The 139,646-nt window shown below is 58.3% G+C and overlaps 2 protein-coding genes across 7 annotated transcripts in view; both read left to right on the top strand.

Moving 5' to 3' along the window:
• Positions 1–13,432, top strand: part of ATP9B (ATPase phospholipid transporting 9B) — a 214,919-nt gene extending 201,487 nt beyond the window's left edge. For all 4 annotated transcript variants that reach the window (XM_012788899.3, XM_012788897.2, XM_075993786.1 and 1 more), the window contains 6 exons: positions 541–696; positions 866–930; positions 5,490–5,598; positions 9,903–9,960; positions 10,615–10,818; positions 13,149–13,432. In XM_012788899.3, coding sequence (XP_012644353.1) covers positions 541–696; positions 866–930; positions 5,490–5,598; positions 9,903–9,960; positions 10,615–10,818; positions 13,149–13,285 — 729 coding nt within the window. In that variant the 3' untranslated portion in view covers positions 13,286–13,432. The remainder of the gene's footprint in view (positions 1–540; positions 697–865; positions 931–5,489; positions 5,599–9,902; positions 9,961–10,614; positions 10,819–13,148) is intronic.
• A 19,960-nt stretch (positions 13,433–33,392) lies between these two features.
• Positions 33,393–131,178, top strand: NFATC1 (nuclear factor of activated T cells 1). 3 transcript variants are annotated; one of them, XM_020282096.2, is made up of 11 exons: positions 33,393–33,572; positions 43,888–44,983; positions 55,682–55,841; positions 66,706–66,908; positions 67,985–68,157; positions 70,154–70,294; positions 77,300–77,355; positions 81,376–81,508; positions 93,177–93,559; positions 93,665–93,860; positions 129,462–131,178. In XM_020282096.2, exons 1-11 carry the CDS (start codon positions 33,485–33,487, stop codon positions 129,509–129,511), a joined length of 2,679 nt encoding a protein of 892 aa, XP_020137685.2. In that variant the 5' UTR covers positions 33,393–33,484; the 3' UTR covers positions 129,512–131,178. The 3 variants fall into 3 exon arrangements, with proteins under 3 accessions (XP_020137685.2, XP_075849899.1, XP_075849900.1); XM_075993784.1 differs by having other exon boundaries at positions 93,647–93,860; XM_075993785.1 differs by lacking the exon at positions 93,665–93,860.
• Positions 131,179–139,646: the final 8,468 nt, after the last annotated feature.

Genomic DNA, 139,646 nt, shown 5'->3' with positions numbered 1-139,646 from the left:
TGCGTGTCCTGGCCACCTGAGCTGCGGGTTGAGGTTTGCTTCACGCCAGCCTGAGTGACACTCCCATCCCCTCCTGCAGTCGCTTACATGAAATCGTGCCTAGGAAGCCCTGGACAGTTAGCACCGGCATGCTTAGCTCCTTCCTTGGCAACTTTGTTCTGTAAGACCTCCCAACACCTTTGCGAAGTAGGAGATGGAGTGTTTTTTAAATTGTGAGAAATCTGAGGTTTGTAGAATTGTCTTGCAAAAGCCCAGGATTACAGGGGAGTATCCACGGCGGCCAGCTCTGCCTCTCTGTCGAGCTCCGTGACGCCCCCAGCTGGCGAGCACCTGCTTTGCATGCAGACCGCAGCACCCTGGGGCAGGTGCCTGCTGGCTGGGCCCACGCATGGCCCTCACACCTGCATTGGCTGAAGCTTCCACAGTTGTGCAGAAAGGGCTTCAGTCCTACCTTCATCTAGGCTGAGTTCTAGAGCTCGGCCTTCAGAGCGCAGCGGCCAGCGTCTGCGGTCCCTGAGTGGCGCCTGTGTTCCGTTGCAGGAGGGGAAGCAGGCCTCGCTGGCAGCCGACTTCTCCATCACGCAGTTCAGGCACGTCGGCCGGCTGCTCGTGGTGCATGGGCGCAACAGCTACAAGCGGTCGGCGGCGCTCGGCCAGCTGGTCATGCACCGGGGCCTGGTCATCTCCACCATGCAGGTGCCACCTTGTGCTCGGGCATGCGGGGAGCGCCCGGGAGAGGGTGGCTGCGCGTGTCGGGTGGGGCGGTGGTGGGTGGGGTGTTGGTGACGGGGCTCTGGGCCTGCGCACAGGATGACCCAGCCATGGCCAGCGACCGTCTTGTAACCCGAGGTGTTCTCTCTTCAAGGCTGTGTTCTCCTCCGTCTTCTACTTCGCCTCGGTGCCTCTGTACCAGGGATTCCTCATGGTGGGGTGAGTGAGACTGCGTCCTTGCGGCCGGCGAGAGCTGTTCTCCTGAGAAAACCCCAGAGTGCTGTTGCCTCCTGGGCTGCGGCAGGGGCCTGCGCCGGCCGGCTCACTGTCCTTGCCTCCGCCCTGGAAGCCCCAGCCCGCAGTGTCCCTGCCCGGCGGCTCTGCCTCCTGTGTGCTCTCTGGGACGTGAGGACAGGTGCCATCTTGCATCGGGTTTCTGTGCCCACAGTGAAGTCCGCTGCAGCGTGGGCCTGCCGTGGACATGAGTTTGTAGAAGGGCAGGCCTTGGCAGGCGCTGGGCCCCCAGTCTCAGCACAGCCAGGCTGTGGGTGGCTGCGGTCTCCGCAGCTCCGCCTCTACCCTCACCTGCACAAACCAGCACATACACCCGCCTGTACCGGGAACAGGTCGTGACAGGCTGGGTGGACCCTCGTGTGTCCGAAGCCTGCTCCTGCCCCGCCCCCGTGTCCTGGCTCCAATGCCCACTTCATGGGCCTCTCGGTGCAGTTTAGTGGGTGGCCACCCAACCCCAGAAAAGCTTCCTCAGGGGTGACATTACAGACTCCCCTTCACGGCCGTGAGGAAGCTCTGTCACGGGCCCCAGGCTCTTGGCCGCGTGAGCTCTTCTGTGTGACCAAAGAACATGCCCAGCACCCACCAAGGCACAGCCCATGTGAGTGAGGGGGATCGCAGAAGGGTCTGAACTGACGTTCTCAGCTTTTCATTGATTCCACTGGTGTGACGTAGGGCACGTCCAAAACCAGTGAGAACCCTAGAGGTGCAAAAGCTCTAACCCTTTTTGAATTAAGTTTTCCTGTTGCTTAAATCTTTACAATAATTGTTACATTAATTACTTTTAAATAGTATAGAATTTGCGCAGTGTCTCCAATTACATTTCAACAGTGCGTTTCTTCCTTAGAGGTCACAGAGAAGCACAACCGTTCTAACTTCCTTTCAGGTTTTTAAAAGTATGAATTTGAAACATAAAAGGAAAACTTGGGGGCTGTAAGATTATTCTTTAAATAATATTGCCTGAGTTAATGGGATTACACCCCGAGGCCTGCCTGACTTGCTGCCCCCTCAGAACGCGTGTGCGCTTGCTCCAAGTGTCCGTCGCTTGAAGGAGACACTTGCGATTTTCTTAGCATCGCTGCTCTGAGGGTGGTGGGTGGGAGGTCCGCAGGGGAGATGCTTTCGTGTGTCTCACCCAGAGAGCCAGCAAGTGCACTCACTCAGCATCATGACTGGGCACCGAGAAGGTGAGTGGCGTCAGGAGGGACAGTCGCAACTCAGGGCTGGGGAGGGTCAGGGGTCCTACGGGAGCCTCCCCAGGACCACGGGAGAGTGTGGGCCCCATGGCTCATCAGGAGGGTCTGCTGGAGCTGCTGCCGCGGCCACGACTGTAGTCACAGGAAACGATCCGTCCTCCAGGCCTGGTCACATGGAAAACGATCCAAACGTGAGACAGTTGTTTTTAGACTTTGGGTACCAGGCCGTGGGGACGGCTGCCTCAGAGAAGGAATGACGCTGAAACTTCAGAGTTGACAGCCATAGGGCCTTAGAGTCTTGGGAGGGGAGATCTCTCAGGCGCAAAAGTGTGAAACAGAGAAACAGCTGACAAAGTGGCCTTCATCAGAAGTCAGTGTTTGCTCTTCCAAAGACAGCAGCCATCAGCTATGAAGGCAGATAGGGAGGGAACACTTCCTCCACGTATATCCAACAAAAGGTTTGTGTCTGGAATTTTCAATCATCTTCCACCCAATGATAAGGAGATATACAACTCAGTATTCTTAAAAAGGTTAAAGGTGTGAACATACTTCAGAAAAGAAATATAACAATGGCCAAGAAGCACAAGAAAATGTATTCAACATCATTGGTGATCGGGAAACACACAAACCACAGCGAGACTCTACGGCACAGCCGGCTGTAGAGACGACCGTCAGGGGCCAGCAGGTGTGGGGCAGCTCAGGCTCTACCTGCTGGGAACACACCAGGTGCAGACTGCCCCAGCAGACCACATGGTGGTTCTCACAAAATCAAACATGCACTTACCTTGCAACCCAACAGTCCTCCTCCTGGGTGTTCACGCAGGAGAAGTGAAAATACCACGTCCACACACACACTTGCACGGGAACTTCCGTAGCTGTATTTGTGATGACCAAAGCCTGGAAAAGTCCAAATGTCCCTCAGCTGGCAGGGGAAGGACAGTGGCTGGTGGCATGCAATGAAGCACCACCCACTAGGACAGAGAAAGCAGCTGGACACAGGTGAGTGCATGCTCTGCCGTCTCATCTGCACGGGACTTTGGGGACAGCACCCTCCTGGTGACAGCAGGAGACAGACTGATTCCCGCCTGGCCGGGCACAGGGCCGTCTTCTGAGCTACAGGACACTCATCAGACTCAACAAAGTCACACTGAAAACCATACCTCAAGGGTGGAACGATGAGGGTGGCGATGATTTGTCTTTAAGGTTGACAAGCTAGAGATGTTCATCTTTCCCATCCGTCCGCTGCACAGACATGTGGCTGCACAGGAGCCTGCCTTGTGGGCCAGTGACTCACCAGCCGGTGACTATGTGGCCTCGCATGCTGAACCTGGGATTTGGAGAGCCTGGACTTCTGGCTGATCCTGTAACGACACCCCAGGGTGATTGGGTGGGGAGCCGGGACTCCTCCCCAGGCAGTAGTGAGTACCCTGTGTCCTTGGGGGCCCCCAGGAGCCTGAACACCTGTCCCTCCCCGCAGTACAGTAGTCCCCCCCCCCAGCAGTGTCGGGCACCTAGGCAAACCTAGAGGTCTGCATGATACCAGAATGTCCAGGTTTCCGGTCCCTTGGCATGCCAAGGACCAGGAAAGCCCCAGAGTGAATGTAAGCGGCACGCCATAGAAGCTGGCCCTGAGATGGCACATATGTCAGGGTTTTCTGACAAAGGTTGCGAAGCAGCTGTGAAAATATTTCAGTGAGCAGTTTGAACACGCTTGGAACAAAGGAAAGAGTAGAACATCTCAACAAATGGAAAATATAGAGGAGAACCAAATGGAAATTTTAGAAATGAAAGATAACCGAGACAAGAAATGCAGTGAACGGGCTCAACAGCAGGTGGGGGCAGAGAAGGGACTCAGGGAGCTGGAGGGCAGGAGCGCCCAGGTGAACGGCAGAGGGAAGACAGACCTCACAGGAACGGCCAGGGCCTCCAGGACGTGTGGGACGGTCACACAGAACCCGTCGTCCTTGCTGTGTCCCAAAGGAGTAGGGGCGGGGCCAAAATTACTCGAAGTCGTAATGGCTGAGAATTTCCCAAACTTGGCAGAGGACATAAACCTACAGATTGAAGAGGTGAGCAAACCCCAAACGGGATAAACTCAAAGGAGTCCACACACAGGCACATCACAACCACATTGAAGAGAAAGAGACAAGGAAGCACCTTGGCGGCAGGTGAGAATAGGCAGGCTGTGAGGGGAGCCGTCCGTGCGGCAAATGGGTCTTCCCAGAAACCACCGGCTGGAGGGGACCGAGTGCACAGGAACAGCCTCCTCGACACAGCACTGCCCGTGCGGGGTCCTGGGAGCTGGAGGGAAGTGGCCGCGTGTCCAGCAGTGTGGGAAGAGCGGTCCAGTTAGGGAACAGAATCACGAAGAGGTGTTTTGCCCGGGAGATATGTGGGTGGCAGGTGAGCCCGGGAAGGTGCGTGTCTCTCATATTGCTAGCAGGGACGTAAATCCTAACATCTGAAAAACATTCTGGCAGTTCCTTAAAAAAACTGAACATGCTGCTCCCATGTGACCCAGTGGTTACAGGTCCCAGTTGGCACTCCCGCCCAAAATAAATGACAACTTCGAAAAATCTGTGCCGTGAATGTTAATAGTAATTTTATTTGTAATAATTACAAACTGGGACTGTCCCAGATGTATGTCAGTGAATGAATGAATGGCTAAGTAAAATAGGGTTCATTCATACCCCATGAAGTACTGCTCAGAAATGTAAGGGAATGAGCTGCTGGTACAGCAGAAACCTGGGTGAATCTCAGAGCATCACGCTGAGTGAGAAAATCCAATCCCCACAGGTTACCTACGATGTAATTCCATTGATACAATGTTCTTTAAAGTACAGAAATCATAAAGATGAACAGACAACCTGGTTGCGGGAGCCGGGAGGAGGCTGTTGGTGGGAGGGTGCGTTGCGGACTGTGGCGTCAGTACGGAGGGGTGGTTGTGCTCGGTTTCTAAGATGTTCCTTCAGGGGAGCTGGGTAAAGGGACCAAGGGACAGCTCTGCTGTTTCTGACAACTGGGTGTGAGGTTACGACAGTCTCAACATAAAAAGTTTAATAAAAAATGTTTCCGTGATTCCACTGCCTCGAAGCATTTGTGGTTATAGAACATGTTATTGTGCTGCAGGATAAATATTCAGTTTTTAGGAGTAATCTCACTTGGTTGCCAACTTGTTCTTTTGGTTTTTCTGGGTTTTTTTGTTTCTAAAATGTAGACTTCTGACTTCAGAGGTGTGTTCATAGTTGTATCATGACGGTTTTCAGACGCACTCTTTCCCTGATCTCTAAGGTACGCAACGGTGTACACCATGTTCCCCGTGTTCTCCCTGGTGCTGGATCAAGATGTGAAGCCGGAGATGGCCCTGCTGTACCCGGAGCTGTACAAAGACCTCACCAAGGTACGGCCAGGTGCCCAGTGAGCACACGCTCTGGGCACGCGGGAGGGGGAAAGGCCCACGGGAGGCATTTCCAAGCATCTTCTCAGTAATCCTTCTCTGTCCTTCCACATTTTCTTATGTCTCCTAATTATTTTGACATTGTTCCCTTTGAGTTAAACTTCAAAAAGAGGAAAACATCCCAGGGAAAAAAAATTTCTCATGTTTGCAATAAAGCTCTAATATCACACATAAATGTAGAATTTTTAAGGATTCTCTGAACCATTCATGGAACTTGTTTGAACTTGGCAAACAGACCACCGAGCTTCCCAGGTGTCTGGGAAGAGCCAAGTCCCACCTCTGTGTGGAGGCACTCGCTGGCTGAGGCTCCACCAGCCCCATCGCACCTGCTGTGCGGGCAGCTTCCTGTGCATTGGCCGCAGGATGGGGCGCCCCACAGCTGGGAGTCGGATGCATTGAACGAGGTGTCCACACTCTGCAGAGTTTCTGCAGCTGTGGATCGAGAGACGCTCGGCGAGGCGTTTCTGCACTGAGACCCGCGTGTGTCAGCAGGTCTGGCCTCAATGCTCCTAAGGGAAAACCCACCCCCGGAAACTGCCTTAACCTGAAACTGCAAAGGACCCACTCGTTTGGTTTAAAACTGTGCTCTGTTAAGGCTGAAATATTCCTAAAGGAGGTCTTGTTTATCTTTCATGGAAGTGTATTTTCACAGCGTAGCAGTGTAAGAAGGCAGGTGGAGAGTCTCACAGCTGCCAGTGTGGGCTGTGGGGACTGGGGGCAGAAGCGCCATCATGAGGGCGGGTGGCGTTAGTCGGCGACCCAGGACAGCGGCATGAGATAAACCTCGGACAGACGCCAGCCATTGTCCAGTGGATCCGCATCACAAATCTGGGGTCACGGTGAACATATAAAACACCTTTGGGGCCACCAAGGAGGGAGAGCACATGCCCTGCACAAGAGAGGGGAAAGTGCTGAACTGTGAGATAAAATATCCTGTTTTATCTGTGCTCAGGAACCAGGCTTATTAGTCTAAACGTGTAAATAACCCACGTGCCACAGGTCTGGCCACTGTTCTGGTGAGGTAAGCCAGTCCCAGGTACAGACGTGTTCACGGCTCTGTCTCCACGGCCAGATGCCGCTCGGCCAGGCCGTCTGTTCACTGGGTGTCGGGTAAATGGGTAGGGAGTGGACAGATGGGGTAGACAGAGAGACAAGCTTCCCCCTTTGTTCTAAAACCACACGGCGTTCATTCCTTGTAGAAGTGGTCCACTGGCAACGATGCTATGTTGGTGGTGTCCTTTCGAAGGTCGGATTCTGCTTTGATTTGAACATTCAGCTTCACTCTCTCTGGGTTCTGGGTCTCGCCAGGTGAGACGCTGTGTGTGCTCTGGCTGAACAGGTGCGTGCACGTGGCTAATGAGAACCTGTTTCTCGCCGTTGGAATCAGACGTGAGAAATAAGGGGTTGGCTATCAGTTTGGGCTCGCAGTTTGTATGAGACAGATGCGGCAGCATGTGAGTGTGGCGCGGTGAATGCGTCTCCCACAACAGCCCACAGCTGACTGGAAGCAAGTGCCCATAGCAGCAGTCACAGGAGAGCCTGGACCACGCTGCACCCAGGGCCAGGGCAGGGAAGGAACAAGAGGAGCCCAGAGAACCTTGCAGGGTGATGACGATGGTGGGGTCGTGTCACAGCGGCCCAGGGAGGGACCAGAAAGAGCTCCCAGCGGCCCAGATGGAGCAGGAAAGTAAACAAGCTCATCGCATTGTGGCCAGGGATAAAGTACCAGCCAGTCCATACTTCACATGTGTGACAGAGCAGACCCTCCTCACGGAAGAGGCCCAGCTGTGCGTGTGAAGAGAGTGGGGCAGGAAGCAGAGACCACGGCAGGACCTGCTGCAGCGGGACCCCCGGCGCACACAGCTTAGTGGGCAGTTGGGAGAAAAACTGGATATTTGCACCGTCTGAAAGTGTCTTCCCAAGACACCCATCAGTTACAAAGGGACAAATGTGTGAGGGCTTGACACGGAGACACCCAGCAGACGCCAGCTTGACCAGGGACCGCAGTCCGTGTCCCCTGTGATGAGACACGAGGATGCCGCGGCCCCAACTGGAGCCCTGTGGGGCACGTCCAGTGTCTCCTCGTGGAAGACCCTAGTGTTAGGGTTAGGTTTTGGGTTTCACACTAGGGCTAGGGTTAGAGTTAGGGTTTCGTGTTAGGGTTAGGTTTAAGGCTAAGGGCAGAGCTAGGGTTAGGGTTAGGGTTTTGAGCTAGAGTTAGGGTTCGGGTTACCGTGGGCATCTGCATCACGCATAGGTGGTTTGAGAGGCACCTAGCGCGTTAGGGGTGGAAGGGGAGGGCTGGCCGGGTCTGGAGGCTGCGTGTGGGGCCAGGGACAGTAAAGGGCACTGGAGAGAATCGGGGCACCCGGCTGGCATGTCTGGGAGGCACCCATGGAATGTCTCGTGTCCTGCGCTCATGTGAAACACCAGCCTGGCGAGGCCACCGTCACGTGTGGGAGCACATCCTGCTCTTAGAGCTTTCCCTCAAGTCTGAAGTTGCCTCCTAGGAAACGGTTATAAAAAGAACAGAGCTGGGAGGATTTTCATTCTTCCTCGGGTGGACCCATGTTTGTAAAGCTGCGGTCTTGTCCTCCGTGAGTTGTAGTCCGTGCTCAGCTCAGTGCACCGCCCTCTCTGTGGGCTGGGAGCTGTCAGGCGTCCTCAGCGACTGCAGGCAGAGCGGATGCAGATCAGCCTCGCGCTGCAGCGCCGTCCTCACTTGTCCCTGCGGTGCCTCCTGGTGTCGCCGAGCTTCCAGGAAGCTCCCTGTTCCTCTTTGAGTCACTTGGTGACTCTGAGGCTCTGAGACCTGCCTGTCCATGTCCTCACGAGACTCCCGTGGGAGGGGAAGCCCCAGACGGAAGGCGGCACTGTGGACTCTGATCGGCTGAGCCCTCAGCCCCACCAGCCTGCAGCGCGGACTGGAGGAGATCACCGAACTCCGCACGTTTCTTCGTCTGTGAACGAAAACAGTGTCGGCTCTGCCCACCTGATGCTGCCGGTCCCCAGGAAGGTCTGTGGAAGGGCAGGTGCTGGTGGTGTCTCCACTGGCTTGTCCCGACACAGGAGGACTGAACTCTGACCTTTTTGTTCTCTTCCCTAAATTCCTAAAGGCCTGGTGAGTCGCGCCCTACAAACCGTAAACTCTCATTAATGGGTTTTTATTAGCCACGTGCAAAGCAGCTCACTGTCCAGACCGACTCTGGAATGCACCACCTGGCAGAGGACCCTCGTCGTAGCAGCCCCGTCTGGACTCGGGCACTCCTTCCTGCTGACTTCCAGTCTGCAGACAAAGCAGAACGTTCAACCAGCTGCCAACTGAACAGTTCCCAAAACCCACCTGTGACTGCAAGCCCTGCTTTGAGATTTCCCACCTTTTTGGGCTGAACCTCCCACGTGCTGGTTTATGGTTTCACCTTCGGTTCCTGTCTCCACAGCGTGAACCAGACTGTTGCCTGCTGCCTCGGGAGATCGTGCCCCAGGCCATGGCCGCACATGTTTGGCTCAGAATAAACCTCTTTAAGTATTTTGGCAGAATTTGGTTTTTCTGTCAACGCTTGCATCATGGTTAGCAAATCTTTAGCACCAACAAGTGGGTGCAGGTGACTAGTGACTCAGTCTCCGTCTGGGATTACAACGGAGCCCTAATCCTTGGGAGTCCTGTCCTTGGGAGTGTTAGACGAGACCACAGCCCGGAGTTCTGCCCTGGCCCGGCCCTAAAAACCTGTCTAAGGTTTTAAAAAGCAAAAGTTGTTACTCAAGAATCCATTATGTTTGTCGATGTGGGATTTGTTTATGTGACATCGTTCCCAGAAAGGATTTAAGGGATGATGATTTTTACTTTAATCAGGGTAGGCCGTCCTTACTGAAGAGCTATTACCTTTTGTATTTTTTGATCTGAAGAAACTAAAAGGTAAACATACACATGCTTGTTACCAAGAAATAAAGAAGTGAAGGGAAATTATTTTTAACAAAATTACTTTTACAAAGAGAGTCTTTATCCCCTAGTTCATTGAGATGTTTGTTTATATCCGCTGTCTCCTGGGCTACTAGGAAGATCGGGCAAAAGAAAACGGTGACCTCTAGCCCAGGTGTCCCAGGGCCCTGCCGAGCTCCGTGGTGGCTCGGGGCCAGGGCGGCTCGTGGCTGGGCCGGGGTCTGCTGGAGTCGCTCTTGCCCAGCTTTGTGCAGACGCCTCAGTCACGTGTGTTCTCTGTTAACTAAGCCGCCCCCTCTCTCCCTAGGGAAGATCCTTGTCCTTCAAGACCTTCCTCGTCTGGGTGTTAATCAGTGTTTACCAAGGTAAGGCAGGCTCTGGTGGTACTGCACTAGAGATCTTCTTGTTTTCTTTCAGCAGTGTTGCTCTCGCCTCTGGGTTAAATTCCCAGCTTAAAATTCCGTGGGGAGTGAAATGCTGCTTTCTGTTTTTCTCTTAAGTTGAGGTTCCAGTGATGTGGGTTGGTATTTTTATATATATATATAAATGCTTGTCACCTGAGAACTGACCTGTGTTTAAGTGAATGTTAATTCAGAAAAACGTTAGCGAGCTCTCACCACACTGTGCACCTGCACAGCGGCTTTCTCTCCTGGGTGGTAGCAAGGCTGAGAGATGTGGGTTCTGTGAGAAGCCACTGCCCGCCGTGTCCAGCGTTCCACACATGTGGATCTTGGTAGAAGTGCAGTGAACACAGAGACCACGCATACTACATGAAACACGATTATTTACACGGATCAAAGTAGAGCTGGGCTTTTCCTCCAGGTATTAAGAATTTTGTAAGCCTCTGCTTGCTATTCCTGGCTCATCCAGCTTAATCCCTGGAGTTCAGATAAAGTGTGTGCACATGGTCCCGCGCTTTTGACGTTCTTGGGGAGGGAGCTGTTCCTGTGGCCCCTGGCGTGCGCCGAGGCTGCGGTGTGTTGCGAGGCGTGTGTGGAAGCCCCTGCCCTGTCTTGCAGGCGGCATCCTCATGTACGGGGCGCTGCTGCTGTTCGAGTCCGAGTTCGTGCACGTGGTGGCCATCTCCTTCACCGCGCTCATCCTCACCGAGCTGCTCATGGTGGCGCTCACGGTCCGCACGTGGCACTGGCTGATGGTCGTGGCTGAGTTCCTCAGTCTGGGCTGCTATGTGGCCTCGCTCCTTTTCCTGAATGAATATTTTGGTAAGTTGCCTTGGAATTCTTTTTTGAATCATTATCTATTTGTGGTTTTTAAACATGTTTTATTGTTCCTTAATACGCTGTGTTAAATTATGGATCACAGTGAAACCCACATCACGAAGTTTCACGGCACAAAAGCTTGCTTGGTGGAAGGATAAAACTGTTCGAAACCATTTATAAGGTTAAGGTTTTCCCCATCTTGGCTCTTTTTTAAAGAATATCACAGTTGTGTGTATTTCCAAGAAGTCTTCCCAGAAGAGCTGTGCAGTCTGTCCGTTGCTCGTGACTAAGGCCGCCATGCCCACACCGGAGGAGGAGCTGTGTGGAGTGGACCAGCCCAACGCCGGCTGCTCATGCTCCTCTCCGCTCCCCTGCACCCTTGGCAGAGGGAGGTTGCGGTGTGCAGGCGTGTGGCTCCCATGGCACCTGAGGCCGGCACCGTGCTCAAGCATCCATCCGCCCGCGTTGCCCAGGGCTGGGCTGTTGCTCATACCTCCCCCGCCCCACTGCAGGCAGCACACAGCCGGATGAGAGCTGAGCACCCAGCACGTGGGGGCTGCATCCTCACCGTCCTCTTGGTCACCACATCACAGCAGCCCAGACGGCCGTGTCTGGTGTCCTGACTCCTCTTCCTCAGAGTTCAAGACCCAGGAACAGGCAGAAGAGCCTCCCGACCTGACACCGCTGCGCCCCTGGAGGGGAGGGAGCTGCCGGAGCCGAAGCTGGCTGTGTGCGGGCCCCACCCCGAGCCTCCCTCTCCCTGCTGGCGCTCCTTCCTCAGACAGGCTCACGCTTCCCCAGCTCACGCCTTGGCCAGCCGAGTCTGAGAACGCCCCATGCAGAGCCGTCAGTCAGAGCTCCATCCCAGCCACCCCTCAACTGGCTGACGTGGCCCGAAGACTGCATGTGGCTTCTCCCTTAAGGACGTTAAAACCAGGGTGGAGAGAAGAGAGGACCGTGCCCAGATGGGACGGGCGGGGCCAGGCCTCTCACGATTCCCCAGCGTGGCCGAGCCTGGGTCTCCCAGGGCCAACGCTGCAGTGTGGGGCCGCCAGCACCCGACACTTCCTGGGAACACACAGGGTCTGCCTGTGGCAAGTGTGGTGGGGGCAGTGCCCTCCCTGCCTGCCCTCCCAGCCCTCCACATCCCCAGTGGAAGGAAAACCGTGGGGCGTGCCAGGTGGACCCCGAGCACCGTGTGCTCACCCCTGCAGGTCTCCACTCGCACAGTGTGCACGGGTGACAGGAGCCGCGCTCCCAGGGCGCCTGGGGCTGAGCCCTGCAGGGAGCGCAAGACCACGCCGTCAGCTGCCCCTGACCGCTCGGGGTCCGGGCCACGCCTGGAGGCCCTGTGGGAACAGGCAGCGCAGCCAAGGGTCAGAGCCGCAGTCGCAAACACACCGCACCTGCCGTGTCCGGTCCTCTGAGAGTACTTCTCTCCTCGTCAGCTCGGCACTCGCAGCGTGTGACGCTGCCAGCCCTGTCCTCCCTCCCTGCGGCTCTCGGGGGCTGCAGCAGGGCATCTCTGGAGCTCTCGAAGGCAGGTGAACTTGCTGCTTTCAAAAGCGTGGAAACGAAGCAAAGCAGTATTGATAAAGGCACTTAACTCGCAAGAAGAGAGCCTTCCTCCAGCTCATCTGTGACTCGCGGCAGGTGCGCCCCGGGCTCAGGTGCTGCTGGCTCGTCTGCCTCGGTTGTCCCGAGGGCCCCTCGCTGAGCCCCGTGGTATGCTTACGGCCGCTGGGCCCAGGAGCGACGCCTGCCCTCCCGCGCTTCACTGTCGGGGTTCGGCGGCTCAGCGCTTACATCTTCCAACAACATGCCAAAGGTTTTCCGCCATATGTAGAGTCAAGCTACATGCACGTCAGGTTTCTCACATGCATTTTCGCATGAGGGGTTTACCTGGCGCAGTCGCCGGCAACACAGCTCTGTCGTGGATCACGGTCCGGCCCGTTTGCAGCTGCTGGGAGGGCGTGGGCTGCGCGCTCTGCGCAGGCGGGATGGGCAGGCGCCATCTCGTGCCTGCGGCCCCGATTAAGTCAGCTCCACCTTTAACGAAGCCCAGCTGGCTGTCAGGAGGCACTGTCTGCCCCCTGTGTGGCATTTGGTGACACCGATCGTCACCCGTGTCACATTCTAATACTTTAGTTTCATTCATTCTAGTAAAAGAATCAGTTGCGCCCAACACGGGCAAAGCAGGCCTGCAGCGGAGAACGCCGGAGGTGGTCGGGGCGTGCGTGGCGATGGTCCCGCGGCAGGCAGGCCGCGGCGGTGCTTGAGGGCCCAGAGCCTCCGTGGGCGGCGCCTACATTTCTCCTCTGTTTTGCCAACAGATGTTGCCTTTATCACCACCGTGGCCTTCCTGTGGAAAGTGTCGGCCATCACCGTGGTCAGCTGCCTCCCGCTCTACGTCCTCAAGTACCTGAGGCGCAAGCTGTCGCCGCCCAGCTACTGCAAGCTGGCCTCCTGACCTGGCCTCCTGACCTGCACGGACGCGCCAGGCCTACCTTGTCGGAGGGGCCTCACCTGCTTTTCTTTTTTACTGTCTTTCAAAACATAATTTGCACTCCGAAGCAGCCCGAGTTCCTATTGCAAATGAGCCCTGAGTCTCTCACTGCTGCTGTGAAGGGGTCGCCTTGCTCTGGAGTCCTGAGAACTGAAAGAACGCTCAACCTCTGCCATTGCCTAGCGTTCCAGTAGTTCCTTCTTTGGTGTTCTGGCTGAGTCACTCCTGCCCAGACGTAATAAAGTCTAGATGCTTCCGAGGCAGCGTCTGCGCTTGCCCAAGTCCGGGGGGCGGTGGGTGTCCACGCTCGGGACAACAGAGGCCTCCGCCCTGCGCCTCACACCCTCTTCTCTTCCTGCTCACATGTCGCTTCCTGCAGAAATCCACGTGTTCTTGAGTCCTCACAAAAAGATCCGTTCCCCTCACACACACACACTAGGGACAAGCCGAACAAAGGCAGCGTCTCTGGGCGGGATCGCAGCGCAGTGTGAGTGCTCCCCGGAGGCGCCGCTGGCGTGCAGGTGCTTTCCAACCTCCGCCCTGCCCACAGCCATAAAGCCACTCTTCGACGACACCGTCTCTGTGCGAGCCAGCTGCCCCGTGACACCCAGGTCACCGAGACGCTGTGCTCGCCTCGTGGCAGGTTTTCTTGGTTAGAAACACACAGGCATCCACATTAAGACAGAAAGCCCTCTGCTTCCCAAGCCGTGACGATGTCCATGCGCCACGTGCTTCCGTCAGGCCGGGGGCTGCTGCGGGCTGGGGTCGGCGTTCTCTGCGGTGCTGGGCCCGGGTCTCACTCCAGGCCTCCAGTCCAGCCCACAGCAGGCCTGTTGTTGCAGAGCTTCTTCCTGTTTTCTAAGACAGGACAGCACAGCCCTCTCTGCGCCAGCTGCCGCGTGTCCCTGCCGTCCTGCGTGGCCGCCTACAAGGGCGCTCCACGGGAATCGCACGGCAAGCTGGGGACCTGGCAGCGCCGGCCCCCGGCCCCAACCCCCATGCCCGTGAGAATCCGTAGCCTCAGTTAAAGGAATAAAGCTTGTGCCTCCCTGAAAACTTCTATCCACACCTCTCGAATTGAGCTTGTCTAGCAGGCTGGCTTTGGGCTGCCGAGCCTGTCTGAATTTGCAGAGACATGGGGCCTGGGGACGTTCCCCACTTTGCCCACATGGTGTCGCTGCTTCAACTCGTCTGGAATGCCAGGCGTCCACTGGGCTGCCCGGCGGGTTTCGCCAGTGTGCGCAGAGATCCTGTGGGGAGTCGTCCTGTGGGCGGCTCAGGACGCCCTTGTCCTCCTCTGGCAGCACCGTCAGGAACAGGCGCCGGATTCACCTCCCAGGGTCCACGTGCAGCCAGATGGCCGCTCACCGCCACCCACGCAGTTGGCAGGCTGAGCTGTAAGACGTTGTAGATAGCCCCAGACACAGCTGCCAGCCTTCACAAGTAGCGCTCTGCACAACTTTGACACAGACTCCAACAGGCCTCAGGTCAGTTGGACGCAGTCGGCCTCATCTCCCGGTGGGTCTGAGTCAGAGAGGGCTGCGCTGCACTTCCAAAGCCTGTGACTCCGAGGAGCCAGAATCAGGGGGCTGCGGGGGAGACCGCCTGTCCCTCCTCTCCTGGTTAGGGCCCAGCAGAGAGGTGACACCAGAGAGACCTCAACCACATGGACTGGGCAAGCCGGGTGTGAGTCGCCCCCTGGCCGCAGGGCCCACCTCGAAGCCCCCCCACCAAGGCCTGGAGGTCGGCCCGTCCACCGGAGGGGCTGGACCACACGGCTCTGCTCTCCATGTCTTGGCAAGGACCGCGGCTTCCGTACGTGGACCAAGCACGCCAGCCCAAAGGCTGAGGAGGCCAGGTGGAGCAGCAGAGCCTACAGCTGGCACAGGACAGGCGGGGAGGGGCAGGGCAGGGCGGCACCCTGGGAGACGGGGCCCCGGAGGGTACAGGTCAGGGCGGAAAGTGCATCTGGTGGATTGGGGTGGGCACGGCAGAGAAAGCTGTGCAGGGCTGAGGCCTTCCAGAGGGCTGCCGTCTGCTGGGGGCAGCCCCTTCCTCCGCCGCCGCCCCAGCCCTATAGCATGCCTCAAGGCCAGGTGCGCAGGGTCACCTCACCGGGGAACCAGAGCAGCAGGAAGGCGGGCAGCACATTTGTGAAGAACCTCTCCGTCCAACAAAAATGATCAGAGAAATTATAAACAACTTCAACTGGAAGACAACAATCTGTCTAAGTTGGATAGAGCGAGAGCAGCGCTGGAGGAAATTTCACAGATGGAAATGCTTGTATTAGGGGGAAAGGTCTAGAGTCAGAGCTAGAAGAGAAATAGCCAGGTAAGCCCAGAGAGAGGACGCAGGGCAGGGCCAGTGGCGATGACATAGGCCCCGGACCACAGGTGGCTCTTGGGAAAGACCCCAACACCAGGACTAAAGACAAACCTCTGTCTGTGAGCAGAGGACGAAAACAGAAACTCTCCACATCAGAGATCCGGGTGGCGGGACGGCGGGGCCGTGGCGGGACGCCATGGAGCCCTCGAGTGTGCGTGTGTGGCGTGTGTGTGCACGCTGGACAGGCGACCTCACCGGTGCTGAGCACAGTGGAGTGGCGGTGTGGCGCGGTCCCCACATGCCCCACACCTCTTCCCTCGTCCAGCGAACCCAGTCAGCCAACTTCCGAGTTTCACAGCGTGAAGAGACGTGAGCTGGGAGAAGGTCTTGGGGGGCAGCGGCGAGCGCCTCACCTGTCGTGCCTGCCGCCCTCCGGGGAGGGTGTCTCCGGGAACAGCCGCCTGCTGCCCTCTTTCAGCGTCGCTGTGGGCCGAGTGCTGAGCTGCGCCGGCTGCCGTGGGCCTGGCGGCAGGTGAGTGGCGCCCATACGACACAGATCTGCCCGGGCCGGGGCCAGGGCCTGACCAGGTGTGAGCACTGAGCATGCCCCGCGTCCTCCCGGCAAAACGTCCTGCCTGTTGTCGCCAGGTGGCGAGGGCCTCCCCATCCCAAAAGGCGTAGCAGGTGCTCGTGCCTCTGCCTGCGCCGGGGAGCCTGGTCACCTACTGGCCGCAGCCACTCCTCCGGGCTCGCGGGTGGGTGGGTTGGTGGGCAGCGCTCCGGCCAGGACCTCGTCCCGGGCATACCGGGGGCACCTCGCTGACACTCCCCTCGGGGACTGGCTCCTCCCTGGGCCCAGGAAGTGAGCCGTCCCCAGTGCAGGACCCCGTCTGGGAAGCAAAGGGAGCTGAGACCCCGAAGGGATCCGGGACGCAGGGACAGCGCTGAAGGCGGAGGCCCTCGGGCCCAGGTCACCTCAGGTCTCCCCTCGGCCCCCCAAGGCCTCTGCACAGCCCCGACCCAGCAGCGGTGGCTCTGTGTCTGGCAGTTGGCATGCTCCAGCAGGAGCTGCGGCTGAGAGTCCCTCCCGTGCCCACCTAGCAAGGCTAGTCTCGCGGGCCAGACATGCAGCGCCACCTGGAATTGCTGCCCGGTATCCCGGCGCCTGGAGCAGGCCAGGTGTGGCCACAAGGCCGGCACTCGGGTCCCTGGGCCCATCCCTCAGACGGCCGGTCTCACCCCAGCTTCTGAGGTCTGGCCTTGGGGAGCCTGTCGCTCTGGGACCTGGAGGCCTCTGCAGGGAGGCCCGGCGCAGTCCTGCAGCACAGCCGGCCTGGGAGACACGGCAGCAGGGCCGAGGCCCTGGAGGACGAGGCACAGCCAAGAGCCCTCCTGCTCCCCCCATGGCTCCCTGTGGCCCAGCACCCCCCCAGGAGGGTCTCGGGGACCACCGAGGTCACTGGGTAGCAGGGAGGCCCGCCCCACTTGAACTCAGGTCTGGGGGGACGGCCTGTGTCTGGTCCACTCCCCGGCTCAGCGCTGGCCGGGAAAGGCCAGGTCCCCTGAGTGCTGGGTGGGGCCCCTGGGCAGGGCCGACCTCGGCCTGTCTCCCAGCAGGGCTCCGCTGGGCTCCCGCACCCAGAGCCTCTAACCCTTCTCCAGAGACAGGGGACACCCCACCTGGGAGCTCCCAGGGTGGGGCAGGGAGAGGCGGAGGGCCCCCCACATCCTTTCCCCCTCCCCACAGCTCCCCATCCCCCACAGGCCTCCCCCAACCCCTCCCCACCCCTCATAGGCCTCCCCACCCCCTGCCCATCCCTCACCCCTCCCTACCCCCTACAGACCTCCCCCACCCGTCCCCACCCACCACAAGTCTCCCCCAACCCCTCCCCACCCCCACAGGCCTCCCCAACCCCTGCCCATCCCCCACCCCTCCCCACCCACCACAGGTCTCCCCCAACTCCTGCCCATCCCCTACCCCTCCCTACCCCCCACAGGCCTCCCCAAACCCCTCCCCACCCCCACAGGCCTCCCAACCCCTGCCCATCCCCCACCCCTCCCCACCCACCACAAGTCTCCCCCAACCCCTCCCCACCCCCACAGGCCTCCCCAACCCCTGCCCATCCCCCACCCCTCCCCACCCACCACAGGTCTCCCCCAACTCCTGCCCATCCCCTACCCCTCCCTACCCCCCACAGGCCTCCCCAAACCCCTCCCCACCCCCACAGGCCTCCCAACCCCTGCCCATCCCCCACCCCTCCCCACCCACCACTAGTCTCCCCCAACCCCTCCCCACCCCCACAGGCCTCCCCAACCCCTGCCCATCCCCTACCCCTCCCTACCCCCCACAGGCCTCCCCCAACCCCTCCCCACCCCTCATAGGCCTCCCCACCCCCTGGCCATCCCCCACCCCTCCCCACCCACCACAGGTCTCCCCCAACTCCTGTCCATCCCCTACCCCTCCCTACCCCCCACAGGCCTCCCCAAACCCCTCCCCACCCCCACAGGCCTCCCCAACCCCTGCCCATCCCCCACCCCTCCCCACCCACCACAGGTCTCCCCCAACCCCTGCCCATCCCCTACCCCTCCCTACCCACCACAGGCCTCCCCCAACCCCTCCCCACCCCCACAGGCCTCCCCCAACCCCTCCCCACCCCCACAGGCCTCCCCCAACCCCTCCCCACCCCCACAGGCCTCCCCCAACCCCTCCTCACCCACCACAGGTCTCCCCCAACTCCTGCCCATCCCCTACCCCTCCCTACCCCCCACAGGCCTCCCCCATTCCCTCCCCACCCCCCACAGGCCTCCCCCACCCCCTCCCCACCCCTACAGCCCTCCCTGCCCCCCCCTGCTCTCCCCACCTCAGGGTCCCCACAGACTCTCCCAGGGTCAGAGCCGCTAGGAGCCCCCCACGCAGCTGAACAAGCACCCCAACCCCGTTCAGGAGCTGCCCCAGCACAGGGCTGGCCCTGGGGGCTCCGGAAAGGGGCCTCGGGACCCGCCGGCAGGAGGCCTCGAGTCCTTCATGAAACCCCTCATCTCAGCGGCTGCAGATGCCCGGGACCTGCCTCCACGAGCCCGCCCTAGGCACCCTCCACCCGGCCAGGGTGCTGCTCAGGACGTGCTCAGGGCTGGGTCCCCAAGGGACGCGTCCGTCAGAGGCCGCTGTGCCCCGGGGAGCTGGTGGCTGGAGCTGCTCCGCCCACGAGCAGCTGGGCACTTGGGGGCCAGCAGACCCTGCTCTCGCTACCCGCCACGCCCCTGCCGGGCTCTCCCCCGCGACCGTCCACACATCACAGCCCAGGCTGGCACCACCGCGAATAGGTGCAACCTCAGAAGTTTCCAGAAGGGGGTGCTAGAAGCCAAGAGATGGATCCACTGGGCCGACCTGGCTCTGGGATCTTGGGGGTCAGAGACTGGGAGGTCTCAGGGTTCCACCCACTTGGTGACCTTGAAGCCCAGGAGGCGGACACCTGCAGGCAGCAGGGGTCGGAGGTGGCCTGGTGGGGTCGTGGGGCTGTGGCCAGGAGGGGACCTGGCTGAGCAGTGAGGCTGCAGGTTCGGGAACCCACGGAGCTCGGAAGTCAGACTTCCTGGGATAGTGAGGACCACCTGGGGTGAGCAGGAAAAAGCCGGAAGATGCCCGTCCAGCGGCAAGAGGTAAGTCTTGGAACCAAGAGTTGGGTTTGGAGGGTATGGAAGACCTCCCAGGCTGGGCTGGAGGGACCCCAAATGCCAAAACCTAACCTCAGAGGTGTGGGGAAACCCCTCCCGGGGTCCGCCCACGGCAGCTGCTCCCCCACGGGCCCTGCCCTGCCTCCGCTGCCCTGCGTCCTCTCTCACCCCACCACAGCCACCCCACAGACGCCCAGCACTTGCTGCCGGATGGGGCCATTGTCACCTGCACCCCATTCCCAGAGCTGGCTCCCAGGGGCCACTTGGGGCAGCGGGCCGAGCGGGGGTGACCATCACGCCCCACACCCTGGCTGCGCCCTCTCAGCTCCGTGCTCAGCGCCCAGGAGGGGCTGCCAGGCCTGACCGCGGCAAGTGTGGGACACCCGCGTGCCCCTCCTACAAGGACAGTGAGGACCAAGGCCCACATCCCTCGGAGGTGCACAGGCACCTGCTGGCGGTGCTGTGAGGGGGACAGACAGGGACGCCCACACACGCAACGTGGGGACCACCGTGACCCCCAGTTTTGGGCCCTGCCCCCGCGTGCCTGGGTGGTACCAAATTCTTCCCACTGTGCTGCCACCGCCCTCGTGCCATCAGGACAGCACCCCCAGCCGGCCCTCCACGCCCCCACGGGGGGCTGAGCCCAGAGCTGGAGCTTCCTCCAGGGAGGGCGTCCATGTGAGGCCGTCCCTTGTCAGCCACGAGGATGCCACGGAAAAGCCCGGCAGCCGCCACTCTCAGAAAGCTAAGCGCAGAGTCACCCAGGACCCGCGGTTCCGTGCCCAGGCGTGCACGGCAGGGACGGGAAGCGGGCTCTGTGTGCAGCAGCCGGAGGTGACGGCAGCCTGTGTCCTGACAGCTGGCGGGGGACACCCCCAGCCCCACAGAGGAAGGGCCACAGCACGGATGACGCTGGGCACGGTCGGGAAGACGCCGTGTGGCCCCGCTCACAGGAGGGCCCGGGTCCCGGAGCCACAGGGGCAGAAAGTGCCGGGTGGGTCGGGGGTCGGCGTTTCCTGGGACAGAGCTTCGGTCTGGGAAGATGAGGGTTCCAGGAGGGACAGTGGTGACGGCCTCAGGCAGCGTGAACGCGCTCGATGCGGTTTAACTCTGTGCTCAAAGGTGTTTGCCGCAGTGAATCTGCTGTCGCGCGCATTTCACCGCAGCGTGAAGACAGACGAGGGGCACGGCGTGACCCAGGAGGATCCACAGGCCAAGAACCCGGGGGCCGGGGACCGCCCTGCGCTTTGGGGTCTGAGACTTGAAACAACATCTTTGTTGAGCTTACGCTCGTTTACACTTTGGCAAGACGCCACTTCCTGTTTCTGAGCAGAAAAAGGCTGCGGCGGGCGCATGGGAAGCTCCACGTCTCCTTGGACATCAAACGGCTCCAACACAACATCTTGATGAGTCAAGTGCAAATGAATCAGAAACACATGGATTAAATTCCCCTTGAAATTCACTCCAGTTTAAAAATCAATGGAAAAAGTGCCTGGCAAAACTTGTTTAGAGCTTTATTGAACCAAAACACTTTAAAAATAGTTTGGGAAGCTCAGTGAACCCGAGCTGTGGCTCCGGCCCAGGTCTCAGGCGGGCTCTGTTCCCTGCAGCCGGGCGGTGGGGCAGAGCACCCTCCTCCGCCGCCAGCCGCCAGGAGCCGCCTAGAAGCCGTCTAGAAGGCTGCGCACGAGTGAAAAATGAAAGTAATTTAGCATCAAAAAGGAAAACAAAAAGAACCCCTGTCTAAGGCTGGGGCAAAAAAGGCTTGCCTCGGGCTGCTACTCAATTGAGCAGATTTGGCTAAACCAAGCAGTTTGAAGAAAAAAGTTGGAATATTGCCATTTGAAAACTAGTATGATTTTGCAAGAGGGAAACAACTGTTGATTTCACAGGGATAAACCCAAAATCTGGCCAGAAGTTAAAAACGTGATTTACTTCGCACCAGGCCAGGGCGGGTGCAGAGCAGGTCCCCGTGGCGTGAGGGAGGGCGTGCTTGGCGATCCCCTCCTTGTCCCGAAAGGAGCAGACAAGCTCCCAAGTGCAGAGCGACTTTCGTCCGGCCTCTGTGCAACTCTCTGACTTCTGAGAGGCAGAGCTCAGCGCGGACGGCCAGACTCCAGGAACCTGCCGTCGGCCTCGGGTCCCAGGCCAGGAAGGGGCACGTCTCCTGCCTCGCACAAGGCTCAACCAGTTTTCTCACCTGCACGGCCAAACCCGCACATTCTGCAGGAACGTTGGCGCAGCCCGCTTGAGTTTTCCAAGAGAAATCGAGGCAGAAAGGGCATTCTCCTTGCTCAGCGTGTCGCGCGAGGCCCAGTTGGAGCCGCAGGCCTACCGGGGTTTGCCCGGTGTCCACAGGCTCGCCTTCCTTCCTGCTTGGAAGCTGTTTACTCTCCTTCGCCTCCAAGCCAGCCCTGCCCGCCACACGCAGGAAGCAGCCCTGCGGCAGGTTGGCTGCGGCCGGGCTCCTGGCACGTTCTCCGTGAACCAGGCCTCCTGGCCTCGCGCACAGAATCCCAAATCAAAGCGGCCCAGCGGAGCAGGAAGCTGGGCCGTCGGCACGGAGGGGCCCTCAGAGGCGGCTCCAGACCGGGATTCGGGCCTCAGTTCCCGCCGCGACGGCCCCGGGACCCGGAGCTTCGCCAGGAGTAAGAGAACTCAGGCCTGGGCTCTGGGCTCTGGCGGGGTCTGCACCCAGGGGGCGTGGGGGCCACCCCCACGTGGTGCCCGCCAGGGCCACAGTCCCACAGCAGGTGCGCTGGCAGGGCACGGCCTGGCGCTTCCAGGCCCCCGAGGAGGATGTGTGGTGTGTGGTGGCACCGGGGGGCCGTGGGGGCCGTGGCCACCGCGCCGGTCCCCAGGGCTGCCACCGCAGGGAGCACACGCTGGCAGCTCAGACAGACCCAGGGGCGGGGCCGCGCCCGTCCAAACCTGGAAGGGGCTCCTTCCCGCCTCTCCCACCCCTGGCTGCTGGGGGCCCCAGTGCTCCTGGGCTTCACCCGGCCGCGCCAGCAATGTCACATGACCCTCCTGACATGTGTCTCCTCGTGGGCCAGCTGCCACCACTGGGCCCCATGGCGACCCCGTCTCACCCAGTCACAGTGGAAGGACCCGTGTCCAAGTCGGCGAGGTGCCGGAGGAGGGGGCTTCGCTGTCGTGGAGGACGCAGCTCAGCCCAGGATAGCGCCGCTCTGACGTGGCGACCACATGACCACAGCGCACCGGCAGGTGCCGGCACCGACCTCGCCACCAGGTGAGTGTGTCCTTGGTCCTCGCAGTGGGGGCTGGGCCCAAGCCCGGCTGTGGGAGTTTGGCGTCTGGCTGGGAGTGGGCTCAGCCAACCCGTGCCGCTGGAAACCGGCACTGTGAGTTCGAAACCCCAACCATTTAATTAAAATCTCCGGAAATGGTCCTTAAGGACAAACCGCCAGTGAAGAAACATCTATTGAAAAATATCTGTGGATATTTGATGAGAAGTCTGCAACTGGACCAAAACCCTTCCCTCGTCCCCTCCCAGCTGCACGAGGCGGGACTCGGTGTGTCCACCACAGCCAGAGACGGAGTCCCAGCATCCAGACAGAGTTTCAGCCCTGGGGGCAAGGCCAGTGTTCCGCATCCCCCCCGCCTTGTTGTTGACGCTGGGTCCGGGGGAGTTGGGGAGGGTGGGGGCTCCCCCAGCCCTCCCATCCCTGCTCCCAGTGGGGCGCAGGCTCACGGGCGATTCCAGGCCCGGAGCGGAGCCGATGGGACCTCAGCTCTGAAAGGGGGTGTCACTCAGACTGGCACTCACTGCCGGCCCAGCCCCCGCCCAGAGGTCTCTCCTGGAGGGAGAAGCAGCAAGTAAGAGAGACGGCACCTAATTCCCTCCGCAAGGAACTCACCTCGGCTGCGGCGGAGCGCGGGGCAGTGTTCCCCGAGGTGCTCTGGAGAACCGGGCGCTGCCACAGCAGGCGGCTGGCAGAGCCACGCGTTGGCGCCTGTGTGGCTGGGACAGCAGCTGGCTCTGGTCCAGGAGAGAACTGGGGAACAGACATCTGGGGGCCCCCTGAGGCTGAAACAAATACAGACGTGGACCTCAGAAACCACCGTTCACAGCAGGCACAAGTTGGGACATCAGTTTGTAGAGCGATGCCCAGCCCGGACACTGCTAAAAACAACAGAGTAGCCCTGTCCGCCCGCCCTGTGGTCAGGGAGAGGAGGATCGCCACCGAGTCCCGCCACCCAGGTGCCTCTGGGCACGCTGCCCCAGCTGCACCTACCAAGGGACCACACTGAACATGCAGGGAGGGGACACACACGGCCCCACAGTGGTCCCGGAAGTCACTGAACAAAGAGCAATAGCGAGAACAAGCCCCACCCGGGCAACTGGCACCTAGATTTGCTACAATGTACCGTCTACAGTGGCCAGTTCCCAGCAAAATGTATGAGGGGTGCAGAGAAACACAGAAGCATGATCCGCACATGAAAAGACGAAAACACTCAAAACAGACAACAGAAACTGCCTGTGAGAATGACCAGATGCTGGATTTAACAGAAGAGGATGTCAAAATACTCATTATATGTTCACAGAACTAAAGAAAATCTTAATTAAAGGAGTGAAAGAAGGCATGACGACAGCGCCACGTCAGGCAGGCACTATCAACAGGCGAGTGGGGATTCTGGGGCTGAAAGGCACAGCTGCAGTGAAGAACTTGGTAGAGGCCCGACGATGGATCTGAACTGGCCGAAGAAAGAATTAGTGAACTTGAAGGAAGATCAGTGATGAAGAAAATTAAAAGCGCCTTGGAGAAATGAGGGGCGGAGGGACGTTGTCAAGGGCACTGACGTGCACAGAATGGTTGTACCAGAAGGAAAGAGAGAAAAGAGATTAAAAAATATTAAAAGAAATAATGGCTGAAAATGTCTCAAACTTATTGAAAAACAGTAACCTACGTTTGAGGGAGCTCCAAGTAGGGCAAACTCTAAGAGACTCACAAACTGGCACCTTATAATAGAAATGGTGAAAGGCAAAGGCAAAGAAGAAATCTCAAAAGCAGAAAGAATAGAATGATGTGTCACTTACAAAGGAACCCCAATAAGTTTAACATCTCTGATGTCTACAGAAGCCAGAAAGCAATGGGTAAGATCCAATGTGCTCAAAGGAAAAAAAAAAAAAAAAAAAAAAAACTCAAAAAAACTGTCAACCAAAAATCCTATACTCAGCAGAGCTTCCTTTCAAAAATGAAGGAGAACTAAAGACTTCCCCAGGTGAGGAAAAACAGAATTTCTTGCTGCCGTATCCACCTTACAAAAATTTCTGAGGGAAGGTCTTCAGGCTGGAAGTGAGAAACCCCCGACAGCAACTTGAACCCACGGGGGGGGGGGGGGGGGACAGAGTGCCTGTAAAGGCAATTATGTAATTTTATAAGCTGGTATAAATGTACATTTTCTCCTTTCTTCTTCTGACTTAAAAAGCAATTGTGTAAAACAATGTGTCTACAATGTGACGCTGGACATGTGGTATGTGTGTAACGTGTTGCCAGTAACAACACAAAGGAAGTGGCAGGAGCAGAGCTGTGCTGGGCCAGGTGGTCACACAGTGGCTGTCACCACGGTTGTGGCGCCTGCAACGCTGCTGTCTGTGACCTGCAGAACCTCACGCCGCGAGCAGGAGGGAGAGGGAGCAAAGCTGCGTGGGAACAGTGTCTGGGCACCACTGAAGTCAGCTAATGTAGACCTGAAGCTGACTGTGATGTATACTGCAAACACTAGAACAACCACTAAAGAAATAACTAAATCACAAAATTATTTTTAAAAAAACCCCTCTACATTAGAAAATATTCACTTAGTGCAAAGAAAGGAGGACTAGAGGGGGAAAAAGACATGAGAAACAGAAAACGAAAAGTAAAATGGCAGATGGAAATGCTACTATATTGGTAACAGCATTAAATGTAGATGGATTTAACGATCCAATCAAAAAGCAGTGATTGTCGGAATGAATAAAAAACATGACCCAACTGTACGATGTCCACAGCAGATGCACTTCAGACTCAAAGGTACAAAATTATGGAAAAGGACGCATCATGCAAAGAGCAACTAAAGGAAAGCTGGAATGGCTGTGCTAGACAGCCATTAGACAAAGCAGACTTTAAAACAAAGTATTATTGGATATAAAGAGGAATGTTTCATAATGATAAAAGGGCTAATTCTTGTGAAAGACATAACAAATGTGAACATATGTGCTCCTAATAACAGAGCTCTAAAATACATGAAGCAAGAATCCACAGAGTGAAAGCAGAAGCGGACTCTACAACAGAGCGGGGCTTCCGTGCCCCACTTTCAGTACAGGCCAGAACCACCAGCCAGATGACCAACGAGGAACGCAAGCTGTGGACGGCAGTATCGCCCGACAGACTTTCTGGGCGTCTGCAGAACGCTGCGCCCCACGCAGAGCACCTGTCCCCAGCCGGTGCACGGGGACATCCTCCAACACAGAGCATATTCCGGCCGTAAAACAAATTCCCTTAACCACTGCATGAGGGGAGGTAAGCAAAGGCTTGTCAGGGCACCCTGGGTGCATGGAGGAGGGCAGCTTGGAGGAAGGTTCTGGGGTCGAGCAAGCACTTGGTGAGCAGCTCTGCGGACTTGGGGAAGGTCCCCACTGTCTCAGAGGTGTGTGTTCCTGGTGAGGAGTCTCCTCTGTGGCCACTCCAGGCAGGGGACGTGGAGCTGAAGGACATCAGGTGCCAGGCCGAGCAGTGTGGCCTGACCCTAAGGCCTTGGGCATGTGCCCAGAGGAGGGGAGCTGGTTGGTTGGTTGATTGACAGCTGAGGTTTTAGACCTGGGGGTGTCGTGTGGGATGGGCGGTTGGAGTGAGAGTCAGGCAGGGAGACCAGCGAAGAAGGCCCTGCCCGTGTTCCAGGGAAGGGCAGTCAGAGAACCCTAACGCATAAAGCACAGTGCAGATCTCTCCACTCCAGACTGAAGGATCTCCAAGAACACCCCCAACTCCAGAAAGGAAAGTCTGGAGGTGCTGACACAGGTGTACAACCAAGACCTTCTTTCTTAGCTCCAGTCAACTCCACGTCTGTGACATTCACTCCTACTTGCTTTTTAAAAAAATTCAGTAGTTTATTTACAAGTAAATAACCTTTTCCACAATTTGGTTTGTTGATTTAACCCTAACTCCCAGACTCTGGCCAAGTGCCCGCTCGCCAGGCCCACTTCCCAGCACCTCTGGGCAGCCCGGCTCCTCCCAGCGGCAGCAGGAGCTGGGGGGCGGACCCCGCACTTGCCATTTTGAGGGGCTGAGTCAGACTCCTAACTGCAGGAGGATCTGGAGTGACCCGAGGTCCGAATGCAGATGTGGCGGGAACAGCTACAACACTTACATTAATTGCAGTTGTGTTCTGTGATTTTCACCAGCGAGAGGTGGCATTTGGGCACGCGGTTCCCTAAAGGGAAGAAGTGGGCGCACCCGCCCCGCCCAGGCCGGCCCCCCTGCCGCACACCGGGTGAGTGCGGAGGGCGGGCGGGTCGCCGGCTCCGGGCAGGAGGACCCCGCGTTCAGCTTGAGCAGCTGCAGCCGCCAGCGCTGGAAAGGCCCCAGCCAGCGGGGCGGCGTCCGTGCCCCGCAGTGGAGCTTGCACGGCGGGGCAGGAACCTGCCCGCGAGTCTGGAAAACCCGGTCGGGCGAAGGGATACCCACGTGCGCTCCAGGAAGAAGGGCTGGCACCCAGAGAGACTGCTAAAGTGGCACGCTTCTATAGGTGCATTCGCCCCAATAATCCACAGAAACAACAGTAATCTAAAAATAGTCTTGTTTTCAGTCCTAAGCTCCTTTTAACTTTGTTAGTCATCACCAATTCTTAAAATAAAACCCGTGTAACGTCTCTCCTAGTGGCGGCTATAAACAAACCTCGCGAGGAGGCAGGAGGAAGAGGAAGGCGGCGGCGGGCGCAGGCCGGGCGCGCGGTGGCCGGGCGCGCGGTGGCCGCAGGGCCGGGGCGCACAGGCCGGGCTGGCGCGCGGGGCCGCCGCCTCCGGCGCTGCGCCCTGGCGCGCGGCCACCGTGGTCCCGGCAACGGCATTAAACAGAGAGAAACAGACCGGGGACTCCGTCACCCGGGCGGGGGATCAGGAGAGCTCCCGGGCAGACAGGAAAAGAGAGCTTTTCTGGATGGGGTGAAAAATTACTTTTTGGAGAAGGAGGCGGCGGAGGAGGAGGAAGAGGAGGAGCGGGAGCCGGAGGAAGAGCGTCCCGGCGGGCAGCACTCCCCCGCTCCGGCCCCTCCCGCGCCCGGCAGCCCCGCCCGAGGGTCCCGGGAGAGAAGCGGGCGGGGGACGGAAACTCTCCGGCAAAGTCCTGGCACCCGGTCCGGGCACGGCAGGACTCGCCGTGGCGACTCGGGAAGGGACCGCAGGGCGACAGCGCGCGCCCCTGGCGCCCCCCAGCGGCGGCCGCTCTCGCGGGAAGCGCCCCCTCCTGCGCCCCCACATCCTGCAGGCCCCCCCACCCCGCACTCTCGGGGGTCCCCTCCTCTCCACCGACCCGGCCGGTGCCCGGCGCGGGAGGGGCTGTAGGTGGGAACCCCGAGAGCGGCTCTGACCCCCCGGGCAAGCCGGGCCGCCACCCCACACCCCGAAAAGGAGGGATCTTAGTTGTGTTGAGTCGACGCTGCTGGAACGCACCAGAGCGACGGCGCTAGGCGGGCACCTCGTACTGCTGGGCGTCTGCCCGGCGGGCGACACAGCGCGCCGGCCCTGGGGCTCGGACCCACCGGGCGCGGCCAATCCGGGCCTTCGGGCCTCCCGAGCCCCGGGCAGACGCGACTCGGCGCGAAGTCGCACAGGGGCCGCGCACCGGCAGATTTATGGCCTCTGCGCACCAGACGTGCCACCGCCCCCGCTCTCAGTCCCTGCGCCCGCGGGGAAACCGCCTCGCTCTGGCGCCCGGGCCGCACCCGCAGACGCGGCGCGAGCGGGAGGACGCCGGAGAGTGAAACGCGACGGCGGCACGGGCGCCCTCGGGGACCCAGGCCCGGCCCGGGGCGCACGGGGCCCGGCAGGTGAGCGCGGCTCCGCCACCTCCCTGCGCCCGCCCTGCGACGGCGGTCTGGGTCGCGCAGATATTTACAGAATAAAAAGGACAATAACTCGACGTCCCGGGACGGCCATGCAATCTGTTAGTAATTTAGCGGGATGGGAATTTCCTTTCTAGGGCCTGCCAGAGGAGCGCTCTTCCAAATTTCCACAGCGGGGGAAGCCTGCGATTTTACATAATGACTTCAGCATGCAGGGCTTTCTCCGCACCCGCCCCGGCCCCCGAGGTCCCCCCCCCGCCCGCTCATTAAGGCTAGTGCGACTCTCAGGACCCCCGCGTGGACTCGGAGTCCGGTCGGGCCCGTTCGCCCTGCTTTCCCCTCGTGCGCCGCCCGACCCCCGCGCCCAGTCCCGCCTTGTGCACCCCCACTGGTCCCCCTCCAGCGCCCCTGTACCCCCCTGTAAGTCCCTCCCCTGCCGGCGTTCCCCCGCCTGCTTCGTGCGCCCTGCTCGCCCCCCCCCCGCGCGCCCCGTCCCCCTTTGTGCGCCTCTGTCCCCCTTCATGCGCCCCGTCCCCCTTTGTGCGCCTCTGTCCCCCTTCATGCGCCCCGTCCCCCTTTGTGCGCCTCTGTCCCCCTTCATGCGCCCCGTCCCCCTTTGTGCGCCCCTTCCCTGCCCGCGCGCCCCGCCCGCCCGGCGAGCGCTCCGAGACCCGGGCCCCGCGCCGGCTCGGGCGGGCAGGGGCGTGATGTCACGGCAGGGAGGGGGCGCGGGAGCTGCCGGGCGGGCGGGAGGCGGGGGAGGTGTTTTCCAGCTTTAAAAAGGCCGGAGGCAGAGCGCGGCCCTGCGTCAGAGCGAGACTCAGACTCGGAACTCGCCGGCAGAGGCACAGCGCGGGTCGCAGCGGCCGGGCGCGGGCACAGGGGCGGGGGTGCACCTCTCCGGCCTCCGTCACTCGCTCAGGTCCCAGGGCGGCAGCCGGGCCTGCCACGCGCGCACACGCCCCTCAATGACATTTCCCCGGGGCGCGCGGCGCTGAGCCGGGCCGGGCGCGTGTCCGCCGGGCAGAGGTCCGGGTTCCCGGGGACCCATCCCGGGTGGCCCACGGCGCGGGGCGCCAGCTCCTGCGCCTCCTGCTCCTCCTCAGGCGCTCCTCCTCCTCTGCCGCCGCCGCCGCGTGGATGCCAAGTACCAGCTTTCCAGTCCCTTCCAAGTTTCCACTCGGCCCTCCGGCTGCAGCCTTCGGAAGCGGAGAAACTTTGGGGCCCGCGCCGCCCGCCGGCGGCACCATGAAGTCGGCAGAGGAAGGTAAGCCCGGCGCGGCCACCGCTCCCTGGGGTCTCCCGGTCCGCGACAGCCCGGGCCGCGCCCTCGCACCCTGCCCGCGCCCCTGCCCCGCGCGGCGGGGTCTCAGCCCCGAGAGGCGAGGGCCTGGGCTGGGGTCTGCGCGCCGGGAGGGGCGCGGGCGGCCGGGCGCGGCACAGATTGGGGCGCGTGTCGCGGGTGTTCCCCAGAGCAGCCCTGATTCCGAGCGCGCTTTCTTGCCAATAGGTGTCTCCTCTTCTCTAGCGCTGAGTGCGCGAACTTGGAGGTGGTTGGGGCAGCCTTCCCGCGGATCCGGTGTAGAAATGGCTCAAAAGCAAGCGATTCTGGGACCGGGAGAGGTTAGGGCCGTCAGAACCATAAAGGACACTTGGCAATGAAGGGAGGTTTCTTTGGGAGTGAAGGATGCCTCCCCAAGTGAGGCGAGGCCACCCTTGGGTGCGAAGACGAGTGCGGGTTTGGGGCCCTGCACCCAGATGGGTCTCCGGCTGCGCTCCCCGATGCCTTGCGCGCCTGGCCGGCTCCTGGGGGGGCCCTCGGCCGGCAGCACCAAAAGCGACAGAGCCCTAAGTGGAGCTGTAGAGGAGAGTCCCAGCCAGCCGGGGAGGGTTTCAGGAAAGCTGGAAAAGGAAAGGGGCCACCAAGTTTCAAGCTGCTGCTCGGTTGTGAAAAGATGGCGTAAACCTCTGTCCCCCACCGGCGGTGCGGAGAGCCAGTGGCCACAGGCTGAGCCCGTGGGGTTCCCTGCCCCTCTGGCTGCCTGCCCCCCCTCAGCAACAGACCACCCAGGTAGCTGCTGCAGGTGTCTTTGGAAATTCACTGTAAAGGGATGGTCAGCCTCCCAGTTAGGGGTTAGGATGGCGAATGCTTGGCCAAAATGGGGAGACACCTTTTCAAATTCCTTGTCAGCTCTGAGTGTTTTATTTAGATTATTTAAAGCAAGCGGGCAGATGTGCCAGTCCTCTGTGGTGCAGGGGCAGACACCCTCCTGACAGGCACTGGACGGAAGTGCTGTGACCCCCTCCCCGCGGAGATGGGTCCACAGGCCGCTCGCCTTGGGGCAGCTGCCGCCCTGGCCACCGTGGCCCAGGGAGCCCCGGCCGGCGGCTCTCGGCACAGGCCTGGCGCCCTCAGGGCCCTGCCCGCCGGCCTGGCTCTGAACCCTGGGCGAGTAGGCCCAGCAGTGTTGCCCACCTCCCTGCCATTCATCCTGGGCCTGAGAAATACCTGCATGTTTACACAGCAGGCGATTTCCAATGTTTACGCCTGAGCTCTTGCTACTAGAAAGGTTTAGAGACACTTTTTGTTGGGATTTTGATTTTAAATCCTTGGACACTTGTTTCCCCACACATTTTTTACCACTGCTATAAAAAAATGGAGGTTCTCCAAAGTTTGGATTTCTTGACTTGAAGAGTGAGTGTCCCATCCTGTAATGAGGAATCTTCTTATCTCTTTCTAGAGGTAAAAGCAATGCGCGTGGTGGGTTTTTCCTTTCAGTGTTTCCTAGTTAGGAAAATAAGTTTGAAGACGGCCCTGCTGCAGGGCAGTGGCGCCTTTTGCTAACCGGCGTTGGCATATTTTATAAGGACTGCAAACTTGGGCTAACCAGAAAGTATGATCTAATCCTTTGTGTAGACAGGCCGGCCTGGGGGGCGGGGGAGCGCGTCCATGTCTGCCACTGCTGAGGGCTACTGGGGAGACGTGTCCTTCCTGAGTGGCCCGGCTGGGTGTGCGCTGCTGGGCTTGTCCCTCCAGCTCAGTGGGAAGGGGGAAGCCCAGTGGGTGCCACCGTTGGGAAGGCCGGGGCTGGCTGCCCTGGAGAACGGGGAGACAGGCGCGGGTAGCAGCCACCCAGCCACAGCCACTCCAGACAGAAAGCCCCGGGCTCCACAGGAACAAAGCTGCCCTGTTCCCAGCCACTTAGCTTCGTGGCACTGTGTCCTAGTCCAGATTAGAAACTGCCAGGGCTGGGGCACCCCGCTTTGTCACACCCTGGCTGGAGCCCTGCGTCCCATCAGAGTCCCCTCAGCCCTGGGAGGACGCAGCCCGGCCCAGCGCTCCCACCCAGAGTGTTTGTTGAACTGGCAGATTCGAGTCTAGACCGGGAGCTCCAAACCGCTCACAGGAAGGAGGCCAGTGCCGGAGGTGCCCCTAAGAGGTGCAAGGCGCACATTTGGTACTGAGCCACCCCCATCGGACTACCTTGGTGGGAACCGAAAGTGGGAGGGGCCCAGCCCCGCCACCAACAAAACAGCCCTGAACCCCCATTCCCGGAGGAGGCCCAGGAATCTGGCGGCCTGCGTGCATGAGGCGGGTGTAGACCCAGGCTCTCTGGGGCAGTTCAGCAAGAAGTTCTAGCCTAAACACATGATAAGGGCGGTTATTTGTGTGTGATTTTTCGGTGGGGGTGAAAATGTGGCCAAAGTTTTAAAAAAACAAGAGAAAAAATGAAATGTTGAGTTTTCAACAGAAAACAGAACTTCCATTTGCCCGAAGGTCAGCAAAAACAGCAAACTAAAACCAAACAACCCTCCAACATACATCTCGAAGTGAGCACTATTATTAGAAACTAAATCAGGCCAAACAGAACTACAGTTTATCACTGGGGTCACAGGAGGAGCCTGTGGGGCCCGCAGGTCACCGCTTCTGGAAGGGCTGTGCCCTGGGGCAGGAAGGAGGGCACATCTGATCCCAGCAGTGGCCAACACTGACATCTGTACCCCCTCGCTCCAGTTCTGGGCTCCCTCCCTCGCCGGAACCCTCAGCCTCGCTTGGAGTGGCCTTGGCCACGATGCTCAGGGAATCCCAGATGTTGGTTTTACCTGGTGCCAAGACCTTGGGGAAAGTTGGAGCCAACAGCTGGGAGAAACAGGAAAAGGCTGGCGCGGGGTCAGGGGGCCCAGCCGTCTGTGTGGCCGCTGGGCACCGAGGCTCAGCCCCCGCCCGCGCGCCTGGCCGGACGCGGCACTGCTCGCAGGACTGGCGGGTCGGCCGCGGACCGCGGTGTGCACATGTGCTGTCGCAGCCCGGGACTGAGCGACGGGAGGTGCAGACACAGGGCGGCCGCGGGGGAAGCCGGGCCTGTAGATCAGGTCCGCCGCAGAGAACCCGGACGGCCCGTGGGCAGCGGAGCCACTTGGTGCAGAGCGCAGAGCTCTGGAGACCGCGGAAAACCTTCCATTTTCCTGGCACCTTCGGGTAATCTCTTTAGCAACGTGGGCCGGAAAATGGTATTTCCAGAGTTTACTGAAGTTGTGCAGCTCTCGCCCTGCGGCGGGGCGGGGTGGGGAGCCGGCCCCTCGCCAGGCTCCGCGGTTTCAGCCGGGCCTGGCGGGACGTGCGCGCGGCGCACGGGGCAGCGGCCGGGGGAGGAGGCCCCGCGGGGTGAAAACTATTTTCTTTAACTTTTAAGCAAATCCCGTGGCCCTGGGCGCAGGCCTGTCGGTGTCTGCCCGCCCGGTCCCCGTGGAGGGGCCGCTCCCCTGGAGCCCAGGCGCGGGGGCCGGGGTCTCGCTCGCGCGGGGCCCGGGGCGGGGGCGGCACGAGCCGCCCGCTGCGCTCGGGCTCCGGGGGCGTTTGTCGCAAACTGGGAAGCCGGCGGCCGCGAGCCGCTTGTTTATGTAAACCCGGAAACGCCGCGGGGGGCGGGGGCGGGGCGGGGGCGGGGCGCGCGGGCGGGGGAGGGGCGGGCGGGGCCGGCGAGCAGGGGAGGGCGGGGTGGGGGTCACGTTACGCCGAGGACGCGCCGCCGAGCGCCCGGCGCAGGGAGCCCGGGCCGGACCCGCGCGGACCGCCCCGGCCCCCGCCCCGGCCCCGACATGACGGGGCTGGAGGAGCAGGAGTTCGACTTCGATTTCCTCTTCGAGTTTAACCAGGGCGACGAGGGCGCCGCCGCGGCCGCCCAAGGTGGGTCAGGCCGCCAGGAGGGCGCGGGGACGTGGGGGCGCAGGGGTCTGGGCACTTGGGGCTGCGTGTGGCCCGGGGATTTGGGGTACAGGGCCGGAGAACTTGGGGATCTGGGATCTGGGGCCAGGTCGGGGTCGTGGAGTGGGGGCCCCGGCCTGCGCCGCCCCCTCCCGCCTCTCGGTCCCGCGCACCCCCAGCCCTCGTCCAGTCCTCCACCCCGCCCCTGGGTCAGGCCCTCGACCCCAGACTCCCCGCGGGCGCCCTGGGCGCGGCGGGACTGGCACAAATACACGATGTTAATGACGCGCTCTGGGGGGCGGAGAGGCCACCTGTGGGCTGAGTCTGCTTTGGATGCAGGTGGCTCACCTGGCCGCTCCATGGGCTTGCTGGCATCAGACACCATCGGGTCTCTTGGAGAGTCCCGGCGTGGGAGGACGCCCTCCTTTTTAAGGGTGGCCCGTGTGATGCTTCTCCAAGGGGAGACGAGTGTCCAAGGCACAGGACTTGGACATTGTCGTCTGGGGACAGATGGTCAGCAGCAGTGCCAGAGGGCAGTAGGAAGCGGCCCCTCGGGGAGCCCGGCCCCCCTGCTCGTGCCCTGGCCCTGGCACCTGCGCCGCTCGCTCGCTAGCAGGGACTTGGGTTTGAGACTCGGGAAGCCGCTCTGGTTTTCAAGTTCACACCCATGACCCCCGGCCTTTCCTTTCTTTCATTTTCTCTTCTCTCTGTCAAAAATAAAGGTTCCAGTTAAACAAACAGCACATAAACCACTGCCACCCCCAGTTGGCACTCTGGAATAACGAGAGAGCCACTGAGTGAGGATGGCAGCTCGAGTGGCAGAGCCAGTTGGGGCCTTCACCCGGGCCCAGGAGCGGCCACCCCAGCCCCTGGTTTCCTCCTGCCCCCTTCTGTCCCGAACCACAGGCACCACAGACAGATGCGAGCATGTCCAGACACTGCCTTTCTTCCCGGTCCTCAGGGTCTCTGTGTCCCGGGCCACGTGGACAGGCAGTGCGGGCAGGGCAGGACCTTGGCTGGGAGGGACCCTCCGCTTCTGTGACGATAACAACGGTCACACCCTCTCTTTAAAAGTCTGGTTGGTCTTAGGGAAGAGATGTCCCAGCCAGGCCAGTGCCACCTGACGTTCACAGCCCACTCCTTTCTATGGGTCTCCCTGGCCGGACACTCCTCTCTTCTCCCGTTGTCCCTGTCTGGGTTCCAGTTGGGCACTGAGTCAGGCAAGGGGGCAGTCGCCCGGCTGAAGGGGGCACCTGGCCCTGGCGGCCGCCCCGCGCTGGGCAGGGCCTTCCTGGAGCCCTTTCCAGCCACCAGCAGGAGTCTGCGTCTCCACAGAAGAGCTCCCCCAGACGCTCAGCCCGCCCGGGGTTTGTCCAGCAGATGCCGCTGGTAGAATTGAACCAGGGAAGGACCCCACTCCAGACCTTTCCACATGGGAAAGTTGGTCCCAGACGGGTGTCAGCTACCACGGATCCTGGGCCATCTCTGCAGGCCCCTCAAAGACCCTGTTGGGGCAGAGGCTCCCACGGCTGGTCATGTTCACAGGCGGGTAGGGTAGGGCCCGGTGCACCCCCTTGCTGTTGACGTGGCGTGGACAGCTGACCGTGGGCCTGGTGGAGGTGTGGGGTGGAACCCGGGCCCACGCTCCAGTCTCGGCAGCTCCCTGGAGACACACGGAACCGGCCACATGGGGGAGGGTGTCCAGCCAGCCACCCTGGCCCGGCGGGTGATGGCCTCTCAGGAAGCAGGAGCGTGGGACTGGCATGCCAGGCACCGTGTCTGGCTCAGGGCACATGCTCAGCGAGTCTTGGTGACAAGGGCCACCTCTGTGTCTCCACGTGCACGTGACTGCGGAGCAGCCGCTGTGTGTGAGTGGCTGTCACCAGCACCTTTCCGTGATGTCTTTGGACACGTGATTCTAGCCTAACAGAGTCACCACAGGCTCTTCCAGGGCAGAGCACGGGTCGGTTTGGGTGGGTGCCACAGTTCACACCCCGTCCTGTCGGCCTCCAACGTGGGGGCTCCAGTGAGCTCCGGGTCCCTTCTGGCCAGGAGGCAGGTTGGGGAAGCACGTCCCACCTGAGCCGGGGCTCTCTCTGCGCCCCAGGCTGCCTTCTGCTCGCCGTGCAGGTGCGTCTGCGCATGGGTAGTCATGGCGGCGTCCACCTCCAGGGGCTGGCACCCGAAGCCCGGGATTTGGGGTTTGGGGGCCGGGGATGGGGGTGTCTCAGGCAGCAGGAGGCAGCCCTGGGAGGGGAGGCCAGAGCTGGAAGGGTCCTCCCCTTTTTGCGGTGCCAGGGAGAAGTTGCTAGAAGTCATTCCATACGTGCATGTAATGAGTGAGCCTGGATATAAATAAACGAATGATTAATTGAATCATTCTGAGGTCGATTGCAAAGCAAGATAATACTGAGTTTTGTAGGCTGTACTGAGCACAGACTTCACACTTTATCCGAAAGGGCCGGGCTGGCCCTGAGCACTGGAGGCCGTCTGTTGGCCGAATGCCGTGAAGGGGGCGCTGCACCCCGGGCAGGTGGTCCCAGGCCCTGGGCCCCTCCCTGTGGCTCAGGGCACCCCCTCTTCTCATGGTCCCCAGTCCCAAGGAGGCTCTTTGAGGCAGGGCCGGAGTCTTTATTTCCAAAGTGCACGGCAGGTGTAAATAGTAGATGCTCAGTGACCCTGTGTCGGGAGAGTGAGAAGAGAGCTGTTAAAACAGTCTGCCCTGGGCGGGACAGGAGTGCTGTCTGAGCCCAGCGCGGGCACCTTCCTGTCTCCACCCAGGGGAGGCAGGGCCGGGCTTCCCTCCCAGAGCGAGGCCCTCTCCTCTGGGGCTCAGGAAATAGCTGCTTTGCTCATCAGCTGGGCGGTGGGCGTGCCCGCTTCCCGCCCCAGGGCTCCTGTTTTCTAAGTTATTTTGGCCAGCCTGGCCCTGCCAGTGCCGTCGCCGTGGCAACTCGGGAGAAAATTGGCCGAGGCCTCTGGGTCTCCGGCTGGAGCTGCCCCGGCGTCAGGGCCGCCGTCCAAACCTCCGAGAAGACGGCCTGCCCACTCGCCTTCCGGGCGTTGCTGGTGGCACTTAGTGGCTCACATGTGGAAAAGGGACGTCCCCAGAGACGACGCTGGGGAGGACTTCGTATTCTCAAGTCCATTTTCACCAAGCAGCAATGGCTTCTCCTCCCCCGGGAGCCCGTGGCTGGTGGTGGCTGCAGCAGGAAACGGTGGCGGGGGCGGCCTGGAGGGCAGGGCGGCCGGCCGGCGTGGAGTTCCTTCCGCCCGCTTTGGGGAAGCTTTGCCGCCTTGACAGTCGCGGACGCGCTGCCCTCGCGCTGCGGGGTCTTTTCGGAGGAGGACGGCGCCCGAGGGATAGGGCACTTTGGTTCTGCCACATTTTTCACAGCAAGACCATAGCTAGTAAAGAACAGCTTGTATGTTTCTAATTCCTTGAGAACGGAGAGTTCGGAAGTGGAGCTTCAAGGGGTGAAAGGCACTTGGGCCCGGGGAGCGTCCCCTCCTGGGGGAGTGGCCTGGGGCTGGCCCAGGTGCAGGAAGGAGTGCCCGTTTACGGCACTGAACGCTGTTTGTTTGTCACTGCGAGGAGACGCCCGTCTGCCTGTGTAAATCTTTCTCGCTGTCAGATTGCTGGGCCAGCGCGTCCCAGAAGCTGTCGCTGTCTGTCACGCTGCGTGGCCTGGCCCCGGGCCGTCCGGGCGCGCTGAGCCGGTAGCTTCCAGCAGCAAGGTCTTGGCTGTTGCCGCGTGCTTGCTGCGCCTTGTTTCCAGTGCGCGCGAAGTCACAGTCTCGCCTGGCCTGGGCGCCCGCGCTGCCGTCCGGGGAGGAGGCATGGCGTCTGGAGGACGGCCTGGCCGGCGCACGTGGCCCCGTTCTATTTCTGGCCTCGTGTCCTGCGGCTCACGCTCAGCAAATGCTTACAGGGATGTTCCTTAAAATGAAAATGAAAAGTCGTTTGTGATGGGCCGATCCTCGGGGTTTGTGAAAGAACAGAGCCCTGACTGTGGCCAGGGACGGTGATTCTTGTTGGAAACCGAGGCAGATGTGTCCCGGCCCCGCCCGTGCGGGGAGAGCTGGTGGGTGGCCCCGTCCCGACACTCCTGGGGGAGGGCAGGTGCCCACGGTCCTGGGGCGCACGGACACTGCTCCTTTGCTCCACCAACGTCCTTTCTTTGTGGCGGTTCAGACGCAGTGAACCCGTGTGTTCGGGGACAGTTATGCCTCGCAATGAGACAGCATTTGTGATGCTCTGGCTCGTTGAGTTTGCGGAGGCCGAGGGGGCCTGAGAGCCAGAGGCCCGGCCCGCTGGCCGGCCGGGCTGCACCTGCTCCCGTGCGGGCGTGCACCTGGCCAAGTGTTCTGTGCAGAGCAGGAGAGGGGAGCAGGCTGAGGAGTGCAGACCGGAGGGCCGGGAGAGGGAGATGGTGCCTGTGGAGGGCGGGCCGCACTCCACCGCCCTCTCTCTGTCGGGTGACTCTGACCGGGCTCTTCCTCTGTACTTGCCGCCCGTGAGTCAGCGAACCCTCCCTGGCAAAGAGCCAGGTCCCAGCAGCGGTGCGCGGCCCTGACGGGCGCTGGGCTCTCGTGGCATCGGACTCGACAGAATCAGCCCGAACGTCCCAGCACCGTCCGGGAAGTCACTGGAAACATTTTCATTCCATGTAAATGTAATCCTTTTGAATAGCTAAATAATTCAGATTTGAATACAGTCTAAGTGGATCATAAAGCTGAACTGAGTGAGAGCTGGTGGGGGGAGCAGCACCCGGTTCGCGTTGGGGCTCTGCCCCCCAGGCCCGCTGGCCCTCGTCTGTTGGTTTGGGGAGGAGGGCGCTGGCTTCATCCGGACGGCTGTCCTGCGGACCCTGTTGGGGGCTCCTGATGAAGTTTAGGCATTTCAGCTTTCCTGTTGTCGCTGTTCAATTAAGGAGAACTCAAGTTTAGGTGGGTCTTTTTTGCTTTTTGACAAAGGCTTTGTGTGCTTTTCCTTCCCCACTGAGCCGGGCTTCCCTGAGCCACCTGAGGACACCGCGGGTCAGCCGCCTCGCCACATCGCCTCTGCTCTTGCCGGGGCTGGCGAGAGCCTCCCCCAGTGTCTCCGCCACCCCTGGCCCTTTGCTGTGAGCCCCGCTCCTGCGAGCCCCGCTCCTGCGAGCCCCGCTCCTGCGAGCCCCGCTCCTGCTGCAGCCCCAGAGATGGCTTTCACTCGGGCGCCGTCGGACTGCTGCCCGCTTCACTTAGAACCTTCCAGCGGTGGTGATTGCCCCTCCGTTGCCAGCCCAGGCGCTGAGTCTTAGGGTGGGGGCCCCAAGGCTTGCCGTGCTCATTGCTGGGAGTTTTCTAAAAAGTGCTTCATCGTTTCCTTCCTTCCCTCGAATGTAGCTCAGCTGGGGGTCTGCCGTGTCTCAAAAGGAAATAAATATTCTTCTATCGGGGGGAGAGAAAGTTCGGGGGCTCCGTGTTCCTCAACCTCGGCTATGTCTCCCTGGGGTTGGATGGCCAGCGGGAGGCTGGAAAGGCCCGGAAAGCCCTGCCGGGCCCTCGCAGACACCTCTGAGGGCCGAGGCGGCCGAGGGCAGGTGCGGGTCTGCTGGGCTCTTGCTCCACCAGCCCCTCCTGCTGCCTCTGGTCTTCCGGAGTCAGCAATTTTGTTTAAAGTGAAAGTTTGTCCCTGAGTGTCAGATTCCTTCCTGCTTCACACGGAACGAGGGTCCTAGACAAGCGTGGGCCCCCGGCACTCCTGCTTCACACGGAACGAGGGTCCTAGACAAGCGTGGGCCCCCGGCACTCCTGCTTCACACGGAACGAGGGTCCTAGACAAGCGGGGGCCCCCGGCACTCCTGCTTCACACGGAACGAGGGTCCTAGACAAGCGGGGGCCCCCGGCACTCCTGCTTCACACGGAACGAGGGTCCTAGACAAGCGGGGGCTCCCGGCACTCCTGCTTCACACGGAACGAGGGTCCTAGACAAGCGGGGGCCCCCGGTACTCCTGCTTCACACGGAACGAGGGTCCTAGACAAGCGGGGGCTCCTGGTACGTCCACTTCCCGCCAAGGGTGGGCGCTGGGCCTGGCACGGACGCCGTCCTGTGGGAGGGGTTACACTCATTGTCACCTTAGTCAGGACGTTTGCACCTCAAGGACAGCACGTCTGGAGGTGGACCTGGTCCCGCAGGTGAGTGTCACCCGCACACACCTGTCAGAGAAGCCAGAGCCCCCGCGTCTTCCTGCTCGGGGCCCATGGGCCTCCTGGGGGCCTCAGGCCACCCTGTAAGGAGCAGAGGCCACAGGACGTGGCCCTTTGGGTACGGAGCTGGCGCAGGTGTGCTGGCGCAGGTGGGTGCCCAGGTGTGAGCGGTGTCTGTGACTAGAGGGTGTCTGAAGACCAGGGCCGACTGGTCCAGACGCCGGAGATGGCTGGAGAGGCCGGTGGGCCGTGGGAGGGCAGCGTCATGAGAGAAACTTCGCAAGGAAATGCAGTTGCAGGCCACGCGGCGTGGCAGGGCCCTGGGGGGGCAGAGGGGCTGTGGTCGGCAGGGAGCAGCGCCCCGCGGGAGCGAGGAAAACACTTGACCTGTGTGGCCGCAGTGAAGCTATTTGTTGAGCCCCGATCACCAGAAAACCTGTCCTGTAAATAATGATTTCACACCTGCGTCATTAATATTCTGCTCGTTGAGAGTGTGAAGGCCCCACGCAGTAACACAGCGCTCTCCGTGCTCCGTCCTGCCCGCCTCGGCTCTGAGTAAGTTAGTTAGCGTCTGACTTCTTACTCGAAGATGGAGAGAGGCTGTCGATACCTTAGGGCTTTGAAACGCAGTTCCCTAAAAGTAGAAGCTCTGATTTGGGAAACATCGGAGGAGAGCCTCTGAATGCGTGTGTGCACGTGAACATGCCTGTGTTTATGCAGCACATGTATGATCGCGTAGACACAGGCAGTGGCTGTGAAGAAACGTTTAGCAAGGTGTATTTTTCGTGCAGTTTTTGGTGAAAATACAGAGCAGACAGGGAGAGAACGGCTCAGCGTCTGGCGGGTGGAGCCCCTGGTGGCTCCAGGGTGAGACCCTCCTGGAGAAGCCAGCATCACCCATGGACAGACTCAGCCTCCTCCGGCCCGTGGGCGCCGGCCCCCTGCTACCAGGGGACTTGGCGAGCACCCAGGTGCAGAGCGTGCTGGGGCCGGGGCTTTCCCTGGGACAGGCCTGGCGCAGGACACCGGGTGTGCAGGCGCCTGGGCAGAGGGACCTCCTGGGACCCTGCCGTGTGGTGCGTGCGGCAGCCCTGGGCTCAGGGACTCTGCAGAGGCCGTCGCGAGTGGTCACCACGATGCCTGGGCCGGGACTGCGCGGGGCCGGGACTGCGAGGGGCCGGGCTCCTTCCTCCAGGGCTTCACCTTCTCCTCCAGGAAGCAGCTTTCCAGGGTGACGTTTAAGAAGGTTGCAATCTGACGTTCAATAGATCACAGGTTTTCTCGCGATGTGACCAGTGAGCATGTAGTGGGGGGCGTGGCGGGGTCTGTGGATAGGGGTGCGTCAGTCCCAGGGCTGGAGCAGACCCCAGGGCTGCCCTTGCGTTCTCGCCGGAGGCCAGGCAGGGCGCGGCTGCCTCCTGGCTGCAGCGTGCGGCTGGGTGGAAAGCAGGGCTCCTTGACTGTGTGAACGCCCGGCTCCCCAGGGCCTGTGGGGGACACTGCGCTGCCCCTGTCCTCTGCGGGGGGCGTCACGGCCGGGGAGGCAGGACCTGGGCACCGCCAGGACCGCCAGGTTTTCCGTGAGCGGGAGGGGCCCTCGCGGCCCGCAGGCGTCTTGAGCAGGACTCAGCTTCAGATCCCTCCGTTGCGTTTCCTCCTCGCCAGGCTCTGCCTCCGCCCAGCGTGTCTGGGATTTTGGGAGGGCGGCCGGGGCCCTCCGAGGTGGGGGCCACTGGTGTCCCCTCACTGGGCTCCTGCGCGGGGGCCGAGCCACGTGGAGGAGAGGCCACGCGGGGCGTCGCAAACAGCGATGGAGGCGTGACCTTCCGAAGGCAAAGGTTCTGCCAGGCAGGATCCCAGGAGGGCACTGCGTGGCTCCTGGAAATCCGTGACGGTGGAAGTGGGTCCCCCGTTGGGCGTGGCAGCTGTTCCTGTTGGTGAACATGGTGGCGTTTGCACCGCACTTGGAGACCCGGGCTTGTGTGGTTCGTCCTCACTGGTGTCTGAACAGGACACGGCAGAGGGCAGCGCCGTCCCCGAGCAGAGTGTCCTCAGGCCAGAGCGAACCCGAGACGGAGATAGGGTTTCCATGTGCCGTCTCCATTATTCAGAGACCTTGGAACGCTCGCCGCCAGGTGTGTGATGATGAGGTTCCAAGATGTCATAAAAAGTCTTTTTCAAATCAGAAATCCAGAAGCCTGTTTTTCCTGTTAAAATTTCTAATTACAGTAATAATTTTAAAAATATTTTATTGAGGTGTAATTAACACATAAAGATTTTTAAATCTAGCCATGCATTTGTCCTCAGAGATGGATTCCTAGCCCATGAGCATCTCTGTGAGAGAGATCCCAGAATCTATGTTTTTATCACTTCTTGAGGGATTTTCTTTGTAGGTGTGGATTGGGGCACCTTGGCAGTGAATAGCCTATGAAAATCTACTTACATGTCCAGGTCCCTGTACCTAAAACACATCCCTCCCTCCATCCATCATCCATCATTGATCCCTCTACCTACCATCCATCCATCCATCAATCTAGCATCCATCCACCATCCATCATCCATTGTCTATCCTTCATCCATCCACTATCCATCATCTTATCCATCCTCCATCCATAATCCATCCACCATCCACCCATCCATCCATCCTCCATCATCCATCCATCCATCCATCCATCCATCATCCACCCATCCATCCTCCATCCATCCACCATCCATCCATCCATCCACCATCCATCTATCCACCATCCATCCATCCATCCACCCATCCATCCATCCTCCATCATCCATCCATCCACCATCCATCCATCCATCCACCCACTATCCATCCATACATCCACCATCCATCCATCTATCCACCATCCATCCATCCACCATCCATCCATCCACCATCCATCCATCCATCCACCATCCATCCATCTATCCACCATCCATCCTCCATCATCCATCCATCCACCCATCCATCCATCCTCCATCATCCATCCATCCACCATCCATCATCTATCCTTCATCCATCCACCATCCATCCACCATCCATCCATCCACCATCCATCATCTATCCATCCATTATTCATCATCCATTCATCATCCATCCATCCACCATCCATCATCTATCCTTCATCCATCCACCACTCATCCATCATCCATCTTCCATCCATCCATCCACCATCCATCTATCCATCCACCATCTGTCATTCATCATCCATCCATCCACCATCCATCATCTATCCTTCATCCATCCACCACTCATCCATCATCCATCTTCCATCCATCCATCCACCATCCACCATCCATCCATCTATCCATCCACCATCTGTCATTCACCATCCATCCATCCACCATCCATCATCTATCCTTCATCCATCCACCATCCATCCATCATCCATCCATCCACCTCCATCTATCTATCCATCATCTATCCATCCACCTCCATCTACCATTCATCCCTCCATTCACCATCCACCATTCATCTATCCACCATCTACCCATCCAACCATCCACCATCCATCCATCATCTATCCATCCATCATCCATCCATCCACCATTCATCTATCCACCATTCATCCATCCATTATCCATACATCCGTTAAACAAATTGAACACATGTTACGTGCCAGGCACAATCCTAGGTTCTGAAGACAGCAGTAAACCAAACTAAACTAAGGTGGGCAAAATTTCCTGTCCTTGTGGAACTCAGTTTCTACTCATCAAAGAGATGACGGATGAGAGGAATGAATGAAAATACACATTGTCAGACTGTGATACACATTAAGGAGGAAAAATAAACGAGAGAGGTTTCCCCATGGTTGGGTTAGGGCACTGAAAGCAAGCTAGTGTGGTCGGGGAGGGCAACTTCTGAGTAAGAGCAGAAGACAGCGAGGGGACCCACCCTGCAGCTGTCTGGGGGACATGGCAGCGGCGGGAAGTGTTGAGGGCCCTGGCCCTTGCCGGCCCGGCGGGACGGGGGTCTCAGGACACCGCGGAGGCCTCTCCCGGGGTGCGGGCAGCGGCCTCTCCGCAGCGGCTGGGTGGGGGCTGCCCGCAGGGCCGTGCCCGGGACGCCGTGCCCTCATGCCGTGTCCTCATGCCGTGTCCTCTCTCCTTCCAGAGCACTACAGCTATGCGCCCGCCAGCATCGGCTCCGCCCTGCCTCTCCCCACGCCGCACCCCTCGCTGCCAGCCCCGTGCCACGACCTGCAGACCGCCACCGCGGGCCTCTCGGCCGTGCCAGCGAGTCACTCTGCGGGCTACGGGGCCGCCATGGACGGCACGTCCTCGGGGTACTTCCTGTCCGCCGCCGGCGTCCGGCCGGACGGGGCCCCGGCCCTGGAGAGCCCCCGCATCGAGATCACCTCGTACCTGGGCCTGCACCACAGCAGCAGCCCGTTTTTCCACGACGTGGAGGTGGAGGACGTGCTCCCCGGCGCCAAGCGGCCCACGGCCACGCTGAGCCTGCCCGGCCTGGAGGCCTACCGCGACCCCGCCTGCCTCAGCCCGGCCAGCAGCCTGTCCTCGCGCAGCTGCAACTCCGAGGCCTCCTCCTACGAGTCCAACTACTCGTTCCCCTGCACGTCCCCGCAGACGTCGCCCTGGCAGTCTCCCTGCGTGTCCCCCAAGACCACGGACCCCGAGGACGGCTTTCCCCGCGGGCTGGGGGCCTGCACCCTGCTGGGCTCCCCGCGGCACTCGCCCTGCCCCTCGCCGCGCGCCAGCGTCACGGAGGAGAGCTGGCTGGGCGCGCGGGGCGGCTCCCGGCCGGCGTCGCCCTGCAACAAGCGCAAGTACAGCCTCAACGGCCGGCAGGCGGCCTGCTCGCCCCACCACTCGCCCACGCCGTCCCGGCACGGCTCCCCCCGCGTCAGTGTGACCGACGACACCTGGCTGGGCAGCACCACGCAGTACACCAGCTCGGCCATCGTGGCGGCCATCAACGCGCTGACCACCGACGGCAGCCTGGACCTGGGCGACGGCGTCCCCGTCAAGTCCCGCAAGACCGGCCTGGAGCACTCGCCCTCCGTGGCGCTCAAGGTGGAGCCGGCCGGGGAGGACCTGGGCGCCGCCCCGCCCGCGCCCGACTTCGCGCCCGAGGACTTCTCCTTCCAGCACATCCGCAAGGGCGCCTTCTGCGAGCAGTACCTGTCGGTGCCGCCGCACCCCTACCAGTGGGCGAAGCCCAAGTCCCTGGCGCCCCCCTCCTACGTGAGGTGAGTGGCTGTGGCGGGTGGCCGCGTCCGGCCCAGCCCCGGGCGGGGACTCCCTGGTGGCCCGGGAGACGGAAAGTCAGGATGGGGCTTCCGCGGGGGCCTACCGGGGCTGGTGCGGGTCTGTCTCAGGCCGCGCCCTGAGCCCCGGTGTTTCGGGGAGAGTCCTTGGCCCACGGAAGGGACTGGGTCTCTGCCTTCGTCTGCACGTGGCCGTCCCCCACGTGGCATCTGCCCCCTCCAGGCCCCTTCTGTGCTGACGCCCTCGCGCTAACCGCGCTCTGCACAGTCCCCGTCGGGGAAGGCTGTGCTCGCAGCCTCCGGGCTTGGGCTGCAGCACGTGGCTTCTGGGCACGATCTGCCCACAGGGGCTCACAGACGGGCGCGCACAGCTGCCTTCTCAGTAGCGCGGACCGGGCTCTGCGCTGCCTCTTGTGTCTTAATTGCCGTTGCCGCGCCAGGTGCAGATGGGACTCGGCTCAGCAATCCCCAGAGCCGCGTCTCGAGAACAGCACAGCCCCTGCTCCCCGGAGACGCGGCGCTGGCTGGCAGCCCGGCGGGGAGGGCTCGGGCGAGCTCCTGCTCCTGGTCCGTGGCTGCTGGTCTTTCAGCCGGTGCAGGGGCCGCCGGCCTCACTGGGTCCCCCAGCCTGCCTGGGGTTTTCACGTTTGGGGAACAGTTTTCTGCCCCGTCTTTACAGCCTGTGGTGTCAGGGCGGGGGCCGCCCAGCCCTCTGCGGGCAGCGCAGGCCTGGGACTGCCAGGTTCCGCCTCTCCTGCCCGCCTTCATCGCAGGCTAGGCTGGGTGGCAGGGCGCGCGTGCCCCTGAGATGAAAGGCAGTTGGCGAGGTCACGGTGGCGGAAACTGCGGCGCTGGGCCCCTCCCGCCCTCCCGCAGCTGCCACTGAGCCTGGCGGGTGCAGGGTCAGAGCTGTGCGGGCGGCTCCGCTCTAGGCTGTGAACGAGCCCAGCTGAGCCACAGGTGCTCGAGGCCAAGCAGAGGACCAGGGACCTCAGAGAGGCAGCCCGCGAGGCCGGGGTGGGGTGACACGGCCCTTCCTGGACCTCGCTGGGCATCCCCGCCCGCCCCGGCTCCTGCTCTGGGCGCGGTGAGGTGCGAGGCAGAGTCTGTCTCGGGGCCTGCGTTTAGTTCGTGCACACAGGAGTTTGAAGAGTCCGTTTGGTGGCATTTGAGAAATTTAAGAGCTGTTTATGCCTGCTGTGCTGTCACTGAAATTTTTATTTAAATAAAAATAATATTTTAAAGCTGGCTCTCAAGCACACAGTCAGGCCCCTGCTCAGTTCTGTCTGCGTTTTCATGGCGGCGGAGGTCACTGTCCCCCTGCTCATGTGAGATGGGGGCAGGGTGACGGCACCGGGCGTAGCTGCAGCTGGAAGTGGGGAGCATTTCCTGAGAAGCTGGGCCGCGTCGGGAAACCCCGCGTCTCGTTTCCTGGGCTGCCGGAGCTGCGGGCAGACGGTGGCAGGAAGGGACCTCCAGGGTCCGGCTGTCTGCGGGGCCAGCTCCTTGTGAGGCGGGCGTGTATTCCTGCCGCTGCCTGCCTGTGTGCCTTCACGCAGTCTGCCCTCGGTGCGTGTCGCTGTCTGTCCCTTTCCCGTGGACGCTGGTCCTGCGCGTCAGGCCTGTGCTGACCTGAGCTGGGAAACCGTGAAGATCCTGCACACAGACGGCCACGCTGGGGCCAGGGCCCCGTGCAGGGACCTGGGGGCCCCAGCTCAGCCCTGCAGCCCACGCCGGGTGGGTGCCTTTCTCACGGAGCCTGACGCCGGCCCCGGCATGGCCTGCCCGGCCGTGGTGTCCTTGGCGCCTCTGCCCTGGTGTTTCCCCCCTGCCCGCGCCGGACCTGCCTTTGGTTCTGTGGCTGGAAGCAGGCTGCCGTGTTTTTCCTGTGCTTGGGAGTCTCAGCAGTCATTCTGCGGCCAAAGGGCTCTGCCACTTTTATCTGTTGGTGACAGAGCAGCCCTGGCGAGCCGTGATGTCCGACATTCCTGTGGGCTGTGCAAACAAACAAGGCTCGTGAGCGCACCGGGCTATCTCCAGGGTTTGCAGCTGACCTTTCCCACTGTTTTGGTTCCACATCAAAATATGTTTCCTGGTCCCGCGAGACGCGTTTCCAGGCGAGCTCGTTAGCGGGTGCTCCGGGGCAGCTGGAGGCCGCTGCAGCAATGCATGCTGGGTTGATTTGCCGGTGAGACAGCGGGGCCAGGCTTCCTTCCCCACGGACACCTTTCGGCCCGTGCACGCACGGCGCTGGGGCTCCGAGTGCGCAGCTGGCGTGCCGTGTTCTCAGTCACCTCCAGAGTCTGGGCTGGAGAACCTGCCACGGCACGGCTGCCGCCCTCCCCGTGGGGCGGCTGCGCTGTGACCCCGCCCCGGGAGCAGTGCGCGGGGCTTGTCCCGCCATGGGCCGTGGGCGCCCTGGGGTCTTCTCACCAGGCCGCTTGGGGGCCCGTGTCGGTGCGCGGCTCTGATGGGCCCGCGGACTTCAGAGAAGGATACCGCGGTCTCGCTGAAGTCGGAGAAATTAAAATGCTTCTGAGAGTGTTCCGAGAGCGTTTGATAGAATCCGTGGTTCGGAGTTATTTTCGAGTTTGCTGGAAGGCGGCTTCCACTGGCACAGCTTGGGGGGCTGCGCGGAAGTCGGGGTCCGGCCAGAGCCACCCCTAGACACAGCGTCGGAAGTTCAGGCCGTTTGTCGTAGCGTCAGCGAAGGCCTCTCGGCCTCTCCGGGCAGGGGCCGGGTTTCCTGCCCACCCTGCGCCGGGCGCTGGTGACGGTGGCCGTGTGCTGGTGACGGTGACCGTGTACCGGTGATGGTGGCCATGTGCCGGTGACGGTGACCTTGTGCTGGTGACAGTGGCCGTGTGCTGGTGACGGTGACCATGTGCCAGTGACGGTGGCCGTGTGCCGTGTTAGGAGACGCCATTTACACGGGAGTGTTTCTAAGTGGCAGTTTTCAGGTGGTGGCTTTTACAGTTTTTTTTTTTTATTAGCCTAAAGAAACTAAAGTTTAAATGGTTTTTCCTTCACTCACCGAATCATCTCACCAGATTTCATCGAGCACCTGCTGTGTCTCTCCAGGCTGTCCATGCATCTTTTTCTTCCTTCTAGAACAGGCTCATGGAAAGTTCCACCTTTTGAGGTTTTAATATGTTTAGTTATCTACAGCTAGCATAGTCTCTGAACCTCCTTTTATTTTTTAAAAATCTTATTTTATTTTTTTAGAGACAAGGTCTTGCTTTGTCACCCAGGCTGGATGCAGTGGGGCTGTCATCATTCACTACGGCCTTGACCTCCTGGGCTCAAGTGACCCTCCTGCCTTGGCCTCCCCAAGTGCTGGGATGACAGGTGTGAGCCACTGCACCTGGCCTGGATTTGCCTTTAAAGGGGCAAAGTGGTAGGAGGAATTTAGAGGTAAAAAGAAACTGGTTTTGGGAAGGCAGAAGCATTTTAACGTGAGTCTCTTTGTAACATTTACAACACATTTACTGAGTTAAAATCCTATATGTGAAACATTGCTTTTTTGCCTTGAGTTCTTAAAAAGAAGTAAAATTTTCAAGGGGCAAAATAGGCTTAATGAACCATTTTTACTTAGAGCCTGCTTGGTTCGGATGATCCGAAATAGCTATGTGTTCAAGTCAGTGTATTTCAGACATGGCTTCTTTTAGGTTTTTGGCTTCGATATTGAAGATTTTAGGAATATTGGTAACTTTTATGCTACCCTAAAGTGTTAGTTGCAAAAGGTCTGATGAAACCCTTCTTGTGTTGTATAAATTACTCGAACATTTCAGAGTTCCTGCTAATTTGGAATGAGATTAAATAAGCCTGTGGACCAGTAACAAGCAAGCCTCTGTCTTGTCTGTCTCCAAACACAGCCCCCTTGCAGCCTCCTTAGGTAATTTCCTTGGAATGTGGACGGGGGTTTGCTCCTGGGACGCTGGTCTCTGCGGGCGTGGCGCTGGGCAGGGGTCAGCGAAGGTTCGACTCTCGTGGCCCCCAGGCCGTGGGGTACTGGGTCGTCTCCAGGCTCTGGTGGCCGAGCTGGACCGTCCAGATCTCTGAGTCTTAGGGAGCAGCTTCCCAGGCTCTGATGGCCCTCGGTGGCACCGGTGATGGCAGTGCGATTCCAAACCGCGAGGCCAGCGGGCTGCGGCACAGCCGGACACGGAGAGCCGGGGTCTCCCCAGAGCCCTCCCACTGCCGTGGCCTCCTGGGGGCCACGTAGCCTAGAGCTTGAGGACGTGGAATTGCCCCAGGTTTGCGGAGCGGCGGCCCCAGAGACGCACTTGTTCCGGCTCCAGCGTCTCCCCCTGAGGCTCAGGGCTCGACGGGCTCCTCACTTGCCCTCCGGGCTGCGCATGCAGGCCGGTCCTCGAACCTCCCTTCGCTCTCAGCGGGGAGCCTGGGAGAGACTCTTGCCCTGAGACCGGCGGGTCCACGTGTCCGGAGGTGAGCCTGGCCTGTCTCCAGGGGCATTAACGCGCTTTGCCTCTCAGCGCCGACGTCCAGGTCTTGCCGTGGCCCGTGTCTCGTCCTGAACCACCGAGTCGGCCTCACACTTTGCCTCTCAGCAACGAAGTCCAGGTCTTGCCGTGGCCTGTGTCCAGACTCGCAGGTCAGGAGCGAGCTCTGGTCTGAGCAGGGACGACTTCAGCATCTTGTCGGCAGAGAGCGAGTCGGTCGTGGCCTCAGCTCCTGACCCGTTTGTGCCCACCCTGCCTCACCTGGTGGGCTGTCCGGTTTCCTGTTCTCGTTTCCTGAGCAACCCTGGGCAGGTGTGGCCCGAACATTCACTGCCAGAGCTCCACGTCTGCAGGGACAGGTTAGCCGTGGCTCTGGGGACGTCTGAGAAGGGGTTGGGGGCCCAGAAACCCCCGTCCCTTCCCGACTTGCCCAGCGCAGGCACGGGGGCAGGTCGAGGGCTGGGGTCCCTCAGGAGCGCTGCCGGGTGTGGGTCTGGGAGCAGCGGGTGGGGATGGGCTGCTGGCACCTGCCCAGCGTCACTGGGGGCCAGGCCGAGACGCCAGGAAGTGGGGGTGGCAGGAGCGGGGTAAGTGCGTCCTCACAGGCTGCGGTCACCGCCCAGCCCGGGCCCCCTGCCCCTCCTCCCTCCCGACATCTCCAGGTCTCTGCCTCCTCCTGGGCGGGGTGCCCTCCCCTGCAGCCTCCTCCCTGTGGGCCGGACCACAGCGGCGAGGAGAGAGGCCTGCGTGCTCTGGAGCTGCACAGCCACGGCCCCGGTGGAGGGTTTGGGAGACCAGTCCCTTGGATGGGAGGACACTGGTCAGGGAGCCCCCAGGGCCTTTCCAGACCGTTACAGAAACGGAAGCCCAGCGCAGAAAGTTTGGTTAATGGCCTTGTCGGACCTTGGATTAAAAGCACATGGTTTGTGAGGTCCCATGGGCAGGGCAGGGGTGCTGGACGCTGCGTGGTCAGGAACATGGCAAGTCATGGCCCCCACAAGCCGGCAACCACGCCGGTGTCCGAGGGGCACAGCTGTGCTGGGCGTCCACCCTTCCCCTTCCAGCCGGACTCTGGGCTGCCCTCCAGGCAGGCCGACCTCTGGCGTGGAAGGACCTTCTGGGGGGGCCGGTCTGCGGCACCTGCAGGCTGCGGCTGGGCCTCTGGCCGAGTCGCTGGGTGGTCCTGGGCGCGGCCCCCACCCCCCAGAGGCCCAGAGCCTGCTGAAATGGCTGGGAAACACGCTGATAGCCTTTTTTTGTTCTCCTTTTAAGTTAGGGAGAAAAGCCCCAAACGTCTCTGGTTGGCAGGCCTTTGGCTGCTCTGGTTAGGACAGAGTCTCGAGTCCTCAGGGTTGGTGTCGCTGGCCCCTCGGGCCACGCCAGTCTCTGACACACAGGTCTGTAGCTTCCTCTCCCGGGGCGGAGGATCAGAGGAGCCTTTTCAGCGTCCTGCGCGATGGGCTCACTTGGAACATGGAGAACTGAAAGGATTTTGCCCAAACCGTCCAGACGAAAGGGCTGCCTCACTCTGGTTTCTGCCGGAGGAGCTGTCGTGAGGTTCTGGGGGCTCCTCGAGGGTGGGGACCCGCTGTCCCCAGGGCTGGGGACCGGGCTTTCCCGAGGCCCCAGGAGGCCCTCAGGCAGCCTCTGGCTCTTTGGTGAATGTAAGCCAGTTCGCAGAGGCTCTCGAGGGGAGGCCCGAGGGCAGAGGCTGGAGTGGGAGTCTGTCGGCACAGCTCCTTGTGTGTTTGGTCACGCAGCCGTCTAACGCTGTTTACACGCAGACAGAGAAACGCACGACGCCCTGTGACTTAGGGTGGCGCCCTGTTCAGTGCGTATCTTTCAGACTTAATCTCGAACAACTTTTTGGTCTTTCACTTCTGTTGCAGAGAATTTTGAACGTGCAGAGTTAGGGACCTGTCGCTGGGTGCCCAGGCCCCCCTGCGGCCCCTCCGCCCACCCCCCTGCCTGGAAGGAGGTCCCAGCATCACACCTCTGCCCACAGAAGTTTCCGTGTCTCCCAAAGGCAGGAGCTCCTTTTTAGAAACTGAATCAAGAGTTATGACATCTAGTATTTCCCCCATAAATGCTAATGTAGCATCTATGATTTGCCTATGTAATAAAAGTAATCTTTGATACCATTATCTCTTGTAATAATCACTTCAGAACAGCCCGTTAGGGACTCCCTGCCCCGTTTCTGCAGCAGCTGCTAGAATCGGTCCCTTCCTCTCCCGCTCTGGGCGCTGGTGCTGGGCGAGCTCTGCTGCCCCTGCCCCTGCCCCCAGCTTTGCTGATGCCCTGGGGGGCATCTGGCCTGCTCCCCTCCCCCACGTTCCCTGTTTTTCCCTGAGTCGGAGCCGTGCCCAGGGCTTGCGGGGCCTGGCTGTGTCTGGCGGGGCGGTGTGCGCACATCCGTGGGGCCATCACTGCTCCGTGGAACTGGTGGTTGCCGACAAGGCAGCTTCTAGAACTGTCTCTAGCTGTAGGCAGGGAGGCGGCGTGTGCAGCCGCAGCAGGGCACGGGCTGCAGTCCCAGCGAGGGGTGATGGCCAGCGGCGCTCTAGCGACCAGGCAGCTGTCGCCGAGGCGACCTCGGTGCTGAGCCGGGTGTGCATAGCCGTCCCGGAGTTCCGTCCTGGCCGGCCGTGCCCTGCGCTTGCCGGGCCCAGCAGGATTGCGGGAGGGAAGCGCAGTGAACAAGCAGTCAGAGCCTCCACACCGCAGCCGAGTGCCCGTGGCAGCGGCCGTGGCTCCGGCCGAGGGGGCAGAGGCCCCGTGAGAACGAGGGCGGCAGCCGCATTGCGGAGACGAGAGCTAGTGGGGTGTCCCTGTCGCCCTTGCAAGATGAACGAGGCCATTGCGACTAGACCCAGAAGCAAAGCTGTGCCGGCGAACGGTCAGGCAAGGGCACTGGATGACCCGTGACTGACCCTTGGTGCTTGGACGCCCAGATGCAGCCAAGCCTGAACCCGCAGCCGCAGGCAGGAGGTGGGAACTGGGGAAGCCTGACTCTTTGGCGTCTTGACCGAGGGCCATGCGTGCAGGTCGTCTGGGTGCTGTGACCCTGGGGCTGGAAATGCCCTTCACGCTTTCGCTGTGGGAGGCAAACGCACAGGCAGAACCCAAGAGGCCTTTCTCTCGGGGAGTGGGTGGTCCCGGCAGCCCACGGCCCATGCGATGCAGACCAGAGTGCAGGCGTGCCCACAGGCCGCCCCGTCACCGCAGAGGCTGGCCTGGCGTCCCTGCCACCACCCCGCCCCCAGCCCTGCCGGAGCCCGGGGAGCCTGAGGCCCTGCTGTGTGACCCGAGTCGGGCTGGCGGGTCTGGAGGGGTTTGGGTGTCGCCTGCTGGCTCAGCAGCCCTTGCCACCCGGCGCCACCATGGCAACCTCGGGGAGTGTCCGTGGGCTCCCAGGCGGGCCGCGGCACAGCAGCCGGCGGGGGCGAGGTCAGTCAGGCACACGTGGCGGCTCGGCCGGGCGGCGCTTGGGGCGGGAGGATTCGGGCCGTGTGTGGCAGCCGTGGCCTGTCTGGGTGGTGACAGGCATCGCAGCCGCCACGGTGTCTGCAGTTGGCATCAGGATCCGCGACACGTTTTCAGCACTTCATTTTGCACCGACCACAGGTTCCCAGAAAGCTCAGAGGGCTGTGCGCCCTGTGCCCTCCACGCCTGTGTTGTCGCCCGCGGCCCGGCGGGCGCTGCCTGGGAGCGCGTCGGCTCTGGGGAGCAGGCCAGGTCCCGGGTGGCCGAGCCCCAGCTGTCCACTGCCTCCCGTTTAGCCCGGCACGCGCTCCGTGTGTTCTCACCCACGGTACAGGCCAGGAGACGGGGAAGCACTCGGGAAAAGCAGGCCGCGCCCCTGCAGGACCCGTGTGTTCAGAGCAGGTGGTCCTGGCGCAGGGTGCGGGGCCTGAGGCCACCCCGAGCCGTCTCCACACCGCCCTCCCCTAGCAGGACGTGGCGCTTGCGGCTGAGGCAAGGGCGTGTTTTGGGTCTTAACAGCACATTTGGCCGGCGGGTTGCCCACCCCCGTAGGTCCTGCTGCCGTGCGGAGCTTTGTGTCACCGTCCTTCACAGCCCATGTCCCGCTACCTAGGGTTCACGTCAGCGTTGGCTGCGCCGAGCACCAGGAGTGGCGGCCGTGTTCACTGTGTCTGCCGACGCCAGTGGCGGCAAACCTCCCCCTGGACGGCGCCTCTGTGTGGGCCGCGAGGTCCCCGGGCCCCGCGCGTCCTCGGTGAACTGAAGGAAGGAGCGAGGGGGGGGATGAGCGTGGAGTGGAGACGTGCACCGCGTGTCGCGTGGCCCCCGTGTCCATGCGGCCTCCTGGGGAGCGTGTGGCGTGCCCCGCTGGTCTGCGTGGGCGGCTGTGGCAGCGGCAGAGGGGCCCTGTGGGCGTCCTCGTCACCGGCGTTGGTGACAGCCGGTCGGAGAGATGACGGTTTGTGGGATGGGTGTGATGCTGTGAGGCTTCACTCGAACGCCCAGAGCACGGCCTTTCTTTTAGGAGGGAGGCGAAGGGCGGCCGAGCTCGCATCTCACCTGTCAGGTCCGCGGTGCAGGAGCACAGCCACTGGCCCCCACTGCGGTTTCCCTGGAGACGGCAAGGGTGTCCGCCCTGCCCCACGCCGCCGGCGCCCAGCGGGCGGCCCGCTGACTCAGTCCCGGTCCGTGGAGGGTGACGGTCACGTTGTGAACTGGTGGCTGTGACCAGAGGCGAGTCAGGGCCCTCTCACGGTCAGGCGTCCCGCGTGTGCCAGGCGTGGTGCGGCGTGGCGAGCGCCACCTCTCCTGAGGTCGGGTGTGGTGAGCGCCACCTCTCCTGAGGCGGGGTGTGGTGCGGAGGGAAGCGGGCCGGGACCCCAGCGGCCGTTCTGAGGCCTGGGGCTGGTGTCGAGCCCCTGGGCTGCGCCCCGCTTCGGGGCAGGGTGTGGCCGGTGCCGAGCATCCGGGCCTCCCTGGAGCGGGCGCCGCAGCTGGTGCCCCGGGGGCGGGGACCTGCGCCGCTGGCAGTGAGGCACCCGGCGCGTCTCCGGGTGGTTCTGTCTCCGAGCCCTCAGATCGCTGTGAGGGGTCTCGTGTCGTGAGATAGGCGGTCTCGGCAAGGAACGGTGTCTGTGTTCTAGATACTAATTCCGTTCAAGCCGATTTCCTGGGCTTTTCATTTTTCTTTTAAAAATAGACTGTTAATGGGGAAGGGGGGAAAGGGCATTTATTGAAACCTTAAAATTTGTGCCTCCATAATATGCCAAAATAAATAAAAAAGGGAAAAAAAATAGACTGTTAAGGCCGGGCGGGGTGGCTCATAGCTGTGACCCGGCACTCGGGAGGCCGAGGCGGGAGGATCACTTGAGCCCAGGAGTCTGAGGCTGTGGCGAGCTGTGGTGACGCCGGGCGACAGGAGACCCCGTCTCAGGAACGAGATGGCTATATCTGCGTCTGATCTGCCAGTTTCGTAGTCGTCTCCTTGGACTCGCAGCGTGTCCTGGGGTGCAGCGGCCAGCGTGCCTTTTGAGGGACGGGGCTGTCCCTTCGGGGGCAGGTGGCCCCTCGCGGAGCCGTTCCTGACACCCGCAGGGAGACAGAGCCGCGGGGCCGCGTCTGCGGGGTAACCTGGGGGACCCACGCTGCCCACGCTCTGTGCTGGGTGGTGCCAGTCGGCCAGGTCCCTGCTGCCCTACGCTGTCGGAGAGTGCTGAGAAGCGAGTGGCGGGACGGGGAGGCCCGTGGTCGACGGCCGGGCCAGAGGGCCTCCATGCCCCTGGGCACGCGCGCCATCTCACAGACGTGCCGGCCTCCCGAGTGGGCCTCGCTGCGCTGTGGCGAGGCTCCCCCGATCGGGAGACACTGGGGTGCGCTGCCGCGTCCCAGGCAGGGGCATGAGGTCCCAGTCCCCCTAGATGCGGCGGCGACTTCTCCTGGCCTTCCAGGGAGGGGCCTGAGTGACGCCATGGAGGCCACCCCCCCCCCACTGTGCGGGTTTCCCTTCCCCCCACGTGCAGCCTCTCCCTTGCTGAGGGCCGAGCCGCGGCGCGCGTCTGAGGGGCTGGGGTCCCACGGGCCAGGTGCTGCAGCCCCGCGCCTTCCGTGACTGCCAAGTCTCCTGCGTGGGGCTGCCGCCCTCATCGCTGCGGTTTGATGCGACAGGTGGTGGAGGGGGCGGTGGCCGTGCCGGGCGCGGCGTCCGCGCTGCATAACTTCCTGTGTGTCGTTTCAGCCCGTCCCTGCCTGCCCTCGACTGGCAGCTGCCGTCGCACTCGGGCCCCTACGAGCTTCGGATCGAGGTGCAGCCCAAGTCCCACCACAGAGCCCACTACGAGACGGAAGGCAGCCGGGGGGCCGTGAAGGCGTCGGCCGGAGGACACCCCGTCGTGCAGGTATTGGCCGCCGCGGGCCGGCTGCGCGAGCAACGCCGTGCTTCCGCTCCAGAAGCTGGCTCTGGAGCAGCAGCTTTTTCTTGTTTTTAATCTATCTTTTAGCTGGGCTCACGCCTGTAATCCCAGCACTCTGGGGGGCCGAGGCGGGCGGATTGCTCAAGGCCAGTTCAAATCCAGCCTGAGCAAGAGCCAGACCCCGTCTCTACTAAAAACAGAAAGAAGTTATTTGGCCAACTAAAAATATATAGAAAAAACTAGCCGGGCGTGGTGGCTCATGCCTGTAGTCCCAGCCACTCGGGAGGCTGAGGCAGGAGGATCGCTTGAGCGCAGGAGTTGGAGGTTGCCGTGAGCTAGGCTGATGCCATGGCACTGTAGCCGGCAACAGAGTGAGATTCTGTCTCAAAAAAAAAAAGAAATCTATCTTTTGTCAGCCAGTGTAGCGAGGAGGGGTTAACTGGCGTCGTGCGCGCAGCCTACAGACACCTCCTCAGCACCGCCCACAAGCGCCTGCTGAGTCCACACAGGCCTAGTCTCTACAGCCGCCGCCTCAACGCCTTCCTGCGTATCTAAGTGGGTGAAGTGGACAAGCGCTGCCTGCTGGGCTGGGCTGCCCAGCACCAGGGGACAAGGGGCTGGGCTGAGGGGCAAACGCTGCTGGCCGCAGCCATGACGCTCTGACACCACGTGTCCTTTCCCTCAGTGTGAACCAGGTCGGGGAACAGCCACCCCTGGGAGCTGGGACAGGAAGGACACCGTGGCCGCAGGTGCCGCAAACTCAGGCCTCCCAGTGGGGCACCCGTGGCGTCACCGTGCCCCACGCTGGGTGCCGCACCGGGCTCTGGGGTCTGCAGGGCCGGGGGGCGGGGGCGGGCTCAGAACTGCCTGCTCCGCTTCGTGAGTCCCGGCGGCTGGAGAAGGGCCACTCAGAGGTGCGACGGCTTTGGGGAGTTTCCGGAGAAGGAACCGTCCACACGCCCGTGTCAGAGGCAGGCGAGACTGGCGCTGGGCGAGCCCCAGACTCCGAGAGCTGACCCCAGCCGCAGAAAGGGCTGCGGCGCGAGCCGGCCAGAGGCTGTGTGGCGAAGAGCAGGCCAGGCCCTGACCATGGAGACGAGCTTGAGCTTTAGCCCCAGAGCCGCGGAGCTGCGTTGGGGAGCGGTGCAGTCCAGCCCAGCCCAGCAGGCAGTGCTCGTCCACTTCACCCCACTTAGATACGCAGGAAGGCGTTGAGGCGGCGGCCGCAGAGACTAGGCCTGTGTGGACTCAGCGGGCGCTTGTGGGCGGTGCTGAGGAGGTGTCTGTAGGCTGCGCGCACGACGCCAGTTAATCCCTCCTCGCTGGCCGCGTGATGCAGGAGTGCAGGTGCCATGCGGCACGGTGGCCGGCCTGACACTTGGCGTCTCCGCCTCCCCGGTGGAAAGGCCTGGCTGGGCCTGTGCTTAGTCGGCCAAACAGCTGCGGGCGACGGCCGCCTGTCTCGGGGGAAGGCGCGTCACTGCTGAACTTCGGAGAAGGTTTCGAAGGAAACGGAGCACTTGAGAAATAATGGCCGAGCCCACCGCAAGGGCCGCCACGGCCGGGCTGCACGGACCCCTCGCCGGGCGGGCGTGTGGGCAGCACCTGCCTCCCGTCACGCGTGTCCCCAGCCCTCTGCCCCTGGGCAGGGCGCCGTCGGTCTCCCACACAGACGGCAAAGAAAGGACCGAGACACTGCGGAGGATTTGCGACACTTGAAACAGCAATTTACGACGTCTTCAACAATTCCCTCAAAATTATTCCAAGTCGACAGTTGGCGTAGCGGAGAGTGGCCACACGGGACCGGCCGGCACCGCGCTGGGCGGAGCAGACACGGCAGTCGAGACGCGGGAGAGTGATCCCCTGCGCGGACAGGCAGGGCAGCGTCCGCCGTCTTCGAGGCCGGCGTTCAGGTTGCAGCGAGTCTGTGCAGGGAGCGCGTGTCCGTGCAGGCCTGAGGGCGGCAGGTAGCGGCGGGACTTGTTTTCTCTTCCGGTTGGCGGACCACAAACTGGACGAAACTGGAACTCGCACGTGAACATAAAACAATGAAGACAGAAGCCTCTCCCGGTTGCCGTGGACGTTCGGTGACCACGGTCTGCTCTGTGACGCTGGGTTATTTCTGCCTTCCTTCGACACCCGAGTCCCCTCCTCCCTGTCCAGAGTGGTCGTGTCACCATCGGGGCTGGAAAGTGCTCACAGGCGAGGCCACAGGTCACCAGCGTGTCGGGAGAAGGGCTGGCTCCCGGGAACGCCGTGGGCCTTAACCTCTCCGAGCCCCGTTAGCGAGCTGGCGTTTTCTCGCGTTTGAAAAGTGCTGCTCTCTGTACTATGCAGAGACAAGCACGTGTCCACCACATTTCAAAAGTTTGCCCGTGCTCCAAGCCAGGGGTCCTGTCCGGATGGCCAGACACAGTCAGGCCAAGAGGAACGTGGGGCGGGGCCAGGACCCGGCTCTCTCTCGCACCGTTAGCGCGAGTTGCGCATGGCTCCATCGCCGTTCTTCCCCGTGTGCTAGCCCAGCCTTGGTGTATCTGGGGACGCCCGACGCGTGAGGGACTTGGCAGCGTTGGCGTTGCTCCACCGATGAGCTACGGATGCCACCGCCGAGGACGCCATCCGCCAGGCGCGCCCCGCTCTGCCGGCACCACTCACCGCACACGGGGCACCTCTGGCCCTTTGCGCGAACGCTCTCTCCAAGCTTGGCCGAACCGTGGCGACCACAGGGCTGTCTCGCTGGGGCCACCAGTCACTGTCTGCGGGGCTGTCAGGACAGCGACAGCAGCAGGGGCAGAGACACGGCTCCGCGTAGAGAGCACAGCCCGAGGCTGGGCGGCGGCGGCAGGGCCCCATTGGGCTGGGCTGGGTGGCTCCGTCAGGTGGACGTGGGCTGTGCAGGGGCTGGCTGGGTCTCGCGTGGCGGCCCCTCTCGCTGACCTGGGCCCGGGTGGGGTGAGTTGGGGCGGGCGGAGGCGGGGCCCAGAGCCTCGTGTTCATCGGCACGACTGTGGGCTCACCTGGGCTCTGGGGCTTCCCTTCCCCTCGGTGGGGCAGCAGATGCATCTGTCCAAGACGGAAGCTCTGGCCAGCGTGGCGGGGTCGCCCCGGGCTCCTCCGCCCCTGCTCTGCCCTCGGAGCTCCTGCGGCTGCCGCGCGAGGGTGAGCAGATGGACAGACACGCCACCCGATGATGGGAGGTGGACGCCCGCGACCTGGGTGCAATGGCACCAGGCATTCGGGGGCTCTGGCGTGTGGCCGCTCTTGCCTCCCCGCGTGGCCGTGGGCCGGTGCTCGGTGCCCGGCAGGACGGTTGGGCTGAGGCGGGCAGTCTCCTGCATCGCCCTGAGGCGGGGGAGGGGAGGGGAGTCAGGCCCAGCGAGACTCCTCCCGGGGTGCAGGCGCCGGCCTGTGTCCCTGCAGCATGTCTGTCACAGCGGAGGCCGGTGCCTGGCGGGGCCCTCCCGCTGTTTGTCTCACTCTTGGTGCTTTCCGACCTGCTCGTGTCCTCCTCTCTGCCCTCTGGGCCCAGCTCCCTGTCCTGGAGCCGCGCGCTCCTGTGCTCGTGGCAGGGTGGACCAGGCCCGCCCGCTCTGCAGCCCCGCAGCCCTAGGCTGGAGTCCTGGCCCGCCGTCCGAGGAAGTCGGCTCTGTTTACCGAGAGACCAGAATAACTCCCTGATAGCATCTCCCCGTCCACAGCAGCGGCCCGTGTGAATAATTAATAGGCCACTGAAACGTGACGCAGTCGCCGGCTGCTCTTCAGCAGCACTGCGGTCTGCAGTCTTGGGACGTGACCTGGCGTGGCGTCGGGAACCAGCCTTGTCTCCCACGGCCGCCTCCCTCCCTGCCCCGTGGGAATGCTCCTGCCGAGACCATCCTAAGGCACTCGTAACGTTGGCTTTGCCGGAACCCAGGATAAAGAGAACCTGGACCCATTAAGCCCCAGGAGTTGGGCCATCAAAGTCGTGTTTGCTGTGCGAAGCCGGCAGCATGGTTGCTCACAGCAGGGGCAGGGGAGGAAGGGTGTTCCAGATTCTTCCGCGGGAAGCGTGCAAACGGAGTCGGCTAAAGCCGCTCCCGTGTGGGAACTAACTGGCTTCTCTTCCCCCGGCCCCTGGTGGCGTTTACGCTGGAAGCTACGTCCAGATTGGGACTCGGGGGTGAGGGCGGCCCCCAGATGTGGGAGAGGGCGCGTCCTACATGCAGAGGCGGACCGGCTTCCCATCCTGGTGTCCCCGCACCCCTCACTCCCGCCCCCGGCCCGGGAAACGCGGAGAAGGAATCGAAGCGGGAAGGAGGCATCTCATCTCTTTCACCTACACTTGGGACTCCCGTCCACTTGGAATGAAATGAAATAGAAAAAGTGTTTTGAGTAAAATAAACAGTTGGTTAATAAACGCTCAAATCCATGTAAAATCACGGACGGTATCGGGGGACCGGGTCTGTGTGCCAGGAGGAGCTTCGCGGGGAGGGGCCGCATCTGGCCGGGTGCTTGGGAAAGGTTTAGATGAATGCGCTTGCCACAGCCCTCATCTCAGCTTTTATTTCTTACCTTCTCAGAAAGGTGGAAAGTGTCCTACCTGGAAAGACCAGGAACACAAGAGCAAACTGTCTCGAGGAAGCACCCTGCAGCCTTTCCGCTGCCAGACCCGAGCCAGGACCAGGCGTGGCTTTCAGCACACTGTGGGAGGCCCCGTGCGCTGGCCGCAAGCCCCTCCACGTTCGTTTGACAGCCATGAAGTTAGTTTTGTCTGTGTGGGTAGACCTGGTGTAAACCACTAGCAAAATCCTATTCATGGGGAGAAATCTCACAATTAGAGTGACGCTCTGTGGTGAGGACTCATCTTGGCTCTTTGTATGCACGTGTACTCACAGGTGCACACATGTACATGTGCACACTCGAATACACTTGCACATGCTCACACGTCTCATGTACACTTGTACATGCTCACACAAGCTCACACACGTGCACACTCATGTACAGTTGCACATGCTGACATAGGCACACACATGCACACACACATGTGCACACTTGTGTACACTTGTACACGTTCAGTCTCGTGTACACTTGCATATGGTCACACAGGTACACATGTGCATACTCATGTTCACTTGCACGCTCACATGTCTCATGTACATTTGCACATGCTCACACAGGCACACATGTGCACCCTCGTGCACTTGTACATGATCACACAGGCGCACACACATGCACAACGTCGATACCACACGGTCTCTCAACTTGATCCCGCGAGAGGGCACGGAGTGAACCGGATTTTTCCTTCTGTGTGTACTTCCCTGAGGCATTGTGAGAAATGCAGATTCACTTCTGGGTGAACGTACGATTTCCCTTGCGTCGGATCCTGCCCCCTGCAGCGTCTCAGGCAGAGTCTTGCACGAGCGCTTCCTCTGCTCAGCTCCTGCGCGCCCAACTTGGAACGACCAGGTGGAAGGTAAAAATTCCACCACTCAACTGGCTTTGTCCATTCCCCGCTTCCCTCCCCGCGTGTGAGCACACATGTTAACTGAATTCCAGGCCTGCATAAAGTGGGCCTCAATCACGCGTCGCCTGTCACTGCAGTGCAAGTGCTGAGGTCAGCAAGGGTCTAAAAACAAACACTGCCATGCACAGAGAGCTCGGAGGCTCTGCTACCTGGAAAATGGAATAATACACATTGTTTAGTTTGGGTTGAAGCAAAGAGAGGTCATTGTTATGACAGGTAATTTTATAAATACTATTTTGACAGATGCTAAAATGTGCCAGAGGCAGAAAGCCCGTGCAGCAGAACACGTGAAGTATTTTAAATCACTTTTCGTAAAATGAACTTCATATTTTAAATAATAGATGTTTACCTCCAAGGTTAAACCTTAAATATTCCCATTTTCACTGAAATAGCATTTTTTAAAAAGGTAGTCATACCCCAAATTCCCTGCACTGCACTCACCGCCAGAACCGCCAGCGTCCCGGGAGGATTTCAGGTCATTTAAACATTATCTGAGCCTGGCAGGAGCTCGGGGTGTCGGGAGGTACCTCGGCCACCCGAGAGAACGTTTTGGTCAGACTCATTTGCATGTTTTATGTAAATTAAGTTTTAATGTATCAAGTTTCAGAATATGGAATACCGAGTGGCAAAATTCACCTCTTAATCAGCCGCTTTCTTCTTACATTCCCGTCATAGAAGTGTTCATTTGCATCCACCATGGAGTGAGTTTTCCTAGCAAGTGTCACTTTGGTGAGAGACTGGACCACACCCCCGAGCTCAGTGGACTGGACAGGTGGCTCCAGTTTTCCCATCCGAGAGGACGCCGTTTCATGTAGGAAAAGAACGTTCGGTTCAAAAGGGACAGGCGATGTGTTCCTGCAGTTATGCAGTATTGGCAGTAGCCACCTTGCAGTGAGGGAGGCGTGTGGCAGGGTGGCTGTGTGTGGGGCTGTGCACACACGTGGCCAGGGAGCAGCACCTGTGCCTGCCAGGCCGGGGGCGCCTGGGACCACGTCAGAGACAGAAGTACAGAGGCGGGGCCTACATGTGGAAACCATGCTCAGAGAGAGAGTCTCCCCGCTTGGATCCTGTGTTCTAGAACACGTGTGAGGTGCGTTTATGTGGGCACACATGTGCATGTGTGTGTTCATAGTCGGGAATTGGGGCCATTTCTACATCTGCCTGCTACATAGGCTCGTCCTGGACAGAGCTCCTCCTCCGTCCCCATGAAATCCTGCAGGTGAGACTCGGAGCCTGTTAGCTCCTCTGCAGCTCGTGACAGACACGGCTTTTAGGCAGTAATCTGAGGTGCCACACAGGGCTCTCGGGGACGGGTGTGGACACCAGACACCCACCGGTGCACCGTGCTGGTGGCCCAGAGCTGCTGGAGGTCCATTCGTGCAGGTGCTGTGTGCGGCGTCCTGGACCCACCTTTGGGACACCGCGCAGGAAATGCTGGCCATGGAGACAGCTGGGCGGTGGAGGCACCGTCAACGGTTCATCGAATCCGCCCTGGTGACGTGGCCAAGCTTGTGGTCGGCCACGCGGAGGCCGTGTCCTTGCCCCGGGTCACCAAGCCCCGTCTTGGCCGTGCGATCCAGTCTCTCCTCGACACCAGCATTGATCGGGTGTTTGGGGTTCTTTTCTGAGGCCTTGAAATTTTAAAATGACTTTGGCTTTTGGTTAAATGAAGTAAAAACAGTTAATGAGTCTGTTATCGGTAAGGTTTTGATTCTTGGCTGACCGCTGATGTGAACACACCGCAAATAGCAGGTGTCTGGTTCTCTGGGCTGGCGAAGTCATACAGGTCACGTCCCCACTTTCTAGTCTCAAATGCGACTTTCCAGGTGTTTGTGTTGTGCACTCTCCGTTGGGTTGAGGATGTCAACGTCTGTAGGAAAGCCCCCCAGAGTGTTGGACGTGCAGGTGGTGGGAACAGACTCCTGCTCCAGGCGCCCCTCTGAGCAAGACGGTCGCGCAGCCCCAGCCCTCGGCCACATCCCGCGCCTTGCTGATGTCGCCACCCGCACCCGGCTCCATTTCCCGGGGACAGCGGCCTCCGGCCACGCGGAGGTGGTGTGCTTCCACCTCCCACCCTGCATTTCCCGGCCCCCGTGCTCACTGAGACAGCAGGTCGGCGTCTCCATCACCGTGGCCTGTGGCTCAGCAGAGAACGGGTCTCTCCCTTCCACGTGTGGCCGTGGCTGCCCGAGCGGGAGGTGCAGGCTGTACCTGTCTGAGGTCAGCTCTCTGCCGGGCCTTGGCCGCGAGCCAGCGCTGGGCACCGGAGAGTTAGTGAGAATCCCCGGCAAGGGACGTGGCCCCCAGTGTGCAGGAAGCACACGTGAGTGGCTGCGCCGGGTATACCCAGTGTCCACGGAGCCAGGTCAACCTCCACAGCGGCTGACTGCAATGTCTGATTTTCTGTCTCCCGTTTATAAAGTGCATGTTTTTCTTTCTCCAAATTGGCATGTTAAAATGAAAGTCAGAAGCCTCTCTGAACACGTGAAGTTGGGGTGAGCGCAGAGGTCAGAGACCGAGAGGCTGCAGGGACACAGCATCTGCGACGTCCCTTCCCTGCGTTTGCCGGTTTCTCTCTCGCGCTAGGGAACCTGTGGACCTTCCCTGGTGACGGTGTCGCTCCCTCCCCGCGGCTGCCCACGCCTCATGTTCCCGCGCGGCCACCTCGGTCCAGCCCCTGCATGGGTGTCTCAGCCCAGAGCGTAGGCCTCTGACGTCACCGCGTGCACCGCGCCCAGGTCCCCGGGACTCACGCTGCAGGAGCCGCCACTTCTCTCGCGGCTCCTTGCCGGCGCTCTGGGCTGACTACAGGATGTCCGGGGCGGGTGCCAGCCAGGTCAGGACCCCTCGGATATCAGCTGTCGGGACCCTGCTCTGCTGCGGAAGGGATAGCGGGACACAGAGACGCTGGGTCTACTCCCCAAATTCCCGAACCTTCCGACGGGGGCGGGGCTGGCGTGAGTTCTGCTTGGGGCTCCCCCCACCCCCAGCAGCTGCTCCGGGCTCTGGTTCTCCCACTTGTGACGGCCACGCTGGCTCTGCGCGGGCGTCGCAGCATCTGCGTCGTTAGCTGCCATGGCGCTGTGACTGACACAGGACGGTGCGCTGTGGCCCATCAGACGGCCTTTGTGCCACAGCTGCTGTCGGCTGTGAAGATTTTAAAATTGGTTCAGTGAGAAAAGAGCACCAAGGTGGCAGCAAGAAGAACAATTTACGTCTGGCTGGCCGTGTACCGGGCATGGGGGTGGTGCTGCTCGGACTGGTTGACTGCTGTGCCCAGCGGGGAGGAGGACGCCACGGCACTCTGGGCGGGAGAACCGAGTCAGGCAGGGTTTGAACCTGGCAGCCTCACTCTGGGCTCGCGTACTTGCTTCTAGAATTAAATGTTCTTGTTCCCAACAGAATTCGCCTCATGAAAATATTAGGTCATTAACTATGAAGTGTCCAATTTTGAATCAAAATTGTAGTTATTACATCTCAAACAAGGAGCAGTACAGTTAATCAAAGTGTGTGCCTAAACTATCAACACAGTTTTCCTATGTTAACAGTAGCTTGTTCACGCCAGCAGCCAAGAAGCCTGGAGAGCGAGTGGAGATGAAATCACAAAAGGTGTTTTCCACAGCTTGTTGAGAAGTGAATATTTTTCCTTACAAGAAGTGGTCCAAAGCCTGGAAGAAGTGGGAGTCAGTAGTGCAAGGTCTGGTGAATACGGCAGATGACAGAGTTTCCAGGTCCAGCTTCTGTAGTTTGAGCAGCCTTGTTTGTGCGACATATGGTCCAGCGTTGTCTTGCAAGAGCATTGGCCTGTCTCTATTGACCAGTCTCAGCTGCTTGATCACAAGCGTCCCCATCGTTTCATCCCATTGGTTGAAGGAGGCATCCGCTGTGATCAACTGACCAGGTTTCGTGGAGCTGTAGTGGGTAATACAAGATCGGGACCACCAAACAGACACCATTAGGTTTTTGTGATGAATATTCAGTTTTGGACTGTGTTTTGGCACTTCATCTTTATTCAGCAATTGTGCCGAGTGCTTGTGATAGTCAAAAATAATCCACCTTTCATCACATGTAACAATACGGTGTAGAAATGGTTTGCTTCTATGTCGTGACAACAAAGAAAGGCAAGCTTCAATTCGATTTCTCTTCTGACCTTGTTTAATTCATGTGGAACCATCTATCCAACTTCTTTACCTTGCCCATGTGTTTCAGATGGTCCAATATTTTTGGAATAGTAACGTCAAACCTTGCTGCTAATTCACGTGTAGGCCGAGATGGATTCGCTTCTACTACAACTTTAAGTCACCCACGTGGCTCCTTTTCAAGATTAAAACCTCGAGAATGGAACTTCTCAAATCATTGATTAGCCATATCATTTCCAAACACTTCGTTGATATTTCAAGCTGTCTACACTGAATTGGTTCCATGATGAAACTCATATTCCAAAATAACACAAGTTTTCAGCTTACTCGTGTTTTCACAAAAATTGCTCTCAAAAAAATTAGAAGAATAATCACAAGCCAAACCTTGCGTTTGAAGGAATGAGGATGAACCTACACAGCAGACGTAAAACAAGAAGCGTCAGAGACATCCACTGTCTAACTCGGTACTATAGGACGCCGGACGTTTCGTACATGGTAGCGTCAAAGATAAACACCAATGTGTCGTCATGCTAAAGCCAGCTTGTCACGAAGGGGATGCGTGCCTGTGAGGTGGCAAAGGCCAGTCCCCCCACCCCAGCCTGCCGCGGGCCCTGCCCTCTGGACCCTGTGAGCGCCTCATGCTGGGAGCAGCCGGCCCCAGACCCGGGGCCTGACCCCCAGTGCAGTCCTGGTGGGAGTGCCTGGCACCCTGCGTCTGGTTGCGGAGTCGCCTGAGTCGTGCGGTTTTGTGCCGGGTGCACACGAGGGCTCAGGCCACAGGGAGCTGTCCTGCTGAGTGGTGTGGGCGCCAGGCGTGTCTGTGTGCGTTTCCCTAGTGGTGGTCTTAGTGTGGGCATGTGTGGTGTGCATGCACATGTGCACATTGCATGCGTGTGTGAGAGTGTGCACACATTTGCATGCATGAGGGTCGGCATGTGTGTGCACATGTGTTTTGTGTGTGCATTTGAAAGTGAGCAACAGGAGTGTTGAGACCTCAACCTCAGTGCCCCGGGGCCTGTGGGGTAATGAGGCATCACTAGGTGCGTGTCCAATAAAACACCAAGATCACATTACACAGACACGAAAGGGGCGGGCGGGCTGTGCCAGCACCTGTCTCGCGGTCTTTCTGAGTTGGCGTCTGCGGGTGGAGGTTTATTGATTCCCGCCGTCCGCACTCCTGGTGCTTACGGGCTTTCTGTTCTGCCAGCTGCACGGCTACTTGGAGAACGAGCCGCTCACGCTCCAGCTGTTCATCGGGACGGCAGACGACCGCCTGCTGCGGCCACACGCCTTCTACCAGGTGCACCGGATCACGGGGAAGACGGTGTCCACCACCAGCCACGAGGCCGTGCTCTGCAGCACCAAAGTCCTGGAGATCCCCCTGCTGCCGGAGAACAACATGCGGGCCACGTGAGTGCGCTGGGGTGGGCGTGCCCCCGCCCCGCTCCGCCTCGGCCCTGCCAGGGTGCTCCCGGTCAGCACCCGGTGACCTTCACCAACATTCTAACAACAGACTTGTTTGTCTGTGGGTTTCAGTCGCTGTGTACGCTGCCATGTAGAGCACCTCAGTGACACAGCGGTGAACCCTCCCTCGGGGCCTGCACTCAGCTCCCAAACGTGACACCCTTTACTTCTGAACACAGCAGTACAAGTTAGAGCAACAGCTGAAACGCACACATTGAAAAATTAGAGCAGGGCCTACATCCGGGTGGCATTTTGACCTTAAGAGCCACGGGCGAAGCTGAGGGCCGCCTTGCAGATGCAAGCGTGACTCTGTGGTGAACTTCTGGGGACGTCGGGGCTGGGAGCTGACGTACGTGTGGAGGTGGAGCCAGTCCCCGGTGGAGGCCCCAGCGCTGTGTGCAGAGGTCCCAGGCAGACGGGCAGGGCCTGCTCTGGGCTGGCAGGGTCGTTTGCGTGGGTGTCCATACCTGTCAGAGCCCCTGGGTCCAGCACGGAAGGGAAGCTTCCTCTCCATGTTAGTGGCCCGTGGATCTCTCTGAATTCACCCTAAACGCTTGGGTTTGTTTCGAGAGCTGTCACCCACGTTTCCCAAGGCCCCGGGTGTGGTCAGGGGTTCCAGAGGACGGGCCTGTGCTCACTGGACAACAGAGGGTGGAGACGCCACCATCTTGTCCTGTGCAGGCGTGTGGTGTGCCCAGGGTCCACCGGCGTGTGCCAAAAGGCCAGTCCCGGGTCACCTAAGGGCGTGGTCAGGGCGCCTGAGCGTGTACTCGCCTCTTCTCGTAGCTTATCAAGAAAGGAAAAACTGGTTTTTATTCTGTTGAGAGTTTATGCACAGACTGTTTTACTGGAGTCTACTTTTGAATAAAATTATATGAAATTATTAAGTTAGATGAAATTGTATGAAACCTAGAAGTCCGGGTCCGGGTTTGGGGTGAGGGCCATACGTGTGGGCGGGGCGGGACCTTCGGGTTCCTGTGTTGGCAATTAATGGAAAAGTCATGGGCTTTTGTTTTGGGCAGCATTGACTGTGCTGGAATTCTGAAACTCAGAAACTCTGACATTGAACTTCGTAAAGGAGAGACAGACATCGGGAGGAAGAACACCAGAGTGAGGCTGGTTTTCCGGGTCCACATCCCGCAGCCCAGCGGCAGGACGCTGTCTCTCCAAGTCGCCTCAAACCCAATCGAGTGCTGTAAGTAGACACATGCTGAAGTGCTATAAGTAGATGCACACTCGAGTGCTGTGTATGGAGATGCATACTCAAGTGCTATATGGAGATGCACACCCAAGTGCTGTATGTAAATGCACACTCGAGTGTCATATGTAGACACATGCTCCCCCCAGGACAGCAGGAACCATCTGTGTCAGGCATCCTGGTTCGGTCACACCTTTATTTGCATGGACTTGTGAGCTGAACTTTCCCTGTCAAATATGCTATTTCAATGTGCATTCACTGGAGGAATCTGTTCGCTCGTCAAGGCGAGACAGACCTTCATGTCTTACCGTGTCCGGCTCTGGTGGGATGCGGGACCTGCCACAGCTTCCAAATGTCCCTGACTGATAGCACCTGTCAGAGAAAATAGGAAGAAAGAAAGTGTGACCCGAACCCTGAGATGTCTGTATTGACCACATTTGAGTTAGTCCCTTGCGTTTCCGGCAACTTGGGAAATGTAGTTTTGGCATTTGCAGCCACTGGACTGAGCAGATCTGGGTTCTGTAAACCTAGTGTGACTGTCGATCTTCCTGGCCTGGGTCCTGGCTCTGTGATTTGTGTCCCCAGAGTGAGAGTGACGCTCCCTGCCCTGGGCGGACACTTTCCATGAGGGAGCAGGAGTGTGGAGCCGCTTCCTCTAGGGGCACTTTGCCGATTCTGTTAGTGAGTTGGGCCATCGGTAAAGCGGTGTGCAGACACTCGGGCTCCCAGGCCTCTGCGTCCCTGACCTGTCCAGAGGAGCCATCCAGACCCCTGGGGAAGCGCTGCTGGTGTCTGCTCCAGGCCAGGGGAGGAGGAGGAGCCCGTCTCCAGCATCTGCTGCTGCTCAGAGGGACATCACTCCCTGGGCAGCCTCGCCAGCCCCCCGCTGGGCCCCCCTTGCAGCCCGAGGCATCTCCACCCCACCCCGGCCAGATGCAGAACTTGCAGTGGCTTCGTGTCCCGGCTTCCCTGGGCTGGGGGCCTCCCACCTCACGTCACTCAAGTCTGCCCTCCATGGGTGCCAGCCCCTGCCCCCCATAGCTCTGACCCCCGCAGCGGGTCCGAGGACAGGGCCTGGGCTCGGCACAGGCACCCCTCACTGGGCCACACGCCCAGGGCTTTGGGGACCAGGGGTGCTGCGGGCTCTTGGCATCTTCAGTCTTAGCAGGGTGTCCTCTGTCCTCCGTGGATCTGGCCTGAGAAATGGCACTGGTTTCAGGGCCCGGTGAGCCCTCCGTGATCCTGGGATGGGCGTCAGACCACAGCTGCTCCGGGGCTGCCATGCTGAGTTGTGTGGGCGTGTGACAGCCCATAGTCAGTCTGCCCAGCCTGGGTGAGCGGGCACACTCACTCGTGTGGAGATCTGTGTACGTACACGTGTGTTCGCGCACACGCATTCCCGCACATGGTGTGTACACACACCCACGCCATTGAGAACTAGATTTTTCTCATGGGGACAGTCAGGTGCAGGCGTCCCTCTGAGACGCTGCAGGTTTGATTCCAGACCGCTGCAGTTTCCCTGAGCGTGTGGAAGTGACGTGTGCAGTGGTCACATGTCTAAAAATGTGCACCTTGGCTGAGAAAGGCTCCTTGCTACAGCGTCTGGCAGGCACAAGGTGAGCACGCACTGCTGGAAATGGTGCCACTAGACTTGGCCACGCAGGGTTGCCACGGACCTTTAGTTTGTAAAAAGCGTGGTGTCTACGAAGCAGTAAGCTGAGGGTGCCAGCACGAGGTCTGCCTCTACCTGTGTGCGTAGTTACTGTTGTTTGGGGTAAAACGGCTAAATCTTACAGGAGTGTGTTGTGACTGTTTCTCCCCCACACTGGAGACCACCAGGCCAGGTGTGCTTCTCGCCTTGTCTCGTCTGCAAGTCGGGGAGCCTCTCGTGGCGCCCGTCCCCCAGGGCTGGCGCTCGGGCCCTGCGGGGGCCACGCAGGTGGCGGAGCACGCAGGGCCGGCGCCGCTCACTGACGCTCTCCTTCTGGCGCAGCCCAGCGCTCGGCCCAGGAGCTGCCCCTGGTGGAGAAGCAGAGCGCGGACAGCTACCCGGTCACCGGCGGGAAGAAGATGGTCCTGTCCGGCCACAACTTCCTGCAGGACTCCAAGGTCATCTTCGTGGAGAAAGCTCCAGGTATGGCTTCAGAGCAGACCGCGGGAGGGTCTCGGCTGGCGAGCGCAGCCTTCCACTCGCACGCTGCCCCGTGTGCCGGCCCCGGGGACGGGCGAGGCAGGGGACTCGGCGTGGGTGGGCAGCGTGCCCGTGTGTGCCGCTGAGGGACAGCTGCAGTCTGTGTGTGCTGGGGCTGTCGGGCCGCTCCCGCAGACGCCACCCAGCGCTGCAGGGCCTGCAGTGGGCGCCGGGCGTCGAGAGAGGCGTTTGCTGGCTTTGCTGTGGGTCCTTGCCCCAGGCACAGCCAGGGAGCAGCAGGGTGGGAGGAAGTACACGGCCCTTCTGCTCCCCCGTGTTTCTTATGGGTGCCACTGTGTGGAAGCCGTGGCCCAGGTGCTGTGGATCTCTCCTGCATGTGATCTCTGCGCCGCAGGCCCCGTGGAGAGCCCGGGTTCCCCCAGGAGGTGACAAGCCCCCCTCTCCTCTGCCAGTCTCCGCGTGGCTTTGTGCCCACACCACCCGGCTTGGAGCCACACCGGTGGCCTCTGGAGGGGGCAGGCGGTGTGTCCTGAGGAATGTTGGTTTTCCTGGGGCTGTGGTGTCTGTGGTCCTGTGTGCCCCATGGGGGCTGCTGTGCTGGTTGATGGGGGCTTGTGAATGGGGGTGGGGGCGGTAGCTGCAGGTCAGCTATGCTCAGACGCAGACCCACAGCCCGGTCTGGGTGGCCACGTCCGGGTGGTGGGGCCGTGTGCGCGGTCAGAGAGGCAGCGTCTGTGCTCGCTGACATTGGTTTCAAGCACAGACAGGTCAGGTGCAGGCACAGGTGTGCAGCGCAGGGGATCCGGGGGGGCCCCGAGCAAGGGCAGGTGGGGGCGTGTGGACCCCACTCTCCATGCAGACCCTGTGGAGTTGGTTTTTGGAACTGGGTTCCCAGCGCCTGTCCCTCCCACAGAAGGTGGCGTTTGTGGCCTTTTCCTGTCTGCAGTCCCCAGTTGTAATCTTCTTGAAGGCGGCCAGCCCTGCACTTATTCTCATCGCTGGAAGCTGCTGAGGCATTCAGCCTTCGTAATGGGGCTTGATTTTGTGCCGCTCGCAGGAAACTGGAGTGGTCAATCAGAGTGGGCTTAAAGGTCCTCCCTGTGTAACTGGCTTGCCCATGTAATCACGCACATAATTGGAAAATGCGTCTTGAATTGTAGAGAGCCCGGCTAAGGGCAGCGACAATGAAGGGAGTTTGCATCACTAAGTTCCTGTCCCTGGAGGGGACTAATTTTGAAAGATTTGACCTTCAGAGTCTTAGGTGTGTGTTGGAGGAGAGCCGGCGGTGCAGCGCCCTGCCCTCCGCCTGGTGGGGCTGGCGGGGCTGCCGGGCCTCAGCGCGCCCAGGCCCTGGCTCACGGGTGGGGCCGGAGCTAACGTCTCGGCGTCCGCGGTTCGTTCTGCTGGGTTCGTTCTGCCGGGAGAGGCCCAGGAAGCGCCTCTGCGCCCACCGCTCCCCCGGTGCTTAGCAGAGGGGCCTCGCGCCTACTCAGGTCCTCTGAGCCACAATTGGGTGCGCCAGGGCCGTGCCATAGCCACCCATCGGGTCCCTGAGTCCTGCCCTCCTCCCTGGCCTGGTCCTCCCAAAAAGCTTGGTCAACGGCTGGAGGGGTGTCCCTGTTCCTTCACGGGTCCAAGGGCCAGTTCGTCTCGTGCCGTTTGCTTCTGCGGCTCTCTCACCATGTTCCCACCACCAGCCGACTTAAACACAGCCATGCAGTCACAGGTGCTGGCCGGGTCTGTAACTGCAGTAGCCACGTGTTCGCCGTATACAGCGGGCATACAGCAGGCAAGCAGTAAACGGGTCTGTGTCAGTGAGTACACTCTGCATTGCAAGCAAGTGAACACGTGAGTACTGCGGTTGCAAGCCTAGCCGGCTTCTGTGATTTTATCGTTGACACTTAAGATTATCTGCGTAGTCAGATACACATGTACACGCAAATCATATGGTTTCAAAAGAAGAGCACAAACGTCCCCATAGTTTTCTTTCTTTCCATTTGGTTTCCTCGGCAGAAGTCACACTCACAACAAATCCTGTTGCATCCTGCAAGTCAGGGTGACCAACACCCCACGTCCTCCCCTGGCGACAGGCTCTCTAGAGTTGTTTCAGAGAAACCGCTAAACTCAGTTTACGTTGAAAACACAGTTGCCCCTCATCTTCTGATGAGGTCGTCTGGCTCACTTTAAAGTCCTGTTCTCAAACCGCTGCTCAGGTGGGACCGGGGCGGGCTGTGAGCGTGGGGTGTTCTCGTCGAGGAAGTCAGTAAGTTGGGCGATTGGAACCGCCTTCGCCAGGAAGGACAGCCGTGGCTTCTTCAGCTCCAGCCCGTCCCGAGAGAGCCGAGGGTCGTGGCTGTCGTGAGCGTCGCCACGCCAGGTGCTCTGCGCCGTGGCCGGATCCAGCTCTGCCACGTAGGAAGCCCCTTGCTCTGCGTCCCAGCTGGGCCACCCCTGCTGCTGTGGTCCACGGCGCCCAGAGACCCGGACGCTGTTCACAAGGTGGCCACCCTGCCGGGGGCTGGGGGTGTCCGGGCGCTGGAGGATGGCGCCACTGTCTCGTCCGCAGCGGCCCAGACGGCCAGGGCACAGCTCTCTGCCCGCCTCACTCGCTGCTTTTGCCCAGAGGGAGCCAGCTGCCACCCTGGCCATGGTGCCCTCTGCTCCCACCACGTGGCAGGTCCCAGCGGGAGGCTCCGGGGGCCGGGGCGGGGCAGGTGTGCGGGCGGCACCGCTGCGCGGCTCCAGCTCCCAGCAGAGGACGGTGACTCTCCCCAGGCCCTTCCCTGCGCTGCGCGGGAGCCCGAGGGTGGAAATCGCCTCTGTCAGAGACCCTGGTTCACAGCTCACGTCGTCGCTGACGGTTTCCTATGGAAAGTCCGTGCGGAACGTCCCCGAGAAGCCAGGCTGGTGCGGCGGCTCCCAGGGTGCCCGTGCCTCGCAGGCTGTGGCATCTGGTTTGCAGAGCGGGCCCTGGCGCTTGTCTGCCTGTGCTGGGGGCCGCGCTGTCTCTGCAGGCCTGTCTCGAGGCGGGTGTGCCAGTGACTGTGCGCGGCGCAGGGACGCCGTGGTGCTCGGTGTGGATGAAGGTGCCAGGAACCCCTCTGGGACGCGGACTCGCTTGCGGAGATCGGCCCGAAACGGACAGGAGCGGCAGGTACTTCGCTGCGTTGAATGTCAGTGGCTCTGCGTGTGAAGTTGAGCATGGGCCCCTGGTAAAGTGAGGTCTAGCCAGCTGCGGTTTTCGAGCCGTGATTGTGTTCTTTGGTTGCGTGACAGCCACACCGAAACTCAGGTTACAGCAGCAATCGCATCATTCGCTGGCGACACGCAGCAGGTCGTTCCTTCGCTGGGCTTGCCGGTGGCCATGTCTGTGGCCACTGTGACCTGGCAGGTCAGCTGGCGCCGGGACAGCGGGCTCTCCCGTCTGGTCGCCAGGGCGCCCTCGGAGCCTCTTCACAGGTGGCGTCGTGCAGACACGGCTCCCGGGAGCCTCCTCGCACCGCGTGTGGCGCACGCAGCAGCTGTCCCTCTTCGTGGCTGAGGAACGTTCTGCGCCTTGCTATCAGCTCACCCGTCAACGGTCGCCTGGGCCGTGCACGTGTGTCAGTCTCTCGCGTAGAGCTGTGCGCACACTGGCGTGCGTGCTCCTGTGGGCGAGAGCTCCTTTCTCGTGCGCACACCCAGGAGTGGAGTTGCTCCGTGTCCGACATGAGAGGACCTGCGGGGCTGACTTCCACGCAACCAGATAATTTCCTCTCACGCTAGAGTCCCCTGCGGGGGCGGACGAGACCGTGTAGGGCGGCGCCGGGGCCGGGGATCGGGGACAGAGGTGCTCCCGGAGACGTGTGAGCTCCCGCCCTCTCCAGCTGCCCGACGGCCTCTGAGCATCACGTCCTGGACACCCCCTGGCCGGCCAGGCCTGCGGGTGCCCTCGAGCGGCCCGGTGCAGCCCCCCCACGGCAGCCCCTGCTCTGCCCTCCCTAGGGGGCGGCGTGGAGGCGACGGGGCTGTGTCTGCTGCCCTGGGCTCTCCCCGAGTGTCCGGGCCGAAGCCGGCACGGCCCAGACGTCTGTGCACAAACATCACACCGAGCTCCGGAGCCAGCAAGCAGACCCAGAGGAGGGACAGGCTGAGGCCGAGCGAGGCTCCAGACCGGGGCGCGGGGTGGGCGGCCTGAGCACGCACACTCTCCGGACCGTGCGCTGCATTTCAGTCCTGCCCTTTGACCCAGGTGGCCATCTGGCCGCTCCACTCAGTGCGTGTTAGTCCCCAGTCAGTGGCGCCGACGTGGACACAGACGCAGCGTGGAGGGGAGGGGAGGGCCGGTCCCGGGACCGCGGCTGCTCCCTGCACGGAAACAGTGGCTCAGCCCCCGGCCTGTGCAGGCTGCTCCACCGGCCGTCCGTGTGGAAACCTTCGAGGGTGTGGCGGGGAAGCCTTTCCGATGACTCACGCTGCAGGGAGTTCCCTGATGGTTTGGAATATTTTATTTCTGGACTCGGCACAGTTTCCTACTGAGGATCCAGGCAGCTCCTGATAAGCCCGAAACACAAAGGCCCTTTCAGGGCGGGCGTCCCCTCCCTGCCAGAGACGGAGTTTCGAACAACAGCAGGCTGCCCTGCCTCTGGCGCAGGCGCTTTGCAGAAGGGAAAAGCCATCCACGGATCAGCCGGCGCCCTCGGCCGCCCGTGAGGGCAGCGGCCAATTTTCGCTGCTCACGCCCGGGACAGAGGAACCACTCTTATAATCTCCTGACCGCGTGTGGATGCTGCCTCCTCGCACCGCCTCAGCCCTTTGACTCGTCCCAGCAGCTGCAGTCTGCGCTCTCACCTGTCCCGGGAACACGTGTTTAAAGGGCAGGAATGTGCTTGTGGTCCCCAGGCAGCGAAGAGCCAAGCACCTGCCCCCAGGCCAAGAAGTCCCCACGGTGTCGGGCCGTCGAAGAGTCTCCTTGGGGAGACCGGGGATGGCCGGGGCTCTGAAAGTGACACACACGTCGTGGTGGGTGGGTCCCAAATGCCACACTTTTAATGGCCACGTCTGAACATGTCCGCTTGGCTCTGTGTTAAGTCACCAGATGCACATGTGTTTTGAGGGTGTGAGCCGAGCGTTGCACATTCCTGGGCGGGGCTGGCCAGGCGCAGAGTGGGCGACCCACAGGGCTCCCTCTGGGGTCAGGGACGTCTCCGTGGGCAGCTCCACAGACGGGGCCCCGCATGCTGCTCCGAGCCTATGTCCCTTTTTCGGCAGCCGCAGGGCAGCTGCTCCTCCTGGAGCCAGCGTGGGCCCCTCCCTGCCCACCCGACAGCAGGACAGGACCAGGCCATTCCTGCCTGTGCTGCAGGAATAGCGTTTCCTCCTCTGGGTTTGTTAAATGCACTGTCCCTGCAGGCGCCTCAGTTTCCCCCCAGCACCCTGGCTGGTCCTGCCCTTTGCCCCCTTCTTTAGAGACAGGCTACATCTCTGTCGTGCAGTGCGCAGTCCCAGCTCACTGCAGCCTCTGAGCTCGAGCACCCCCCCCCCCCGCCTCAGTCTCCCTGAGTGCTGGGCCCAGCCTCGCCCTCTGCATCCTGCAGGGTTCCTCGTGGGTGTCCGGCTGCGGCCACAGCCTCCCTGCACAGTGGAGACCACACAGCCGCAGCTCGGGGTTAAGGCCTCAGGCTGGGCGTGTGGGGGAAGATGGGCTATGTGCTGCGGAAGCTTCAGAAGATGAGTTATGCTCGGGGCAGGTCTGATCTCGGTGACCCGGGCGGGCGGGGCTGTTATACACACACACATACACACACACACACACACACACACACCCCACACCCCTGGCCCTTAGCCCCAGCCCGCAGCTCGGGGTTCACTGCTCTGCAGGACTCCAATGCTGTTGAGAGAGACTGAGCGCGTTTTTAGTCTCCGATTGTTTTTTCCTAGCGGAGAGAGGGTTGCTGACCTTTCGCTTGGTCTGCGTTCATCACCACATGGGTCCGTCTGGAGGGTGGTTTGTGCCGGGACCTGGGGCGTCCAGGGCCAGTGGACGGCTGCCTAGCTGGGGGCTGCCGGGGCCTCGGCGCAACTCCTCCGACCCCCGCCTCAGTCCTGCACCCGCTGCCTGCCCCATGAGGGAGAAAAAGGAGATTTCATCTAATTTATCAATAATTTGGGGTTTGTGACAGACACGTTTTCTCCTTTGGAAGTGCAGCATAAGCAGAAACCAAGCAGGGATCCCTGCCGTCGTCCACTTGGGGAGCAGACTGTATTGGGGGTGCGGAAGCGAGGCAAAGAGAGGTCTGTAGGAAAGTGACCCAGAGAGTCCCGAGACTGCGCAGAGGGACTCACAGACACCGGGCGGGAACAATGAGCCCTTTCACGGCTCCTCTGGAGCCTTTTCATTTTTTTAAACATGCAAATGGCCACTGGGTAAGGTTAAAAATACCTTGTGTTTTGCATTTCTGCAGTGATGTGGCCAGAAGTGCAAATAAAGGCTGTTTATTTGCCCGGCAGCTCTGAGCAGAGGCAGGGCTGGGCTGGGCCTCTCACCCCAGTGACTTCTGCTCGGAGCAGCTCAGGGGCCTTTGCCCACGCGGCACCACAGTGTTCTCTCGGGTGCACCTGTGTACTCCTGCACGAGTTCACGGGAGGCGGGCGTGGGAGGACAGGAGGTGATGGGCACCAGGGCTCGGGCGCTGCGCAGCCGCCCTGGACAGGGACACCTATGTCCTGGAGATACAGGGGCGAGGAGCCCTGTGGTTCGTGTGAGGCCATGGAGGGGCTTGGGACATGGTCTGGGTGGGTTCCTGAGGACTCTCCCGCCTTGGCACACCGTCCTGAGCCCCAACACAGGTTTGGCGTCGCACGTGGCCCGGGCCCGGGCACGTTGCCCCAGGGTGGCCAGAGTGCTGCCCTTGCTGCAGCCCTGGGCCTGCGGTGACTGGATGGGGAGGTTTCGGGGAGGCGGCGCCCACTGCACAGAGTAACGGAGTCCTCTGCTCTATCTTCCAGATGGGCACCACGTCTGGGAGATGGAAGCCAAGACCGACCGAGACCTGTGCAAGCCGGTGAGTGTCCCTCGGGGTCCTGGGCTGGGGCTCCATTTGCTAAAGCGAAACAACTAATGGAAAGGGCAGGATAAAATACGGCTGTGAAGCACCTGGTGGGGCAGGTGCTGTTGCGGTGGAGGACCGGGACAGAGCAGTGGCCCCGAAGACAAGACGCGGGGCTGGGCCCGGCTGCCCCAGCAGGAGGAGCTTTTCAGGGAGACCAGGATGCAGTCTCCGCGCTGAGTCACGCGGCCGGGCAGAGTCGCCCCAGGGAGGGTGCCAGGCAGGAGCTCCTGTATCTCACGCAGGGCCTGAGCCTCCTGGGTGGGCGTCTGGGCCACCCAACCGGCTGTGTAGCTCGAGACGGGCTCACCAGCATCCATAGCGCCAGTCGTTGCGAGTTGACATAGATGTGGGGGCAGATCTAACTGTGCCTCTCAGATTCACCTGCCTGATTCCTCAGGAGCCTGTGAGCGCGTCTGTGCAGAGTCACAGCTGCGGCCAGCGCGGGCCGCATGTCCAGGCCCCACACCTGCTGCCCCAGCATCCTCAGTGCATTCACACGTGGCGGGCACCTGACAATGGGTATTGTTTCTGGGATTGGTTGCTAAGGAGAGTGTTTTTGGTCTGAGATGACTATGGCTGCTCCCACTTTCTCGTGCCTGGCGTGGCTTAGTGTAGCTTTGTCATCCTTTTACTTTTAATCTGTCTTTATGTCTAAAATGGTTTCTTGGAGACAGCATCTCCTTGGGTCTTGCTTTTGCTCCGTCTGACGATCTCTGTCTTGGAGTTGGCATATTTTGCCCATTGATCTTTAGAGTGATTATTGATAGAGTTGTCTTAATATCTGCCATGGAATATTTTTTCAGTCTTCCAGTTAGTCTTAGAAAAATGGGAATCTTTAGGTCAACATCAAATATAGCACAGATGGCAGGCGGGTCTTTGAAGACATTGAGGGCTCTCCTGGGCTCTGTCATGTTCCCAAGCGCTGCTGGGACTACTGGATGGTTCTCACCCACCAGGGGCAGCCATCTGCATGTGCCCAGGATGTGCAAGTGGAAGTTATTCAGAAACTCAAGAGTTTTTGCTTGGGCCACCTTTAGATACTGGGCATGGAGTCAGGTGAGCGGGGGATGGGGGGCGCATTCTTGCTAAGACCTTCAAGGGCCTCTCATCTTGGTGGAAGGGAGGTGGCAGCTCCCACGGAGGGTGGCGCCAACGTAGCGCCCCTGGGCTCAGGCGTCTGACTCACGTTTGCTGCTGGACCTGCCTCCCTGTGCTCTATCTGGGAGAAGCATCTTCACCCTGTGATTTGGGCGCCTTTTCCATTCACCAGAACCTTTACAGACAGTTGTCAGGTGGGGAGTCCTCCCTGGCCCCAGGGCATGGCCTGTGCTGGGAGGTGACTCACCTCCGGGAGTGCCTGGCCGCCTCCAGAGTGCAGCTCCCGGGCTCCCGTCTGAGAGGCCATTGTACGCCCTTCGCCTGAGAAGCCCCAGATGAAGCCCTGGCCTGAGAGTCCAGGTGGCTGCGGAGGTGGCGGTTCTGGGCTTGTCAGGAGTGTCCCAGACACCACTGGCTGCCCCTTGGCCAGGGCGTTCACGGCGCCCAGGCTGTGAGGTGCCCAGGGAGCCAGCACCATAGGTTTGTGGGTGTTGGTGCTGGGTCCTCTCCCACCAGTGGGGCGGGTCTGTGCACTCTGCCGTGTCTGTGCCGGGCAGCTCCTGCCCTGCCTTGACTGTGGCTCTCTCCGGGGTCCCTAGAGGCTTTGCTTGTCCCCTGGTGTGCTGGACGCAAGACGGAGGTCGTAAGAGCCAGGCTGCCGGCCGCCTGCCCAGCCTGTACCCCAGGGCAGGAGAAGCCGTGAACCTTTCTGAACTGAAAATGATTCCAGCCAAGTAGGCATGTTCTTTTTCACTCTTAGCAATTGCACATTTTATAGGCAGCTTAACAGTTAACAGTTGCAGGTTTTAAAAGAAACTTAATAGTACATGTGAACAACTATGTATTTTAAGTTTACCATTTTGTTCTTATCTCTTAAATGAAGTTTACTTTCAAATATATATTTTTGATCATAAAGGAACTTCATATACATTGTGGAGATTTAGAAAATATAAAAAGGTATTTTAAGGCAATAAAACCTAGTGTAGTCTCACTACTGAGGTATAACTGACGTTAGCATTTGCATACACACGAAGACGTCACCTTCCTAAGCGACACAGGCTGTGGCGTGTCTGCAGTTTATGTGCTGCCACGACTGGGTGTAGGAACTGGATCAAGACGGTGGATTTTCTCAGGGCAAGTCCCATGGGTGCGTTGGTGCCACGTTAACCCCCTTTCCAGAAGTGACGGGATTCTGTGTCACTTCATTTTCTTCTGCGTCTCTCTTATCTCTTCCTTCTCTGTATTCAAGTAGCAGGGCTGCCATGGAGATGGCATTCCTGTTACTACTTTGTCTACTTCGAGAGTCCAAGTCAATCAGCTGTGGCCACATCAAAACACAACCCTCTGGTCATGTGGAATTTACGAAAGCCAACCCCAAGGCATGGAGCCTGCCCCGCCAGGCCTCCCGCCACCCTTGTCCCAGCCGCTCCTGTCGACGTGGCTTCAGCAAGATGTGTCCTTCCCATCATCTCTTCATTCCCTCTCCCACAAAGCTCATGCTCCTTCACCTGCCCCTGTGGCTGAGCCTCAGAGGAAGCATCTCCTCTGTCCACCAGCAAGTGGGGACTGTGCCTCGGGTCGGACGCAGGTTCCTGGTCAGACCCGCCTGCAGGGGCAGCGGAGCGAGGCCCTGGGGGTGGGTTCGCCACCCCCCCTGGGTGCGAGGGCTCTGCGCCTCCCGCTGTCCTTGGCGCAGGCAAGGGCATGGGCAGGAGGATGCCTGAGCTCGTGGCTCCTTCCAAACGGAGTGCAGTTGACAACACGGCAGACACACTGCCTGGCAGACGTGTGGTCCAGGGCCAGGGGCATGTGGCCCCCAGCAGCACAGCAGCAGCTCCTGTGCCTCAGTTTCCTCATCTGCAGTTATCTGGAGTTTTCTGTTTTTAACACCTGAGATTCTGTTATTGACATGATTCAATCAATTTTGCTATTAAACTAAGTAACAAGCTATAATTAATTACTTTAACAGAAGAAGTGATACAATGGATTTTTGTTATACATTTTTCCTACTTGTTAAACTGAAATCAGATGATTAAAAAAAAACACCAAAGAAACTTCATGGCTGTGAATGCTGCCTACAGGGCGCCTGCACCTCCCCCCATGTCGGATTTATCTAGGACCCAGCATCTGTGCGTCCCAGAGGGACACAGGGTCTGGGCATCCCCAGCCCAGCCTAGCCTATGATTTTCCCACACGGCACCATGTTTGCTTTTTTATCTCTGTATTTGAAAAGAGATGATTTTTATGAAAATGTTGCCAATATTTATTTTTAAAATGTGAAAGGTAACAGCGGCCACCGTAAGTGGCGCTGTTCTGTGCCTCTGTGTCCCAACTGCTCCTGCCACCCAGGGTCTCCCTCAGGTGGCATGAGTTTGGGATCAGCCCAGGGGTCTTGGCTGTTGTTGAGTGTGGCAGACAGTGTCCCCAGGGGCACCCTCTGCTGCTTCTCTGCAGCTACCTGGACAGTTGCTCCTGCCGCTGGAGGCACTGCCATCATGGCACCAGCTGTGGGGGTTTTCCCGCCAGTTTCTTTTGGTCTCCTGAAGCGATGGCCTCCGCTTTTGGGAAGACGCTTCCCCCACACGCGCAGTTTCCCTTTTTTGGATTTCTTTCCCATGCCCAGTCCACATAGAAAGGCAGGCAGCGGCTCAGCTGTCTCCCTGTGAGCACAAAGGGGACAAAGCCCGGCCACTCACGCGTGTGTGTGTCACACATCGCTGCACCTGGCAGTCACTTGGGAGCTGGCAGTTTACCGTGTGGAAAGCCTGGCAGGTGATGCTCAGCAGAGGAGCGTTTGCACGACTGCTTTAGTGCAGAGCATTTCTCGTTGGCAAGGCGCTAACTGCCGTCTTCCTGTTCGCCATTTTATTCCAGAATTCTCTGGTGGTTGAGATCCCGCCTTTCCGCAATCAGAGGATCACCAGCCCCGTGCAAGTCAGTTTCTACGTCTGCAACGGGAAGCGGAAGAGAAGCCAACACCAGCACTTCACCTACCTTCCTGCCAACGGTAATGCCGCCTTTCTGGCTTTAAGCGCCGAGACTGGGCAGATGGGCTGCTTTTTCTGAAAGACGCAAAAGTGACAGATGCGGTTGCTGGTTGTATGTTTCAACCGTGTGATGTCCTATTCATGAGGCTGAGTCATCAATTCCCTCAAAAAAAAGAAAAGTGAAGCTTTCTATGTACTTTCCTTTATTACTGTGTGGTGGGGGTTGTTGCATATTCGGTCAATCGCAGGTCATTTTTCCAGCCTCTTGCAAACACACCGCAGCCAAGCGGGAAAGTGTGGCTCTTCCGCACTTGCAGACTGAGGCGTCCTGGTGTGTGTTAGATGCTGCAGCTGTCTGAGGTGAAGTAGCAGGCAGTTGTAGCTGCTTTGCAGGTGTCTTTGGAAATCGGCCTTTGCTTTGAAGCCTAACTGCTGTGCCCGTGTCACTGTCTGGGAGCCCGGTGACCTGACGCCCGGTCTCATCTCCTGCGGCCCCAGGGCACTTGGGCTGACGTGCCTTTTGCTCCCCCCACTGCCCCTTGGCAGGTTTTGGGGATGGTATCTTTCCCTCAAAAATCCCCAGCTTATCTTTTTAAACTCGTTAGGGTGTTTTTGTAGAGAAAATACCATTCAGTTTGTTAGTTCTCTGTGTAAACCGGTAGAAAATAAAATTGTCTCCACGATGTCCAGGGCTTCGCCGGGGCACACACGGCTGCTGTCCTGGCGTGCCGGGTGCACGTTCTGACAGGACAGAATTGGTCGTCATCCTGAATTTTATTGTACTTTGGGTAAGCTCTGCTATGTCAACCATCTGTTCATATTGTTGCTTTTTAAAAAAATATTTGAGTTGCATCTAGTTTAAGAGGGAAATTGTACACTAGAAACTAATCACAAAAGTAGCCACTTTGTTACCTTGGTAAAAATCAAGATTTTTCCCTTAGGTTTTAGTTTTCCTTACATGTAAATGGCATTTACAATAGACTAGACTAGAAAACTCTAAAGCAGCTATGTTTGTGTTAAACCATCAGATTGACTGTTTTATCACGGAAACACTCGACATCTCTTTCAAGGCTTGAGTACTAGGGTTTTGCTGTAAGGTGATCGTGCCGTGAGAGCGTCCGTGAAACAGAGCTGTGGAAATGATGTGTGTCCCGTGCACGGGGCAGGTGTCGTGTCTGGGATTTGTGTGCTCTGTCGCTCTCATGTCCTGCAGCCCATCCCTCCCTGCGATGAGGACAGGCCGGTGGATCTTACAAAAGAAAATATTTAGTCTTTTTTGAAAATGTGATGATTGTGTCCTAATTAAACTTTAAGCATGGTTGACCAAAAATTGAATGTTTAAAGAAAAGCTAGGCCTTATGTTTAAAGAAAAGAAAAATTGCTTTCTAGAGCAGCGTATAAAATAGCTCAAGCATTAATTTCTTTCCCGTTTACTTGGCCTGTGGCAGTCTCTGCTGCGGCTCGATGGCGCTGACTTGCAGCCGGTGTCCGTGTCAGGCAGAGGGGCCTGTGTGGGGGGTCTGCATGCCCTTCACAGGCGGGAGCTGAGGCCCCAAGGCCTGGATCGTGCAGTCGGCGGGCTGAGCCCCTGCTGCTGCCTGCTCCTGCGCACACCCGCCCCAGCCGCCGGTCCTGCCGCCCCAGTCCCCCTGCAGCCCTCCTGCCTCCACGCTCCAAGCGGACGTCTCAATGGATCCAGCCCCACCCTCGGCCCACCACCCGCCCGGGCACGGCTCACCTGCCTTGGGGGCTTCCCACCTGGCCCTGTCTCTCCTCTTCGGACATTTTCCTGCAATGCCACAGGCACCGTCCTGGTCCCTTGGGCTGCGGTCACTGGCCGAGCTCCCGGGGCATAGGCCCCAGGTTGCTGTGGGCATTGACCAACGCCTGGTGCACTGCAGCTCTTGATACCTGGTTCTTGGAATAAATAAATGAACCAATGGAAACTGGATCTCAGACCTCGTGTTAAGTTTGGTGTCCTCGGCCCCTTCTGCAGCGCTGGGGCTGTGTGAGGACATGTGTGGTGGCCTCCCAGGCCGGTGTCCCTAGTATCGGCCCATCTGTGTCTTGTGGTCCTGCTCAGACAGTCCCGCCAGGCGCAGCTCCCCCACGCGGGCTGGAGCCACCAGCTCCAAGTCCCAGGGACACGTCGACGGGGCTTTGCCAGCAGAGTGGGAAACAGCCAGTCAGGAAGCCTCGGCCCAATTCTCAGCTGTCTTCGGGTTGCTTCCTTTGTTTTCTCTCTCCAGCCCCAGTTGTGAGGGTGCCAACATCGTCCCCTCTGGGCTTTGCTCTGTGAGCTTCGTGCTGTCCCGAGTGTCGGAGTCTGGAGGGCACAGCAGAGAGGGGCGTGTGCCGGGCACATTTGTGAAGTGCATGCACCAACAGAAACAGGCCCCTCTGACCCTCGCTGTGAGTTCGTGTTCACATGCAAACATGTAAAATCAAGTCTCATTTTGGGATTTCCTTCAACACTGGGTTTCAGTAAAGGTACTTCCTCTGGCTGTGCCAGTTCCCGTCTCACACCCTTGCAAGGGTCCCTCGCTGGCCCAGAACCACACACGCAATCCGAGGGCTGGAGAGCAGAGAGTCTGGGTGCTGGGGTGGGACACACCTCGGCCACCGGCCTCCCACAACCCGCCTCAGCGCTGACAGTGTCTGCCGCTGACTCGCAGCTAGACCTGGCCGTGGCAGCTGGTAACGCCCCCCCCCCCTTGGCAGCGCGTCCCACACACGGGTTGGGGTCACGTGGTCAGACTGCAGAGCAACCGTCAGGCTGGGCACAGAGGACCTGGGGCCTGGGGGCTGGCACCTTCAACTGGTGGCCAGTGACGGGGCCCGGAGGACAGTTTGGGTCCCTCAGCCCTCTCTGGGGGTTGGGGTTTGATGGGGACAAGTTCCCTCCTGGATATAAACTACAGACAGTGTGTGCACAGCCTCTGGGGGTTCCCATGCACTGGCCCCAGCCCCCCGCCCAGGACTGTGGCCACTGAGGGACAGTGGGACACTCCGTGTGGCCAGAGGGTGCCAGGAACACATATACCTGTCAGACAGGCTGCCTGAAGCTTCTCGATTGTCACTTGTTTGGCTGTGTCTGAAAGGACAGAGCTCAGTCTTCTGGCACATGACACGGTCTGAGGGATGCCCCAGTGCCTGTCCTGAGTGCTCAGAGTCCTGAGAAGTGACTCCAGCATGTCCGCAAGCCTCGCGGTGGAGAGAGCCTGGCACGTGGGGACACACGGCACAGAGGCCTGATGGGGGTACGCTGGGGCCCTGGGTGTGAGCAGGGCAGGGGCATCACGAGCTCAAAATCACCTGCTAAAGTCAGTGTTTTTAAGTGAGAAGATAAATCGTGGTAAATCCCTGGATCCCGGAGGCTCACTCTTGCTTCCCAAGCTGCTCTGGTTGGTCACCCCGAGATGTCCCTGAGGCTGTGAGGGTCCCTGTGAGGCCATGTCATCTTGCCTCCATCAGAGGTTCCCTCACGGCCAGGACCCTGTCCCTTCGGGACACGAAGCCCCACCCCCCAGGCCAGCCACTGGGATGAATCGAGTCCGGCAGGAGCAGCTGTGACCGAGAAGAGCACCAGTTGCCAACTGCTGTGGCAGGAAGCCCACCAGAGACACACCTGCCTCCAGATCTCGGCCCTGCCCAGTGGTGGGCGTGCTCGGGCGCAGCTCCTCCTCCCACGTGGCAAGCAAGCCCACCTTCCTGGTCATGGGACAGGGACCTAGGGGTGCCCGGGAAGGGGAGTAGACTCCATGCTCTCTCGTTTGCATCAGGTCCAGGAACAGCAGCAGCAGGGAGGATGCCGGTGCATGAGGCCTGAAGGGCAGGAGGAGCCAGGTCCAGGGTGCTCGGTTCCTGGGTGCTCAGGACAGGCCACGGGAGGAGGGTGGGCACCAACGGTGGTCACTGTGTACAGAGCCCACTGCCCAGGGGTCGACAGTGGAAGCTTGTCCCCCAGACGGCCTAGCTCCTGGCCACCCGCCCACCCTGTGCTCCCTGAAGTCCCAGGACAGCTGAGTGAGGCTGCTGGTCCTGAACTGTTTCCACAGGATCCCTCTGTGCTGGTGGAGAGAGGGTGTGGTGCTCTCATTGCTCACTTACTGCGTTTCAAACCTGACGTGACGGAGATGAAGTGAACTAACTTGTCCCTCACGCCCAGACAGGCCCGCCAGCCCCGGCACCCATGGAATGGTCCGGAGGGGCAGTTTGGTATCCCATGTGTTGGGATCCGGACGTGGGAAGGGAAGGCCCTGGTTGGGCCTGCAGGTTGGGCAGGTCCCGTCCCTGCAGCAGGTAGTCCAGGGAGCAGGGAGGCCAGGCGCGTGTCAAGGGCACTGGCCGGGGACTGAGGGCTCCATCACGGAGACTGCCCACAGCACACAGCGTCAGTGGGGAGAAGGGGGCAGGAAGGTGCTCATGTTTAGAAATCTAAGGGCCACGGGCATCAAAACCACATGGAAGTGTGGGCACTAGGACCGGTAGAACAGCACTAGGACACGTAGAACAGCGGAACGTTATGGACTAGGTGACAGTGATCTGTGGGCCTTGAGATGGACCTGCCTGTCCATCTTGGAGCCTGACTTCCCGAGCGTTTACGGAGTGGCCACTTCTCCTCCGAGTCGCCAGTGCTGCCTCTCCCGAAGGCTGCCCCGCAGAGCTCCGCGCCTCCAGCCGGAACCGTGAACCCGCCATCTGCAGCTGCTCCGCAGTGCGCACGGAGGATGAGGCATTCTCGACCAGCTTGGGCAGCCACCAGGAGACAAGGCTGGCGTGTTTCTGGGGCGTGGCCTGTGTCATGCATCCTCTGCTGTGATCCCCACTTAACTGCACCCAGGCGGAGAACAGGGCTTGCCCACGCCACAGCCGTGGCTGTGCTGCATTCACTCCGCACACGGAACAGCTCCAATCCCACCTCCAGGGCCAGGCGAAGACAAGCTGGGATGTGCACAGAGGTTCCAGCCTGGTCCTGGGCACCTGGTCGAATGTGCCATCGTTACCGGCTGCCTCCACGCTGGGGTTTCAGGCCGTGGATCGGTGGTAGACATGATTGGAATCTGTATGTTGAAATCACACCTTTTAGAAAGCCTGGAACACTCTTCAGTGAGGATGCTGGCTGAGCCTCGTGGGACAAACACAGACACATCCACAGAGGCATCTTCGTGCCTCCCTGTGCCCTGCGTTAGCAGCACGGGCCAGTGTGGCCCCCGGGGACTCTTGCCCTGCAGGGGAGAGGTGACTCGTCCTCCCTCCCTCTCCAGGGGCTGGCGGCTTCCATGGCTCCATCCACTGTTCCTCTCTTGTCATTATTTTAACAAAGTCTTGCTCTGGGGTATCAATCCTGGTTGTTTACGTGGGCAGCAAAACTCGGGCTTTCATGCCACATGGCAAAGGGAAGACAGTCTGACCTTTGTTTTCTGGGTCAGAACTTTGAACAAAACCCCTTTTGTCCAGTCCTGTGAATGCACTGGTGAGGAAATTCAGGCCACACACGAGGGTCACTTGGAACGTGGGCACGTAGCGAGGGGTCACGCAGGAATGACAGCTAGATGCATACAGTGCCCAGGCCGTGCTGGGTGTTTAGCCCTCAGTCCCCGTGACTGCCATGTGGCCAGGTATCCTTGCAGATGGAGTAAGTGTCCCTGGCAGCATCTGCCACTCAGCCTGCATGGGCGGCCCCCACAGGCTGGGCAGGGAAATAGTTCTTTCTCCCCCTCCTTGGAAGGACACCAGTCCTATGGGTCAGAACCCACCTGATGACATTTTAACCTCAGTTACCCCCTAAAAGCCCCATGTCCAAATGTCACATCGGGGGGTTAGGGCCTCAACATGTGAGTTCTGGGGGACACAGTCCGTCCACAGCAGTATCCCTGGCTCGTCCAAAGCCGAGGGCTGGACATAGCCCAGGACTGCTGACCACCTGTCCCCTCACTCCCGCCGTGCCAACCCGGGCAGCCGTCTGGGCCTCGAAAGGAGCACCTGCTGGCGGGCCTGGTGTCGACACAAGCCCTGCTGGGGACAGGCTCTGAGGCAGCTGCAGGACTCCACTTCTCAATCTCCAGATAGGTTTTCCCCCATCTCGCAGCTGGGGAAACTGAGGCCCACAGGCTTTGAGGAATTAGCTGCGAGGTCACCCAGCTTGGGTGACAAGCAGGGATTCTCACATGGCCTGGCCTGGCCACGAGCTCGGGGTCTGCAGCTCCTGCAGGAAGGACCACCTGCGGTCGGCCCCGGCCCCAGGGAGGGTAGTCACGGATGACGGATGAGACGCAGACACCGGTCTGTGCTCTGAGCCCCGGCCCTGGGTGCGGCCCCGTCGTCTGAGTGGGCTGTCTCGGAGGAGGAGTTGGAGATTGTGCTCGGCCTAGACCTGCCGAGGCAGTCGGTGGCCGTCTGTGTGACAGGACATCCCAGATGGAGGGCAGGTTTAGGAGGCGGCTGTTCACCTGAAGGCATGGATGTCCTAGGAAGAGAGGCCCCAGCTGTGCGAGTGTGAACGGCCTCTGCCTGGAGAGACCCGTCCTGGCAGCCTCAGAAGGGCCTGCGGGGGGCGGGCGAGGAGCTCACGGTGCCCGCCCTACAGGGACAGGCTGCCGCTGCGCTCCTGTGTGAGACCCCGTAGGATGGCGCAGACCTGTGCCCCACGAGGACCTCAGCCATCCCCTGGAACGGGTGAGCCCTCCCTGACTAGCCCGGGCAGGGTTCCAAAGGAGCGTCCCTGCCCTGCGCAGACCCAGCCGTGACAGAACAGGATCTGGCCTGGGGCTGCAGCCCAGCGACCCCTGTTCACGCCCGCTCACCAGCACTACACGGGGACCATTTGCCAGGCATCGGGGCGAGAAGCCCTGGAGAGTCCTCCGCTGCATCTGACATTGCTGGGCTTTGAGGGGGCAAGTCCTGGACAGCGGGGGCCCCGCCCTGTCGCACTTGGAGGGGGTTGGGGGAGAGGCTGGAAACTTGAGTTCCAGCAGAAAGAACTCGCCCTGCAGGGCCAGGCAGAGACTCTGCGGGGGGCCTTTGGGGTGGCGCCAGGCGGCAACAGGCCTCAGCCCCTGCGACAGCAGCCACCAAGCAGAGGCTTCGGGATTTGAAGGGACGGTTCCATTGTCCATTCCGGTTGTCCGGTTCCGTTTGAGGACACGATCTATGAACGACAGTGGCCCTGAGACCACTGGAACCTCTCACACCTTCTCCTTCCGAGATCAGTTCAGACCCTAAACTCGCCACTGGGCGTCCTGGTTTCCGGACACCGCCGTGCAGCACTGGAGTGAGTCACACTGCGCAGGGGCTGTCTGCACAGCCCGCCCAGCCCCACATGCCCGAGGGCAGAGTGGCCAGACTGCGTCATGCCTTGTCAGCCCTGAGGGACACTCCCGGCGGTGGCCACGGACGCCCACCCCACACCCCTCCTCGCAAGAGACAGCAGGGCCGGCCCTGCATCTTTGCAGGACACATTCTCGCTTCCCACTTACGGAAAGCAGGTGTCTCGCGTGGCCAGCTTACAGAGCAGGTGTCCTTTCTCCGAGATCCACACAAATCGCAGCCCAGACACAAGCAGTCTCAGTCGAGACGTGCTCTCACTGCCCAGCTTCTGTGGGTGCCGGGGACCAGCAGCTGTGGGGCTTTAGCTTTTGAAGGTGTCTCTCGAGTTTCCCAGTTTCCTCTGTCTCAAAGGCTGCAGGTCTCAGGGCCTGGGTGAGAGGAAGGGTCTCCTCCATGTCTCCCCTCTGCAGTGGCCAGGCTGCCCTGTCCCAGAACGTCCAAGGGCGTCCTGTCAGTGGCCTTTGACCTACCCAGCTGCCCCGCCCATCAGGGACCAGAGTGGAGCCAGAAGGAAGCAGGGCCAATGGGGAGGGCTGGCGCGGGCAGGAACCTGAGGCAGGAGGGTGGGCAGCAGCCTCCCTCCCTGCATGGCGCTGGGCTGGTTGCTGGGAAACCGTCCCAACTCCAGACTTGTGCCTGGACCTTGGAGGCCCAGCTGGGGGATGGAGGGGGCCGTGCCCCACCCTGGAGGGCGTTAGCCGGGAGTAAGGGGCCGTGCATGCTGCCCTGGAGGTGCCTGACTACCGAGCAACGCTGCCCCAAGAGGGCATTTGGCTCAGGGCTGAATGACCCAGATGCATCCAGAGACTTCACCAAAAAGACACCTCCGCCCCAGGCGGGGCAGCATGGGGACCCTCTCGGTTAAGTGCCCCCGGGCTTGTCCCTAAGAGGGGTCTGGGGCATAGCCTCTGCGGGCCTCGCGGTGAGAGGGCATGGTGGGAAGTGGGTCCCCTCTGCTCGTCCCCGGGGCACCAGCTGCTCAGCCCTGGGCCTGCCTCACAGCTTCACAGCACCCCACACCCACACCCCATCCCTGCACCCAGACATCCCCAGAAGAATTCGGTGGCAGAGAGATGCAGGAGTGAGTGCTGGTGCCCCTGGCAGTTTTAAACAGGTCGTAAACAGCAGGCACTCGAGCTCGCAGAGCAGACACCACCTGGCCCCCTCCCCAACGTCCCTCTGTAGTCCCCCGGCCTGGCCCGGCCACGCTCGTGGTGCATGGTGTCCGCATGGCAATGAATTCCGGCCGCGGGCGTTCACTGGACAGCTGTGTTTGGGCTGCACCTTCAGCGCCGGGCAGAGTGGTTGGGTGAGAGTTTTTAAAGAGCTCAGGGGACACTTTATGGGGGAGACACGCTGGCCCCCATGCCTGGCCACATTTCTGGGCCTGGCTAAAAATCCAGTGCAGTGGAGAGAGGATCCCAGCAGGGTTTCAACACAGCCTCCCAGCCACACACTTTTTGCAAGATTGTAAACTCTGAAAATTGCTAGTCCGATTTAGAATTTCACCTTCACTGCTGTGGACACCAGCTATCAGCACCAGCCTCTCTCAGCGAAACTCCAGACCCCTGGGCCGTGTTCATGTGTCTGGGCCATTTCCGGGACAGCCACATCCCACCGAGGCGAGGGCCTGGGTCACACTTTGTGGCTGGGCCCAGCCAGCTTCCCTGGGGTCAGGCTCTGGCTCTGCCTGGCGGGCTCTGGATTTACAGCCTGCCGGAAATGGACTCCATCAAGCCGGGGGCTCAGGTCCTCCACAGTCTGTCTGGGTGGGGCTGTGGGGGAGCAGGTGAGCCCCCAGGGCCCTGTGTGTCTCCACACGCCAGGCTCTCCTGCCCTCAGCCTCCTGCAGGGGCGGGGAGCTGCCGGAGCCAACAGCCGACTGGGATGCTTGACTTTCTGACGTGAAGCTTGTGGGTTGCAGACCTGTTTCTAATAACCAGAGGACACGTCTCTCCTTAGCAGCCCCCACTCAACCTGGGCGCCGTGTAGGCAGCCAGTGCCCCGTATTCCCATGTCTTGCGTCCCTGGGCCACAGAGACGAGTGGATGGCCAGTGCCGCACAGCAGACGGGCTTCAGAGGGAGGCGTAGGGCAGAGGCTGCAGCCGCCCATGGAGTCCTCACCGCAGGAACTGCTCTGGGCTAGGGGACAAGGCACAACATCCAGACTTCAAGGTGGATGGACGCCCCGGTGGGCACAAGTCAGCCTCAGGGCTGTATCCGAGTGAGCCCCGAGCAGTCTCCACTTGCAGCCCGGCCAGCTCTAGGGCCCCCCTCCCTCCTTCACTGGCTGGGTAGCCCCCGGGAGAGTGTGAGCCATGGGGTTTCTCTTCCCAAGCCACAGCACTCTCGCCAGCCATCGTCTCTGCCCTGCAGCTCCACCCAGAGATACCTTCAGTGCCGGCTCCTCCAGATGGTACCTGCCTGGTATCACGGGGTGATGGCAGAATTGTCATATCACCCTGGGTGGCCAGTGGTCCATGGTGTCTTGTGGGCAGTGTTTTGGGGTATAATTCCTGAGCTATCCTATTCTGTCTTCCTAAGCCCTGGCAGGCACGAGGGACAGGTCCGTTCTGGCGGGTGACTAGGTGTCCAATCCGGGACGGCCGCAGTGCACTGGCAGTCAACGTGCCGAGAACACAGACTGGCCACATATCTGCAATTCCCTCATGCTCAGTGGCCTCTAGCCAGTGCTCATCAGGCTATTGCCGGACCTGTCCTGGCCATGGGTGGGGGACGTCTGCCCACGGGTGGAGAGCAGGACGCCGGGAGGGACCCTCGGCGTGGCTAAGCACGGCCCAGTGTGGCCACGCCCTGGGTGGGGAGAAGGAGCTTCCCGAGAGGCACACACGGTGGCCCTGTGATTCCCTGCCCCTGAGGACAGCATGCTGGTGACCTGGCGCTCAGCGTGCAGGAGGGTGCGTGGCAGTGTGAGTGAGCAAACAAGAACGGGGCAGAGATACCGGCATGGAAATAGAGCAGTCCCTCAGAAGCCCGAGCACCTGTCCCTGCAGGGAGAGTCTGGGCAGATTTTCCAACTGGGATGGGCCTATCTGGTCCAGTCCCCAGTGACACCCGAGTCTCAGGTGAGGAGCCTTCGCTGGCAAGCAGATGACCTGTCCCAGCTTACTCGGCCTCCGGGCCAGGACGTCCATGCCAGGCGCAGGCTCTCCCCCGGGGCCGAACCTCAGGAAAATCTGTCTCTGCATCACAGCTGTCGGGCGCTTAGGCACCCTGGGCTGTGACGGGGACCAGGCGCACAGACGTGCATTTGTGCTGGCGCCACATGCAGGCCCCAGCGCTGTGACGGGGGCACTCTTCCTCCTCTGGCTGCCAGAGCCCACCTGCGTGCAGCGCGTGGAGAGGTGCAAATGTGGTTGGGGCGTCTGATGACAGCTGGTCGTCCTCGCCGCGTGGTCGAAGGAAGCCCGTGCGTCTGTTGTGAATTTAAGAGCCATTGCGCGTTGCTCTCTGCGTGACTTAACCATCTAGACGTCTCTTCTCTGCGGCGTACAAGCCAAGACGACAGCCTGGCAGTGAGTGGGGCAGGATGTCTGTGGGGTCCCCGGAGGGCCCCCTGCCCTGGCAGGTACCGAGGCCTGTGTCTTCCTGACACTGCTATGGAAACTGAGGCCCAGAGGCAGGCAGGGTCTGGTGGAACGTGAGGAGGGGCCAGTGCCAGCCACATAGTAAGCATCCGTCCCAGGCTCCTCCTGGGCCCTCAGCTTTCTCTCGAGGGAGGGACCAGAGAAAGGTCTAGAAACAGCGGACAGCTCCTAAGTTCTGCCTGAGGCTGCCGGGGGCCTGGCAGCTCTGCACGGGCTGCCCGTCTAGGAGGGAGATAGAGGGGCAGGCGGGTGCGAGTGCTGGCCCACGCAGACCTATGCTTCTGTAACCACTAACGGCCTCTCTTCTGTGGCAACAGTCACTCATCTTCTCAGCTGGGTTTCACTGGCTTCCAAGAGCCATTTTCTGTGTTCAAGTTCACCCAATGCGCGGACATTATCATCAACATAGTGTCGGTAGCAGAAATGCAGTAGTACGCCCAAGCTACAATTTTCGCTTTGATTACTACAAATCCGCAGGCCCCTGGGTCCAGACTTCCCTGCAGTTGCGAACGGGCTTTTACAGCATGTCAGTCCTGGAGCAGAGTCCAAGGAAAACAGGCCCCGCAGTATTAGAACCAGCTGCAGCTTTCCGGAGCCCGTGACTCACCCTGGTCTTTCACTGGGTGGGAGAACCAGGCTCACGCGGGCTCAGGCGAGACGCTGTTTGTCTTGCAAAGGGCGTCCCAGACACAGCCCGGCCGGTCGACCATCTGCAACCATGTTTATTTAACTTTTTCTCTCTCCACGCAGTTCCCGTTATAAAAACAGAGCCATCTGACGATTACGAGCCCGCTGCCGCCTGCGGACCAGCGAGCCAGGGGTTAAGTCCCCTCCAGCGAACCTACTATGGCCAGCAGCTTGCAGCGCCATCAGACCCCGGCTCCTGCCTCTTGGCTGGGTTCCCACTCTGCCCACAGAGAAGCACCATGATGCCCACGCCTCACAGCTCGAGCCCGAAGCTCCACGACCTTTCTTCCGCTGCCTACACCAAGGGTATCGCCAGCCCCACCCACTGTCACCTGGGACTTGGGCAGCCGGCCGGAGAGGTCCCCGCCGTTCAGGACGTGCCAAGACCTACGGCCCTGCACCCAGGCGCGCCCGAGCAGCCACCTCCCACCATGCTGCCGCCGCAGGTGAGTCCACATCCGAGCAGCAGCTGCCCCCTTGGGCACATGCTCTGTCCCGACAGCCCCCCTTCCCCGCCTCCGCCCGCCACCCAGGAGCCAACCTGCTTGCAGCCCTGCAGCCCGCCACACCTGCCCGCGATGGGCCGCCCGCAGCACCCACCACTGAAGGCTCAAAGGAACGCTTCTCCATCCGCCCGGCCACCGTCCCTACCAGAGGTGCGTGAGGACAGTGGTCGTAACTTGGCCCTTATTCCTGTAACGGTCAAGCGAGAACCCGAGGAGTTGGACCAGTTGTACCTGGATGATGGTAAGTGCCCGCCGCCCAGAGCTCTTGGAGGAGAGACGTGCGGACGTGCCAACCGCGGGAGCCGGCATGACGTGGGTGCAGGACACGGTTCTTGGGGTATTGTGGCAGCACCTGTGTGGGGCAGTGGCGTCGCCAGTTGCGTGCAGCTCTGGTCACAGCAAGGGCTGGTCTTTCGGCTCTGACGTTCCGTGAAACCTGTCCAGGTAGTCTTAGACTCAGACATGGGTGCCAAGGTTTGCTGCCCAATGCTGGACAGAGAGCTCCTTGGCTCGAGCTCAAAAAGTCCTGTGTCCTCAGGCACCAGCCGAGCCAGGTCCTTGGCTCATGGCACGTAAGAGCCTCTTGAGTCTGGGGAATGGTTTTGGGGAACGGCCACGGGGGCCGCTGGCTGCGATGCCAGCCCAGGTGCAGCGGCCTTGTCAGTGCAGAGGCCACGGATGTTGCTTGCTCAGGGCTGTTGGAAAGGGTGGGCTTTTGGACATCATGGACAGGCCGTTCAGACTAGGCGACTCCCAGCGCTGCCGCCATCCTGTGAGCGGTAATGGGGCACCCGTCCGCATGTGTCTGCGTGTGAGTCGCGCCCACTCTGGACGCAGTCCTGGCTGCCTAGCCACAGGATTGCCGTGGTGCCCAGAGGTGTGACCAAGCCCTGGCGACCTCATCAGGTGGCGATTCAGCAAGAGTCCCCGCCCTGTGCGGGCTGTTTGCAGGGAAGGTGGGCGTCCGCCGGGCACAGACGGTTTTCCCTGGCGCCTCCCACCAGCCAGACTCCATGCCTCCCTTAGAGTGACAGCATCGTGCCGTTGGCTCTTCTGCCACCACAGTGGTCTCCATAAATGTTGAGCCATCCTCGTGTTCCAAGCGGGCCTTTAGTTTCAGGGGGTCCCTTGGGAAGAGTGTCCAGAGGTGGCTGCCACACATACTCTGCGCCGGTCCCCGCGTCACTCGCTGTGACATGGCAGCCTGGGGAGCGCCCTGTTGAGCTTGCGGATGGCCCTGCATCAGCGTAAGGGCCTCCCGTCCACTCAGGAGGGGACGGGGCCTGCCAGACACATCCTTGCTGTCCCCTAACTCGAGGCCACCACTTTCTGAGGAAGATGTATGCAAGTAATTTAGCCCCCAAAGTATCTGGCCTCAAGCCCAGTGCCCTGGCCTGTGGTGAGAGCTCAGTACCAAGGTTGTGCTGAGTAAGCTGGGCCTTGTGACTTCTGTGCCCAGGGCTGACTGTCATCACGTGTCGCTGAGACGCAGGCCAGGTGCCTGTCCAAACAGCACAAGTGTGAGACCATCCAGGCTGCCTGCCCAGCATGTGTGGACGTGGGGGAGACAGACCAGTGGCTCAGGGTCCTCACACTGCTCCGTGTACCCCAGGGTGGGCACAGGTGAGCTGAGGCTGGAGCGTCTGTCCAGGACACCCAGCTCCGCGTCACCCTCAGGGCCCCCCCAGCCTGCTGGCCTGGCCACTGTGGCACCCTGGAGGCCGAGGCTCTCGCCCAGCCCCTTCACGAAGGCCCCTGGCCCCACATCTGGGGGTCCTGCTCTCCAGATGCCTGCGAGCAGCCCTGGGCGCACTCCCAACCTCTCACTGTGCTGGGGCCACTTCCTGGCCGGACCTGTCCTTCCTCCCCAAACCTTCTCCTTGGCTCTCTGGCTGTGGTCATCTTCCCACTCGGGAAAATGCTGCAGAGTTGCATCCCGTCCCCAAGCCCTGGTGGTTCTGCACTGCCAGAGAAGAGGCAGCTTGGCATCCGGCTGCAGCCTCCCCACCGCCCACCCCCAGGACAGGAAGTCTCATGTCCATGTACGTCCTCAAGGGACACAAGGCTGGTCCTGAGGGCCAGCCCCGCACTCGTGAGACTTTGTCCCCGTTGTAGGGGCAACTTAGAAACCTGTCCCCATTAAGTCTGCAAACTCTGGACCGGCTGTAACCAAAACCTTTCCAGCGTCAGCCATGAGATCAAAGCGCTGCCTCTGGGGGACCAGGGCAGCTACTTGGAGGCCCTGCAGAGCAGGGAGCGTGCTGACGGGCCACCGCTGTCTCTGCGCAGCCTGCACAGGCGGGTCCTGGTGGTGCTCACTTAACCACACACACTTAAGCCCTGAGCAGAGAAGAGTCTTGTTAGCTGTGGCCCTGTCCAGATGTGGCCCTAATCTCCTGCCCACAGTGGGCAAAGGGCCCTTTCTGCCCTTCAGAGGTGGGTGGTCAGGTGCGCAGCTGCATGTGCAGAGGCCTCGACCCAGAGGGAGGGAGACGGGGCTGTCTCGCAAGCCAGGCCTCCCTCCAAGGGCTCTGGACAGACCGGGGACTCCCTGCACTGCAGGCTGGACCCCCTGCCCAGGGAGTGTGGAGCGTGTGCTGGCTGGCGGGCGTCCCTCTTGGGCAGTTGGGTGCAGACACACCCAGGCCTCTGTCCCCATCCCAGGCAGGACCACCCCGAATGCTTGCTCTGCCTTCACCCCAGCTGTGGGATGGCTATTGTGCCCCGCCCCCGAATGTCATCCTCATGAAAAGCAGACACAGCCAGGGCCATGGAGGGTCTGCTGGCCACCCCTGCTGCCCCAGGTCCTCAGAGCAGGACACAGGCTGTGGCGCCCATGGGGTGGGGACCTAGGCAGGATATCCTGCCTGGAAAAGGTGGGACCCTACCCAGAGGGCATGTGGGATCCGTGCTGGCACCTTTGTGGTGGGGACAGCGAGGTGGGGACTCACGGCAGGAGTAGGCCGTAGCTTAGAGTGTGTTTGCCCAGGAGTCCGGCCCTTCGCCAGCCCCTTTTCCAAAGTCCCCCCTGGTTTGGGGACACCACCAGAGTTCCCGCTCGCCCCGGAAGGAGGTTCTGGAGGACGCTGGTAACCCTTGGTGTGTCCAGGGCCAGCATCTCAGTCTGCACAGGGACCCCCCTGCTAGGGGAGCAGATGGGGCGCCCCAGGGCTCTGCCTGTCCCTGCACATGGAGAATGTCCTGGAATGTGATCACGGAAAAACCTTGTGAGGGGCGGCACCCAGCCATCCCCACTTCTCACCGCGGCTTCTCCCGTCTCCCCTGCCCCACTCACTGCACGGCTCCTCTGTCAGCAAAGCGAACTGCACTGGGGCTGCCTTAGCACCATCCTGACCAGTTCCCCATCTTTAGGGCAACAGGAGGCCCTATAGCCTCTGCCATCCCCCGGGCCGGTGTCCTGTGTGGGAACAGGCCCCGTCTGGAGGGAGGAGAGCTCGCCCAGGCACCTGGGGAAATGGAAACAGCAGTGAAGACTAAAGCAAATGAAACTGCATAAACTTCAGGCTCCTTGGTGGGTGAAAAGAGACACTTGGTGTTGTGCGTTCACAGCAGGGAGAGGCTCAGTGCCGGACGCAGAGGGAGGGTATGGTGTGTGGCTGTGGACACCCCTCGACGCTGTTTGTAAGTGGGGGGCTCCCCGTGCAGTCCTGCACCCCACACGTTGCTGGTGGCCAGAGCCCCAGGGTCTGTGCCTCCCAGGCCCGAGACCGGCATGGTGCAGGTTCAGTCTCCAGCCTCCTAGGGTCCAGGCAGTGAAGGTGATGGCAGGGTCACCTCCAGGGCGCAGGACAGGCTCAGGGTCCCCGCCACCCAAGCACATCGCGCCACTGAGGCCGCCGCCACAGGGACTGGGCCTGGCCTGACCCCGCGGCCCTCAGCAACGTCCCCGCAGTCGGTTCAGGATTTCGGCTCCTTGGTCTGAACAGCGCGTGGAAGCAGCGACCTGGGCTTCTCTTGCTCACTGCGGTGCCCGCGACTGCCAGGCCCAGAGGGTTAGAAGAGTCTATCGTGTGTGCGCAGGTTTTTCATTTCTTGTAATTGGGTTTCTATTTTGTTTTCCGGGGACGCAGAGTGGAAAAGGCAGTAGTGCAATGTCGTGTGCGGTGCGGAGAGCGTGTGGTGTGCCCATCTCCAGTATGCGCCCATCACGGGTCCGCAGGGTGGTCTGTGTGGAAGGGCGTGTCCTGTGGACCCGTGCTCAGTCCAGTGAATGAGCCGAAAGGGGAGGTGCTCCCCAAGTTTCTGTTTCTCTCACAGAATTCAAGCCTCAAAATGAAAACTGAATCCTAGGTTTTTTTCTTTTTTGGATTTCTTTGTTTTTCAGTTATTTCTACTCTTAAGTTAATTTCAAAAGTACTTGGCCCACACATTAATTTCCTTCAGTAGTCTTCGTAAGATTTAGCTTTGGGTTTAGACTTCTCAAGCACAGCAGAACCACAAAGGGACATTTTTAGAAATACTATTTTCCTGGACCTCATGTTATTTTAAATGTAGATTTTTAAAAACATGCTGTAAAGTTGTATAAGTTCAGCTGTAAAGCTGAACTGTTTTAAGAGTATTTTATTTCTTTGATTGCCCACTGCGGGAACCAAACTAGGTGACGTTCTCCTCTAGTTCCAGATCCTCTCGGTCATATGAGTGGGCAGCTCATGCACACACACGCACACATGTGTGCATACAGATGCACACATGCTTTCATACACACATACACACTTATGTGCACACGTGTGCGCACCTTGCAGGACATGTTTTCTGAAACGTCTGTGAGGTGTGTGGCATCTGCCCTGGTGCCCACGCGCGCCGTGCCTACTGGCCGCCCTGCTGTCGGGCAGCATCTCCCGAGAGCCCTGCAGGGCGGTGACTGCCCCTCGGCACTGGGCTGGCCATGGACACAATCAAGCCTTTCACTTTCCTCACGAGCTCCTGGTCTCCAAAGTCTAGATGTCATTAAAACAACACGCAGGTAGACGCGGCGGCCCGGAGCATGTCTGCCCCGAGTCTGGGGGTGAGCAGCTCCCTCTCCCGCCCCTTCCTGAGCTCAGTCTGCTCCAGAGAGAACAAAAAGCTTCCCTCATGGAAAGTTTTACTCACCTGGCCCTGCGCCCAGGGCTGAGGCCTTCCCCACTGCTAATGATGATTGAAAGAGTCTGCGCTACAGCCGTCAGAGGCGCGGAGTCGTTAACGTTGCAGACGTGGGCTACCCCGTGACGGACAGAGAGTGAGTTCAGCCACGCAGATGATTCATTAAGGCCGGCCCTCAGTGCACTGGGCCTGCTGCGTGGGGCGGCCAGACACGCAGACCAAAGCGCACAGCCTGCTCTCGGTGAGGAGGCTGGCAGGCGGGAGAGAGGTTTCCCGGAGGCCCCTGAGGAAGGGAGCTCTTGGCATCAGTGAGGTCCCCAACACCAGGCTGAGCCCCTGCTCTTGGGGCAGGACTCTGACTGCTGGTTCCAAGTTGAGCCAGGCCGGGACGGGGGCAGGGGGGGGCGCAGCAGGCTGTCCCAGGCCCCGAGCAGCACATCAGACGAGTGTGCAGACACTGGCTCAGGCATGTCACTATTTGTCTAGACTGGGGGTCTGCAGACTTTTTTAATGGGGCCAGTTCACTGTCCCTCAGACCACTGGAGAGTGCAGCACACATTCTACACATGCACACTGTGGGCCCAGGAGGAGTCAGTTGCTAATTAGGACAGGCAGTGGTGGCAAAAACACCTGGCGAGCTGGATAAATGTCCACAGGCAGTAGTTTGAGGACGCCTGGTCTAGACGTTTGCTCTTGTGTAGATCCAACCTGAGGGTCAGCCCACGACCACCAGAGAGGCTGTTGGTGGGAAAGTGTCAGCACATTGAAAACCTGTCAGTGCTGAACTCAAGGGCAACAGCACCATGAACCTGCCCCACAGTAAAGGAAGACACAGAACGTAGGCTGACTGGTGTCACTGAGTGAGGTCCTCTAAACGCAGGGTGCTGGGTCTGCCAGCTGCAGACATCACGGTGCTCAGGCTCTGGGCTGCACAGAACGCAGGCTGACTCTGGTGTCACTGAGTGAGGTCCTCTAAACTCAGGGTGCTGGGTGCCAGCTGCAGACATCACAGTGCTCAGGCTCTGGGCTGCACGACCGGCTGGGTTGTGACCCGTGACGCTGGGGCAGCCTCCACCCAGCCCAGGCAGGAGGCTGAGGGAGGAGGACAGGCCTTTCCGGGGCACATGCAGCTTGCGATGTGAGCGTTCCCGTGTCTGCTGGGCTCTGGCACTGTTCTCAGTTGCCTGGTATAGACGTTAACCATGAACGTGGAATGCTTTGAATTACACGCTATTTCTAATGAAAATATTCTTCCACAGTCCAATTACTTTCTGTCAACTTGGAGGGGAAATTCAGTGGTATTGTTTCCAGCTATTCTTAACCTTCTGCCTTTTATTTCTTCAAAATGGGTCTTAGCTTGTTTCCCCTTTAAACAGAGAGTTGTTTGAAATTACTGATTTGAGGGAAGGAAATCAGGGTAGGGTGGAAGGGAAGCAAAGGGCAGAGCTAGAAACACCTTTAGGTCTGTTTGGTGCCAAAGGGAAGTCACGACCAGCAGAACAAAGAGACCAGAACCGACATTCAGATGTGACCCAGCGTTTGGGGACATGAGGCTTATCTGTGACATTTTGTCACTCCCCACAGGCAAGTTCTGAAGAACAGCGAAGTGTGGGTGCGTGAGTGTCTAATTATTGAGATGCTGGTTCTTCTTGTTGTGTAGATACACTCAGCTTTCCTCGTGAAAACAGGTTAAAATCTTCATGGAAACACTTAAGTGGCATCGTTTGCATTTCATGTCTAGTCCTCTCAGACTGTCCGGCCGCCTGTGCAGTTTGTCTTTCTAAAGCTCACACATTTCCAAGGGCTTCTTACATAGGAACAAGCCTCTCTGCAGACACCCCCAAACTGTGAGCCAGCAAGTGACACACTTCTGTGCTGCGTCCGGAGTGTGAAGCTAAAGCACGACAGCTGGGAGCCCGTCACACAGCTGGTGCATCTCTGGGGGGGCGGGGGGCGGGGCTCTGCCTTCGCCTGTCAGAAAACTGTCTATGTCAGAGCAGCCAGGGGCTCGTCACTCAGGCCAGCCACTGGGCTCTCCTGCCCCTGGGGCTTGATTGAGCACAGCCGCTTCTCAGTGATATTCCTGAGACAAAAGAGTATTCGTGCCTGCGGATCCCTGAGGAGCAGTGAGTACGGACTCATGGAGATCCACCAAGCCCAGGCTTAAGACGGACGTGCACACTTGGGGCTGCAGTAATTACCTTTGCACCAGTGCTGAAAAAGTTATTCCCAATCCATCGGGACGTGTCGTCACCAACAGACAGAAAACCCAAGTGGCAGCAGTGGGGTGCATACTTGGCACACCACCAACTTTCCAGAGGGAATTCAGCCTTGGACAATCCTGAGGGCAGGCAAAACTGCCAACACTGACCTCTCCTTACACGAAGAAAACAGAAGCTCAGAGCATCGTTATCTGACTATCTCACGTCATAGCCGATGAGCTGCAGAGCCAGGAGCACAGCCACAGCCAACGCCTCCAATTTCAGCTCATCCTCCACTGAGTCCTAGCTCTACTAATGATTATTTCTTCTCCTTTTTTCTTTTTAAATCATTGTCAATGTAATACTGATGATTTTTTTCCCATTAGAGATGTGATGAGCAAAGATTCTGACTAAAATATTCTACTTTTTAATCATGAGTTGGCCTTGCACGCTACAGGGGATCATGGTACATATTTTTTTTATCAGAGTTTCTGAGTATTGACTGAGGCACTTTTGGTAACTTCAGAAGGACTTGGAGGAGAGACGGGCCTTCCAAAACGATGGAGAAAACCTCATAGAATCAGCCCTCCCCCAAAAGCAAAAAAATACTGATAAAACTATCAAATCAACCATTTCAAAATCCAGAAATTAACTAAAAGGACAGAACAAATTGAAAAGCATTTTTTCAAAAACAAAATCAAAAAACAAAAAAAAACCCTGGGCTCTGAAAAGAAGAGGGGCTTGTGGTGTTTTGACTCAAAGCTGTTTCCTCCATCGAGTGTGACAGGAACGACCGACAGCGCGCAGTCTGTGCGAAAGCCCATCCCCACAGCGCAGCCAGTACCTTGACCAGTCGTGCCGTTCCCCGGGGAAGCCCATTCCCAGGCGCTATAGACACACTGGCAGTGGCTGCCGTCGTGGTCATCGCAGCTGCCCCAGGGCTGGGATTTCAGCTGTAACCACGGGAGCCTGGCCAACAGGTGACCACCAGGGACTTTGAAAAGCCCTGGCATATTCCTGGGGAATCACAAGGGCCACACACGAGCGGAAGAAAAGATAGGGGCCCGGCCACTCACCTGGCTGACCTTGGAGCCACACGGGGTAGAGTAGAAGCCAAAGCTGCTGCTGCTGCTGCTGCTGCTGGAAGGGGGTCCCGGGGCCCCCACCCGTGTCCTGGGTGAAAGGTGGAAGGCTTGCTCAACGGCTGAAGGATTTAGGGAAACCTCCTGACCGATAATCACAGACCATCAACCTGTGCTAGCCTGAGTGTGATCCCTAGGAAGCCCAGCTTAAAAATAGAAACAAGATGCCTTTTAAGAGGAACAGAGAACTTAGTGTCCACTCATGGCAAGGAATAAGCTACAGAATTAGTCCAGAAAAGTCACTCATCAAATAAACAACAACAAGGGGTGTTGCTTAGAAAGAAACAGCAACAGATCCTACTGGGGGGGGGGGAGGTTTATTCCAGAGTTGCTACAACACATCCTCCATCCTGCCCAGTTCTAAACCGGACGTGAGCCACACGCAGACGGGGACACGTGCCCCATTCACCGGGACACCCACAGCCACCGAGAGGCTCCCGGGATGGATGGAGCAGCGGAAGCTTTAAATCAGCATCATCACTATGTTCAAAGAACCAAGGGAAACTATGTTTAAAGAATTACAGCAAAGTATGACAAACATGCCTCACAAAATAGAGACTGTTAATAGACAAAAAAAATTTTTTTTTAAAAAGGGCCAAGTAGAAACTCTAGAGTTGAAAAGCACAGTAACTGAAATGAAAAATTCGTCAGAGGGGCCAACATATTTGAGCGGGCAGAGAGAAAGAATAGGCGAACTTGAAGAAAAGTCAAAAGATTATACAGTCTGAGCAACGGAAAGGAAAAGGGATGAGGAAAGATGAGCAGCCTCGGGGACGCTGTAAAGCCACAGGAGAGACGGGCGTCGCGGAGGAGCACAGGGAAAGCGGGTGGACAAAATATTTTAAGAAATAACAGCCAAAAACTTCCCAAATTTGACAAAAAAAAATTGTTCCGCGCATCCTAAAAGTCAACAAAAGTTGAACAGGGTAAATTAAAAGCAGTTCACTTGTGGACACGTCACAGCCAAACCGAACCTGAGGCAGCACGAGAAGAACTGCACCTCAGAGGTGCGGACGCCTCCGTGAGACGAAACACTGACCTCTCGCGGGAGCCTGACCTCTCGCGGGAGCATGACCTCTCGCGGGAACATGACCTCTCGCGGGAGCCTGACCTCTCGCGGGGCCGTGGTTGCTGGGAGACAACGGGCGGCGCGTTCAAAATGCTGAGGAAAGGCGAGGACGATGACCGTTGGTCAAAAACCCCGTATGTAACAAAACTGGCCTTTGAAGATGACGGAGGAAGGAAGTCACACTCAGGTAAACACGGACATACGGCATTTGTTGCCAGTAAAGCTCACCTGTGAGAAATGCTAACAGGAGTCCCCGGGCTGAGGGTAACTCAAACCCACGTCAGGAAATAAAAAGCTCCGTGGAAGTAATTACCTAGCCCCGCAGAGAGACGGGCAAACATGCTCTCAAACTCTTCCAACTGGTCTAAAAGGAAACCGTGGGAGACGATGATGACACAACTGTGCTGATGGGCTTATCATCTACAAAGATGTCGTTTCTATGGCAACAGTAACACAGAGGAAAGGGTAGGGAAGGAAGTTATATCAAAGTTCCTATGTGTTGCCTGAACTCAGTTAGTATTAATCTGAAATAGATTGTTTTGAGTAAGATGTATGCTGTGATTGCCAAAGGGACCACTAAGAAAACAACTGTGTAGATGTAATAAACAAAAGACAAGACGTTCATTTAAATGATATGCTAGAAAATGTGTATGTAACACAAAGCAAGGCAGTAATGAAGAACAACAATGACAACAGCAGCAAAAACGTCACAAGACATGTAGCAAACAAATAGCAAAATGGCAAATATAAATCCTACCACTTTGATAATTGTATTAAATGTAAATGGACTAAACACTCCAATAAAATAGCAGAAGTTATCGGACTAGATTTAAAAGAAAAAATGAGGCCAGGCACAGTGGCTCACACCTGTAATCCTAGCACTTTGGGAGCCCGAGCCGGGAGGATCGTCTGAGCTCAGGAGTTCCAGGCCAGCCTGAGCAAGAGCGAGACCCCGTCTCTACTAAAAATAGAAAGAAATTAATTGGCCAACTAAAAATATATAGAAAAATAGCCACACATGGTGGGTTATGTCTCTAATCCCAGCTACTCAAGAGGCTGAGGCAGAAGCTTGAGCCCAGGAGTTTGAGGTGGTTGTGAGCTAGGCTGATGCCACAGCACTCCAGCCTGGGCAACAGAATGAGATTCTGTCTCCAAATAAATAAATAAATAAATAAAAACCAAAATGAAATGAGTGGAGCTATATGCTGTCTAAAAAATATTTTAGATTACAAGGCACAAATAGATTGAAAGTATGAGGATAGAAAAGAGATACCATGCAAATAATCAAAAGAGATCTGGAGTAGCTATGCTAATATCAGACAAAGTAAACTTTAAGACAAAAAATGTTACTAGAGACAAAGAGGTCAGTGGTAATGTCCCCTTTTATCATTATAAACTTGATAAATTGAACAGGGTGATGATAACAGTTGTAAAGATATTTTTACGAAACCTCATTATACATGAAACAAAGCTAACAGAATTGACCAAGAAAGGTTAGGGATGAAAGGTGATGTTACCACTGATCCCTCAGAAATTGAAAGAATCATAAAGGAATACTATGAATAACCTTATGCCAACAAATTTGACAACCTAGATGAAATGGAAATATTCTTAGGAAGATACAAATTACCTAAACTGACTTGAGAAGAAATAGAAAAGTATGACTAGGCTTATGTCAGGCAAAGAAAATGAATTAATAATTTAAAATAGTCCCCAAGTAAGGAAGAAAAAAATAAATAAAATAAAATAGTCCCACATAGAAAAGCCCAGGCCCAGAAAGCTTCACTGGTGAATTCTATCAAACATGACAAGAACAACAATATCAATACCACACAGACTTTTCTAGAAAACAAAGGGAGAAGGAGCACATTTCAACTAATTCTCTAAGGCCAATATAACCCTAATGCCAAAGTCAGACAGAAACATAAGAAAAGAAACTGTGGATAAATATCCTTTATGAATACAGAAGCAAAAATCCACACTAAAATATGAGCAAACTGAAACAACTTAAAAAGGGGATTTTGCACTATGACCAATTGGGATTTATCCCAGTAATGCAAGGTTGGTTTAACATCTTAACCATTATATATAGAAAGGCAGTTGACTTGTTAACTGATCTCATATCTTGTAGCCTTGGATGGGTTTCTTTTTCTTTAGTTTTTTTAGGGCAGATTTCTTGGGATTTTCTACATATAGGATCAAGCTGTCTGCAAACAAAGACAATTTTACTTCTCACTTTCCAATCCAGATGCCTTTTGTTTCTTCTTTTTTTCTGACCAGACTGCACTGAGTAGAGCCTCCAGTGCGACACCGACAGCATTGTTTCCATGAGAGAGGGCATCCCAGCCTCGTTCCTTACCTTAGGAGGCAGGCCTCAGTCTTTGAGTATGGAATGTGATGTTCCATGTAGGTTTTTGTGGATGACTTTTATCAGGTTAAGAAGTTTCCTTCTCACAAAATGTGATGTACCATATTAATAGAATAAAAGACAAAAAAACACATGATCAATTCAATAGATGTAAGAAAAAAAAGTTGGCAAAATCCAATACCCATTTATGAAGTTCTATCCTGAGATTGCAGCAGTTCACTCACATCTTCAGGCGCCACTTCTCATTGTAGTCTTCTTCCTGTTTCCACCACATCTTCATGACTTCCTCCACTGAAGTCATGAAGCCCTCAAAGTCATCCATCAGGGCTGGAATCAACTTCTTCCAAACTCCTGTGAATGTTGATATTTTGAGCTCCTTGCATGAATTACGAATTTTCTTAATGGCACCTAGCATGATGAGTCCTTTCCAGAAGGTTTTCAATTTACTTTGCCCAGATCTAATAGAGGAATCACTGTCTATGGCAGCTTTAGCCTTACAAAATGTCTTTCTCAAATAGTAAGACTTGAAAGCTGAAATTACTCTTGATCCGTGGGCAGTAGAGTGGGTGTTGTGTTATCAGACACGAGAACAGCATTAATCTCTTTGTATGTCTCCAGCACAGCTCTTGGGTGACCAGGTGCATTGTCAATAAGCAGGAATATTTTAAAGGAATCTCTGTTCCTGAGCAGGTCTCAACAGTGGGCTTAAAATATTCAGCAAACCATGCTATAAACAGAGCAGCTATCATCCAGGCTTTGTTGTCCCATTTCTAGAGCACAGGCGGAGTAGACTTAGCATAATTACTAAGGGCCCTGGGATTTTCAGAATGGTGAATGAACATTGGCTTCAATTTAAAGTCACGGCTGCACTAGCCCCTAACAAGAGCGTCAGCCTGGCCTTGGAAGCTCTGAAGCCAGGCATCGACTTCTCCTCTCCAGCTGTGACAGTCCTAGATGGATCTTCTTCCACGATGAGGCTGTTCCGTCTACACTGCAAGTTTGTTTTTCAGTGTAGCCACCTTCGTCAGTGATCTCAGCTGGATCTTCTGGATAACTTGCTGCTGCACCTTGCACTTTCATGTGATGCAGACGGCTTCTTTCCTTAACCACTTTGATACGGCGCTCACCAGCTGTGAAACCTTGTCCACAGCCGGCACTCACAGTCCACACAATAGTTTGTGCTGTGCATTGACAACAAATCCATTTTGGTCTTATGTGATGAGGAAAGCTTTAAAACACTGAAAGCTTGTTTTACTTTGATAGGAAGCTTTACTTGTAAATCAGAATAGGTAACATATACATGTATGTTTTCATTACGTTATTTTTAAATGTTCACAATTTTATTTTGATAAATGAAAAATTAGAAAAGTCATATCACGGCTGTCAGCTAAAGTCGACACTCGGCTGTGCGGGTTCATCTGTGGCTGTCAACTATAGTCGACGCTGGTACCGAAGTAGTTAAGCCTCATGAATCAACCTCTGTTGGCGTCAAACTTTTCTTCTGCAGCTTCCTCACCTCTCTCAGCCTTTGTAGAATTGAAGAGAGTTAGGACCTTGCTCTGGATTAGGTTTTGGTTTAAGGGAATGTTGTGGTTGGTTTGATCTTCTGTCCAGACCACTCAAACTTTCTACACATCAGCAATGAGGCTGTTTCACTTTCTTAACATTCGTGTGTTTACTGGAGGAGGACTTTTAATCTCCTTCATGAACTTTTCCTTTGCATTCACAACTTGGCTACTGTTTGGTGCAAGAGATCTAGCTTTTGGCCTATCTTGGCTTTCAACATTCCTTCCTCACTAAGCTTCATCATTTCTAGCTTTTGATTTAAAGTGAGACACATGTGACCCTCCTTCCACTTGGACACTTAGAGGCCACTCTAGGGTTATTAATAGGACTAATTCAATACTGCTGTGTCTCAGGGAACAGGGAGGCCCGAGCAGAGGGAGGCAGAAGGGGGATGGCTGGTCAGAGGAGCAGTCAGACCACACACAACACTGACCAATAATTTCTCTGTCTTACACGGGCGCCGTTCATGGCACCCAAAACAACTACAACACAGGACCAAAGATCACCAATCACAAGTCACCATTACAGATAGGATAATAATGAAAAGTTTCAAATCCTGCGAGAATCACCAAGACGTGACGCGGAACCGTGTGAGCATGTGCCGTTGGAAAGTGGCGCTGCCGAGAAACCCGCTTGATTAGGTTGCCACAAACTCCAACGTGTGCTGTGCATACTGTCCGCGAAGCGCAGTGGAACCGCATCTGCCTGTGTGTGGAGAGTCGGGGAGGCCAAGCTCTGCAATTGGGGGGTGGCCTGCAAGGAGGAGGTGGGGACCATGGTCCCCCATGACCGACTGAGGGACCTTCCAAGGGCGATGGAATGTTCTAAGACACAAGTTGGTAAAAGCACTAAAAAAATCACAGAATTGTAGCCTTGAAATGGGGGCATTGCGTGTTATGTGAAAAACGCCTTCAAAACACTGCACGTGTTACAGGGGCAGGAGGGTCTAGCAACACAGCGCCCCCTACTTGTCTCACGGTGGGTGCCAAGCATTTCGTTACCGCCAGCAAAGAGACTGACATGACAGATATTTGCTGTAGGGTTGTATGTCGGTGCAACACGGGAATTTCAGCAGCAGCCACGCCACGGGAGCAAAGCTGTGGTTTTAGAGGCAGCAGGCCTGCTCTGGGCTGGGTTTTCCGTGAGCTGACAAGTTGCAGCCACACAGATCAGCGGTTCCTGCGTTCCCCAGAAAAGAGGTTCATCACCTGGATCTTCTGTCCCAAGGACTCGGCCTTGCCCAGGGCGCCCGTGCTGGGCCCCGGCCGCAGCTGTAGTGTGTGCACCTGCCCCGTCTCTTCTCACGCAGCTGTGGGAGCGCCTGCCCACGCGGGTGTGGAGCCCAGTGCAGTTTACTGTCCCCTCAGCTGGCCCCTGAAACTCTCAATGCCAGAGAAAGGAGGCTTCCAGAGCTCCAGGCTTGCATGTGTCACATCATGCTCTGTCCCTGGGCAGCCTCCCCCAGGGAGCGTGAGGAGGAATTTCTGGTTCTATTTTTATATGACGAGGACACAGCGATGACGGCAGAAGTTCTCTTAGGGGATAAAATATGCGAGCTTCCCAGTGAATTGCTGTTTAGCTAAATCAAGGATTAGTTTTGGAAACACAGACAGTGGCATGAGCTGCCGTCCACAGCTGCCATTTGGCAGGAACGATGCCTGCATGTTTCCGACCAGGACTGTGTGGTTCTCGGTCATGTGACGAGAGGTCAGGTGTGGAATTTTGAGAATCCACCTACCCTTTTCAGTCTTAATTTCGAAACAGGGTTCTTCCTTCCTTCCAATTGCAGTGTGGACACTTGCGGCTATTAGAGGACAAGGAAAGCAAGAACACCGGCCTGGCCAGGCCCCGGGGGGCCTCACCCCTCCAGGTACGAGGCGGGTCAGTGGGCTGCGCGGCCAGCCCTCCGCGCTCCCGGCCCCCATGTTCCTGTGCTGAATGGGCCAGTGGTGCCACCGGGAGCGGGTCCCTGTGGGGTGTTATCACCTGCTCTGCCCAGGGCGCAGTGTCCGCCCAGACGGGCTCTATCAGGCTCTGCAGCTGCTGCTGTTGCAGATACGGCAGGAAGCAGGCCTGGAAACAACCACGCGCCCGGCCCCAGCACAGCTGAATTACCTTGGCCCTGGCTCCGCTCAGAGCCTGGTGGGCCTTACCGGTTCATCTTCTCAGAGCCCTGAGGACAGCCCTGCCTGGGCATGGGTGACAAGAGGTCTGGGGGATCATTAGGTGAGGACCCCTGGGGTCCCACTTCTTCCTCCCTCTCTAGGTGTTTCCACCATTAGGGGCTGACCAGCATGTGCACGTGGTTCTCTGCGAGAAACCACGTTTAGGACACTTCCCTCCAATTACCCCCCCCCCCCCCACGTGAGCTTGGTCAGGGCGCACCACCGCCGTTCATGGCTCTGGGCTGCTCCAGCCTCCCCAGAGTCACACGCAGTCGCCGTTCTGAGCACTTTCCTTTCTCGTCCACGGTAGCTGCTGCCAGCCATCTGTAAACCGCCATCTATCACTTAGATTTAAGGACCTAAACTTTAAAACAAACTCCTGTTGACGTTGTGATAAAAGTCAGAGTGGAGCTGAGCGGCTCCATGAAAGTGGACTTTCAGACGGTTTTCTGGGATTCCCAGGGTCCAGCTGCAGCGAGCTATTTCCTCTTGGCAGAGGCTGGGGGGGAAGGCCAGGGCGGGGCCACCAGCGCGTGTGGGAGGGCGGGTGTGGTGCGCCGGCGCTTTTCCACGCATTTTAAGAAAAGAGCTCAGAAGTGTTTGTTAAAGCCTGTCTGTGCTGGGGTCGAAGAAAAATTAAGAGAACAAGTCACAAGTCTGACCATGCTCCAAGGCTCTGTGCAAACTCTTGCGAGGCTGGGCACGGGGGGCTGCGCCCATGTTCTGCCTCTGCCTCCCTCCCTTTCGCCTCGCTGTCTCTGTGCCCTTCCCTCCCCTCCCCACCTTGTCTTTCATCACCCGCGTTACCCGTAATGTTTGATTTTTAATAATTCTCTCTCTCGCTGAAACGGAAAGGGTGATTTCCATTGGATCAGTCGCCAGCTTTCCGTCCTCCGTGCAGCTTCCTGCCGTGACAGTGTGGAGCCGAAGCCTCGCAGAGCACTGTGTGGATGGAAAGTAGCTTGTTGATCACCGTGAGGAGCCCCTAGAGACGGGCGTGGCTCGCCCTGTGTGTCGGGCCCTCCAGCCCCTCCCTGCACGTGTCTCCGCCTTCAGGGCCCAGCTGCGGTGGAAGGTGACATCTGGCTCACACCTGCCCGACGCCCCCCACGCTCCTGAACTGCCCTCCAGCTTCCCACCTTCCCGCCTCGGCCTCGGGGCTGGGCCTCGCACCACTACCCACTGGGGCAGTGGGGTCAGCGGGGACCCCTGGGCGGGGCGCGGCGTTTGCCCCTCTTCATGGGGGCGGCAGGCAGTGCCCAGGTGCCACCAGGCGATCTCTCCAGGGCTCTGCCAGAGCCCTCTGGTCCTTGAAGTGCTGTGAGTTGAGAAGCGTTCTCGCGCCACAGCCGAGTCCCTGCTCCCGGAGGGTTTCCCCTGACGCTGGGCTCCTTTTTGCCCAGTTCCATCACTTTCTTGATGTCGGTGATTTCCATGTGACCAGGACAGTGTTCTGATGACATATCTAAGCGTGGTCTACACACGAATGTGCTGTCTGTACACAAGCCCTCGCTGTATACACGAGTGCAGTCTGTATAGGGGTGCGTGGTCTGTACACAGGTGTGTGGTCTGCACACGAATGTGCTGTCTGTACACAAGCCCTCACTGTATACATGAGTGCAGTCTGTATAGGGGTGTGTGGTCTGTACACAGGTGTGTGGTCTGCACACGAATGTGCTGTCTGTACACAAGCCCTCATTGTATACACGAGTGCAGTCTGTACACGGGTGCGTGGTCTGTACACGGGTGTGTGGTCTGCACAGGAATGTGCTGTCTGTACACAAGCCCTCACTGTATACACAAGTGCAGTCTGTACACGGGTGCGTGGTCTGTACACGGGTGCATGGTCTGTACACGGGTGTGTGGTCTGCACATGAATGTGCTGTCTGTACACAAGCCCTCACTGTATGCACGAGTGTAGTCTGTATAGGGGTGCGTGGTCTGCATATGAGTGCATGGTCTGCACACAAATGTGTGGTCTGCACACAAATATGCTATCTGTACACAAGTCTTCACTGCATACATAAGTGCAGTCTGTACATGGGTGTGTGGTCTGTACACAGGTGTGTGGTCTGCACACGAATGTGCTGTCTGTACACAAGCCCTCACTGTATACACGAGTGCAGTCTGTACACGGGTGTGTGGTCTGTACACAAGTGTGTGGTCTGTACACGGGTGTGTGGTCTGCACACGAATGTGCTGTCTGTACACAAGCCCTCACTGTATACACGAGTGCAGTCTGTACACGGGTGTGTGGTCTGTACACAAGTGTGTGGTCTGTACACGGGTGTGTGGTCTGCACACGAATGTGCTGTCTGTACACAAGCCCTCACTGTATACACGAGTGCAGTCTGTACACAGGTGCGTGGTCTGTACACGGGTGTGTGGTCTGTACACGGGTGTGTGGTCTGCACAAGAATGTGCTGTCTGTACAAAAGCCCTCACTGTATACACGAGTGCAGTCTGTACACAGGTGCGTGGTCTGTACACGGGTGTGTGGTCTGAATATGAATGTGCTGTCTGTACACAAGCCCTCACTGTATACACGAGTGCAGTCTGTACACGGGTGCGTGGTCTGTACACGGGTGTGTGGTCTGAATATGAATGTGCTGTCTGTACACAAGCCCTCACTGTATACACGAGTGCAGTCTGTACACGGGTGCGTGGTCTGTACACGGATGTGTGGTCTGAATATGAATGTGCTGTCTGTACACAAGCCCTCACTGTATACACGAGTGCAGTCTGTACACGGGTGCGTGGTCTGTACATGGGTGTGTGGTCTGAATATGAATGTGCTGTCTGTACACAAGCCCTCACTGTATACACGAGTGCAGTCTGTACACGGGTGCGTGGTCTGCACACGGGTGCGCTACACATCTCGGCGTGGGGCTCAGTGCCCAGCAGCTGCTGGAGAGTGCCGTCCCAGCCTCCGAACTGACTTCTCACGCTCCGTTAGGGAAATGGCCAGGATTTGCCCTGAGTGCAGTCAGAGACAGCTCCAGCTCAGAGCTAACCACTCCGATGCAGCTATAAAGTCCTTCATCTTCCCTCTGAGCTAACAATTACTGTGAACAAACATCTCTAAATAGCTTGTTCTCTACATATTCCACCTTTTTTCTGAAGACATATTTTAAGCCCTCTTAAGAAACCAAATTAGGTAAACAGAGAAGAAATTAATGCTTAATTTCCCAAACAGAGAGCTCATGGCCCCCAAAGGGAAGAAATTCAACAAACACAAGATGATATGCAAATTACCAGACGGCAGTCTCCCTGCACTGCGCAGCGGGCGCTTGGAGCCCGGGAGCTGGGCTTGTCGGAGTGGAGCGTCTCCGAGTTTGCTGAGGCGTCCACAGGCTGCTTTGCCCGGCCAGGGCACGAGGCATCAGACCCGACCCCTCAGCAGCTGCAGTGGGACGGTCTAGACCATGGAAGCGAAGCCATCCACACGCAGACAGTCCAGGGTGACAGTGACAGCTGCCGGGTCAGCCCAATCAGGCACAGGGAGAACACAGAGGCACCAGCTAGGTCTCGGGTCCCCAGTCGTCCAGGCAACACTTCTCAGAGGAACAAAGCTGGGCTGTGTCTCACGGCCGCCTCTCGCCGTTCTTGGCCTCCCGCGGGAAATGCAGTGGAGGGAGGCCGGAGCCCCTGAAGTCGAGGTGCACCCCAGGCGAGGTCCCCGAGTCTGCTGGGTTTGGGCTGAGGTAGGGATAACTTCCTGTGGGCGACAGCAGGCACATGGGGACATACCCTGCATCCCGCAGAGTGCACCCCGCCCCGCTGTGCCCCTTCTGCCCGCCCGGGGCCAGCTGCGGGCAGAAACGGCCAGTCCCGGGAGGGGACCCGACGGGGTCTTTGGGGGCCGCAGTCACCAGTGCGGCCTCGCACTGCGGTGACTGCCGGGGGCGCATGCTGTTGCACGAAGTCAATTAGTGTGCGTGCGGCCGGCGCTGCTGATTTGATTTGGGGCCTGGGGGGCCGTGGAAATGTGCAATTATGAGACCTAATGGCCCTTCCTGCCTTGCATGGCCTCCTGGCACCTAATCCCCTTTGATGAATTGCTCATTACGCGCAGCGTTGGAATAGCCGCCGTGCAGATCAGTAATTGGATAATCAATACTAAAATCCAATCTCGAGATTTCCTTACCGGGTCAGCGTGTCCTGAGGACCAGGGGCACGTCTCGCCCGCCTGCTCCCCCGACCGTCTCCCCTTCCTCCTTCGGTGGTTTTCCAGGTTAGAGATTTGGGGCAGGAGCTTCCCGCTTGGCTGGTCACAAACGCACTTGTCTTCACACCCTCTGTGATTTTCTGTTCGGGTCTCTACAGAGCAAAGAGACAGGCTCTGCTGCCGGCAGCGTTGCCAACGCCCATTGGTAACAGCAGGGCCAGGCCGTGGGGGACAGGAGGGACCCGGCAGAGAGGCCACGGCTGTCCGTGGGGCACCATAGAGGAGGGGCAGGGCCCTGCAGGGGGACGGGCCTCTGGGAACCAGGAAGGGAGACCTGCGGAGCCGCCCTCCGCACCGGTGGGAACTGGGCAGGCGAGGCCGGGGTGGGGAGACCCAAGTGTGGCCCCAAGGTGCCACGCTGCGTGTCTGGGCTTCGTCGGCTGCTCCGGGAGGGTCATGACCTAGAAGGCTCCGCCCAGCACTGGAGCCTCTCCTACCCCGTGTGTCAGATCAGCTCTCGGTGACTGACAGGAACAGGCCCACCTGCCTCCTCCATGCGCCCTGCCCTGAGCGTCGCTGGCTCCAGGTCTCCCCAGACAACCTTCAAGGGGAGGCGGCTCTAGAGGGGCACCGTGTGAGCGGCGGCGTCTGTGGCCCCAGCAGATCCCAGACCGTCCCCCCGCTGTCAGCTTCTGCCGCTCTGACGCATCCCCCAGTGGGAGAGGCCGTGGACACGTGGGCGTGAGGGGCGGCCCTGTGCTCTCGCGCAGAGTGTGGCGCTGCAGAGCAGTGGACGTGGGGGCCGCGTGTCGCCCTGACCCGAGTTCTCCATCACCTGTGGTCGGGAGGGCCTGGGAGGCTCCTGCCCCCCACGTGCCGCGGACGCAGACTCGGGGTCACGGTGTCCCTGAAGCGACAGGCGCTGTGCATGGACGCAGGGCGCGTGGGCGAGGCAGCTGTGTCCGAGGTCTGTTTAAACAGCACTTTGAACCTGTGTCCCTGCCGTGCTGACAGTACAGTCGGAGAGCTCCATGAGCGTGATTTTAATCCCCGTCTTGGTAGCTGAAGCCACCCTGACCCCAGGCCACCGTGTCGGCTCCGAGGAGCTGTGTGCCCAGCAGGGGATCGCAGGGGACGGCTGCGCACACCTGCATGCCTGTGCTGGCCTGGCGACGCCCAGACGCGCTTTCTCCGCATTGTCCTCCATCCTCCTCCCCCAGTGCCGCCTGGCCTCCCACTGCACCCCTGAGAGCCCTGGGGCCACCCCTAAACTTGTGGTGTCATGTCTTCAGGTTTTTTGTTTGTTTGTTTGTTTTTGTTTTGTTTTTGACACAGAGTCTCACTCTGTTGCCCGGGCTAGAGTGCCATGGTGTCAGCCTAGCTCACAGCAACCTCAAACTCCTGGGCTCAAGCGATTCTCCTGCCTTAGCCTTCCGAGTAGCTGGGACTACAGGCACGTGCCACCATGCCTGGCTGATTTTTTCTATATGTTTTTAGTTGGCCAATAAATTTCTTTCTATTTTTAGTAGAGATGGGGTCTCGCTCTTGCTTAGGCTGGTTTTGAAACTCCTGACCTTGAACGATCCACGTGCCTTGGCCTCCCAGAGTGCTGGGATTATAGGCATGAGCTACCTCGCCCAGCCATGTCTCCAGTTTTTTTAAAACTTGCATGACATTACTTCTTAAAGACCCAAATGCTGATCCTAAGGTGTCGTGGCGGTGGGGAGATCAGGCTTCCCATCCCCAGGACTCAGCGGCGTCCTGAGCGCGGCAGCACCAGAGAAACCGTGCTAGAGGTGACCTTTTCTGTCTCTCTTGGTCCCGAGCTGGCCCCCAGCTGACCCGGCTTCTCGGACGCTCCTGCAGCTGCGCACAGCAGGGAGCCTGCTGCCGGTGTCCCACCACGCTCCAGGGGACGCCAGTGTGGTCCACAGAGGCCGAGAGCATGGCCTTCCTGGGCCAAGCCTCAGTCCTGTGCTAGGGTGCATGTCCCACCCCAGGGCCCGCTGGTCACCGGCCCTTCCTGAGCCCGGGCTCACTCCTGCGCCCAGGGTGGAGCTGGCGGCGAGACAGGTGCCCACAGCCTCCCTGCCCACTCAGCCCCTGGGGCAGCCGGGCATGGCCACGCTTACTGCCTGTCCCCTTCCAGTGCTGTTGCTGAGGGGCTTAAAAATCAAATCCCCAACCTGTCACCCCTGCACCCCTCAGATGCATACACTTTGTTATAGGTAGCCGCTGTCTCACGTCACAATACAAGGTTGCGGGTGGTTCTCAGGTGGGCAGCCCAGTGCCCGTCCCACGAGCATGGCCGTGGGTGGCCTCTCTGAGACCTGGCACCTGCCGTGTGGGACACCTGTGGCCTCGGGTCACCAGGGGTGCCTGGCAGGTGCCCTGAGGCCCCTGAGCAGGAGCCCGGCCCAGGAGCCTACCTTGTGTCTGCCGCATGCTCCAGAAGGCAGCGTCTGCCCTCGGCCGTCCCCACCGCCTGCAAAGGAGGAGACCCAGGCCTGTGCCCGTCTGCTCCGGACGCTCCTGCTCACGCCCAGACAGCACGGGAGCGTCCTGCGTTTCCGCAGCAGGGGACAGAGGAAGCAAGCTTGACCAGACCCACACTGATCACTCTTCTTGGTGTCCATTTATTTTATTTTAATGAAAAAGGGGCTTTAAAAGTTTTCACTTTCTCGATTCTGTAAATTCTTCGTCGATGTGGGGCACATGGGGAGTGCTGAGAAAATGCTCGCCGGCGCGCTACTGAGCCTGGCGGAAACTCACACCGCTCGCGTCCGCGGGGGGAGGACGGAGACCTGCCGGACTCTCCCGGCACGTGGGCAGCCCGGTGCCCCGCGGCGGCGGGAGTTTCCACTTGGGCGTTTGCGTTGTTTGCAGCGTTCGGCTAAATAAGGAAGCAGGCGCTTGGGCAGGAAAGATATTCCGCTGTAACTGCTGACACCTGCGTAACCGTGCGCGCCAGCCGGCCCCGCATCCAGGTGGAAGGCCGCGTGTCATTAGAGCCGTGACTTGTTGTCACTTCGCCCCGACTGCCCCATCCTCTCCTTCCGAAAATAGCAGGCCCTGTGGCAGCAGCTTATTATGATAAAAAGATAAAAATAAGTGAAGGCTGAAATAGGTCCAGGACACCCAAGGTAACACGAAAACTTTTTAACGATACTTGAGAAACTGTGTTATTTTCCACTGCTTCACAGAGCCTCCTTGAAAAAAATCAGAAACGTGCGAAAGGATTTGGGTGTTGCAGCTCTGCGCTTTCAGGATCACTGTGGCAGAACCTCTGCTGTTCCCGCCGGGCCCCGGAGGCAGCTCCTGGCTGCCCCGGATGGACGGCACCACCAGATCCACACGTGGACCTGGGAAGGGGACATGTGTGTGGCAGTTTCTAGGAGGTGGCCTCTTCTCGAGAAACTGAAAAGCCCACACGAGAGGCAGCCTCTTGATGCACAGCCTGAGCTGTCTGTGCATCAGAACGAAGGTACTTGCAGTGGAACAAAAGCATTTCTCCTCTGCTTCCTATTTTCTTATCTCTAATTTGTGGCTTTGATCTATTTTTATGTGCTTAGCTCATATCTGCTATAACACCTTGAGTAAGAACCAAATAAGTCTAAATGTGTATATCAAATGGAAAAATTGAAAGCTGTGTGCTCAGCAATTCATTGAAACCACAATAGAGTGAGGAAATACATCTATCATACCCCTTTGTAATGAAAGTCACAGCAGCGAAAATCTATATGTTCATTAGGATTTTCAACCACCGTCAAATGGCTTTCTTATCCCAAGAATTATTAGGCGCTGTAAAAGTTAGTACAGCAAGTGTAATTTTGGTTACTTCTAGAAGTTAGTTATTTAAGAATAAGATTTGGCCTGGTGTTTCTGGCTGTTCTTGTGTCTGCCCAAATGACAGTCCTCTTAGGTGACAAGACTGACTGTAACTACAGGTGTGTATATTCCAGGAAGGTTAAGCAAGTACTTTCTGTAATTATCCTTTAGTTATAGGACTGGGAAAGAAGGCCCTTCTTGTTTTGTTTTGTTCTTCAGAAAGTTATTTTGGCTTTCCCTTTAAAATAATATTTTTTGAGGACTTGTTGTCCGTAAGGAATATGTACTTTTCTATCTCAGAGGGAAGAAAGGAGGTGAGTTCCAGTTGCTTCTGTGCCACGTGTTTACAGTATGACCTGTGAGCTTGGGGGAAATCTGTGGGACGTGACGCAGTGTGGGGTGTGGCTGTGGGAAACGGTGACAGGGACGGAATCCAGGCTGGACCCCTGTAGTGGATCAGCCCCTTAAACCATATTGCTTTGGTTTAAAGGAAAATGACAGTTCTCTTTATTAAAGAGCAGCAAGATAGTGTGTTCTGATACCAGGGATGGAGAAATGACTGTGTCCCCACCGGCTGGTTTGCTAATAAGCAGTTGCAGATAAATATTGTTAGATTTTAAAATCCGTGGTACAGTTGGTTTCCTTATTGGATCTGACATAACTGTTGGAAAAGAGGAAAATGGGTTTAACTATGTTGTATGTAATTAAGCTCTAGTAGGTACCTAGACGAACAAACATGTTCTTTAAAAATTGACGCGAAGTATTTTTTTTGCAAAATATGGTCCTATCCCAGTTAACTTTTCAAATACAAGGATTAAATAGTGGGTCTGGGTTAATATTGTTGAACCATATTTCTTACTTGTTAAGCTCAAATGTGGTTCCTAAGAACATCCTAGCGCTGCCCCTCCGGGTTCTTTCCTTCCCTGCGGCCTGCAGGAGGCCACCCAGCCAGGTGCGCCCAACATGGGCCAGTGGCCATCCACACTGGGCAGGATGGGTCCCGCCATGGAAACGGGTCGGAGCTGACCCCAAAGGCCCCCGATGCCTGGGCGACCGGCAGAGGCAGCTCGACTGTGTGGGAACAGATTTTTCCCCCATTTTGCTGGTCAACACTCGTGGCTGGTCCTCTGTGACGAGGGGAAAGGCGAAGCTACATTTGCATTAACCTGAAAGCCCCATATAGATTGTTTCTCTGCTAAGGAAAGGAATGCACACACCGGAAAGTGCGCGTGGCCGTGCGCACGTCTTTCTTGTATGAGAAGGACCACGTAGCACATCTGGGCGCTCTGGGTTGATGGGATTTTTTTAGCATGTTGTTCTGCTGAATAGAACGTGGCCCTAGGAGAGCCTCAGGTCCCCAAGAAGCTGCCACTCTGCACCAGGGGCCCCTGTCTGGCAGCACATCGCTCCCCAGGGCTGGGCTCCGTGTGGGGACCAGCTGACTCCCAGCCGCTCTGATCTGTCTTCAGGACGAGACCAGGAACAACACCTGTCTCCCCAGGGAGCTGTGCAGGTCGCCCTGCAGCTGGTATGTTTCGTGACCCCTGGAACTCAGCCGTCACTCAAGCATGTTGGGGGACTCCAGACCAGGTGGGGTGTGCACCTGTGCTGCAGGCAGCATGTTTCCCTGCTGGGACTGATGTGCAGCAGCTGGTCTCTCCCCCTTGCAGAGCAAGGAGGGGTCCTGGTCAAGCCCCATCACAGACTCTGCCTCCAGGCCTGGCAGGGGGAGGACTCACCAGGCCTCTGCGGGACTCAGGGACAGGATGGGAGGACCAGGGCCCTGGAGGACTCAGGGGAGGATGGAGGACTAGGGCCCCGAGGACTCAGGAGCAGGATGGAGGACCAGGGCCCCAGAGGACTTGGGCAGGATGGGAGGACCAGGGCCCCGGAGGACTCAGGGGCAGGATGGGAGGACCAGGGCCCCAGAGGACTGAGGGCAGGATGGAGGACCAGGGCCCCAGAGGACTGAGGGGCAGGATGGAGGACCAGGGCCCCAGAGGACTCAGGAGCAGGATGGAGGACCAAGGCCCCAGAGGACTCAGGGGCAGGATGGGAGGACCAGGGCCCCAGAGGATTCAGGGGCAGGATGGGAGGACCAGGGCCCCAGAGGACTCAGGGGCAGGATGGGAGGACCAGGGCCCCAGAGGACTGAGGGGCAGGATGGAGGACCAGGGCCCCAGAGGACTCAGGAGCAGGATGGAGGACCAAGGCCCCAGAGGACTCAGGGGCAGGATGGGAGGACCAGGGCCCCAGAGGATTCAGGGGCAGGATGGGAGGACCAGGGCCCCAGAGGACTCAGGGGCAGGATGGGAGGACCAAGGCCCCAGAGGACTCAGGGGCAGGATGGGAGGACCAGGGCCCCAGAGGACTCAGGGCAGGATGGAGGACCAGGGCCCCAGAGGACTCAGGGCAGGATGGGAGGACTAGGGCCCCAGAGGACTCAGGGGCAGGATGGGAGGACCAGGGCCCCAGAGGACTCAGGAGCAGGATGGAGGACCAGGGCCCCAGAGGACTGAGGGGCAGGATGGGAGGACTAGGGCCCCAGAGGACTCAGGGGCAGGATGGGAGGACCAGGGCCCCAGAGGACTCAGGAGCAGGATGGAGGACCAGGGCCCCAGAGGACTCAGGGCAGGATGGAGGACCAGGGCCCCAGAGGACTCAGGGCAGGATGGAGGACCAGGGCCCCAGAGGACTGAGGGGCAGGATGGGAGGACTAGGGCCCCAGAGAACTCAGGGGCAGGATGGGAGGACCAGGGCCCCAGAGGACTCAGGGGCAGGATGGAGGACCAGGGCTCATGCTCCTTTTTTATCCTGTAGAGTCCGTGCAGGTGCAGAGCCGGCCCATTCTGTCTTCCAGAAAACGGGCTTAGAGCCTCCACCGGCTGCCATGTTGTCAGGGGCTCACAGATTTGTGAGCCACAGTTTGAACAGTGTGGCAGGAAGGTAGAATCTCAGTCTGAGAAAAGTTGGAAAACCCTCCGAGCTCTTGGCTTCCGTGTTGTTCCGTTAGATTCAAACAGGCTCAGGGGCTGTCCTGAGAAATAGAAGTCAAGTGGTTTTTAAAACAAACACCACCTAGAGAAGTTCTCCTGTCACTTCTGCCACTTTTAGAGGCATGGCTCTTCTTTGTTCATGTTTTAATTCTGGTCGCAGACGTCCTGGGTTTGCTTCCGCAGCTGTCCCTTCCTATGGCAGCACCGTCACTTGTGCAGGGTCCCTGTTGTTCCCGTCCAACGCAGAAGCGCACGACCACGTCCGCACATGGGTGGGAGGCAGGGTTGTCCACGGTGGGACCCCGGGCAGAGCTCGGTGGCCCAGGCCACAGCAAAGCCCGGCGGAGGGGCAGGCCGGCGGGAGACGTTCTGACGGGTGGCGCTGGCGCCAGGTCTACAAACGGATCGGAACTGGCGGGGCGCGTGCGCGTGGACGCAGCCGGAAGCAGGCTGGAGCCCTCTCAGGCCTGGGGCCTCCGATGGGAGCCTCCACCAGCCCTTTTCACGTAATAGCCTTAGAATCGCCTACAGGCCGCTGGGATTCTTGAACGGAATTTCTGAGACAGTGTCAGCAAAGCCTCTGGCCTTGAAGAACTGTTGGCCGGTTTTGCAGTTTGTCTCAGAGCGAAGGTGGTGCCACCTGCCTCTGTCCTGGCGGCCACCCGGGCCCGTGTGGCGCCTTCTCCTCAGCCCCTTCCCCTGTGAAAGCCAGTACAGGGGAAATGACTAAAAAAAATAGTTGTTTGGCCCAAACAGGAGAGTGCCGCGTTTGTCTGTGTGGTGTGGTGGAGGGCGGGTGTGTGTGCTGGTATTTTGCTTTGTTTTAAGAGAGGCTCACCACAGAAAAGGAAAGTAGCAAAAAGTACACCCCTTCATCTTTCCTCCTTTCAGCGATACCAAATGGTGAGCACCGAGGCCTGGCAGGCGGGAGCAGTGAGGACAGAGACAGGGATGGGCGGTGGGTGAACTGCAGGAGGGAGGGTGGGAGCTCAGTGCAGGGGCTGCCGGGCAGGGCCAGAGTCCCCAAGTCCCGTGTGTCCTGTGTCCATGCTCCCTCCCAGGCACCAGACAGGGGTCCTGGCCGGCCCTGCCACATCATACTCTCCATTTGCCAGGGGGACCCCCCCCTCGGGTCCAGTCCGGAAGGGCCAGAGGGGGTTGGCCCAGCAAGTGCAGGGTGGGGCTGGCCCTAGTCCAGTCCGACAAAGAGGATCCTGCCTTGTCCCTCCAGCTCCAGGACCACGGGCTGGAGGGTTCCCACTTCCTGAGCCTCCTGTGATCTCCCGTGGACAAACTGGCAATGACAACACCTGTCCGCACTCCCTCCCAGCTCTGTACCCAGACCACAAGCAGTGTGTGAGCAGGTGCTTCGAAAGCCAGGAAGGGCTGAATACATGTTGGGTAAATAAGTAGTTTGCTCCTGCCTTAAAAATCTGAGATCCTTAATTGCTCTCAGAAACCAAGAATTCAGAAACATGGGGGAACATTGCTTAGAAGCTGGGCATTGAGAGAGGGCAGGCAGATGAAAGACTATTCAAACACTCCCAGTCCTTTGGTTTGTGTTCTTCGCAGTGTAGTCATATAAAAACCCACGAGTGAAACCTAAGAGATGAACCATAGATATCTCACTACAACGCGATGATCAAAAAGAAGAAACTGATTGTGTGAAAGTACAAATATTTCACTTTAGAAAGGACATTTCTCATCACGAGTTGATCGTGATGTGAATCGCCGAGAGGCCATGTGTAGTGTCAGGAAAGACGCAGCTGATGTTCATAGGTGACAGGCCACTGCCTGTGCTGTGCACTTCTTAGCTTTTGTATTGTAAGAAATAATGATTTCCTATTTCACTATTCCAGATTCGTGCACCGCAGTGGCTGTGACTGTGGGTGTGCAGATGTGGGATACAGGGGTGCAGAGACACATCCTGAGCACACACATCCTGGATTAAAACAAGGATTCACACTGCCACATGCAAGTGTCAGAAAAAAACAATAGTTTCCATCCTAGGAGCATTTTAGAGAAAAATCAAATATAAGGGAAAAAACCCTTCTCATTAAATTGAGCTGTGGTACAACAGCTCACCACATCCTGTCGCAGGGACATCTGACGTTGAGCAGGGCAAAGGTTCCTCTTTCGGGTCTCTGACGAGTCGTGCAGGCCACATGTTACCTGCAGTTCAAAATACTTCTCTAAAGGAAACAGCCTGTGTCGGTGGAAAAGCTGAATAAGAAGATGGAAATTATCAGCAGAGAGAAGACAGTGTGGGAAACCGTAGGTGCCACCATACCAGAGAGAAAGCCACCCCCGGATAACCCGCGCGCGGCCCCAGCCCCAGCCGTGACCTCATGGAAGAGAAGTGGCCGAGGGGAAGGGGCGGGTGCCTCAGCCCAGTAGCCACGAGGCCGGAGACCTGCCCTGCGCAGGGTGTGCACGGCCCTCTGTGGAGAGCGCGTGGCCTTTAGTCCCGGGCGGGGCGCAGAGTGTGCGGGCAGCGCGAGGCTTTGCTGTTGGGCCACCTGCGGTTTGTGCAGACGGCTGCGTGAAGCGCCAACCACAGCACGGCGCGGTGGTCTTACCGCGCCACCTTCAGTGGTGTGCACAGTCGTGTGGGGGGTCACCATCGTGTGGCATCACACTTGTGTCTTCGCTTTCTGTCAGCTGCTGCCACAGGGCACTCGGGGAAGCTCCTCCAGGATGTGAGAGGTGGTGTCAGGGCCCGTGCTGGACGTCCCTGCGATATCTGAACATTATTTGGGGGGGGCTCCTGCCGCCCCCAGCTCTGCAGCCCCCGGTGTTGGGGACACCACACTGATGTCCCACCGGGAATGCCCTGACAGCAATGGGCGGTGGCTGGTGCTCCCAGCTCTGAGTAACAGGCCCAGAGTAGACGGGGCAGCAGGAACCTGTGTGGGGCACAGCATGGCCACCAAGGTGAACCTGGAGGGCTGGTGACATGCTGAGTGATTTCCCAGCCGCCCACCGGGGCTCTCCCCGGGAAGCTCAGGTGCCCGTGGGCTGTGGGGGAAGCCCATGCTGCTGTTCTTCCCCTTTCACCTTTGCAAGCAGATGTTGTTTGCCTGTGGTCAGGACCACCATGACTAACTAGAAGGTTCTCAATGCTTTGCTACTAACAGGCCACATCTACTAACTATGACATCGGGTATCCTGCCCTGCACAGAGCATCACTCAACCCTCACACCTGACACTCCAGCCATCCATCATTATTACCCTCAGTCCTCCTTCCACCCATCAGACTTCCCCCATCCCATCATTAATACCCCAGACCTCACTCTATGCTCTGATTATTACCTTCATACCACCCTCCATCCATAATTATTACCTAACACCTCGGTCCATCCACCGTGATTACCCTCAGACCTACCACTGTCCCATCATCACTACCCTTAGACCTCCCTCCATCCACCATTATGACCCTCAGACCTTCCGCATCGGATAATTACCCTCAGACAACCCTACAATTCCATCATTATTACCTCCCTCCACCACCATTATTATTCTCAGATCTCTCTCCATCCCATCTTTATTACCTCAGAACTCCCTCCTCTTATCATTATTACCCTGAGACCTCACTCCATTCATCATTATCACCCTCAGACCGGCTTCATCCCATCATTATCACCTCAAACATCCCTCCTTCCATCATTATTACCCACAGACCTCCCCCTTCCCACATTATTACCCTTAAACCTCCCTCCAGTTCCATCATTATTACCCACAGACCTACCCCCTTCCCATATTATTACCCTCAGATCTCCCTCCAATTCCATCATTATTACCCACAGACCTCCCTCAATTTCATCATCATTACCTCAGACTCCCTCCTTTCATCATTATGACCTAAGACCTCCCCATCCCAATACTGGTACTTCAGACTTCCCCCGTGCCATCATTCGTACCTCAGACCTCCCTCCATCGTTATTATTCTCAGACCTTCCTACATCCATCATAATTACTTCAGACCTTCCTCTATCCCATTTTTAACCTCAGACCTGCTTTATCCCATCATTGTTAACTCACACCTCCCTCCATCCTATCATTATTGCCCTCAGATCTCCCTGCAGTTCCATCATTATTGCCCTCAGACCTCCCTCCCTCCCATCATTATTGCCCTCAGACCTCCCACCATTTCATCATTATTGCCTTCAGACCTCCCTCCCTCCATCCCATCATTATTACCATCAGACCGTCCTCAATTTCATCTTTATTACTGGACACCTCCCTCTATGCCATTAGTACCTCATACCTCCCTATATGCCTCATTATCTCAGACCTCCATCCATACATCATTAGTACATTCAGATTTCCCTTCCACCATCATTATTATCAGACCTCCCTCCAATTATATCACTATTACCCTCAGACCTGCTTCATCTCATCATTATTACCCTGAGACCTCTCTCCATCATTGTTACCCTCAGACCTCCCTCCAATTCTATCATTATTACCCTCAGACCTGATTGATCCCCTTATTACCCTCACACTTCCCTACATCCCATCATTAATACCCTCAGACCTCCCTCCATACCATCATTTTTACCCTCAGATCTCCCTCCAGTTCCATTATTACCCTCAGACTTTCCTCCATCCCATATTGTTACAGTCAGACCTCCCTACATCCTATCATTATTTCCCTCAGACCTTCCATTCCATCATTACCTCCCTACATGTGTAATTCCTCATACCTCCCTACATGTGTAATTATGTTCTCAGACCTCCCTCTGTATACCATTAGTACCCTCAGATTTCCCTCCATCATTATTACCTCAGACCTCCCTCCATCCCTCATTATTACAACAGACTTCCCTCCATCCCATCATTATTACCCTCAGACCTCCCTCCATCCAATTATTATTAACATCAGACCTCCTTAATCTCATTATTAACCTCGGACCTCCCTACATCCCATCATTATTACCCTCAAATCTCCCTCTATCCAATTATTATAAACCTTGGTCCTGGTCCGTCCCATCATTATTACCTCAGACCATTATTACCCTCAGACCTCCCTCCTTCCCATCATTATTAACTTCAGAACTCCTCCTCCCATCATGTTTACCTAGGACCTCCCTCATTCTATCATTATTACCCTCAGACCTCCCTCCATCACATCATCATTACACTCAGACCTCCCTCCATACCATCATTATTACCCCCAAACCTCCCTCCATCCAATTATTATAAACCTCAGACCTGCTTCATCCCATCATTATTACCTCAGACCTCCCTCCATCATTACTTAGACCTCCCTACATTTCATTAGTATTGTTCTCAGACCTCCCTACATCCCATCATTACCCTCAAACCTTCCTCGAACTCATCATTATTAACCCCGACATGCTTCATCCCATCATTATTACCTCAGACCTCTCCCATCCCATCATTATGACCCTCAGACCTCCCTCCTTCCAATCATTATTACCCACAGACCTCCCTCCAATTCCATTATTACCCTCAGACCTCCCTCCTTTTCATCATTACTGCCCTCATACCTCCTTCCCTCCCAATATTATTTACCTCAGATATCTCTCTATCCTATCATTATTATATCAGACCTCCCTCAATCTTATCATTGTTACCCTGAGACCTCTCTTGGTTCCATCATTCTTACCCTCAGACCTCTATCCATCCCATAATTAGTACCTGATACCTTTCTACACACGTTATTGTCTCAGACCTCCCTCCATACACCATTAGTACCCTCATATTCCCTCCAACCATCATTATTAACTCAGACCTCCCTACATCCATCATTATTATTCTCAGACCTCCCTCAAACCAATCATTATTACCTCAGACCTTCCTCCAACCATCATTATTACCTGAGACCTCCTTCGATCCCATCATAATTACACTCAGACTTCCCTCCATTTCATCATTATTGCCCTCAGACCTCCCTCCCTCCCATCATTACTACCCTCAAACCTCCCTACATCCCATCATTATTACCCTCAAACCACCCTCCATCCAATTGTTATAAATCTCAGACCTGCTTCAACCTGTCATTATTACCCCAAACCTCTCTCCATCCCATCATTATTACCCTCAGACCTCCATCCAATTGTTATAAACCTCAGACCTGCTTCAACTCATCATTATTACCTCACACCACCCTCCATCTCATCACTACCCTCAAACCTCCCTCCAATTCTATCATTATTATCCTCAGACCTGCTTTATCCCATCATTATTACCTCAGACCTCCCTCCATCCCATCATTATTACCTCACACCTCCCTCCAATTCTATCATTATTACCCTCAGACATGCTTCATCCCATCATTATTACCACTCATACTTCCCTCCAGCCCATCATTATTACCCTCAGACCTCCCTCCAATTGCATCATTATTACACTTGGACCTCCCTCTATTCCTCCATCATTATTGCCTTCAGACCTCCCTCCCATCATTACCTTCAAACCTTCCATCCCATCATTATTACCTCACACCTCCCTCCAATTATATCATTATTACCCTTAGATCTGCCTTATCTCATCATGATTACCCTCAGACCTCCCTCTAATTCCATCATTATTACCCTCAGACCTCCCTCCATCCCATCATTGTTACAATCAGACCTCCCTCCAATTCCATCATTATTACCCTGAGACATCCCTTCATCCCTAAATAGCACCTCACATCTCCCTGCATCCCATCATTATTGCCCTCAGACCTCCCTCCATTTCATCATTATTACCCTCATACCTCCCTGCATTCCATCATTAGTACCTCATACCTTCCTATATGTGTCATCATCGTCTCAGACCTCCCTCCGTACACCATTCGTACCCTCAGATTTCCCTCTGACTGTCATTATTACCTCAGACCTCCCTCCATCTCTCATTATTACCTCAAAGTCCCTCCATGTCATCCTTATTACCCTCATACCTCCCTCAATTTCACCATTATTACCTCACACATCCCTCCAACCCATCATGAGTTCCTCAGACCTCCCTCCATCCCATCATCATCATCCTCAGACTCCCCCCATCCCATTATATTACCTCTGACCTCCCCCATCACATCTTTATTACCTCAGACCTCCCTCCCTCCATCATTTTTACCTCAGACCTCCTTTCATTACATCATTGACACCCGCAAACCTCCTGTCCACCTTCGTCACTCCTCACACTGCTTCCCACCTGTCACAGTTGGTACTAGAATGTTTTCTAGTTTTCTAGTTGGTAGTCATTCATTATTGATACTTAAATGGGGATGACCAAAGTCGTTGCAACACACTTGTGGGTGTCCACTGGCGTCCTAAGTCGAGCCATTTCTCCTGCCCGCCCTCCTCGTCAGTGTCCAGGTGCCCGTGTGGGGTCCAGCCTGTGAATGCTTGCTGCCCAGGAGCGCTCCTCTGAGTGTCCTCCTCCTCCTCCTCCTCTGGTGGCCTCATCCTGGCAGCGATCCCTGGACCCAGCCCGCCAGCTGTGAGGGGCACAGGTGCGTGGCGCTGTGCCACATGGCGGGTGTTGTCCTGAGTGTGAGCGTGTGGCCTCTTTGGCAGAGGACAGCCTCCCTGCTGCACGGCCTGCACCTCCTCTGGGGATGTGAAAACCCTCTGCTTTGTAACCCTAATTGTAGTCTTCCTAGCTAAGACCTTAGAAAACTCTAGATTTATGATTTTTCTTTGTCAGAATGTTCTTTGATGTGGCAAAGTATGAATTAGACATGCGCCTCTTTCAAAAGCCTAAACGCATACAGTTCGAAAGAAGAGTTACATCCGCTCCCATTCCCGGCCATTCCCGTCTGTGCCGGCAGAACCCCGCACCACGCGGCAGGGAAGGCCCGAGGTGGCCACACTGGGCCCGTGGCTCTCAGGCAGGGTGGCGGCTGGCAGTGCACGGGGAAGAGCCTTCCTTTCTCTTCCACGGGCACCTGCTGCCGAGGGTTTCTCAGGGCTGTGCGGAGGCCGGGCAGCTGCCACCAAGCGTCACGGGAAGCACCCGGAGCTCAGGCACCGCCCACGTGCACTGCAGGGACAAGTCGGGTCCTGAGCGCTCGGCCAGAACAGCCTGTGAGCATCTGGGCCCTGTCTCTCCTCAGTGTCTGGGGGGAGGGAGCCCGGGCGCCTCTGGGCTCTCTGCGCTGCGTCCTGCACTCAACAGCTGGTCCCAGGACGGGCGGGAGTCAGCGCCGCCTCTGAGGAAGCCGCGTGTGCTCCTCGGCCCTCGTGAAGGGCCAAGACCGCTGACCTCTGTGGGCGCCACGGTGGGGAGAAGCGGCCGGCCGGGCCTGGCCAGGCCGCCTCTGGGCGGGCGCGAGGTCCGGGGTTGCTGTGGCAGCCGGGGCTCCCTCTGGGGCTCCACGCCCATGCATCCTGTTATCAGTTCCCATGACACAATTCCTGGTCCCCCCAACTGCGTTTTATTGTTGTTATGCTTAAAAATGGGGGGGGTGTTGAAAGGGAATTTAGGGCCGGGAGGGGGGTGATGAAACACACACCCACTAGTTGCTCCAGGAAGCCGCCCCTAGACAGGCCGGGGCCTCTGCAGGAACACGTGGAGTTTATCTGGGCGAGGGGCGCCCCAGCCCCTGGCAAAGGGAAGCCAGGCAGTTCCGTGACGTCAGACTCTGTTGGGAAAATGGGACGTGGTGACAGCCTGCCTGGTGACATTTCCCGTATCTCAGGGCCGGTCAGGTGGCGGCTGGGAGCAAGGGTGGGGAGAGCTCACTGCGGGCCGTCCCCCGGCCCTCCCATTTCCTCCCCGCCTGCCAGAATCGCAGGCTGATAGTGGACGTCGCCAGCGTGAGGGGCGCCGTGACCCTCCGTCTCTCCCAGGCGCTGGGCAGCCTCCAGAGACGCTGGCGTGGTGGTGCTGGTTTGTCTCTTCCACAAACTTACGGAGACATCAGCGTGGGCCCCCTGCCCTGCCGCAAATGAGCTCACGCCCTCCAGGCACTGTGGACGTGGTCGGCGTCCTAGCGTGGGCAGGGCACCACTGGGCCGTCAGAGACCCGTGTACCCCATGCTGCAGAAGACGCGGTCACTCCTGGGACCGCCAGCTCCTGCACCAGGGCGGCCAGGCTCTGGCGAGCAGGTGCCATGGCTCAGGGCACGGGGGTAGGGCAGGGACCACGGAGGGAGCGGAGCAAGGGTTCCCGGGAGATGCCACGTCAAGGCTGAGCTTGACTCCCTGCACCTGTTGCATGCAGGTGTTTTGCTGCAGAGTCCCGTTTCCCTGACACTTTCTCAACTTGTGTTTTCTTGCAGTAAACGAGATAATACGGAACGACCTCTCCGGCAGGAACACCCATTCGTAGCTGCCGCGCTGGAGCCCGCAAGGTTCTATGCAGAAGTTGAGCTTCAGCAGAGACTTTTGACTGAAAAAACAGAACACACACCTGGCGCCACTCAGAGCTTCCAACGTACTGAACGCGGGGGCCGAGGCTCGCGACTGTTTGTCCAGAGCAGTCGCTCTCTGCTGAGAGGACGGAGGCGGCGGAAGACCATGGCATCTCCCAAAGGAAAAGTCATCTCAAGACGCCGGCGGGCGGCCGGAGGGGCGAGTGCCTTTCCCGGACGCGCCGACACACGGTCTGACCCGGAGCCACCCTCCTGGCACCCCTGGAGTTCAACACTGGAAGTGCCTTATTTAACCAGCCATCAGGGCTTCGTGGAACCGCGCACTGAACTTGCTACCGCGAGAGTGTTTGTAGGAGCAGAAGCTGTCGGAACATTTTTATTGCGAATTGTTGTCCGTTGTATGAACTTAGAGCATACTGTCAAGCTAAGGGTTGTCAGAGAAAACCTAATAGGAGTTTCTTCCCTTTTTCAACTTTTCCTGTGCTGTAACATACAATGTTGCACCTTACCCAGTGCACTTGGGAAATCTTCCCACCTGTCATCTCAGCTCTCTCATAATACACCTTTTCCTAAGACTGGGATTGTTAATAGTAAAAGCATGCTAGGATCTTTATTTTTAATCTGGCTTTGAACATAGCACAGGTAAGCTGCATAGCACAAGCCTAGGTTCCTGGACAAACAGGGAACTCTGTTGCAGGATGGGCCTTGCATGTGCATGTATGTGCGTATACAGACATGCTCGTGTGTGACAGTGAGTGGCAGATGGCGGTGCCCGCCCAGCAAGGGCTTCCACGCCAGCAATAACCAGCACCGTCCTGGACAGTGCGGCCAGGCCCACCCGGCTCCCCGGCTCCCTCCCGCGGGGCGTGTCCCTCTCCGTAGACAGTGCCCACGCTCTCACCCCTCGCGGTGACAGCCCGGAGAGGTGTGTCCGCACAGCGTGGCGCACCGCACGGCCAGTCGGGGAAGTAACTGTAAATAACGTCGCAAAAGGAGTGTAATATATTTGTTCGGTTGTAAGATTATTGTTTCACAGAAGCCTTATAGCGCCTCTGCTTCATCTGAGAAAACAATTACCAAAAACAATGTTTCGATGCGCAGCAATGTATAGAATGTTTTCAGATTAGCTACTGTTTATAATAGACAGGTTAGTGTAGGCTTGACTACTGCATTTTGTACAATTAACCGCTTATTGCACATTATGACTCGCAGTGACCTGTTATTTCATATAACCAAAAAGCATGGTTCAATTAAACGTGTCTAACTAATAACTGTGCCTTAGGAACTAACGCCCCCTGGTGGAACATGCCTGCACTGCACCCGCGGCGGGGGCAGAGTCAGGACAGAGGGGGGAGGATTCTCTCTCAGATATTCTCCTGTGCGATCATGTCTTACTTTTTTAACTCACAGAACGAAACAGAAACCGAAAGCCATGTCTGTAACACTTGCACGTAACTGTGAAGAGCTGAAGGCGTGCGGCCGCGTGTACGTGAGCCGGGTACCTGGCGCCGCAGGAGTTGCCTGCCACCCCGCTCGGGGCTGCCGCGCGGAGGGCGTGTCCGTGTCGTGTGGCCGTCCCTGTAGTTAGGGAGCAGACCCAATAAAGCAGCACCTCCTTGCTGGACAGCCTCGTCTGAGCGTGGTTCCTGACAGGCACGGAACAGCGCCCTTCGCTCTTAAACGTGTTTTCCTCTGTGTGCACGCGTGACCGTCGGCAGGGGCGTTGCACGTGGGTGAGCCCGTGCGGCTGGCGCGGTCGCCGAGCACGGAAGCGCGCGTGCCGGCAGCTCTTCTTCCTCTCCCGCTGGAAGAGGCCCGCCGTGGAGACAGCAAGCGTGTGTGGCAGTTCTCAGGCCCTCGTCTGAGCAAGGCGCTCTGGGCGCGTCCCTCCGCCAGGTGGGGAAGGAGCCTTGTGCGGGCCAAGTATTTCTGCTCGGGGAACGTCCGGGGCGAGGCCGTGGCCACACACAGACTCACAGGCGCTGGGCCGGTCATCTGGGCCAGCCCGACTGTGAGCGTCTCGCGCCCCGCCCGGCTCCCGCCTCGCGGGTGGGAAAGGAGTCTCGGCCTTCCGCGAGCCAGGCGTGAGACCCGAGCCTCACAATCGTCATCCTTCTTATCGCTCGGAAACAGAGTCTTTCTTAAGGGCTTTTTTATGAAACGCTGGAATTCCTGGCTCTATTGCTGGGAGGTTCGCAGGTTGAGGTGAAGTGCTGGAGAAACCGCCATGGCCCTCCCAGTCAGCGCCATCCCACACGTCTCTGCACCTGGCTCTATCTGTGGCGGGCTCAGGCGGCGGCCTGGGGGGAAGCGCCGTGACGGGCAGGGAGGTGCCGCCAGCCCCGGTGTGAGTGGCCAGGCCGGGAGACACTGGCGCGTCAGGCCCAGCGGGGTCCGAGTGCGCCGCCTCTGGGCTGCCGCCTTCTGCCACCACGAGTTTGCCGGAAGCTCTCGGCCTCAAAGTGAGTTTTTAAACCCCTGTCTTTCTCAGTCCCAACAATTCGATTTTGTGTCCCAAAAATATAAACTTATAAAATGATGGTTTCTGCAAAAGAAGTTGCGCTTCCGTGAATCCCCCCGTTTACTTAGTCGCCGTGTCCGGTAGGTGGATTCGGGTAGTGAGGGGATGCACCTGGTCGCTCAGTTCCGAGGAGGTTTGGCCGCCGGGAGGAGCTGCGAGAGCCTTGCGTGCTTTCTCGCGAGCACGCCAGAGCCGGGAGTGCGTTTTTCCGGAACGCTCAGAGGGATGCCGGCTTCCCCACGGTGGCACTGGGCACCTCCTGTGTTCACTGGCCTGTCTCGGGGACACTGTCCTCGGCGGCAGAAGTCACGGCGGGTGGGGGACAGACGTGTTTTCCTGCACTCATCCTGAGACAAAGCAGGGAGCTTGGGGCGCAGGCCACGGCCATGTGCGCTTCATCCCCGAGTCTGAGACTGTGTGGAATGAAAAGAAATCTGAAAACACTAAATTTCTCCTTGTAACCAAGTGCAGCCCATGAAAGACCAGCATTTGCAGGATGGGCCTTGCATGTGCATGTATGTGCATACACACAGGCCCTACTCCGTGTCTTAGGGCGTCTCATGGCGTGAACAGCCGGGGCCACAGCCCTGGCCTCCCAGGAGCACTGCAGCCCCGGGACTCGCCCGGCCACGCCCAAGACACCCCAGGACGGTGTCCTCATCATGGCAGCCTACACGGGCTCTTCTCAATGCTGATAAAATATTGTCGTAAAATACGTTCCCTGTTGAAATAAATAGGCTGCGTTGGAGTTAGCGTGTTTGGAGAGCAGAGACTGTGGGAAGGAAGGTGAGTTGGAGCTGAGATAAAAGGACGTCTTTGAAAGAAGCTCTCAATCACCTTTTTTGGATTTTTAATTGTGAAATTCAGTAAGATGAAATTAACCATTTTAAAGCACACAATTCGATGGTGCTTTGGCCATTCACAAGGTTGTGCAAACACCACCTGTATGTAGTCCCAAAATATTTTTATCATCCTAAAAGAAAACCCCACACCCACTACGGCTGTTCCTCCCCCCAGTCCCGGGACCACCGACGAGCTGTCTCTGTCCCTGTTCCCACCCTGCACGTTGCATGTGCGGGAAGCGTGAGCACGCGGCCCTCGCGTGTGGCGCCTGCACTTGGCATCTGTTTCCGGGTTCACTGTGTTACAGCCCATGTCTGGGCCTCATTCCTTCTCGCCACAGATAACGTTCCGTGGCCTGGAGTCCCCTGCCTTTGTTTCCCTGAGAAGCAGCTGATGACGTCTGGCCCGCTCCCCTCTGGCTCCTCTTGTGAATCGTGTCGCCGCCAACGCGTGTCCGGGTTTTCCTTCAGGTCTCTGTTCTCGGTGCTGCGGGGTGTAGACCTGGGAGGAGGGATCCTGGGGGATGTGGCGTCGCGTGTTTTCCTCTGCTCCGGTTCGAAATTATCCATCCCGAAGACAGGCGCTGGCTCGCTAACCTAATTTGGAATCACATATGTGAAGCACATCACATTTCTAATTCTTTATGCCAAAAAAATTAAGTTAAATACGAGATGATGGAACAGGGTTCGTGCCAAAGCAGGACGTGGCCCCGCCGTGCCCACCACGGCCGCTCCCAGAGCCCCGCCCGGCCTGGGCCTCTGCCAGGGAGCGAGGACCTCAGATGTACACGCGTGCGAGTCATTTGGAGGGTGCCGGCAGGGCCCCCGGTGACATGTTTTCGTTTCACTTCACACGTGCAAACTGAAAGTGGAGAAAGGCGCCCGGTGGGGGTTGTCAGCGCCGCGAGGGGCAGACGCACAGTGAACCGTCTCCCAAATAACCCCGCTTCTGTAGCTTTTACACAACGGCGTCCCCACTGACGCCAGAATTCAGCCTTCCGGCTCGTCTGCAAATAAAGCTGCGAAGCCACTCGGAGTTTCTGTCTCGTGTGATCAGAAAACAGCTGCCGCTCCCACCCTGCCGTCCTCTCTGGGCCCCGTCTCCCCCCGGGGCGGGGCGGGCGCCTTCCCTGGCTGGCTGCAGCCCTCGGGTTCAGCGGGCAGAGCCTGCCTGTCCCAGCAGACAGCCCCCTTTTCCAGAGAGGAGGAGGAAAACGCTAGTGAGAAGCTATTCTGGGGTGGTGTGGGTCCCATCTGGAAGGCAGGGAGCTTGCGTGACTCAGTGGCTGGGTGGGCCAGCAGCGGCAGGCGTTCCCTGCCCCGGGCCTGACCCAGCTCCCCTCCTCCCCGCCCTGCCCGGCGAGTCTGCCCGTCCACAGGCTCTGCGGGCAGAGGCGTGTTTTCCTAGCTGCACGCATGTCCTGAAGGGCCGGCTGGCTCCACGGCCCGAGAGCTGTGCGTGGGGCTCCCCCGTCTCTGGAGCAGCAGGGCGGCTCCCCACACCGCCCGGCGGGTGCCTGGGGCAGAGCAGGGCCCCAGATGGCCCCTTTGAGAGTCGTTTCTGTGACTTGGTCCATTAGCTCTTTTTTATTTTTTATTTTTTTGAGACAGTCTCACTCTGTTGCCCGAGCTAGAGTGCCATGGCGTCAGCCTAGCTCACAGCAACCTCCAGCTCCTGGGCTCAAGCGATCCTCCTGCCTCAGCCTCCCGAGTAGCTGGGACTACAGGCATGCACCACCATGCCCGGCTGGTTTTTTCTGTATATTTTTAGTTGTCCAATTAATTTCTTTCTATTTTTAGTAGAGATGGGGTCTTGCTCTTGCTCAGGCTGGTCTCAAACTCCTGACCTTGAGTGATCCTCCCGCCTTGACCTCCCAGAGTACTAGGATGACAGGCGTGAGCCGCCACACCCCGCCCATTAGCTCTTGATGCCACATGCGCCCTGCCACGAGGGGCTTTCCCATGAGACCCTGGCGCTCTGAGCCCCACTCGGGGAAGGTGCCCCGAGAGACAGTGGCCGAGACCAGGGCTGGCTGCTCACTGCCCCCAGGGCATTGTTAGATGTGGCGGGCGTGGCACAGGGCACCCCCAGCCCCACCGCACTCCCCTCCCCCACCCCTGCTGGTGCCGCCCACCAAGCAGAGGGTCTCTGCAACTTCTGTTTCCATATTTGGAGAAATGGGCCCTGTGAACCCACTGGACGGTTGTGAGTCGGCGAGGGCCCAGGGCTGTGTGCTGAGCACCCCCTTGCCCCAGGCACGTCCCTGAAGCGTCTCACAGCCTGGTGGAAGAAATCGTGAACAGGAGGGACCTGCGGCAACTCCAGGGCCCAGGGGCAAACCTGCTCGGAGGCGCGTGAGCCCGCCCTGGAGACTTCCGGGGCGAGAGTCACGGGAAAGGGAGCCGAGAGTGCAAGCTCTCGACCGGGCTCAGGACGTGGGGGCCAGGGCGAGGGGGGCAGGGGTCCCCGGGGAGCGGGAGGGCGGCAGGTTCTAACTCCCAAAGTGACTCCAGCAGAACTTCTGGGCCGGTCCCAGGAGGGGCTGTCCCTGCTCTCCGCCTGGGGACTTGCTGGGCACCTGTGGGATGACGCCTGGAAGTGACACGCAGGGCCTGCACCTGCCCTCTCTGGGCTCGTCCTCGGGACCCAGCGGCCCTGTCGTGAGGAGCCCCAGGGAGAACCTGCCGGGTCCCAGCTGAGGGCGGCAGCGGACTGAAAAGAGTGAGAGAGAGAGCAGTTGGGGAGAGAGCGTGGGCCGGGCAGGGGGTGAGTCCAGGGCCCCGTCCCCAGCCTGTCCTTGCCAAGCTCTGCCCAAAGTGCAAAACAAATGTCCTTTTTCACCATCGTTTTTTGTTTTTGTTGTTTTTTGAGACAGAGTCTCACTCTGTTGCCCGGGCTAGAGTGCCGTGGCATCAGCCTAGCTCACAGCAACCTCAATCTCCTGGGCTCAAGCGATCCTCCTGCCTCAGCCTCCCGAGTAGCTGGGACTATAGGCATGCGCCACCATGCCCGGCTAATTTTTTCTGTATATTTTTAGTTGGCTGATTAATTTCTTTCTATTTTTAGTAAAGATGGGGTCTTGGCTCTTGCTTAGGCTGGTTTCGAACTCCTGACCTTGAGCAATCGGCCTGCCTAGGCCTCCCAGAGTACTAGGATTACAGGCGTGAGCCACCGCGCCCGGCCCATTTCCCCCCCATCGTGAACCTGGGGCTTCTGTGCTGCAGGGAGGACGGATGGAAGTCGGAGAGTGCAGCAGGGCCCAGGCCTGGCCCTGAGGCAGGTGTGCCCGTGGGAGGGCCGTGGTCGACCAGAGATGCCACAGGACCAACCTGCGGCAGCCGAGAACAGGCTGTTGGGACAGGGTCGGGTTAGGGGTGCTTGTTAGGCAACTCCTAATGGATTAATAATAAAATGACAACAGCAACAACCAGGTCACCCTGACTGGGACCGCCGTGGCGAGTGCTGCAGGGGTTGGATTCAGGACCTGCCTGGGGAGGTGGGGACCAGTAGGGCCACCGAGGCAGCGAGCCGCTTCCCCTCCTTCCTTCCTGGCCTCCAAGGGCCCATAGCCCTCCGAGCAGGAGGAAGGCCTGCCGTCCCACACGCAGCCCTCGATGGCCATGGAGGGGCGACTCCATCTCCTGGGGACCTGCCGGGCGGGCCCAGGGCTCTGCCTCACTCGAGCGCCCAGCCCTGCACCCTCAGGGCTCCTGAACGCCTCCTCCTTCCCGGGCCCTTCGCAGGCACCTGGCCTGTCTGGCCAGGGCCCCGGTAAACCTCCTGCCCTTCCCACCACCCCTGGCACCGCACCCCCAGGGCCTCGGCGTCCCGCCTATAAAGTAAGGACGTGGATTCATCCCAGCTCTCACTCTCCGGCCATCGCTGCGATTCTCTGAGCAGCACTTACTCTCTCGGGGGAAACTTGCACCGTGGAGGGCGGCACTGAAGTCCACTGGCCGCTGACCACCGAGGGGGGAGACAGGCTGCCCCGCCCTACCTGCAGCTGGAGCACCCAGATTCACACGGGCCCCACGCGGGCAGCGAGTTCTGTGACGAGCGCGGTCTCCAGGGAGGGCAGCTGTGAGCAGGGTCTGCTCCACGCAGGTAAATGACCAGTAGCTTTTCATGTCAAGTGAAAAAGAGGGTTGGATTGAAATGCTCCTGCATTAATGGGACGACATGATCATGAGTGGCCTCGCTTTAGAAGATCACTTTCCGTGCTTTCTTCGGGGATATAATTTCATCCTGCGACTAGGAGAGTTCCGAGACAGTGAACTTGAAAGCCCTTTTGGAGACACTTTGGCTCACAGGACCCTCCTCGCTGGTCCTAACTCTCCTCTCCCCTTGCAGCCGAAACCGGCGACAGGTGTGGGGAGATGCTGAGGGTGAGAGGCTGGTGGAGTGGGGTGGAGAAGCCATTGCTTCCTCCACCTCGTGGGCTGGTGCTGGGCTCACTGCGCTGGGAGGAGTGGGCTCTGTCGGGGGCCACGCCGGCTCCTCCTTCCCGCCATCTGCCCTCCTACCCGCGCAGTGCCGGCTCACCGGACTCGCGGAGAGTGCACAGTCCTCTTCCGCCCACTGGAAGATTTTGTGCAGGGCAGGTGTGGCGGAATTCAGGGGTGAAGTCACCTGGGCTCGAAGGTTCCTGTGCCGGAAGACTTCTTCACATTCAGTTTATTTCAATCAAATCACAACACTTTCTTTCCCAACTGCTGCAAAGCGCATCTACAGTTTTCTATTACAGACCCACTTTGAAAAGGTTTCCTGTGACATCACAGCAAGCTTCCTTTCCAAACAGAGGAACAGCCCCAAATTCTTCCTCAAATAAAAACCCCATTCCAGTAAGTGGTAAATACATGAAATTACATTGTAAGCCAGGCACTTAAAAGGACAGCCAAGGAGTCTTCCAACAGTTTATTAGAAAGAATGTGAACATTTAAAAATATCCCCACTGTCATGAACATAAATTGAGGTTTTCAGCCCTGGTATAAGCTGAATAAAAAATAAATAAAATAAAAAACCCAATGGTGCATTAACATTTTTTCACTCACTTGCCATACTGACAGTGCAAATACAAATCTGGTCTAAATGTACAGATTCTCAAACAACGATATATAGTTTTCTCCATCCTCCATGCTAAGAGACGTAAAAGCTCAAGGGCCAAACAATACCAAATGTATAGGCTTCAAAAACCATCTAAGTTAGGGCATTCACTAGTTTTAGCTAAGATACATCTGGAACACTGACAAGTGATTACTTACATACAACAATGCAAAGTAAATTTTTGGAAAAATAAACTTTAGTAGAACAATCTTGAAGGACTGCTGGAAGACCTCTAACTGCAAATTCCATCTCTTTAATAGATACAGTGTTGTACGGGTTATTTGTTTTTGATAGTTTGTGTCTTTGTTAGTTTATGTCCTTTAAGGAATGTGTTCATCTCCTCCAAGTCATAGAACTTACGAGTGTGATCGTGGGGTCCAGGCGATGCCACCTCCCTTGTCTGTGACCTTGTGCGTCTTCTCTTTCTTCTGATCAGTCTGGTGGAAGGCTCATCAATTTTGTTGATCTTTTCAAAGAACCAACTTTTGATTTCATTGATGAACTCTGGTATTCATTATTTCTTTAGTTCTGCTTACTTGGAGTTTCATTTTCTCTTTATTATCTATTCTCTTAAGAACTGAGGTGATCAATTTGAAACTTCTATTAATAATACGCATGTGTACTGCTATAAATTTCCCTGCAAGTACTGCTTTAGCTACATCCCACACAGCTTGACATACAAGTTTTCATTCCATTAAATTCAAAATGCTTTCTAATTTCCATTTGAATTCTTTGACCCATTGAGAAGCGTGTGAGCTTTCAAATATTTGGGGATTTTTCAGATTTATAACTTAATTCCACTGTTGTTCAGAGAATATATTTTATATGATTTTAGTTTTTATATTCACTAAGCCTTATTTTATGGCCCAGAATGTGGGCTCTCTTATCAGTGTTGCTGAGCACTTCGTAAAGATGCGTATTCCATACTGTTGGGTGAGGCAGTCTAAAAATTTTGGCTAGATTGGGTCGCTCCATAGTGGTGTTCAAGTATTCTAGCTCCTTGCTCACTTTCTGTCTACTCGTCAAATCAGTCATTGAGAGAAAGGTGTTTGAATCTGTCTGTAACTGTGGATTAAGTTTTTGTTCCGTGTATGTGGGTGTGTGCAGGCTGTTTAGTGTGGTTATGGACTTCAAAATAATGGGCCTCATTTATCATCATGAAGTTATCCTCTTTGTCCCTGGGAATACCCTTTGCTCCAAGATCTACCTCGTCTGACATTAATTATTCTTTTGATAAGTGTTAGCGTGGTGTAATATTTATTCATTTTTTTAACTTTTAACTCTTTTATAGGTTGAGCATCTCAAATTTGAAAATCCAAAGTATGAAATGCTCCAAAATCTGAAACCTTTAAGTGCTGAGGCAATGCTCAAAGGAAACACTCATTGGAGCACTTAGGATTTCAGATTTTTGGATATGGGATGCTCAGTAAGTACAATATAAATATCCCAAAATCTGAAAAATCCAAAACTCTAAAACCACTTCTGGTCTCAAGCATTTTAGATAAGGGATACCGAACCTGTGTATCTCCGTGTACAACGTGGGTGCCGTGGAGGCACATAATCTGGTCTTGCCCTTTCCTGCAGTCCCATCGTTTCTGCTTCTGGAAGTGCGTTTTCGGGGACTG

Source organism: Microcebus murinus, chromosome 17 (genome assembly GCF_040939455.1).
Source record: "Microcebus murinus isolate Inina chromosome 17, M.murinus_Inina_mat1.0, whole genome shotgun sequence".
Classification (NCBI taxonomy): domain Eukaryota; kingdom Metazoa; phylum Chordata; class Mammalia; order Primates; family Cheirogaleidae; genus Microcebus; species Microcebus murinus.
This window is presented reverse-complemented; position numbering and strand designations above follow the sequence as displayed.

Excerpts from the sequence above, each read along its gene's own strand:
- NFATC1 (XM_075993784.1), top strand. The coding sequence starts at position 33,485 with ATGACGGGGCTGGAGGAGCAGGAGTTCGACTTCGATTTCCTCTTCGAG. Across the intron at positions 66,909-67,984 it reads GAGAACAACATGCGGGCCAC|CATTGACTGTGCTGGAATTC; the intron begins GTGAGTGCGCTG and ends TGTTTTGGGCAG. Across the intron at positions 77,356-81,375 it reads ACCGAGACCTGTGCAAGCCG|AATTCTCTGGTGGTTGAGAT; the intron begins GTGAGTGTCCCT and ends ATTTTATTCCAG.